Raw genomic sequence first — 121,896 nt, 5'->3', positions numbered from 1 at the left:
TTAATTTCACCTTTATTTAAACCAGGTAGGCTATTTGAGAAAAAGTTCTCATTTGCAACTGCGACCAGGCCAAGATAAAGCATAGCAATTCGACACATACAACAACACAGAGTTACACATGGAATAAACAAAACAGAGTCAATAATACAGTAGAAAAAAAGTCTATATACAGTTAGTGCAAATGAGGTAAGATAAGGGAGTTATGGTGGCAAAGTAATTAAACACTGGAATGGTAGATGTGCAGAAGATGAATGTGCAAGTAGAGATACTGGGGTGCAAAGGAGCAAGATAAATAAATAAATAAATACAGTATGGGGATGAGGTAGATGGGCTGTTGTCAGATGCAGTGAGCTGCTCAAAGCTAGTGAGGGAGATATGAGTCTCCAGCTTCAGTGATTTTTGCAGTTCGTTCCAGTCATTGGCAGCAGAGAACTGGAAGGAAAGGCGACTAAAGGAGGAATTGGTTTTGGGGGTGACCAGTGAGATAAGCATGCTACAAGTGGGTGCTGACGCTATGGTGACCAGTGAACTGAGATAAGGTGGGGCTTTACCTAGCAGAGACTTGTAGATAACCTATAGCCAGTGGGTTTGCCTACGAGTATGAAGCGAGGGCCAACCAACGAGAGCGTACAGGTCGCAGTGGTGGGTAGTGTATGGGGCTTTGGTGACAAAACAGATGGCACTGTATCAGATTTGATGAGTAGAGTGTTGGAGGCTATTTTATAGATGACATCGCCGAAGTCGAGGATCAGTTAGAAGGTCCGTTTTTCGAGGGTATGTTTGGCAGCATGAGTGAAGGATGCTTTGTTGCGATATAGGAAGCCGATTCAATTTTGGATTGGAGATGCTTAATGTGAGTCTGGAAAGAGTTTACAGTCTAACCAGACACCTAGGTATTTGTAGTTGTCCACGTATTCTAAGTCAGAGCCGTCTAGAGTAGCGATGCTGGACGGGCGGGCAGTGATCGATTGAATAGCATGCATTTAGTTTTACTTGCATTTAAGAGCAGTTGGAGGCCACGGAAGGAGAGTTGTATGGCATTGAAGCTCGTCTGGAGGTTAGTTAACACAGTGTCCAAAGAGGGGCCAGAAGTATACAGAATGGTGACGTCTGCGTAGAAGTGGATTAGAGAATCACATCATTGATGTATACAGAGAAGAGTCGGCCCGAGAATTGAACCCTGTGGCACCCCCATAGAGACTGCCAGAGGTCTGGACAACAGGCCCTCCGATTTGACACACTGGACTCTATCAGAGAAGTAGTTGGTAAACCAGGCGAGGCAATCATTTGAGAAACCAAGGCTGTCGAGTCTGCCAATAAGAATGTGGTGATTGACAGAGTCGAAAGCCTTGGCCAGGTCGACGAACACGGCTGCACAGTAATGGCAGTTATGATGTCGTTTAGGACCTTGAGCGTGGCTGAGGTGCACCCATGACCAGCTCTGAAACCAAATTGCAAAGCGGAGAAGGTACGGTGGGATTCGAAATGGTCGGTAATCTGTTTGTTAACTTGGCTTTCGAAGACCTTAGAAAGACAGGGTAGGATAGATATAGGTCTGTAGCAGTTTGGGTTTAGAGTGTCACCGTGGCAGCTTTCCAATCTTTGGGAATCTCAGATGATAAGAGGTTGAACAGGCTAGTAATAGGGGTTGCAACAATTTCAGCCATCATTTTAGAAAGAGAGGGTCCAGATTTTCTAGCCCGGCTGATTTGTAGGGGTCCAGATCTTGCAGCTCTTTCAGAACATCAGCTATCTGGATTTGGGTGAATGAGAAATGGTGGGGGATTTGGCGGGTTGCTGTGGAGGGTGCCTGGCAGTTGACCAGGGTAGGGGTAGCCAGGTGGAAAGCATTCTCAAATATAGTGGATATATCGGTGGTAACAGTGTTTCCTAGCCTCAGGACAGCTGGGAGGAGATGCTCTTTAGTGTCCCAGAACTTTTTCGAGTTTGTACTACAGGATGCAAATTTCTGTTTGAAAAAGCTAGCCTTAGCATATTTGTTCCTAACTTCCCTGAAAAGTTGCATATCATGGGGGCTATTCGATGCTAATGCAGAATGACACAGGATGTTTTTGTGCTGGTCAAGGGCAGACAGGTCTGGAATGAACCAAGGACTATAGCTATTCCTGGTTCTAAATTTTTTGAATGGGGCATGCTTATTTAAGATGGTGAGGAAGGCACTTTTAAAGAATAACCAGGCATCCTCTACTGTCATTCCAGGATACCCCGGCCAGGTCGATTAGATAGGCCTGCTCGCAGAAGTGTTTTAGGGAGCGTTTGACAGTGATGAGGGGTGGTCGTTTGGTCGCAGACCCATTACGGATGCAGGCAATGAGGCAGTGATCGCTGAGATCTTGATTGAAAACAGCAGAGATGTATTTGGAGGGCGAGTTAGTTAGGATGATATCTATCAGGGTGCCCGTGTTTGCGGATGTACCTGGTAGGTTCATTGATAATTTGTGTGAGATTGAGGACATCAAGATTAGATTGAAGGATGGCTGGGGTGTTAAGCATGTCCCAGTTTAGGTCACCTAGCAGCATGAGCTCTGAAGATTGATTTGGGGCAATCAGTTCACATATGGTGTCCAGAGCACAGCTGGGGGCAGAGGGTGGTCTATATAGCAAGCGGCAACGGTGAGAGACTTGTTTTTAAAGAGGTGGATTTTTAAAAGTAGAAGTTCAAATTGTTTGGGTACAGACCTGGATAGTAAGACAGATCTTTGCAGTAGATTGCAACTCCGCCCCCTTTGAAAGTTCTATCTTGGCGGAAAATGTTATACACTGTTCAAAAAAATAAAGGGAACACTAAAATAACACATCCTAGATATGAATGAATGAAATAATCTTATTAAATACATTTTTCTTTACATAGTTGAATGTGCTGACAACAAAATCACACAAAAAGAATCAATGGAAATCCAATTTATCAACCCATGGAGGTCTGGATTTGGAGTCACACTCAAAATTAAAGTGGGAAACCACACTACAGGCTGATCCAACTTTGATGTAATGTCCTTAAAACAAGTCAAAATGAGGCTCGGTAGTGTGTGTGGCCTCCACGTGCCTGTATGACCTCCCTACAACGCCTGGGCATGCTCCTGATGAGGTGGCGGATGGTCTCCTGAGGGATCTCCTCCCAGACCTGGACTAAAGCATCCGCCAACTCCTGGACAGTCTGTGGTGCAACGTGGTGTTGGTGGATGGAGCGAGACATGATGTCCCAGATGTGCTCAATTGGATTCAGGACTGGGGAACGGACGGGCCAGTCCATAGCATCAATGCCTTCCTCTTGCAGGAACTGCTGACACACTCTGCCAAACCGGTCATGCTGGAGGATGTTGCAGGCAGCAGAACGTTCTCCACGGCGTCTCCAGACTCTGTCACATGTGCACCTGCTTTCATCTGAAGAGCACAGGGTGCCAGTGGCAAATTTGCCAATCTTGGTGTTCTCTGGCAAATGTCAAACGTCCTGCACGGTGTTGTTCTGTAAGCACAACCCCCACCTGTGGACGTCGGGCCCTCATACCACCCTCATGGAGTCTGTTTCTGACCATTTGAGCAGACACATGCACATTTGTGGCCTGCTGAAGGTCATTTTGCAGGGATCTGGCAGTGCTCCTCCTGCTCCTCCTTGCACAAAGGCGGAGGTAGCGGTCCTGCTGCTGGGTTGTTGCCCTCCTACGGCCTCCTCCACGTCTCCTGATGTACTGGCCTGTCTCCTGGTAGCGCCTCCATGCTCTGGACACTACGCTGACAGACACAGCAAACCTTCTTGCCACAGCTCGCATTGATGTGCCATCCTGGATGAGCTGCACTACCTGAGCCACTTGTGTGGGTTGTAGACTCTGTCTCATGCTACCACTAGAGTGAAAGCACCGCCAGCATTCAAAAGTGACCAAAACATCAGCCAGGAAGCATAGGAACTGAGAAGTGGTCTGTGGACACCACCTGCAGAACCACTCCTTTATTGGGGGTGTCTTGCTAATTGCCTATATTTTCCAATTCCATTTGCACAACAGCATGTGAAATGTATTGTCAATCAGTGTTGCTTCCTAAGTGGACAGTTAGATTTCACAGAAGTGTGATTGACATAGAGTTACATTGTGTTGTTTAACCTGTTAGGGCTAGGGGGCAGCATTGACACGGCTGGATAAAAAACATACCCGATTTAATCTGGTTACCACTCCTACTCAGTAACTAGAATATGCATATACTTATTACATATGGATAGAAAACACCCTAAATTTTCTAAAACTGTTTGAATGGTGTCTGTGTATAACAGAACTCAAATGGCAGGTCAAAACCTGAGAGATTCCTTTACAGGAAGTGGCCTGTCTGACCATTTCTGGAACTTCTTTGCCATCTCTATCATTTACTAAGGATCTCTGCTCTAACGTGACACTTCCCACGTCGTCCATAGGCTCTCAGAGCCCGGGAAAAAAGAGAATGTCGTCATTCCAGCCCCAGGCTGAAACACATTATCGCCTTTCTCAAGTGGCCCATCAAGAGACACTAGCTTATGCGCGTGACCCCGACCGCCCTCGCCTTTGGGATTTTTTCCTCTGTTTGCCGAAAAGGAGATTCCCTGTCGGAATTTTATCGCTTTTCTACGAGAAAAATGACGTAAAAATTGATTTTAAACAGCGGTTGACATGCTTCGACGTACGGCAATGGAATACTTTGAATTTTATTGTCAGGAATTGCGCCAAGCGCGCGACACTTCTTTACTATTTCGGATAGTGTCTGGAACGCACGAACAAAACGCCGCTATTCGGATATAACGATGGATTATTTTGGACCAAACCAACATTTGTTATTGAAGTAGACGTCCTGGGTGTGCATTCTGACGAAGACAACAAAAGGTAATGACATTTTTATAATAGTAAATATGATTATGGTGAGTGCTAAACTTGCCGGGTGTCTAAATAGCGAGCCCGTGATGCCTGGGCTATGTACTTAGAATATTGCAAAATGTGCTTTCACCAAAAAGCTATTTTAAAATCGGACATATCGAGTGCATAGAGGAGGTCTGTATCTATAATTCTTAAAATAATTGTTATGCTTTTTGTGAACGTTTATCGTGAGTAATTTAGTAAAATGTTAGCGAATTCCCCGTAAGTTTGCGAGGGGTATGCTAGTTCTGAACGTCACATGCTAATGTAAAAAGCTGGTTTTTGATATAAATATGAACTTGATTGAACAAAACATGCATGTATTGTATAACATAATGTCCTAGGGTTGTCATCTGATGAAGATCATCAAAGGTGAGTGCTGCATTTAGCTGTCTTCTGGGTTTTGGTGACATTATATGCTGGCTTGAAAAATGGGTGTCTGATTATTTCTGGCTTGGTACTCTGCTGACATAATCTAATGTTTTGCTTTCGTTGTAAAGCTTTTTGAAATCGGACAGTGTGGTTAGATTAACGAGAGTCTTATCTTTAAATGGCTGTAAAATAGTCATATGTTTGAGAAATTGAAGTAATATGATTTTGAAGATTTTGAAAATCGCGCCACAGGATGGCAGTGGCTGTTACGTAGGTGGGACGAATTCGTCCCGCCGGTCCCATAGAGGTTAAGTGTTCCCTTTATTTTTTTGAGCAGTGTATTTAGGGATGGAGATTTCAGGCTTTTTGGTGGTTTTCCTAAGCCAGGATTCAGACACGGCTAGGACATCCGCGTTGGCAGAGTGTGCTAAAGCAGTGAATAAAACAAACTTAGGGAGTAGGCTTCTAATGTTAACATGCATGAAACCAAGGCTTTTACAGTTACAGAAGTCAACAAATGAGAACACCTGGGGAGTGGAGCTAGGCACTGCAGGCAGGACCTGGATTAACCTCCACATCACCAGAGGAACAGAGGATAAGGGTACGGCTAAAGGCTATACGAACTGGCCGTCTAGCACGTTCGGAACAGAGAGTAAAAGGAGCAGGTTTCTAGGAACAATAGCATAGATTCAAGGCATAGTGTACAGACAAAGGTAAGGTAGGATGTGAGTGCATTGGAGGTAAACCTAGGCATTGAGTAATGATGAGAGAGATATAGTCTCTAGAGACTTTTAAACCAGATGATGTCATTGCATATGTAGGAGGTGGAACAACATGGTTGGTTAAGGCATATTGAGCATGACTAGGGGGCTCTACAGTGAAATAAGACAGTTATCACTAACCAGGACAGTAATGGACGAGGCATATTGATATTAGAGAGAGGCATGCATAGCCAAGTGAACATATGTGTCCAGTGAGTGGTTGGGCTGGCTGGGGACACGGCGATTCAGACAGTCAGCAGGCCGGTGCTAACAAGCTAGCAGTTAGTTGACCAGGGCTAGCAAGTTAGCAGAAGGGCCTTTGGGGGATGTCACGATGGAGGTAAGTCTGTTTTTGCCTCTTCGTGCGGTGACATCTATAGACCAGTCGTGGATTAGTAGGGTTCCAAGTAGCTACTGGTCTTCAGCAGACATTGCGCCTGAGGGGCCTGTTGAATCCTCAGGCAGATTATGCCGGTATTCCAGTCGTAGTGGATCGGCGGGGTTCCGTGCCCCGTACCGGCAGTAGAAGAGGTCCGGATATTGTAGCTTCAGCGGTAGCCCAGGAGCCCAAGCCGGGCTAGCTTCAGGCTAATTGGTGCTTGCTCCGGGATGGAAACGCTAGCCAGGAGTAGTCACCCGGGATTGCGGTTAGCTAGTTGCGAAGATCCAGATGAAAATATTGAGTTTGCGGTAGGAATCCGGGGATATCGAGAGAAAAAAAAGAGGTCCGTTATGCTCTGGTTTGAGTCACGTTGTACGAACTGGCGAGAGCTTTCCGAGCTAAAGTTTAGCTGATGACCGCTAGCAGGTAGGTAGATAAATTGGCTGGCTAGCTTCAGTTGAGGGATTCCAGATCCGAAGTAAATAGAAATACTTTAGGAAAAAACTGATCCACGCCACATTGGGTGAGGCGGGTTGCAGGAGTGTATTTAGAAGTTGAGGTTTAAGAAAATATTTAAAAAAGATATATACAAGGCACACAAAAAGACAAAGACGTCTGACTGCTACGCCATCTTGGAATGAATCTGGTCTTCCTGCTGTCAGAGTGCTTTTGAAAATGTGAAACTGCTTCTTAGCTCTGACCCTGTGTTGGCAGACCCATGATTGGAACTGCCTTCAGCCTATATGTGGATGCCAGTAACTTAGGTGTAGTGTTGCTTCAAGCAGATGGGGGTGTTGAACATCCTGTTAGCTGTTAAACTTTTGGGAGAAATAACTATCAGTTTAATTATTCAGTGGGGGAGAAGGAGGCCCTTGCTTTAATCTGGGCGTTGCAGCATATGTGTGGTCCCTATTGTGGTTTACACTGACCACAACCCACATACTTTCCTGCACACCATGCTTTGCCCAAATCACCAGATTATGCGCTGGTGTTTGTTCCTGCAGGCGTTCCATTTGGATGTACGACATGTAAAAAGTGTGGATAATGTGGTGGCTGATGTGCTTTCCCGTGCACCGATTTAGTCGATCTTCGGACGCCTTCGTTGTTTGTTTTCATTTTTGGTTGGTGGTCTGTACAGGGTTTATTTTGTCCTTCCTGTTGTTAGGGTTTGCCCAACTATTTGTTTGCATAACCTATATAATATACCAAAAAAGCTATGCTATAATATTAAGTTTATACTCTATATGATAAGAGCATACTGCTGTGTGAGAGGAAGGGGCTCATGGGATGGTGAGTCATATGGAAAGAATGCAGATGCTGTAAATCAGGGATGTGGAAGAGCTTGTTAAAAGATAACGGCGAAATGTATATGCGGAGGGGTGTCGGGGTTTTAGAGAACTGTGCATAGCGAAGTCACAAGATAAATCGACTGCCAAAGATAATAACTACGCCCGGCAACAGGAGGCGTCTCGAGGTTGGGACCAACCTGCACGCCAACGGTAGGATAAGTAAGTTTAAACCACGCTCATTCTCCCTCTGACAGGCCTGCAGTGATCGGGAACTATCTCTGTCAGAGTATTTAATGAGAAGCAAAGGATGTGTAACTCAGTTCTCTGTCTGCCCTGCATGGTGACACAGCGACCCCGTATATACGAACATCATATTTACCATAAATGTGTTTGCATTAATTAAAGTACAAAGAAATCAGAAGTTACTATGTGCTGACTATTTTGTTCTGATACCAGATTCGAATTGACGCGACCTAACACTGTTGCTCTGGCTTCTACTCTCCTGTCACTTGGTCTCCATTTCTTTCTCTTAAATTGCTTCCAGGTACCGTGGGAATCCGATGGGCCTCTTACCTTTATAGTATTTTGTGTATGAACCTTTATTAGTTATGGTTTTTGACAAGGTGTATTGGTGTGGTTGTGGGTTTTGTTTTCAGGGCTTTGTTAGTTCCTGATTTTCATAGGATGGGGTGTTACACCCCCTCGGTTTCCTTGCCTCCTTCTCTGTGTTTGTGTTTATATTTGCAGATTGGGGACAGGTGGAGCTGATTGGGTCGTTATTAAGGTGACAAGTTGCACCTGGGTTTGGGATCAACTAGGTGATAAAAGGTCCTGATGCCCAGTCCTGCCTCTCTCTCTCTCTCTCTCTCTCTCCACAAGCACCATTTTGTTTTGATCTGGTTGATTGTTTTTGATTAGGTGCACCTTTAACACTTACACACATTTTACCTTCATCCATGCATTTCCATTACATCCCTCACATGCCTACATTCACAAGTTAGTTTTCTTGTTCAAATCTAGGCTAAGCACTATGCCTCACAACATCCCTTATTGTACAAGTAATATCCCTCCCAGGAACACTGTACGTCTGACTCAGATATGATACTCCCCATCGCTTTATTAACACGGTTAGCGAAAACCCTTGCCAAAATCTTATCAGTATTCCATAAACTTAAAGGCTTAAAATTTTCCAGCTTCTCCCTGCTCAATTTGTTTTATAATATTTAACGATCTTGTGGACAATGATTCTGGAACTACCTGTGCCCGTTCCATGTACACGTCCAACAATACAGGTGCTAAATTATCCACAAATTGATGATAACTCACTTTTCAGCCCATCTGACCCCAGACTTTTTTTTTCTCCCTATTACTGGCCAAGACAGCCTCCCGTATCTCAATCACCGTCATATCGTTGTCATACATTTTTCGTTCAGCATCAGATAATTTAGCATCAATAAAACCTAAAACCTCCACACTACAGCCTTGATCGCCACCCCCCCCATTGCCCCCATACATGCACTCTTTTCAAAGTTATGTACAGCAACCTGAGCTTCCATAAAGCCTGCCACATCATAACCCTCCACCGTGTCGACTTTTTCCAGCTCAATGTCAAGTCGTTTATTCAAAGCTATACGCTCCCTCTTTAAAAGAAAATTTCTCTGTCTTGAATAGTCAACACTCAACCCTCTAATCTTCTCGTTTAGACCCTCCCACCACAATCCAATATAAACACGTTTAAAACAATCGTCAATCATATTAATATATATTTCTTTTTTTAGTAGCTCAGCTTTCAAACACCGTACACCACCCCCTCTAGTAGGCACACTATGACCCAGCAGGAACCCAAGAGAGGGGTGATCACTTAAATGTAAATCATACCAAATCTTGTGAACATATTGCACCACATTTACAGCCGCTAAACAATAATCAATGTGGCTTTGCCTGAGACCGTTTTAAAACAACCTGCCTCCTTGAGAAAGCTCTCACCTGGATGTATACCCCGACATGCATCACTCAATGATCCTTCATTACCCCCAGCAAGACTAGCCTAGACGGATCAGAGCACAACAATGTACTCCTTGACGTGTCCAGTTTAGTCAAACGAATGTTAAAATCCCACAACCAATATACAGTTACACACACAATGTTGCTCAAGTGACTGAAAAATCACGGCTCGGTCAATCTCATTATTAGGTGCATAAACATTCAAAAGCCTACCCTTACCCGTGTGCACTTCCCTAATATTCTGCACACTATCCCGCTTAATTAAAATAGCAACCCGACACGTCCTCTCCCTACCATTTATTAAAATAAAGCAAATCCATCCACCGCTTTCTTACTCCATCCATCATAATGTCAGTCCAGTATCTCTTGAAGACATAAAATACCAGCCTGAAGTAGGCTTACTGTCTGGTCTAACTTTTCCATATGTCGTAGTCTCATTAATATTGACAGATAACGCTCACCATGAGTTGGAGTATGATGTTTATTGTACCCATCATACGGACTGCATCTGAAGCTGCTGTTTTGGCAGATGAGTACAGTTGAAGTCGGAAGTTTACATACACCTTAGGCAAATACATGTAAACCCAGTTTTTCACAATTTCTGACATTTAATCCTAGTAAAAATGTCTTTGGTCAGTTAGGATCACCACTTTATTTTAAGAATGTGAAATGTCAGAAAAAATTGTACAGATTCATTTCAGCTTTTATTTCTTTCATCACATTCCCAGTGGGTCAGAAGTTTACATACACTAAATTAGTGTTTGGTAGCATTGCCTTTAAATTGTTGAGGACAAACATTCCGCTAGCGGAACCCCGTTCCGCCTGCGGAACCCCTAGCCAACAGCCAATGGCATGAAATACAAAACCAACTAAAATACCACAATTCAATTTTCTCAAACAATCAACTATTTTACATCATTTTAAAGATAAGACTCTCGTTAATCTAACCACATTGTCCGATTTCAAAAAGGCTTTAAAGCGAAAGCAAAACATTAGATTATGTTAGGAGAGTACATAGGCACAAATAATCACACAGCCATTTTCCAAGCAAGCATATATGTCACATAAACCCAAACCACAGCTAAATGCAGCACTAACCTTTGATCTTCATCAGATGACACTCCTAGGACATTATGTTATAGAATACATGCATGTTTTGTTCAATCAAGTTCATATTTGTATCAAAAAACTGCTTTTTACATTAGCATGTGATGTTCAGAACTAGCATACCTACCGAAAACTTCCGGTGAATTTACTAAATTACTCACAATAAACATTGACAAAATACCTAACAATTATTTTAATAATTATAGATACAGAACTCCTTTATATAATCGCTATGTCCGATTTTAAAATAGCTTTTTGGCGAAAGCACATTTTGAGTACATAGCTCGGCAATCACAGGCTAGCTAATTTGACATCCACCAAGTTTGGGGCTCACAACTCAGAATTACTATTAGGAAAATTGGATTACCTTTGCTGTTCTTTGTCAGAATGGACTCCTTCTACTTCAACAACAAATGTTGTTTTGGTTCCATAGTTATATCCAAATACCGCCGTTTTGTTCGTGCGTTCAGGTCACTAGCCGAAGGGTAACGCGCGAGCGCATTTCGTGACAAAAAAAATTCAAAATATTCCATTACCATACATAGAAGCATGTCAAACGCTGTTTAAAATCCATTTTTAGGCTATTTTTCTCGTGAAATAGCGATAATATTCCAACCGGGCAACGTTGTATTCATTCAAAGGCTGAAAGAAAAAAAATGGAGAAGTCTCGTGAACGCGCATCTCAGTCTCACTGTCCCCAGGCTGACCACTTACAAACAGAGCTGTTGTACTTTGCCCAGAGACAGCAGACACCCCATTACACTTTCTGGTGGCTTTAGAGAGCCAATGGAAGCCTTAGAAAGTGTCACGTTACAGCACAGATGCTGTAATGTCGATAGAGATGCAACAGAAGGACAACAAATTGTCAGACAGGGCACTTCCTGTATGGAATCTTCTCAGGTTTTGGCCTGCCATATGAGTTCTGTTGTACTCACAGACACCATTCAAACAGTTTTAGAAACTTTAGAGTGTTTTCTATCCAAATGTACTAATTATATGCATATTCTAGTTTCTGGGCAGGAGTAGTAACCAGATTAAATCGGGTACGTTTTTTTATCCGGCCGTGAAAATACTGCCCCCTATCCCAAAGAAGTTAACTTGGGTAGCCTTCCACAATAAGTTGGGTAAATTTTGGCCCATTCCCCCTGACCGATCTGGTGTAAATGAATCAGGTTTGTTGGCCGCTTTCTCAGTTCTGCCCACAAATTTTCTAATGGATTATAAAACAATAAAATCAGGCCTCTCCTTCAACAGATCAGTCAGAGGTGCAACAACCATGGAGAAGTTGAAGCAAAACCGCCAATAATACCCAACCATACCTAGGAAGCGTTGCAGCTCCTCCTTGGTGGTGGGCGGTGGAAACAGATCGATAGCGGCCACTTTAGCCCGCACCGGGAGGACACGACCCTGCCCGACCACTCTGCCGAGGTAGGTCACTGTTGCCTGGGCAAACTCACATTTGGCTGAGACAGGCCTCAGTCAAACTTTCAAAGTGACACTATAAAACAACCACATCATCTAGGTAAACAGCACAGCCTTCAAGGCCAGATATCACCCTATTCATAAGACGCTGAAAAATAGCAGGAGCGTTGCGCAGGCCTAAACTCCTGACCGTATAGGAGAAAAGACCTGAAGGAATAATAAAAGCAGATATTTCACGAGCTCTTGATGACAAAGGCACCTACCAGTAACCCTTCAGCAAATGAAACTTGCCGAAAAACTAGGCAGCCAACCTGGTAAACACAATCTTCCATCCGTGGGAGTGGATAACAGTCTGGTTGTGTCACACTAACCTTCCGGTAGTCAGTACAAAATCTCAGAGAACCATCTGGCTTGCTCACCAAGAGACACGGGGAGGCCCAACTGGAGAATGATGGTACACCGATATCATTAACCAGAATGTACTTAACTTCAAACTTGGCGTCCCGCTAGCGGGACAACTTCCGCTGAAACTGAAGGGCTCACAATTCAAATAAATAATCTTAAATTATGGATATTAAACATTTAGGTGCATACAAGTGTCTTATATTGGTTGAAAGCTTAAATTCTTGTTAATCTAACTGCACTGTCAGCTTTACAGTGAAAGCATGCCATGCGATTGTTTGAGGACGGCGCCCCACATCAAACAGCGATTAAATATTCACTTTTTGAAAATCTTCCTCTGATTTGTCATCCAAAGGGTCCCAGCTATAACATGTACTGTCCTTCTGTTAGATAAAATCCTTCTTCATATCACAAAAAGTCGATTTAGTTGGCGCCATCGATTTGAGTAATCCACTCGTTCAACATGCAGAGAAAGGAATTCGAAAATCTGCGGCTAAACACGTTTCAATTTAGTCCTCAGGTACCCTAAACTATAATATTTCATACGGAAAGAAGTATGTTCGTGTCCTCTTCAAAGCACGTGTAAACAAGGATTTCCAAACTGGTGTAGTTGTACTAAAACTCATATTTGTTATTCAAGTTACAAGCCTGAAGCCTTGACACCTAGCGGAAGCCATACAGGAGCTGGAATTGGATATGCCCCTATGCTTTCCATTGTAAGAGCATGGGCTCTCAAAAAAAATAATATTCAGGTTGGTTTTCCTTTGGATTTTCTCATACCATATCAATGTGTCAGCAAAGCAAAACTGATTTGATCACTGATTTTCAGTCAACTCTGCTTGACAATGAGACGGGTGACCCAAGGGACTCTGAATTCAACCTACCCTGCAAAATACCACCATCAGGGCCCGGCACCCCCTGTTCATCACACTGCATGTGAAGGTGAAGTGACTGACCTCAGATCAACGGATTCCACCAAAAGAACAGGACTAACCAAGTCAGTTTTAGCACATAGTTCTGCTTTAGTCAATTCAGAAGACAAACGAGCATAATGAGGCTATTACAAATTGACATAGCAGAGCTGATTTGCCTTTCTGCACTCAGGGGTAGCAATCAGATCGGACAATTGGCTGCTGAATTTGGCCTGAAAAGGAGAACCAACAATGGGCAGCAGAGCCAGAACCTGGTCCCCTGGACTAAATTGTCGCGGCTCAGCAACCTTCTCATCCTCACCTGAGAGGAAGCTAGTTTTTCTTTAGCCATTTCACAAGCTACATATGACAACACATTTGGGGGAGCCTCAACCACCTTCCAATCCTTCTTTAATACAGCAAGAGGGCCATGCACAGTATGACCAAAAACAAGGTCATTAGGACTAGAACAAGTGCTCTCGTGATACTTCTTTAACAGCGAGTAGCAACCAGCGTAACCCCTCTTCCCAGTCACGTTTTAATTCAGTGCAGTACACACGTAACAGTGACTTCAAAGTCTGATAAACACTCAAGGGCCCATTGACTCTGCACATAAGCACTGGCCTGATTATGTTTTAAACACAATTGTCACAAGACTTGTAAAAATATGTGCGAAGTGAAGTTGGAACCCTGATGGCTCTGAATCAACTGAGGTATTCCAAAAATGTAGATGAACGGTGACAAAGCCTTCACAACCGATTTAGTGGTAATGTTGCGAAGTGGATAGGCTGCAGGATCTCTTAGCCTGACACCACAGTTAACATGTAGGTGCTACCAGCTTTAGAACGGGGTAGGGGTCCAACACAATCAATAAGCAAATGCTAAAATGGCTAGCCTGTAACAGTAATAGGTTGTAGCGGGATGGGCCTTAACATCTGATTAGGCTTCCCAGTCAGCTGACAAACATGGCATGTTTTGATGTAAGCGGAAATGTCTTTAAACGAGGCCAATAAAAATGACGTACAATTGGATCATAGGTTTTACTAACCCCTAAGTGATCAGAAACGTCATGAGATGTTTTCAAAACTAGATCAAAGCTTAGAAGGAACCGCGATCTGAACAATAGCATCACCCACAACTTTTGCTGTGAGGCGTCCATTTCCTCATCAACAACTGATCTTGAACGTTGTAACCCTGGGCAATACTCCTTACCTCAACCGGAAGTACTTGATCAAATAAACCTTAACCTCTATGGGACCGGCGGGACGAATTCGTCCCACCTACGTAACAGCCACTGCCATCCTGTGGCGCGATTTTCAAAATCTTCAAAATCATATTACTTCAATTTCTCAAACATATGACTATTTTACAGCCATTTAAAGATAAGACTCTCGTTAATCTAACCACACTGTCCGATTTCAAAAAGGCTTTACAACGTAAGCAAAACATTAGATTATGTCAGCAGAGTACCAAGCCAGAAATAATCAGACACCCATTTTTCAAGCCAGCATATAATGTCACCAAAACCCAGAAGACAGCTAAATGCAGCACTCACCTTTGATGATCTTCATCAGATGACAACCCTAGGACATTATGTTATACAATACATGCATGTTTTGTTCAATCAAGTTCATATTTATATCAAAAACCAGCTTTTTACATTAGCATGTGACGTTCAGAACTAGCATACCCCCCGCAAACTTACGGGGAATTCGCTAACATTTTACTAAATTACTCACGATAAACGTTCACAAAAAGCATAACAATTATTTTAAGAATTATAGATACAGACCTCCTCTATGCACTCGATATGTCCGATTTTAAAATAGCTTTTTGGTGAAAGCACTTATTCTAAGTACATAGCCCAGGCATCACGGGCTCGCTATTTAGACACCCGGCAAGTTTAGCACTCACCATAATCATATTTACTATTATAAAAATGTCATTACCTTTTGTTGTCTTCGTCAGAATGCACACCCAGGACGTCTACTTCAATAACAAATGTTGGTTTGGTCCAAAATAATCCATCGTTATATCCGAATAGCGGCGTTTTGTTCGTGCGTTCCAGACACTATCCGAAATAGTAAAGAAGTGTCGCGCGCTTGGCGCAATTCCTGACAATAAAATTCAAAGTATTCCATTGCCGTACGTCGAAGCATGTCAACCGCTGTTTAAAATCAATTTTTACGTCATTTTTCTCGTAGAAAAGCGATAAAATTCCGACAGGGAATCTCCTTTTCGGCAAACAGAGGAAAAAATCCCAAAGGCGGGGGCGGTCGGGGTCACGCGCATAAGCTAGTGTCTCTTGATGGGCCACTTGAGAAAGGCGATAATGTGTTTCAGCCTGGGGCTGGAATGACGACATTCTCTTTTTTCCCGGGCTCTGAGAGCCTATGGACGACGTGGGAAGTGTCACGTTAGAGCAGAGATCCTTAGTAAATGATAGAGATGGCAAAGAAGTTCCAGAAATGGTCAGACAGGCCACTTCCTGTAAAGGAATCTCTCAGGTTTTGACCTGCCATTTGAGTTCTGTTATACTCACAGACACCATTCAAACAGTTTTAGAAAATTTAGGGTGTTTTCTATCCATATGTAATAAGTATATGCATATTCTAGTTACTGAGTAGGAGTGGTAACCAGATTAAATCGGGTATGTTTTTTATCCAGCCGTGTCAATGCTGCCCCCTAGCCCTAACAGGTTAAGGTAGGATCAGCGGACTGCTCCATCACAAGATCACTACAGGACATGGATAATCCATTAAATTATTAACCTTTGCCTAACTGTTCGGTTACGTGTTGTATAAATTCCGTTTTGACCGTAGTGTCAGCACCGCATGCAGAGAATACCTCCAGGATTCGCTGTACGTTTTCATCGATAATCCCTACATGGGATGGGGTATGAGATACCACCAGAGGAGGTACATCACTACAGGCAAAGTTGTTACGAAAATCACATTAATGGGCAAAAAGGGACACACCCAAAGGGAAACTTCACCTTGCACTAGGTCAGATATAAGTTTGACTTTGTGCAAGGGTACAGACAATGTATTCAAACCTATCCCTTGAATCAGGACACTGGTTCCTGTCTACAAAGAAAAAGGAAGAACAGACTCCAAAACAAACGATTCAGAGGCACCAGTGTCTCACAGAATCTTTACTGGCACATCACTTCCCAATAGTGAAACATAACCCTCTGTGACAAATGGCGAATAATTAGTACTAAAAATGTTTGGACAATTCTTGAGCTTGCACAACAGGATTAACATGAGGAACAGGCACAGCTAACGCAACAGGTTTTACGTTTGTGCTGGCCAATCTGCTGAGCTTTTACCAAGAACAGGACATTCATTCTCCCAGTGGCCTTTACCTTGACAATAATTACAGATTTTACTTACATCATTCTGTCCACATGAACCATGTTCGGATCTAGATGGAAATGCGTCATTACCAGAACCAAAGGAGTTTGCTCACCGAAATCCACTTGAACTGTCCTCTGCCCCCAATCTCGCATACGGGACCCTCCAAAACTGCCTTTGTGGGTCAGTACGTACAGTTGAAGTCAGAAGTTTACATACACATAGGTTGGAGTCATTAAAACTCATTTTTCAACCACTCCACAAATGTCTTGTTAACACAGTGTCCAAAGAGGGGCCAGAAGTATACAGAATGGTGACGTCTGCGTAGAACTGGATTAGAGAATCACCAGCAGCAAGAACGACATCATTGATGTATACAGAGAAGAGTCGGCCCGAGAATTGAACCCTGTGGCAGTGCTCCTCCTGCTCCTCCTTGCACAAAGGCGGAGGTAGCGGTCCTGCTGCTGGGTTGTTGCCCTCCTACGGCCTCCTCCACGTCTCCTGATGTACTGGCCTGTCTCCTGGTAGCGCCTCCATGCTCTGGACACTACGCTGACAGACACAGCAAACCTTCTTGCCACAGCTCGCATTGATGTGCCATCCTGGATGAGCTGCACTACCTGAGCCACTTGTGTGGGTTGTAGACTCCGTCTCATGCTACCACTCTAGTGAAAGCACCGCCAGCATTCAAAAGTGACCAAAACATCAGCCAGGAAGCATAGGAACTGAGAAGTGGTCTGTGGTCACCACCTGCAGAACCACTCCTTTATTGGGGGTGTCTTGCTAATTGCCTATAATTTCCAATTCCATTTGCACAACAGCATGTGAAATTTATTGTCAATCAGTGTTGCTTCCTAAGTGGACAGTTTGATTTCACAGAAGTGTGATTGACATGGAGTTACATTGTGTTGTTTAAGTGTTCCCTTTATTTTTTTGAGCAGTGTATTTAGGGATGGAGATTTCAGGGTTTTTGGTGGTTTTCCTAAGCCAGGATTCAGACACGGCTAGGACATCCGCGTTGGCAGAGTGTGCTAAAGCAGTGAATAAAACAAACTTAGGGAGTAGGCTTCTAATGTTAACATGCATGAAACCAAGGCTTTTACGGTTACAGAAGTCAACAAATGAGAGCACCTGGTGAGCGGAGCTAGGCACTGCAGGACCTGGATTAACCTCCACATCACCAGAGGAACAGAGGAGAAGTAGGATAAGGGTACGGCTAAAGGCTATACGAACTGGCCGTCTAGCACGTTCGGAACAGAGAGTAAAAGGAGCAGGTTTCTAGGAACAATAGCATAGATTCAAGGCATAGTGTACAGACAAAGGTAAGGTAGGATGTGAGTGCATTGGAGGTAAACCTAGGCATTGAGTAATGATGAGAGAGATATAGTCTCTAGTGACTTTTAAACCAGATGATGTCATTGCATTTGTAGGAGGTGGAACAACATGGTAGGTTAAGGCATATTGAGCAGGACTAGGGGGCTCTACAGTGAAATAAGACAGTTATCACTAACCAGGACAGTAATGGACGAGGCATATTGATATTAGAGAGAGGCATGCATAGCCAAGTGAACATATGTGTCCAGTGAGTGGTTGGGCTGGCTGGGGACACGGCGATTCAGACAGTCAGCAGGCCGGTGCTAACAAGCTAGCAGTTAGTTGACCAGGGCTAGCAAGTTAGCAGAAGGGCCTTTGGGGGATGTCACGATGGAGGTAAGTCTGTTTTTGCCTCTTCGTGCGGTGACATCTATAGACCAGTCGTGGATTAGTAGGGTTCCAAGTAGCTACTGGTCTTCAGCAGACATTGCGCCTGAGGGGCCTGTTGAATCCTCAGGCAGATTATGCCGGTATTCCAGTCGTAGTGGATCGGCGGGGTTCCGTGCCCCGTACCGGCAGTAGAAGAGGTCCGGATATTGTAGCTTCAGCGGTAGCCCAGGAGCCCAAGCGGGCTAGCTTCAGGCTAATTGGTGCTTGCTCCGGGATGGAAACGCTAGCCAGGAGTCGTCACCCGGGATTGCGGTTAGCTAGTTGCGAAGATCCAGATGAAAATATTGAGTTTGCGGTAGGAATCCAGGGATATCGAGAGAAAAAAAATAGGTCCGTTATGCTCTGGTTTGAGTTACGTTGTACGAACTGGCGAGAGCTTTCCGAGCGAAAGTTTAGCTGATGACCGCTAGCAGGTAGGTAGATAAATTAGCTGGCTAGCTTCAGTTGAGGGATTCCAGATCCGAAGTAAATGGATAAAACTGATCCACGCCACATTGGGTGAGGCGGGATGCAGGAGAGTATTTAGAAGTTGAGGTTTAAGAAAATATTTAAAAAAGATATATACAAGGCACACAAAAAGACAAAGACGTCTGACTGCTACGCCATCTTGGAATGAATCTGGTCTTCCTGCTGTCAGAGTGCTTTTGAAAATGTGAAACTGCTTCTTAGCTCTGACCCTGTGTTGGCAGACCCATGATTGGAACTGCCTTCAGCCTATATGTGGATGCCAGTAACTTAGGTATAGTGTTGCTTCAAGCAGATGGGGGTGTTGAACATCCTGTTAGCTGTTAAACTTTTGGGAGAAATAACTATCAGTTTAATTATTCAGTGGGGGAGAAGGAGGCCCTTGCTTTAATCTGGGCGTTGCAGCATATGTGTGGTCCCTATTGTGGTTTACACTGACCACAACCCACTTACTTTCCTGCACACCATGCTTTGCCCAAATCACAGGATTATGCGCTGGTGTTTGTTCCTGCAGGCGTTCCATTTGGATGTACGACATGTAAAAAAGTGTGGATAATGTGGTGGCTGATGTGCTTTCCCGTGCACCGATTTAGTCGATCTTCGGACGCCTTCGTTGTTTGTTTTCATTTTTGGTTGGTGGTCTGTACAGGGTTTATTTTGTCATTCCTGTTGTTAGGATTTGACCAACTATTTGTTTGCATAACCTATATAATATAACAAAAAAGCTATGCTATAATATTAAGTTTATACTCTATATGATAAGAGCATACTGCTGTGTGAGAGGAATGGGCTCATGGGATGGTGAGTCATATGGAAAGAATGCAGATGCTGTAAATCAGGGATGTGGAAGAGCTTGTTAAAAGATAACGGCAGGATATGGGTGAAATGTATATGCAGAGGGGTGTCGGGGTTTTAGAGAACTGTGCATTGTGCAGTCACAAGATAAATCGACTGCCAAAGATAACTACGCCCGGCAACAGGAGGCGTCTCGAGGTTGGGACCAACCTGCACGCCAACGGTAGGATGAGTAAGTTTAAACCACGCTCATTCTCCCTCTGACAGGCCAGCAGTGATCGGGAACTATCTCTGTCAGAGTATTTAATGAGAAGCAAAGGATGTGTAACTCAGTTCTCTGTCTGCCCTGCGTGGTGACACAGCGACCCCGTATATACGAACATCATATTTACCATAAATGTGTTTGCATTAATTAAAGTACAAAGAAATCAGAAGTTACTATGTGCTGACTATTTTGTTCTGATACCAGATTCGAATTGACGCGACCGAACACTGTTGCTCTGGCTTCTACTCTCCTGTCACTTGGTCTCCATTTCTTTCTCTTAAATTGCTTCCAGGTACCGTGGGCATCCGATGGGCCTCTTACCTTTTATAGTATTTTGTGTCTGAACCTTTACTAGTTATGGTTTTTGACAAGGTGTATTGGTGTGGTTGTGGGTTTTGTTTTCAGGGCTTTGTTAGTTCCTGATTTTCATAGGATGGGGTGTTACACCCCCTCGGTTTCCCTGCCTCCTTCTCTGTGTTTATATTTGCAGATTGGGGACAGGTGGAGCTGATTGGGTCGTTATTAACCTGTTGGGGCTAGGGGGCAGTATTTTCACGGCTGGATAAAAAAACGTACCCGATTTAATCTGTCTACTAATCCTACCCAGTAACTAGAATATGCATATACTTATTATATATGGATAGAAAACACCCTAAAGTTTCTAAAACTGTTTGAATGGTGTCTGAGTATAACAGAACTCATTTGGCAGGTAAAACCCTGAGACATTTTCTGACAGGAAGTGGATACCTGATGTGTTGAATTACCTTTAAGCCTATGCCATTGAAACGCACAGGGGCTGATTAATGTTTTGGCACTTCCTATTGCTTCCACTAGATGTCACCAGCCTTTACAAAGTGTTTTGAATCTTCTACTAGGAGATCTGACCGAACAAGAGCCTTGGAACGGTGATGGCCGATTAGACTCTTGCTCGCGAGGTCATGTTGGGTACCCTCGTTCCAATACATTTTAAAAGAAAATGCATTCGTCCACCTTGAATATTATTCATGTTCTGGTTAAAAAAGGCACTAATGATTTATGCTATACAACGTTTGACATGTTTGAACGAACGTAAATATTTTTTTCCCCTCGTTCATGAAGTGAAGTCCGGCGGGCTTAGATCATGTGCTAACAACACGGAGCTTTTTGGACAAAACTACATTCGTTATGGACCTGGGATTCCTGGAAGTGACATCTGATGAAGAGAATCAAAGGTAATGGATTATTTACATAGTATTTTCGATTTTAGATCTCTCCAACATGGCCGTTTGTCTGTATCGCAAAGCGTATTTTTCCGGGCGCAGTGCTCAGATTATTGAAAAGTGTGATTTCCCAGTAAGGTTATTTTTAAATCTGGCAAGTCGATTGCGTTCAAGAGATGTAAATCTATAATTCTTTAAATGACAATATAATATTTTACCAATGTTTTCTAATTTTAATTATTTAATTTCTGGTGCTGACTTGACTGCCGGTTATTGAAGGGAAACGATATCCTGAACATCAACGCCATAGTAAAACGCTGTTTTTGGATATAAATATGAACTTGATAGAACTAAAAATGCATGCATTGTCTAACATAATGTCCTAGGAGTGTCATCTGATGGAGATTGTCAAAGGTTAGTGCATCATTTTAGCTGGTTTTATGGTGTTGGTGACGCCTGTCTTTGAATTGACAAAACATTACACACAGCTATTGTCAATGTACTCTCCTAACATAATCTAACTTTATGCTTTCGCCGTAAAACCTTTTTGAAATCGGACAACGTGGTTAGATTAAGGAGATGTTTATCTTTCAAAGGGTGTAAGATATTTGAATTTTTACATTTATTTGGTTTCAAATTTGCTGCTCTTGAAATGCACCACGGGTGGCACGCTAGCGCCCCAAGAAGTTAAAATAGCAACCCCACACGTCCTCTCCCTACCATTATTAAAATAAAGCAAATCCATCCACCGCTTGACCAGTCTCCTTTCCTTCGCTTCTTTCCTCACTCTTTGGACTTCAATCTGTCGACACGTCACGTACAGAGTCCTTCCTCTAAGAGGATTCACCCTTCACCTCCTGCACCTTCAGACGGATCCTTGGCCAACACTCCTCCTCCACCCTCAGGCTCCTTTCCATCTTCGATGACGGCGTCCAAGAACTCTCCGTTCATGCTAGACCCAATTCCATCTGCCACAGTAGATTCATCACCCTCTTCTCCTTCACCATCCTGGCCTCCTTTTTCTCCCTCCCGTCCTCTCCTCTGTCACACTCTCTTCTACCACCTCCTCCTGTTGTTCAATGTCAACACCGTCTGTCGGCCCAGTACACATGCAGCGGATGCCGCACTCACCACAGCCATTGCAAGGTCTTTCCGCTTTCGCGACGCACTCTCACATAATGCCCTTGTATTCTGCATCGCCGGCATAAAAAATCATGGCAGTTCCGGACTACGTGGCCAGGCTGAATACAAACTCGGCACACTTTAACAAAGTCCCTCAAACCCCTTACATTTAAACTAAAAAACTTAACAGAATGTATCATTTATAAAACAAAAATCCTTACTTCAGCACAAATAAACCCATAACAACAAAAAAACACAGGAGGCTCACCTGATGCTCCCCTGCTCCGTCTCATCCGGTGGGAACGTCCTCTCCTCTCCCAACGTCCCCCCGTCCTCCTCCATCTCTCCAACCCAGGATGCAGGCATGGTGTTAGGCCTTTGAGTGCCCTGCATCCTGGGTTCCCCACCAACACCCTCCGTTCCTCTCTCCCTGTCGGCTACTGGACTGAGGTCGAGAGCAGGGGACCCCAACTCCCCAAGCAGGAGTTGAGATCCCCCCTCAGACACCCAGCCCAGCGCCATGCCCTGGGAGTCTCCCTCCACCAGCTGCTGAGGGGCCGAGGAGAACAGCGAGGACAAGGGCGTTCTTCCCTCCCCCATCACTCGCTTGCCCCCCTCCTCCCCCCCACAGCCTGCCGAGCCGCTCCTCCTCTTCCCTTTCTTCTTCGGTGTTGGAGGCAGCGGGGAGACACCCCCCTCCCTCCCCGCTAGCTCCTCCACCATTACCCTCATCTCTTCCACGAGGGAGCTCGACATACTGCCCCCCCACTCCCTCACACCCTCTCCCCCCTCCTCCCTCCCCCCAATCCCTACCCCTGGCTCACCCCCCACCCCCTCTCCCTCCACTGTTGCTCTCGCCTGCTCATTGCTTCCTTCTTACTCTTTTCCTTCCTGTCCTTCTGTTTCTTCTGCTCCCGTGCCTTCTCTTCCTCCCTCGCCTCCTGCTGCCACCTCCTTCTCCTCCTCCTTCCGTGTGGCCGTCTTCTCTGGGCCTGTGCTTGGGTCTTTGTCACCTCCCCTGTCTCTTCTTCCTCCATCCCCCGCTCCTGCTCCCCCTCCTGCCGCAGACGCGTATGACCGCTGACGAGCCGGGCACTCCCGCCACAGGTGCGCTGTTGAGCCACACCCGTGGCAAGCCTTCGGCTCGTCACAATCCTTAGCCTCGTGCTCCCCAGATCCGCAAAATCTGCACTTTCTAGTGCTGCACGAGGCCAGGATGTGTCCATAGGCCATACAGCGCCTGCAGAACGGGGGCTGACGTGCATAAGACAATGTCCCCTTGTCAGCCCCCAGGGAGAACATAGCTGGGGGATGAAGGTACCCACCCAGTCCTTTAGGATCCTCCCTGAGGAGGGCCTGAAAACCTCTCCTCCCGTTCCAAAACCCAAGAGAATCCTTGAGGTGCCTTGCCGACGATACATTGTCCATGTACCGCCCCAAGAAGGCCCTCACCTCCTCATCCTTCACGTATGGGTTATAAATGTTGACAGTTACAACCCGGAAATTGTTTCTTGCCAAACTCTTCACCTCATAATGGCACATCGGCCTCGTATCTCCCACCGCTCTCACCTTTTTAAGGATCTCATCGTGCTTACTTTCCGTGAAAAAAGCTCCTTCCAACGAGTTGCCTTGGAGGCAAAACACGTCCCGTACCGTCAGCTTTAGTATTCCCATCAGGATTGTCCTTCCAAATGGATCAACATCCTTCTCTTTCCATGCAAACCTGATGGTATTCGCCAGTCCGATCCCTGGGACCGACCTATTTGCAGAATTTTGCGTCATCTCCGCAAGGAGAATGACACTCTCGACTCCGCTCCTCTCTTGCTGTCTTCCAGAAAAAAGAAAAAATTATAACAAAAAACACAAAATGGCAGAATTGTGATATTTTTACAAAAATATTCAAAAATACTTTCTATCGCCCTCCTACCTTCGACCTTTTGACTCAGCAGGCTTTGGGGCACCTCGGTACCAAGCTTGATCTGAGCCAAAAGGCCGAGAAGCGATAACCCACAAATTGACCCCTGCACCCGCCGGGCCCCCGGGGGCCTCGGCAGACCTCATCGGTTTGGCAAAAGTTGGCTCCTCCTCACCCAACGCTTCCCTGGTGACAGGCGGGTGTGTTTTTTTTTAAAAGTCGCTAATGCGTCGTTAGGTCACTAGCTCTTTAATCCTAGTGCGACTATTTGTTCAATGCCCGGCAAATACACCAGTCATCGTCGGGCTTGAACTCAATTGCCCGAGCGACTACTTTGAGTGGAAAAAATACGCCGGTCGGTCAGCCGGCTTCAAGTCAAACGCCTGAGCAAAAAGTCTCGGCGTCATCTCTGTCAATTTCTCTTGAAACAAGATACCGGGCTCTGCCAGAAGCAAAGCCCTTCCAAAAATACATTGAACTCGTAAGTGTTCCTCTCCACGGAAGTCTTTAGTAAAAGGCGAAAGGCTTGTGCGTAATGAAGAGAAACCAGAGTCGTATGGAAGTCAGAGGTCGGGGCCCGAGACACACACGGTGCACTCTAGGCCGGGTCCCCGCGGGTGGTCCCCGAACCCACTCTTCCAAGTTTTCGAGGGCTGTGGGTAAAAAGTCACAGACAGACAGACAGACAATCCTGGTGAAGTGATTGTATTTTTGGGGGGGGCTCAAAAAAACACACACACACACACACACACACACACACACACAATCCTGGTGAAGTGATTGTATTTTTGGGGGGGGCTCAAAAACACACACACACACAATCCTGGCCAATGTTTTTTTTAAAAGTAAAATGGCGGGAAAACGGGGGACCCCCATGAAGGGGGCTTCGCACTTGTTTCAGTTTGGATGATTCTTCTTTTTTCATTCCTTCTCTTCTTCTGCTAGCTGTTTTACATAGCTTGGTGTATTTCTTTTTCCTTGACAATGGGAGAAAAGTGTTGCACCGTGCGTGGAGCGGACGGAGCAAGCCCCATTTCCGACTCCCTGTTCGAAAAATCCATTTAATATGTAGTCCCCCGATGGGGGACGTATCAGATATTAAACTGATAAGAACAGATTTTTTATTTTTTTTATTTTTTATTTATTTAACCAAACCATTCATTGTAAACACTTTACATTTCCCAAAATACTGGACATTTCAAAACCGGGACATGGAAAAAAAACACATAATCAAGCAAACAGTACATACACTTTGGCCAACCACTGCAACAAGGCCTCTTACTCATAAAGGTACTTCCAGCGTTCCTTAGAGGCATGGAAGCCATATTTGTCCACATCGAAATCAAACCTTTTCCTCAGGTCAGCTCTAACCCTACTTACCACTCCACCCACTCCCCAGTCCACATTGGATTTAACCAAAACCGCCCTTGAATCCCACAGAGCTACCTTCCCCAAGGAAATCAAGAGCCAGATTAAAAAGGATCCCCTCCCGCTCCTGATCCCCAAACCCCTCCTCAACATAATTGCATCAAAGGATAGAATCCCCAGCATCTGGAAGAAGGAGCCCAAATCCCCCCAAACCCTCCTGGCAAAGGAGCACTCCCAAAAAGTGTGACGGAGCGTCTCCTCGCCTTCACACCCTTCCCTTGGGCATATCTTGACCTTTGACAGGCCGTGCCTGTAAAGGACCTCCCTAACTGGCAGACGCCCATGTATACACAACCAATTTAGATCCTTCAACCTGTTAGAGAGACCCTTTTGCTGAATTGCCTGCCATACCACCGGCCCTACCCCATAGACACCGACAGGACCCCGCTTAGCCACCAAGGTCCTGTATAAAGCCCTGTGGTCCATGCAGAGCAGACCCTCCTGGCACTCAGTGTGCCTTCTGCTCCACTTCACCGCATGTTCAAAATGAGCCGGGAGGGATTCCGCCTTAGGTCGAGAGTTGTCCCAGGCTATCAACCTCCGCAGAGGGAAAGATAGCCAAAACAAAGCAAAAGCCTTGTAACCATGGTTACAAGGGTTAACCAGACTTTTACATATTGAAGAAAAGAAAATAGTGTCTAACTTCAGAGGGATGTCAGGAACTCCCCTTCCTCCCTCCTCCACTGATTGCACCATCCAGTCCCTTTTTATATACTCATAGCCCCCCCAAACAAAAGAAAAAATGGTTCGCACTAAATCCTTCCTGTAACGAGGAGGTAAAGGAAAAACATAGGCCAAATAAACCAAGGACGGAAGAATGTCTGCTTTAATGACTAGAACCCGTCCACTCATAGAGAGCCGACGAGCTTTCCAGAGGCCCACCTTGGTGCGCACTTTCGCGATCCTCTGCCCCCAGTTAATTCCCTCACTACCTGTCACTTCAAAATCCACTCCCAGGACCCTCATAGGCCCCGAGCAGAGCGGGAGGCCACTGAGGCCTTCCTCTCTCCCTGCCCATGGTCCAAAAAACTTGACTGAGGATTTCCCCAGGTTGACCCTAGCCCCGGATGCCAGTCCGAACTCCCCCAGGACCTCCACCGCCCTGGCGACACTCCCCTCGGATGTCAGAAACAAAGTCATGTCGTCCGCATACTGGGAGATCTTGACCTCTGAAGAGCCCCCACCAGGGGGCCGGAGGCCCCTAATACGTGCATCTGCCCGAATGGCTGCTGCCAGCGGCTCCATGTACAACACAAAGAGCAGTGGAGACAACGGGCAGCCTTGACGTACCCCAGTCTGCTGAGGAACCACCTCTCCTGCATGCCCATTTACCAAAACCCTACTTCCCACTGCAGTGTATAGAATCTCCACCCACCTCATAAACCCAGCCCCAAAACCCATCCTTTCCAACACTGAAAAGAGGAACCCATGGTGCACCTTATCAAAAGCTTTTTCCATGTCTAAGCCCACCAACATGAGGTGCACCCCTCTGTCCTGGGCCCAAGCAATACAGTCCCTCACCAGACTCAGGTTCCATTGTATGGACCTCCCCTCCACCCCACAGGTCTGGTCCTCATGTATGACATGGGGCAGAGCCTTCCTTAGGCGGCCCGCAAGGACACGGGCTACCACCTTATAGTCTGCACACAGTAGCGTAATGGGCCTGTAATTCCCCAGGTTATCCCTTTCCCCTTTCTTGTAAAGCAGCGTCAAAATCCCCTCCCTCATTGAAGACCCCAGGAGCCCTGAATCATATACCGCCTTATCTACCAACAGAAAATCTCTGCCCAAAATCTCCCAAAAGGTAACATAAAACTCCCGGGGAAGCCCATCGCAACCTGGCACTTTGTTGGTTGGTAAACCCCGCAAAGCAGCCTCAACCTCGAAAGGGCGATCGAGATCAGAGGCTTCCTCCGGGGGAACCTTTTCCCTCAAAAACCCCAGAAAGACGTGTTCTTTCGACCCATCTATGTCCTTTTCCCTAAAGGACTCTTGGTAGAAAGATGACGCTGCTTCCACCATCCCCTTTGGGTCCGATACCATTCCCCCCTTTTCTGTTCGCAGCTGAGCAATAACTGCTTTGGCATGGGCAGCTTTTACCTGTTTGAAAAAATATGAACTGCTAGCCTCACCAAACTCGAACTTATCTCGTTGACACCTAAAGAGAAAGTCCCTGGCCTTACCCTGAAAATACAGGCCCAACTTACTTTTTAAAACCTCCATCCTCTCCACATCCCTCCCCTCACCCTTATTCTCGGCTGACACCAAAGCAGTCAGCTCCCCCTGAAGCCGCCGAAAAACCTCCCTGTCTGCTCGGGCCTTAGCGACACAGTGCGAAATAGCCAGGGTGCGCACATTGCGCTTTACGCACTCCCCCCATAGCTCATAATGGGATCTAAAAGCCTCCCTAAAGGAAAGATCCGCCAAAATTTGGGAATTTAATTTCCAAAACCCTCTTCCAAATATTGGCACGTCTACCGAGAACACTACCTGGACTTGGCAATGGTCAGAAAACCAGACCGGAGAAACAGTGACTTGCGATATTGGCACAGATACAGGTAAAAAAATGAAATCTATACGACTACGGGAACCCCTTGAATTTGCCCATGTCATACCCTCCCCCTTGGGGTCGCAGACTCTGAAGGAGTCCCTAAAAGAAAAATCTTTAACCACAGAAACCAAATAGGGAAGGCTAAAGTCCCCCGTACCTTCGAAAGAGACATTGAAATCCCCGCCCAAAACCACAGTTCGGTTAGTAACACAAATATCTGGCAGAGCCAAAAAAAGATCTTTCCTACCTCGAGGCTCTGCAGGTGCATAAATGTTAATAAAACGAAACTTCGCCCCCCTCCAATCTGCATCAACCACTAAAACCCTCCCCTGTATAACAGAAAAGGAACCCACCACACAAAAGTCCCTATCCCCAAACAAAATCCCCACCCCAGAGGAGTGCACCCCCCCATCCCCCATCTGGACTCTCCCTTCGCCCACTCCTTTGAAAAAACAGGAACATCCCCCATATCCCTTAAATGAACTTCTTGTAGAAAACAAACCTGGAAGGAGACACAGGAAAGGTACTGAAACACCCCTCCTCTCTTCCCCATATCCCTTAATCCCCTTACATTCACTGTTATTACTGTGAAAAGTGCCATAAGAAATAAACAAGGAAATAAGCAAGATCACCCAGCGTCTCCATACAGTCTGTCAGATAGGAGCCTCCCCCATCCCGCTGTCACTCACCCCTTCCAGGTACCGGTCACTGTTCGGCGTGCCTGGTGCCACGAAAGAGCGTTCAGGGCTGGAAAAGTTCACACAGGCTGATACCTGTCCGCAGACCAACGACTCTTCCCCAGGACTGGAAGTGTGGTCTCCCCCTGACAGTACCTGTGCACAGTCCATTGAGGCCTCCTCAGGATTGGTGTCCATCTCCGTGGTGCCTGTCCCAGGAAGCGCAGGAACCAAGCAGATCCCCTGGACCTGCTCCCTAGACCTCCCCACCGAGGCTTCAGAGGCTGCTAATGCAGGAACCTTCAAGATAACAGAATCCTGTGTCTCGGCCCCCACATCTGACCCTTCATCCCCGGTATCAGGATTCAGCACTGTGAACCGGTTGGAGATGGCCACCAAAGGCCTCCTGTGTTCTTCCATCGCTACCCGACCAGCGACCCTCCTCCTCTTCTTTCTTTTCCCCTTGTACACCTTCCCGGACTCTCCATTGTCTGAAGATGCCGATCCAGTCGACCCGCCCCCCGAAGATGACCTCATCTTCCGCGAGAGGGTTCGGGTAGCCGAGTCGTCTGACATCTCACTCAGTATACTATCCTCCCAGGCTCCCGTCAGCAGTTCCATCTCCTCCACAGTCCCCTTCGGACTGCCCTCCTTTACTTTACTTTCCCCTGGGGCTTTCGCCACCTCCTCTGCTGCCGCTCGGATTTCCTCAAAGACCTCCTCTATTGGCCGGAGGGGAGAGCCCGCAGCACCTTCCTCGGGGCCATCACCGGCTGCCTCCGCATAGGTCCGTTGCCTATTTGGACAGTCTTTAAACAAGTGGCCCTGCTTCCCACAGCCATTGCATACTCGAGCCTCCCTGCAGTTGGCTGCCCCGTGACCTGGTTTCCCGCAGTTTCTGCACTTCAGCAGATTGCACCCCGTGGCCAAATGACCGAAGCTACGGCAGTGCCTGCAAAAACTTGGTTGGCCTGAATAAAAAAGGTACCCCCGGTCCACTCCAATGGAGAAATAGGCTGGTGGGTGCACCAACTTATCTGCTCCTTCCGGATCTCTGTTCAGTGCGACACGGAATTGCCTCCTCCCTGACCAGATCCCATACCCGTCCCTTAGGTACCGCACCCCGGGACTCACTTTCCCAAACCGGCCTAGGAACGCCACGATGCTGTCATCCCCCACATAGGGATTGTAGATATGCACGGCAATCACCTTTAGATCCAACCGGCACAAGGGGACAACCTGAAAGTTTGAGAATGGCTCACTGGCTTCCTTCTCTTTGCAGGTGTCCATACACCGCCTGTACAAGGCCTCGCCATTTAGAGACAGGTCGTAGCCCTCCGCCGCCATGTTCCGCTGCAAGCAGAAAACTTGCCCTGGGTCCACCTTTAACCCTTCAATGATCACCGTCCTGATGAACCATTCTCTATTGCCAATTTGCTTGCCCTTGTTCTTCCAAACGAACTGCAACGTATTGCGCAGTCCAGCCCCTCTGGCTGACTGTGGATCCTGCCCTCCGGCCATCGGCTTTGGACTAAGAGTGTTATGGCACCTCGGTACACAACCTGATCTTAGCCAAAAGGCCGAGAAGCGATAACCCACAAATTGACCCCTGCACCCGCCGGGCCCCCGGGGGCCTCGGCAGACCTCATCGGTTTGGCAAAAGTTGGCTCCTCCTCACCCAACGCTTCCCTGGTGACAGGCGGGTGTGTTTTTTTTTAAAAGTCGCTAATGCGTCGTTAGGTCACTAGCTCTTTAATCCTAGTGCGACTATTTGTTCAATGCCCGGCAAATACACCAGTCATCGTCGGGCTTGAACTCAATTGCCCGAGCGACTACTTTGAGTGGAAAAAATACGCAGGTCGGTCAGCCGGCTTCAAGTCAAACGCCTGAGCAAAAAGTCTCGGCATCATCTCTGTCAATTTCTCTTGAAACAAGATACCGGGCTCTGCCAGAAGCAAAGCCCTTCCAAAAATACGTTGAACTCGTAAGTGTTCCTCTCCACGGAAGTCTTTAGTAAAAGGCGAAAGGCTTGTGCGTAATGAAGAGAAACCAGAGTCGTATGGAAGTCAGAGGTCGGGGCCCGAGACACACACGGTGCACTCTAGGCCGGGTCCCCGCGGGTGGTCCCCGAACCCACTCTTCCAAGTTTTCGAGGGCTGTGGGTAAAAAGTCACAGACAGACAGACAGACAGACAGACAGATAGACAATCCTGGTGAAGTGATTGTATTTTGGGGGGGGGCTCAAAAACACACACACACACACACAATCCTGGTGAAGTGATTGTATTTTTTGGGGGGGGGCTCAAAAACACACACACACACACACACACACACACACACACACACACACACACACAATCCTGGTGAAGTGATTGTATTTTTTGGGGGGGGCTCAAAAACACACACACACACACACACACACACACACACGCTCCTGGCCAATGTTTTTTTTATTTTTTTTTACGTAAAATGGCGGGAAAACGGGGGACCCCCATGAAGGGGGCTTCGCACTTGTTTCAGTTTGGATGATTCTTCTTTTTTCATTCCTTCTCTTCTTCTGCTAGCTGTTTTACATAGCTTGGTGTATTTCTTTTTCCTTGACAATGGGAGAAAAGTGTTGCACCGTTCCCGGAGGTACTGCAATACCGGGTCGATGCGTGGAGCGGACGGAGCAAGCCCCATTTCCGACTCCCTGTTCGAAAAATCCATTTAATATGTAGTCCCCCGATGGGGGACGTATCAGATATTAAACTGATAAGAACAGATTTTTTTTATTAGAAAAAATAATTTATTACGTTCAATACCATTCATTCTTTACAAAATCATATATTCCTTCAAACTCAAATAATGGTATTTTAATTTATAAAACAAACCAAAAAACCCCAAAACAAAACTCAGGGGAGCATCATCCCTCCCCGTCATCCTAAACACTAACTTTCCCTATCTTCCCGTCCCTAATCTAAAATAACCCCAGCCCTAATCCCCCCTTCCATCTCTCCCGGGCAGCGTGCTGCCCCCACTTCCTCTCCTCCCTCTTCATCCTCCCTCTCAAATCTGCTTCCACCCTCCTCACTATTCCTTCCACCCCCCAATCTTTCCCTGTCTTAACCATGTTCTGCCTGGCTTCCCACAGCCCCCGCTTAAAGAGGCTCATGAGAAGCCAGAGCAGAAACCTATCCCTATCCGTCCCCCTCGCTCTCCCTACACCTCTCTCTAGCCTAGCCCAAGTCAAAACAAAATCCCCTCTAACCCTTCCTAACAACACCCGTGCCTTTGCCCATACTACTCCGGCAATGGCACAGTCCCAAAAGACATGGCGCACAGTCTCCTCCCTGCCACAAGAAAGCCTTGGGCAGGTGGGGGATCGCGCCAAGCTATGCCGGTACATGGTGGAGCGTACCGGCAAACACCTGTGGAGGCTCAACCAATTCAGGTCCTTGAGCCTGTTGTCTAGACCCCGCGCCTGCACTCCCTCCCAGACCACCGCCGGGATGCCCACTACAGGTGCCGGACTTACTGCCCGTCTGACCTCCTCGTACAGGTGCCTGTGATCTAAACCTACTCGGGCGACTTCAACCTCGGGGTGCGCACGCAGCCACTTGGCCGCATGGCCAAAGTGCCACGGCAGCTGTTCCGCCCGAGGACCCGTGTTAGACCACACCATTACGCTTCTCGCCTGATACGAGAAGAACACCCGCAGGAGGTAACCGGACGGGTGCAGTACCAGCTGAGCAAGCTCCGTTAACAGAAAAGAAACAAAAATTGCGTCCAGTTTGAGGGGGAGATGTGGTACCCCCCTACCTCCCTCCCCGATGGGACAGATCATGCGTGCCCTGGCGACCCACTCGTACCTGCCACCCCACATGAACTGAAACACTAGCCTCACTAGAGGCCTCCTCAGACAAGCCGGCAATGGGTAGATGTACGCTAAATACAAAAGAGATGGCAGTACATCCACCTTGAGAACCAGGACCTTGCCTAAAAAGGACAAAGACCTAGCCCTCCACATCGCTAGCTTCCTCTGTACCACTGCGATGCCCATGTTCCAGTTCAGCGTCGCTGAGCCGGAGGTCTCAAAGTGGACCCCGAGAACCCTCAGGGCCCCGTTACAGAGAGATAACCCTCCGGGCACATCCGTCCTACCACTCCATCTTCCGAAAAACTTAACGGAAGACTTCGCGTGGTTAAGAACCGCCCCCGACGCTCGGGTGAAGTCCCCAATGATGGCAAGGGACCTTGTCAGGCACGAGTCCTTGCAAAGCAGCAAGGAGGTGTCGTCGGCGTACTGTGTCAACTTTACACGGAGACCGCCACTTCCAGGAATCAGCAAGCCTTCCACCCCTGTGTCTGCCCTAATGGCAGCCCCCAGAGGCTCCATGTACAGAACGAAAAGGAGTGCCGAGAGCGGGCATCCCTGCCTGACCCCAGACGAGAGGTCAAAAACATCACCTAAGTGACTGTTTACGCTGACCCGGCACCCCGCTCCGACATATAAAGTACGGATCCATCCTATAAACTTTTCCCCAAATCCTAATCTACCTAACACCCTGAATAGAAATGATCTATTCACGTGATCAAAGGCTTTCGCCTGATCAAGCGCTGCTACCATTAAAGGCAGCCCTCTGTCTTCTACCCAAGCGATGGAGTCCCTGATCAACTGTAGGTTCCACCTAATAGAGCGGCCCTCTACCCCGCACGTCTGATCCTCATGGACGACGTAGGGAAGGGCTGTGCGTAACCGGTCCGCTAAGACCTTTGCTAACAGCTTATAGTCTACGCACAGCATGGTCAACGGCCGCCAGTTGCCAAGGTCTGTTACTTCCCCCTTCTTGTAAAGAAGTGACAGCACACCAACAGCCATTGATCCCCCCGGGACCCCCGTCTCAAGGATGGCCTTCAAGACTTCAAGGACCACTGGTCCAAGTATCCCCCAAAACTTGAGGTAAAACTCGGCCGGCAGCCCATCCATCCCAGGCACCTTCCCTTTTCCCATCCTCCTGAGAGCACTCTCAACCTCTTCGAGGGAGATCTGAGCCTCCATCACATTTCTAATGTCCTCCGGCAATCGCCGGGACAAGTGTTCTAAAAACACATTTCCCTGCTCTACATCTATTACCCTCTCTTTAAATAAACCTCGGAAATGATCAGTTGTTACCCTGACCATTTCCTCCGGTTTTCTAACTATGCTACCATCTTCTTTCCTCACCCCATGCATTATCTTCCTACTCTGTCTGGCCCTAACCGACTTAAAGAACATAGAGGAACAAGTCTCATTATGTTCTAAAAAGCCATTATGCGCACGCTCCAGGAAAGCTCGAGCCTTCCGCTCCTGCAGCTCCCTGAGCTGCGCCTTCAGGGCTGTGGATCTCTCCCAGTCAATCGACCCGCCGAGGTTGCCTGCCTCGTTCTCGAGTTCAATCAACCTTTGGATACGATCCGCCTCCCTCCTTTCCTCCCTTTTTTTCCTCTTACAATATCCTATTATAAAGGCCCTAATCCTTACCTTAACTAAATCCCACCACTCTAACACCCCCTCGCACATGGACCGGAGGCCTTCAAGCCCCCGAAAGAAACCAAAAAAGGTGTCGACGAAAGCTTGCTCCTCCAGCACATCCCGATCTAATTTCCAGTACCCCCTACCGAAGAGGCAGACTGGCGACCCCACCTGCAGGAGCACCCCGTCGTGATCTGAGAAGAACACAGGCAACAGCCGCCCAGACAACTGACCCAAAGACCTAGATAGGAAAATGTAGTCGAGCCTCCGCGCAACCCCCCGGGAGTTGCGCCATGTGGGACCAGCCATTGTCGGAGTAGAGTGCAGGCCTCCATCAACCAGACCATGGCAAGCCATTAGCCCGGTGATGGCGCCTGCACTACTATCACCCACTAACCCTAAATCTATATTGAAATCCCCTCCTATCACCAAGTGCCTATTTGTGACACACAGGGGCGCCAGACAGTCCACCATCTCCCTCCTGTCTGCCGCCACCTGTGGCCCATACACCCCAATTAACCTATATCTACCCTCCCTATATGTTACATCTACCCCCAACACCCTCCCCTGCATTATACAAAAAGTGCTTTCTATTTTAACCTCCCTATTCCCACACAAAATCCCTACTCCTGTTGAGTGCACCCCTCCTATACCCCAATATGATTCTCCCTTATCCCACTCCCTCCTAAATCTATTTACGTCCCCTCCATCCCTCAGGTGAACCTCCTGTAAAAAACAGAAATCAAACCCCACACCCTCTAAATAACTAAAAACCGCCCTCCTTTTAACAAAATCCCTTAAACCCCTTACATTTAAACTAAGAAAAGTAACAGAAATATTCATTATAAAATAAAACAAAGAAACCCTCACCCCCAAAACACAAAATTAAAAGAGGAGGCTCACCCGATGCTCCCCTGCTCCATCTCATCCAGCGGGGACGTCCTCTCCTCTCCTGGCGTCGCCCCCTCTTCCTCCATCTCCCCAATCCAGGATGCGGGAATGGTATTGGGCACCCGAGTGCCCTGCACCCCGGATTGGACACCCAACTCCTCCATTTCCCCCTCCCCACTGCTTACTGGGCAGAAAAAAAGGGGCCCTGTATCACTGAAAGGGGGCTGCGACTCCCCAGGCGGCCTCTCCTGAGCCCCACCTGTGTGATCCAGTTCCCCCCGCAGATCAGAGTCCGGGGGAGCCAATGAGGGTGCTGAAGCATCTCCGGCCTTACTCCCCTTTTCCCCCATTGCTCTCTTGGCCTCCCCCTCCTCCCCCCCACCGCTCTCCTTCTTGCCTTCCCTGTAGCTCCCCCTCCTCTTCGCTTTCCTCTTCGGTGTGGGCGGCACAGGGGAGACATCGCCCCCCCTCCCCGCCAGCTTCTCCACCATTCCCCTCATCTCCTCCACCAGGGCACTCGACATGTCACTGTCCCCCCACTCCTTCCCACCTTCCCCCCTCTCCAAATCCCCCTCTGGGCCTTCCTTCTTGTCCTTCTCCACCTCCTCTCCCACTGCTGTCGCCGTCTCCTTCCTCGCCGCTCCCTTGACTCCGTCCTCTTCCTTCCCCTTCTCTCCATCTTCTCCGACCTTCTCTCTCCTCTGCCCCTCTCCTCTCGGGACCGCCGTCTCCTTCCTTGGTGTCTCTCCACTCGGGCCCGCTCCGGTGTCCTGATCTTCTTTTCCTCCTCTTCCCCCATCCCCTGCTCTCCCTCCAGCTGCAGACGCGTATGACCTGTGACGAGCCGGGCAGTCCCGCCACAGGTGCGCAGACGAGCCACACCCGTGGCACGCCTTGGGCTCGTCACAGTCCCTGGCCTCGTGCTCACCCGATCCACAGAATCTGCACTTCCTAGTGCTGCACGAGGCCACGGTATGACCGTAGGCCATACAACGCCTGCAGAAAGGAGGCTGACGGGCGTAAAATAACGTCCCCCTGTCAGCCCCCAGGGAGAACATTGCAGGAGGATGGAGGTAGCCACCCAAACCCTTAGGGTCCTCCCTGAGCAAAGCCTGGAATCCCCTCCTCCCATTCCAGAAGCCCAGGGAGTCCCTGAGGAGCCTTGCTGATGATACATTGTCCATATACCTCCCGAGGAAAGACCTCACCTCCTCGTCTTTCACATGTGGGTTGTATATGTTTACTGTCACCACCCTAAAGTTGTTCCTCGCCAGGCTTGTGACTTCATAGTGGCACATAGGTCGGTCTCCTCCCACTTCTTTCGCCATCTTCATGACCTCGTCATGTCTCCCCTCTGTGTAGAAGGTTACATCAAAAGCACCCTCCACCGGGTTCCCCTGTAGACAAAAAACGTCCTTCACTGACAGTTTCAGCACTCCCATAAGGACAGTCCTCCCGAAGGTTTCTCTTCCCGATGGCTCCAGCTCCTTATCCCTCCACGCAAAACGAACTGTATTTGCTAGTCCCATCCCTGGGACCGACCTTCTTGATGGATTGAGCGCCATCTCCTCCTGGATAATTGTGCGCTAAAAAAAATACTTTTCAAACAAAAAACCGTATCGCCCTCCTACCTCCGACCTTTTGACTCAGCGAGCTCTGGGGCACCTCGGTACCAAGCTTGATCTGAGCCAAAAGGCCGAGAAGCGATAACCCACAAATTGACCCCTGCACCCGCCGGGCCCCCGGGGGCCTCGGCAGACCTCATCGGTTTGGCAAAAGTTGGCTCCTCCTCACCCAACGCTTCCCTGGTGACAGGCGGGTGTGTTTTTTTTTAAAAGTCGCTAATGCGTCGTTAGGTCACTAGCTCTTTAATCCTAGTGCGACTATTTGTTCAATGCCCGGCAAATACACCAGTCATCGTCGGGCTTGAACTCAATTGCCTGAGCGACTACTTTGAGTGGAAAAAATACTCCGGTCGGTCAGCCGGCTTCAAGTCAAACGCCTGAGCAAAAAGTCTCGGCGTCATCTCTGTCAATTTCTCTTGAAACAAGATACCGGGCTCTGCCAGAAGCAAAGCCCTTCCAAAAATACGTTGAACTCGTAAGTGTTCCTCTCCACGGAAGTCTTTAGTAAAAGGCGAAAGGCTTGTGCGTAATGAAGAGAAACCAGAGTCGTATGGAAGTCAGAGGTCGGGGCCCGAGACACACACGGTGCACTCTAGGCCGGGTCCCCGCGGGAGGTCCCCGAACCCACTCTTCCAAGTTTTCTAGGGCTGTGGGTAAAAAGTGACAGACAGACAATCCTGGTGAAGTGATTGTATTTTTGGGGGGGGCTCAAAAACACACACACACACACACACACACACAATCCTGGTGAAGTGATTGTATTTTTTGGGGGGGCTCAAAAACACACACACACACAATCCTGGCCAATGTTATTTTTTTTAAAGTAAAATGGCGGGAAAACGGGGGACCCCCATGAAGGGGGCTTCGCACTTGTTTCAGTTTGGATGATTCTTCTTTTTTCATTCCTTCTCTTCTTCTGCTAGCTGTTTTACATAGCTTGGTGTATTTCTTTTTCCTTGACAATGGGAGAAAAGTGTTGCACCGTTCCCGGAGGTACTGCAATACCGGGTCGATGCGTGGAGCGGACGGAGCAAGCCCCATTTCCGACTCCCTGTTCGAAAAATCCATTTAATATGTAGTCCCCCGATGGGGGACGTATCAGATATTAAACTGATAAGAACAGATTTTTTTCTTTTGGAAAAGTTTTATTGTCACAGTTCCTTTAAAAACAGCTCATATTTATATTTTTACATCATTTATGCACAAACAAACAGCATGGAGGCATAAAACACAGCATTTGAGTTACATTTGAATTTGTTAAAAAGTACATGTTGTTTGCACCAATAAAAACAACCATTAATGAAAGTACTTTTCGTTGTATAAAACATCAAATCTGTAAAGGCCATTTAAAATGTGTACAAATGATTTAAAAAGGAAAAACATTTTTAAGACAAAAAATGTGTTTAAAAAGTCACTTGTTAAAAAGCTGTTTTCGGTCCTTTGTACAGGGGCGGGGTGAGTCCTTATCAAACTTGCCTCCTCCTGCTCTTCCGAATCAGTCATCGTCCCGCCCAGAGGAGATCCCTCCCCTAGGTGCGTCGCCCTAGGCGCCGCAGCGCTGTCAGGCCATGGCCGCAGGGACCTTGGGTGTTGTGGGGGACCCTTCGCCTGGGGTCGAGGCCCCCTTCCTTCTGTACCACCCCAGGGCCTCTGTGGCTACCATGGCCACTGCCTGGGGGGTGGTGCCAACCTGTTTCGCTACCAGCAGGTTGCGGTGAGGACCACAGTGCTGCCTTCAGACACGTGAGGGTGGACCAGAGCTTGGTGAAGGCCTTTGATGGAATGGGCCTTCGGCCCACCCCATCCAGCACGAGCTGGGGCGTTAGGTCCTCCCCTGCTGGCAGACACGAGGAGATCAGGGGGCCTACTTCCTTCCACAGGTCCCTGGCGGCTCTGCACTCCCAGAGCAAGTGCCTCACCGACTCTTCTTGGCCACAGCCTGGTCGGGGGCACGCGGATGTCCTCGCCATGCCCCGGGAGTGCATAATGGCCCTGACCGGGAGGATCTTGTGGGCGACCATCCAGGACAGGTCCCGGTGCTGATTCAGGAGAGCAGGATGGGCCACATTACGCCAAACCGTTGTGGGCTCGCCTATAGCAAGCCCGCGCACTGGTTCCCGATCCTGCACAAGAGAGAGACGAGAGCCGTGTTTAGTTAAAACTGTGACTGCTTCTTTTTCCAATTTAAAATTTCTTAACTTCTGGAGCTGGGCGTAGTGTGTGGGGAGCAGGAAAGAGACTGGGGCTCGCAGGTCGACTGGGATCAGCCTCAGAGTCCTGAGGTAAGATCCCAGCCAGAACCGTGCGAGGGCCTGAGTCTTATTGGTGGCCGGGGAGGTGGCAAGAGTAAGGTGTAACGCTGTGTAGCGGCTGCCCAGGAACAAGTAGAGGTCAGGCAAGCCTTTCCCCCCCTTGGACCTGGGCCTCTTGACCACCTCCCTCCTCAGCCCCTCCCACTTGCTCCCCCACAAGAAGTAAAACAGCATCCGCTCCAGGGCTAAAATAGTTCTCCTAGGGGGGATAAAAACAGAACTGATTAATAAAAGCACAGGTAAAATCACTGCTTTAATGATTAAAACCTTGCCCTCAAAAGTCAGCTGTCGTAGTCCCCAAAATCCGTCTTCCTGTCCCCAGGATCCCACTCCAATTACCTCTCCCTCCTCCCTCCTGGTCAAACTTTACCCCAAGTACCCTTATGTCCGTCGTTTTCACAGTCAGTGGTAGTCTGGTCAAGTCTGGGTCTGCCCACGGTCCGAAAAATTGGGCCTCTGTCTTGTCTCTGTTCAGTCTCGCCCCAGACGCTCGTCCGTACCAGTCAGTCCTGTCCAGGGTCCTGTCGACGGATAAAAGGTCGGTGCATAAAATGTTGCCGTCGTCCATGTAAAATACGCACTTGGCGGTCATCCCCCCACTCCCCGGATCCGTTGGTCCCTTCTCAAGACCTGTGCCAGTGGTTCGATACAGGCCACAAACAGAAGGGGAGATAACGGACAGCCCTGACGGACGCCGCAGTGTACTCCCACTGCTTTTGACAGATGCCCATTTACAAGGATTTTGCTGGTGATGTCCCCGTACAGCAGTCCCACCCAAGCTAAGAACCTGTCCGGGAAACCCATTTTTTGCAGTACCTTGAAGAGGTACTGGTGCGAGACCCGATCAAAGGCTTTTTCAAAATCTAAATTTAGGACTACAAGCCGCATATTTCTGTCCGGGAATGGCACAGGTTTGATCCGGGTGGATCACCTCCCCTAAAACAGAAGACATTCTGAGTGTTAAAACCTTGGTAAAAAGTTTACAATCAAAATTTAAAAGGGTTATCGGTCTCCAGGTCCGTCCTGTCGTTTTTCTTATATAAAAGAGTCACGATCCCCACTCTAAAACTGTCAGGTAGTCTGTCAAGGTGTTCAAAGTCAGTAAAAACAGTCAAAAGTTTGTCGGCTAAAACATCCCAAAAGGTCAGGCCGTCCTCCCCCGGTGACTTACCCCTCTTAAAATGCTTCAGTCCTTGGTCAATTTCTGTCAGGTCGTCTGTGTTGGGTAAGGTCTTGTCAATGTATGTTAAAACGTCCCCCATTGTTTCCTCGCATACATCTTTTACCCCAAACAGTTCCCCATAAAAATCCTCGACTACTTTTCCCATTCCTTCTGTGTCTGTTTTTAAAAACCCATCATTATCCTACCCTAACTAACTATTTTCTTAAAAAAGTACCTTGTGCACTTCTCCCCCTCTTCTAGTTCCCTTTCCTTGCTTCTTAAAATAACCCCTTTGCTTTTTTGTTCTGCTAAAAGTGCCATTTCCTTTTTAACTTGTTTAATTTCGTGGTTAAAATCAAAGCCCTGTTGGCCTAGATTAAAATACCTTTCCAGTCGCTTTTGCAGTCCCACCATGCATCTATCTTTTTCTTTACTTTTCTTCTTTCCTATCTCTCTAAAGAAAGTCCTCGTCCTACCCTTCACCATTTCCCACCATTGTGCTCGTGTGTCAAAGAAGTCCTGTAGCGTCTGCCACTGGCTGAACTGCTCCCTGTACTGGCTAACTACTCTATCATCTTCTAAAAGGGAACAGTTCAATTTCCAGGGCCCTCTTCCCACAGTCACACCCGAAGTTAGTGAAAGGGTGCACGTCAGCATTACGTGATCTGAGAAAAAGGCAGGGGTTATTCTAGCATCAGTTGGGGGGCAGTCCCGGGTAAACAGATAGTCAATGCGAGAGGCTCTGGTGCCGTCACCACTGGTCCAGGTGAAGCCCTCCTCTCTTGGATGCAGGGTTTTAAAACAGTCAGTCAGTTTAAAATCCCTGCACAGCCCTTGCAATAAAACACTTGACCTATCTACCTTAAAATCCTCTCCCGCCCCTCTCCTGTCTGCTCTATTTAAAACACAATTAAAATCCCCACCCACCACTAGAGGATCCCTCCCTAGCATGTGGGACTGCAAATCTTCTAAAAGTGCGCACCGGTCATGTTTGTCGTTAAAATCTCTCCCCATAAAAGTACAATTGGCTAAAAGAGCACCACCACCGTGCTCCCCCTCACCACCACCTGTGGGGTCTTGATTAAAATGGCAACACCGTCGTTTTTATTAAAATTTGAGCCACTCCAAATGGAGGGCCCATGCTGCCACTTGTCCTCCCATTTCCTATAAAAAGGGTAGACCACACTCCTGTAATAAAAACACATCTGAATTAAACCTTTCTAAAAAGGATAAAACCGACTGTGCTCTTCTTTCTGTTTTTATGCTTCTCACATTTATAGTGGTGATGTTAAAAGCCATAAAAGGGGTGAGTAAAAACAGTGCTTAAAAGAAAAGGCATTTAAACAGTTAAAAGGGGGTTACTTTTCTAGTGCTTCCCCTCTCTCCCGCCAGGGTAACGGGGGATGGCAGGGAGAGGAGGTTAAAACAGGACTTAAAAAGGAGATTGTGTTGGGGGGGAAGGTTCTGGGTTCTTCCTCCCCCTGGAAGCTCTCCCATTCCACCTTGCCCTTTTTCTCGTCACCTTGTTCAGGGTCGGAGAGCTCCTCAGCATTTCTTTTTCGTGGGGGGAGGTGTTCCTCCAGAATCTCCACCCCCTCTCCCATATCTCTTTCCGACACAGTCTCCATACTGTCTGACCCACTTGGGGAGTTCTCACTCAAGATCTCTCCGGGACCGTCTTTCTCGTCCCTTTCTCCTTCAGGGGTCACATTAATCTGGGGCAGGGGGATTGGGGGGGGTTTGTCCTCTCCTCCCACTTTTTCCACCACGCACCTTCCGCGCCATCGACTACCACCGGCTCCACCACCACCTCCTCGGCAACTGCCGTTCCCTCCCCTTGGCGCTCCGAAGCCCGGTCCGCGGCCGCCGTCTCCCTCCTTTCGGCCCAGGAGAAGGGGCAGCCGCGGATGAGGTGGGACCGCTCGCCACAGAGGTTGCACGACCTTCCATTCTTGCCCACCTCCCAGCACTTCATACAGACAACCTTTTTACAGGCCTCTGCAAGGTGGTCATGTTCACCACACTTACAGCACAGCTTGGGCTGGTCCTGGTAGTGAACATGGCCTCTATTCTCTCCGAGGACTATGGTGGATGGGATGGCTTTCAACCCACCATAGCCCCCAGGGTCCTCCCTCTGCTGGACAGTAACCCTCCAGGCCCCTGTCCAGATCCCATCGGGATCCTTCACCTGGACCAAGGGCCCCTTCACATTGCAGTACCTGCCCAGCCATACTGCAACGTCTTCCAGCTGTACGGTTTCATTGTACATACGGACAATAACGGTTTTAATGCTATTGTCCGTCAGCTTGGTCACATCAAACATTGCTGTGAGGGACCCCTGGGTGTTCAGGGAGTTGCCCCCAGAACTCCCGCAGGAAGCTGGCGTTAGCAAAGCTGCAGTTTACCTGCGCGGGATGGAAACCGAGCTCTTTCTGGAGGAATTTTCTGGAGAAATCCAATCGGGATAACTCCATTATTTTTCCTCCCTTCTCCTTTAAGCGGAGGCGCACTGCATGGTGCCTCCTCATGCCAACCTGTGCTGCTGACATGATGGAGGCCCAATCCCTTTACAGCCCAACACCAGTGAAAAAGGGGGGGAGGGGAAGGGGAAAGGAAGGAAGGGGGGGTGGGGGAAGGGAAAGGGTGTTGGGAGTGGGGGTTGGGAAAAAGGGAAGGGGTGAAAGACAACCGAGGAAGCTGGCAGGGCCTACCAGCACCACGGAACACACAACAAACTAGCACAGCACCCAACTAATCTTATTAACCATGGGAAGGAACACTAGGAGGGGAATTTTTTGTTTTCCACAAAGGGGGGGGGACCCAAAAATAAACCACACAAACAAACTAAAGGCTAGAATGCTAGCAGGCCAGGCTAAGCCTACCAGCTGGCAGGCCCACCAGCCAAGAGGCCTCAAAACAAAAACAAACAAGGCACACAAACTAGGGGGTAAGACTAACAAAACAAATTAATTAAGGTAAAAGGGAAGTGAAGGGATGACAACAACAAAAAGACAAACTGACTAACAACACCTACCAAGCATGAGGAACAAAAAGGCTAGCATGCCTCACCAGCAGGCCAGGCCAGGCTAGCCAGCTAGCAGGCCCATCAGCCAAGAGGCCTCACAACAAAAACAAACAACCAAAAGGGCGACGAACTAGGGGGTAAGACTAATGAAACAAAATAATTTAAGGTAAAAGGGGAACAAGGACACACTGACTAACAAACACCTGCCCAAACTTGAGGGACAAGAAGGCTAGCAGGCCAGGCTAAGCTAACCAGCTAGCAGGCTAGCCAGCAAAAGGTCCCTCAGTTGGCAACACAAACAACAAGAAACTGAACAAAAGGCAATTTGGGAGATAAACTAAGGGTGCAAGGTGGATGGGAACAAAGAAAAGACAGTCAAACAATGCCTGCCACGCCTAAGGGGCCAGGAGGCTAGCAGGCCAGGCTAAGCTAAAGCTAGCAGACAACACACAACTGAAGACAATGGGAGGAGCTAAGGAGGGGACCATAGGATACACGGGGGAGGAGAGATGCAAAACAGGACAAGCAGGGGGAAAAACACAAAATAAATTAAATAACTAAAGAAAAAGGACCAGAGGGCCTTTAACTCACCCTACAGGTGCTGGTGCACCTGTAGTCCAAGACCACCACCTAACCCAGGACAAAGAATAAACAAGGGTGAGACAAAAAAACAACAAATGATGATTTAACAAAAATAAATAGCACTATTTTCCCGGGCGCCCTCCGGCCTGCGATCGCTTCTCTGATCAAGTGCAGCACTGACAAGGTAACTACACTTGATCGGAGCCAAAAGGCCGAAAAGCGATAACCCACAAATTGACCCCTGCACCCGCCGGGCCCCCGGGGGCCTCAGCAGACCTCATCGGTTTGGCAAAAGTTGGCTCCTCCCCACCCAACGCTTCCCTGGTGACAGGCGGGTGTGTTTTTTTTAAGTCGCTAATGCGTCGTTAAGTCACTAGCTCTTTAATCCTAGTGCGACTATTAGTTCAATGCCCGGCAAATACACCAGTCATCGTCGGGCTTGAACTCAATCCTGGTGAAGTGATTGTATTTTTGGGGGGGGGGTCAAAAACACACACAATCCTGGCCAATGTTTTTTTTTTAAGTAAAATGGGGTCCCCTGTTTTCCCGCCATTTTATTGTAAAAAAAATTGGCCAGGATTGTGTGTCTCTCTGTGTGTGTGTTTTTGACCCCCCTCCAAACAGGAGGAAGGGGCGTTTTGACAACAGGTGGAGAGGGGGTGGTAAAGGGGGGGGGAGGCTAAACAGGAGCTGGTGGGGGGGGATAGGTTTTCTCCCTTACCGCGGTCTCCCCCGAGAAGGAAGATAAGGGTGGAAAAGCTGGAGGTGGGGGAGGGAGAAGGTTCAGGGCCCTGGGTGGCCCCCTCTTCACCTTCTATTATACCCTTGTCTGAGATAGACCTTCCAGGGATGGCCCAGGGTTGGGCAATGGAGGGGGGACCAAGTTTCCTGTTTGGGGGTGCGGAGTCCTAGGTCAAGAGCCCAGAGAGAAGCAGGGTGGTGGATTTTGGAGTAAAGCACATGATGCGGGGTGCGCAGGTGTCGGTCCTGCATCTAAGGGTGAGGGTATGGTGGTTGAAGGGGGGGAGAAGAAGTCCTCGTCAGTAGGGTGAGATTTTTTTCTTTGGGGTGGTTATGGGTAGGGAAGATGGTCCTATGATTATTGTTTATAGTTTTGGTTATTAGTTTTGAAATATTAATTTGGATTTTTGTTATATAATTGATTTGGTTTGGAACATTTAAGGTATTTGTATGGAAATTGATGGTAATAAATATATTTTAGTAATAAAAAAAAAAAATCTGTTCTTATCAGTTTAATATCTGATACGTCCCCCATCGGGGGACTACATATTAAATGGATTTTTCGAACAGGGAGTCGGAAATGGTGCTTGCTCCGTCCGCTCCACGCATCGCCCCGGTATTGCAGTACCTCCGGGAACGGTGCAACACTTTTCTCCCATTGTCAAGGAAAAAGAAATACACCAAGCTATGTAAAACAGCTAGCAGAAGAAGAGAAGGAATGAAAAAAGAAGAATCATCCAAACTGAAACAAGTGCGAAGCCCCCTTCATGGGGGTCCCCCGTTTTCCTGCCATTTTACTTTAAAAAAACATTGGCCAGGATTGTGTGTGTGTTTTTGAGCCCCCCCAAAAATACAATCACTTCACCAGGATTGTGTGTGTGTGTGTGTGTTTTTGAGCCCCCCCAAAAAATACAATCACTTCACCAGGATTGTGTGTGTGTGTGTTTTTTTGAGCCCCCCCAAAAATACAATCACTTCACCAGGATTGTCTGTCTGTGACTTTTTACCCACAGCCCTCAAACTTGGAAGAGTGGGTTCGGGGACCACCCGCGGGGACCCGGCCTAGAGTGCACCGTGTGTGTCTCGGGCCCCGACCTCTGACTTCCATACGACTCTGGTTTCTCTTCATTACGCACAAGCCTTTCGCCTTTTACTAAAGACTTCCGTGGAGAGGAACACTTACGAGTTCAACGTATTTTTGGAAGGGCTTTGCTTCTGGCAGAGCCCGGTATCTTGTTTCAAGAGAAATTGACAGAGATGACGCTGAGACTTTTTGCTCAGCCGTTTGACTTGAAGCCGGCTGACCGACCGGCGTATTTTTTCCACTCAAATTAGTCGCTCGGGCAATTGAGTTCAAGCCCGACGATGACTGGTGTATTTGCCGGGCATTGAACAAATAGTCGCACTAGGATTAAAGAGCTAGTGACCTAACGACGCATTAGCGACTTAAAAAAAACACACCCGCCTGTCACCAGGGAAGCGTTGGGTGGGGAGGAGCCAACTTTTGCCAAACCGATGAGGTCTGCCGAGGCCCCCGGGGGCCCGGCGGGTGCAGGGGTCAATTTGTGGGTTATCGCTTCTCGGCCTTTTGGCTCAGATCAAGCATGGTACCGAGGTGCCCCAAAGCCCGCTGAGCCAAAAGGTCAAAGGAAGGCAGGAGGGAGGAGAATTTTTTTCCCACCAGGAATCGGTTTTCGTTTTCCGATTTTCTTTTTTGGCTTCTGTGTGAAGAGAGCTTTTTTCAAGATGGCCCAGCAAAAGCAGACCAGGTCGGTGCCGGGGATTGGTATGGCGAATACCTTGAGATTTGCCTGGAAGGACAAGGACTTGGAGCCGTGGGGGAGAGAAACCTTTGGAAGGACCATACTGATGGGATGCCTCAAGATTGAGGTGAAAGATGTTCTCTGCCTCCAAGGGAATCCGATGGAGAGGGCGTACGACGTGACGTTCCACAAGGAAGAAAAACATGATGGAATTATTAAGAAGGTAAAGGAAGCGGAAGGAACAAGACCCCTGTGCCATTACGAGGTGACCAGCCTGGCAAGGAACAATTTCAGGGTGGTCACCGTCACCATGTATAACCCGCATGTAAAAGATGAGGAGGTGAGGGCCTTTCTGGGGAGATATGTGGACAACGTCTCCTCAGTAGGGCACCTCAGGGACTCCCTGGGATTCTGGAACGGGAGGAGAGGGTTCCAGGTCCTTCTCAGGGAGGACCCGAAGGGTTTGGGTGGCTACCTCCATCCTCCGGCGATGTTCTCCCTGGGGGCTGACAGGGGGACATTGTTTTATGCCCGTCAGCCTCCGTTCTGCAGGCGTTGTATGGCCTACGGTCATATCCTGGCCTCGTGCAACACCAGAAAATGCAGGTTCTGTGGGTCGGGAGAGCACGAGGCCAAGGATTGTGACGAGCCGAAGGCTTGCCACGGGTGTGGCTCGTCAGCACACCTGTGGCGTGAGTGCCCGGCTCGTCAGAGGTCATACGCGTCTGCAGCTGGAGGGAGAACGGAGGATGGGGGGAGAAAAGAAAGTAAGGGCCCGGATGACGGTGATGGCACAGGGGAAAAGACTGGACGGGAAGAGGACGGGAGGAAGGAGGCTGCGAGAGGAGAGAGGCAAGGACAAAAGAAGGCTGGAACAAAAGGAGAGGAGGGGAAGGAGGTGAAGGAGAAGAGGAGAAGGAGACTGGGACAGTAGAGAGAGTGGAGGGGGAGGAGGGAACGGCGACGGAAATGGAGGAGATGGGACCAGAAGAAGGAGCTGAGAAGAGAGGAGGAGTGGGGGGACAGTATGTCGAGCGCCCTCATTGAAGAGATGAGGGGGATGGTGGAGGAGCTGGCGGGGAGGGGGAGTGGTGTCTCCCCGATACCTCCAACACAAAAAAAGAAAGGAAAGAGGAGGAGCGGGTCGACAGGCTGTGAGAGGGAGGAGAGGGGCAAGCGAGTGATGGGGGAGGGAAGAACGCCCTTGTCCTCGCTGTTTTCCTCGGCCCCTCAACATCTAGTGGAGGGAGACTCCCAGGGCGTGGCGCTGGGCTGGGTGTCTGAGGGGGGATCTCAACTCCTGCTTGGGGAGTTGGGGTCCCCTGCTCTCGACCTCAGTCCAGCAGCCGGAGAGAGGAACGGAGGGGGTTGGTGGGGAACCCAGGATGCAGGGCACTCCAAGGCCTAACACCATGCCTGCATCCTGGGTTGGAGAGATGGAGGAGGACGGGGGGACGTCAGGAGAGGAGAAGACGTCCCCGCCGGAGGAGGAGAAGCAGGGGAGCATCGGGTGAGTCTCCTGTTTTTTGTTGGTTTTAAGTCTGTTGAAATAAGGGTTTTTTTGTTTTTAAATTAAAATTTCTGTTAAATTTTTTTGTTTAAATGTAAGGGTTTTTTTGGGATTTTGTTAAGAGGAGGGTGGTGTTTAGTTATTTGGAAGGGGTGGGTTTTGATGTTTGTTTTTTACAGGAGGTTCACCTGAGGGATGGAGGGGATGTCATCAGGTTTAGGAGGGAGTGGGATAAGGGGGAGTCAGTTTGGGGTATAGGTGGGGTGCATTCTACAGGGGTGGGGATTTTGTTTGGGAATAGGGAGGTGAAGGTGGAGGGCACGTTTGTTGTGATGCAAGGGAGGGTTATGGGGGTGGATGTCACTTTTAGGGATAGTAGGTATAGGTTAGTGGTGGTGTATGGGCCGCAGTTGGAGGGGGATGGTGGACTGTCTGACGCCCCTGTGTGTTACAAATAGGCACTTAGTGATAGGGGGGGATTTTAATATAGATTTAGGGTTAGCGGGGGATAGTAGTGCAGGCGCCATCACCGGGCTAATGGCTTGCCACGGTCTGGTTGATGGAGGCCTGCACTCTACTCCGACAATGGCTGGTCCCACATGGCGCAACTCCCGGGGGGTTGCGCGGAGGCTCGACTACATTTTCCTATCTAGGTCTTTGGGTCAGTTGTCTGGGCGGCTGTTGCCTGTATTCTTCTCAGATCACGACGGGGTGCTCCTGCAGGTGGGGTCGCCAGTCTGCCTCTTCGGTAGGGGGTACTGGAAATTAGATCGGGATGTGCTGGAGGAGCAAGCTTTCGTTGACACCTTTTTTGGTTTCTTTCGGGGGCTTGAAGGCCTCCGGTCCATGTGCGAGGGGGTGTTAGAGTGGTGGGATTTAGTTAAGGTAAGGATTAGGGCTTTTATAATAGGATATTGTAAGAGGAAAAAAAGGGAGGAAAGGAGGGAGGTGGATCGTATCCAAAGGTTGCTCGAACTCGAGTACGAGGCAGGCAACCTCGGCGGGTCGATTGACTGGGAGAGATCCACTGACCTGAAGGCGCAGCTCAGGGAGCTGCAGGAGCGGAAGGCTCGAGCTTTCCTGGAGCGTGCGCATAATGGCTTTCTAGAACATAATGAGACTTGTTCCGCTATGTTCTTTAAGTCGGTTAGGGGCAGACAGAGTAGGAAGATAATGCATGGGGTGAGGAAAGAAGATGGTAGCATAGTTAGAAAACCGGAGGAAATGGTCAGGGTGACAACTGATCATTTCCGAGGTTTATTTAAAGAGAGGGTAATAGATGTAGAGCAGGGAAATGTGTTTTTAGAACACTTGTCCCGGCGATTGCCGGAGGACATTAGAGATGCGATGGAGGCTCAGATCTCCCTCGAGTAGGTTGAGAGTGCTCTCAGGAGGATGGGAAAAGGGAAGGTGCCTGGGATGGATGGGTTGCCGGCCGAGTTTTATCTCAAGTTTTGGGGTATACTTGGACCAGTGGTTCTTGAAGGCCATCCTTGAGACGGGGGTCCCGGGGGGATCAATGGCTGTCGGTGTGCTGTCACTTCTTTATAAGAAGGGGGAAGCAGCTGACCTGGGCAACTGGAGGCCGTTGACCATGCTGTGTGTAGACTATAAGCTCTTAGCAAAGGTCTTAGCAGACCGGTTGCGCACAGCCCTTCCCTACGTCGTCCACGAGGATCAGACGTGTGGGGTAGAGGGACGCTCTATTAGGTGGAACCTTCAGTTGATCAGGGACTCCATCGCTTGGGTAGAAGATAGAGGGCTGCCTTTAATGGTAGCAGCGCTTGATCAGGCGAAAGCCTTTGATCGCGTGAATAGATCCTTTCTATTCAGGGTGTTAGGCAGATTAGGATTTGGGGAGAAGTTTATAGGATGGATCCGTACTTTATATGTCGGAGCGGGGTGCCGGGTTAGCGTTAACAGTCACTTAGGTGACGTTTTTGACCTCTCGTCTGGGGTCAGGCAGGGATGCCCGCTCTCGGCTCTCCTCTTCGTTCTGTACATGGAGCCTCTGGGGGCTGCCATTAGGGCAGACACAGGGGTGGAGGGCTTGCTGATCCCTGGAAGTGGCGGTCTCCGTGTCAAGTTGACACAGTACGCCGACGACACCTCCTTGCTGCTTTGCAAGGACTCGTGCTTGACAAGGTCCCTTGCCATTATTGGGGATTTCACCCGAGCGTCGGGGGCGGTTCTGAACCACGCGAAGTCTTCCGTTAAATTTTTCGGAAGATGGAGTGGTAGGACGGATGTGCCCGGAGGGTTATCTCTCTGTAACGGGGCCCTGAGGGTTCTCGGGGTCCACTTTGAGACCTCCGGCTCAGCGACGCTGAACTGGAACATGGGCATCGCAGTGGTACAGAGGAAGCTAGCAATGTGGAGGGCTAGGTCTTTGTCCTTTTTGGGCAAGGTCCTGGTTCTCAAGGTGGATGTACTGCCATCTCTTTTGTATTTGGCGTACATCTACCCATTGCCGGCTTGTCTGAGGAGGCCTCTAGTGAGGCTAGTGTTTCAGTTCATGTGGGGTGGCAGGTACGAGTGGGTCGCCAGGGCACGCATGATCTGTCCCATCGGGGAGGGAGGTAGGGGGGTACCACATCTCCCCCTCAAGCTGGACGCAATTTTTGTTTCTTTTCTGTTAACGGAGCTTGCTCAGCCGGTACTACACCCGTCCGGTTACCTCCTGCGGGTGTTCTTCTCGTATCAGGCGAGAAGCGTAATGGTGTGGTCTAACACGGGTCCTCGGGCGGAACAGCTGCCGTGGCACTTTGGCCATGCGGCCAAGTGGCTGCGTGCGCACCCCGAGGTTGAAGTTGCCCGAGTAGGTTTAGATCACAGGCACCTGTACGAGGAGGTCAGACGGGCAGTAAGTCCGGCACCTGTAGTGGGCATCCCGGCGGTGGTCTGGGAAGGAGTGCAGGCGCGGGGTCTAGACAACAAGCTCAAGGACCTGAATTGGTTGAGCCTCCACAAGTGTTTGCCGGTACGCTCCACCATGTACCGGCATAGCTTGGCGCGATCCCCCACCTGTCCAAGACTTTCTTGTGGCAGGGAGGAGACTGTGCGCCATGTCTTTTGGGACTGTGCCATTGCCGGAGTAGTATGGGCAAAGGCACGGGTGTTGTTAGGAAGGGTTAGAGGGGATTTTGTTTTGACTTGGGCTAGGCTAGAGAGAGGTGTAGGGAGAGCGAGGGGGACGGATAGGGATAGGTTTCTGCTCTGGCTTCTCATGAGCCTCTTTAAGCGGGGGCTGTGGGAAGCCAGGCAGAACATGGTTAAGACAGGGAAAGATTGGGGGGTGGAAGGAATAGTGAGGAGGGTGGAAGGAGATTTGAGAGGGAGGATGAAGAGGGAGGAGAGGAAGTGGGGGCAGCATGCTGCCCGGGAGAGATGGAAGGGGGGATTAGGGCTGGGGTTATTTTAGATTAGGGACAGGAAGATAGGGAAAGTTAGTGTTTAGGATGACGGGGAGGGATGATGCTCCCCTGAGTTTTTGTTTTGGGTTTTCGTTTGGTTTTTGAATTAAAAATGCCATTATTATTTGTGTTTGGATGGAATGTATGAGTTTGTATTGTTTTGTATTGTATGAATGGCATTGAATGTAATAAATTATTTTTTCTAAAAAAAAAATCTGTTCTTATCAGTTTAATATCTGATACGTCCCCCATCGGGGGACTACATATTAAATGGATTTTTCGAACAGGGAGTCGGAAATGGGGCTTGCTCCGTCCGCTCCACGCATCGACCCGGTATTGCAGTACCTCCGGGAACGGTGCAACACTTTTCTCCCATTGTCAAGGAAAAAGAAATACACCAAGCTATGTAAAACAGCTAGCAGAAGAAGAGAAGGAATGAAAAAAGAAGAATCATCCAAACTGAAACAAGTGCGAAGCCCCCTTCATGGGGGTCCCCCGTTTTCCCGCCATTTTACTTAAAAAAAAAATTTAAAAAAAATTGAAAAAAAAACATTGGCCAGGAGTGTGTGTGTGTGTGTGTGTGTGTGTGTGTGTTTTTGAGCCCCCCCCCAAAAAATACAATCACTTCACCAGGATTGTGTGTGTGTGTGTGTGTGTGTTTTTGAGCCCCCCCCAAAAATACAATCACTTCACCAGGATTGTCTGTCTGTCTGTCTGTGACTTTTTACCCACAGCCCTCGAAAACTTGGAAGAGTGGGTTCGGGGACCACCCGCGGGGACCCGGCCTAGAGTGCACCGTGTGTGTCTCGGGCCCCGACCTCTGACTTCCATACGACTCTGGTTTCTCTTCATTACGCACAAGCCTTTCGCCTTTTACTAAAGACTTCCGTGGAGAGGAACACTTACGAGTTCAACGTATTTTTGGAAGGGCTTTGCTTCTGGCAGAGCTCGGTATCTTGTTTCAAGAGAAATTGACAGAGATGACGCCGAGACTTTTTGCTCAGGCGTTTGACTTGAAGCCGGCTGACCGACCGGCGTATTTTTTCCACTCAAAGTAGTCGCTCGGGCAATTGAGTTCAAGCCCGACGATGACTGGTGTATTTGCCGGGCATTGAACAAATAGTCGCACTAGGATTAAAGAGCTAGTGACCTAACGACGCATTAGCGACTTTTAAAAAAAAACACACCCGCCTGTCACCAGGGAAGCGTTGGGTGAGGAGGAGCCAACTTTTGCCAAACCGATGAGGTCTGCCGAGGCCCCCGGGGGCCCGGCGGGTGCAGGGGTCAATTTGTGGGTTATCGCTTCTCGGCCTTCCGGCTAAGATCAAGCTTGGTACTGCGGTGCCCCAAAGCTCGCTTAGCTGGAAGCCGAAGGCCGGAGGGCGGTACAAAGTTTTGTTATTTTGGTTATTGGAAAATCTCGGCCGTTTTTGTTTTTTGGGCTTGTTTTATTATAATTTTTTTCTTTCTCTCCCTTTTCTGGAAGAGAGAGAGTGGAGAGGAGTTGAGTGCGTCATCTTCATTGCGGAGATGGCGCAAAATTCAACCAGTAGGCCGGTCCCAGGCGTCGGGCTGGCGAATACCCTTAGATTCTCATGGAAAGAGAAAGAGATGGAGCCTTTTGGACGTGAGACATTCGGAAGGACCATCTTGATTGGAGTGCTGAAGCTGACAGTCAAGGATGTCTTTTGCCTACAAGGCAATTCTTTGGAGGGAGTTTTTGACGTCGCTTTCTACACGGAGAGTAAACATGACGAGATCCTTAAGAAGGTGAAAGCAGTGGGAGATACAAGGCCGATGGGCCATTACGAGGTCAAGAGTTTGGCGAAAAACAATTTTCGAATTGTAACGGTGAACATGTACAACCCCTATGTTAAGGATGAGGAGGTGAGGGCCTTTCTGGGGAGATTTATGGATAATGTCTCCTCAGTAAGGCACCTCAAGGATTCGTTGGGGTTTTGGAACGGAAGGAGGGGTTTTCAGGCCCTCCTCAGAGAAGACCCTAAGGGGATGGGTGGGTACCTTCATCCCCCAGCTATGTTCTCCCTGGGGGCTGACAGGGGGACATTGTATTATGCACGTCAGCCCCCGTTTTGCAGACGTTGTATGGCCTATGGGCACATCCTGGCCTCGTGCAGCACTAGAAAGTGCAGATTTTGTGGATCGGGGGCGCACGAGGCCAAGGATTGTGACGAGCCGAAGGCTTGCCACGGGTGTGGCTCTACAGCACACCTGTGGCGTGATTGCCCGGCTCGTCAGCGGTCATACGCGTCTGCAGCTGGAGGGAGAACAGGAGCGGGGGATGGGGGAAGAAGAGGAAGGGGAGAAGAAAAAGAGGAAAAGGCCGGGAACACAGCCCCAGAGGGGATGGACAAACGGAAGGAGGAGGAGAAAGAGGTGACCGCAGGCGGCGAGGGGGACAGAGAAAGAAAGGAAGAGGAAGGACCGGAAGGAGAAGAGGTAGAAGGAAGCAAAGGAATGGAGGAACAAGAGAGAGCAACAGTGGAGGAGGTGCCGGTGGCAGGGACTGTGGAGGGGGAGGAGGGGGGAGAGGGGGTAAGAGAGTGGGGGGACAGTATGGCGAGCTCCCTCGTAGAAGAGATGAGGGTAATGGTGGAGGAGCTAGCGGGGAGGGAGGGTGGTGTCTCCCCGCTGCCTCCGACACTGAAGAAGAAAGGGAAGAGGAGGAGCGGCTGGACAGGCTGTGGGGGGGAGGAGGGGGGCAAGCGAGTGATGGGGGAGGGAAGAACGCCCTTGTCCTCCCTGTTTTCCTCAGCCCCTCAGCATCTGGTGGAGGAAGACTCCCAGGGCGTTGCGCTGGGCTGGGTGTCTGAGGGGGGATCTCAACTCCTGCTTGGGGAGTTGGGGTCCCCTGCTCTCGACCTCAGTTCAGCAGCCTACAGGGAGAGAGGAACGGAGGGTGTTTGTGGGGAACCCAGGATGCAGGGCACTCCAAGGCCTAACACCATGCCTGCATCCTGGGTTGGAGAGATGAAGGAGGACGGGGGGACGTCAGGAGAGAAGACGTCCCCGCCGGATGAGCTGAAGCAGGGGAGCATCGGGTGAGTCTCCTGTTTTTTGTTATTTTGGGTTAAATTGGTTGAATTGAGGGGTTGTTTTATTTATAATTACACATTCTGTAAATTTTTTTAGTTTAAATGTAAGGGGTTGGAGGGACTTTGTTAAGAGGAGGGCGGTTTTTTGTTTTTTGGAAGGGGTGGGTTTTGATGTTTGTTTTTTACAGGAGGTTCACCTGAGGGATGGAGGGGATGTCATCAGGTTTAGTAGGGAGTGGGATAAGGGGGAGTCAGTTTGGGGTATAGGTGGGGTCCATTCAACGGGGGTGGGGATTTTGTTTGGGAATAGGGAGGTGAAGGTAGAGGACAGTTTTGTTGTTATGCAGGGGAGGGTTTTGGGGGTAGATATCACGTTAAGGGATTATAAATATAGATTAGTGGTGGTGTATGGGCCACAGGTGGCGGCAGACAGGAGGGAGATGGTGGACTGTCTGGCGCCCCTGTGTGTCACAAATAGGCACTTGGTGATAGGTGGGGATTTTAACATAGATTTAGGGTTAGCGGGGGATAGTAGTGCAGGCGCCATCAACGGGCTTATGGCTTGCCATGGTCTGGTTGATGGAGGCCTGCACACTACTCCGACAATGGCTGGTCCCACATGGCGCAACTCTCGGGGGGTTGCGCGGAGGCTCGATTATATTTTTCTATCTAGGTCTTTGGGTCAGTTGTCTGGGCGGCTGTTGCCTGTGTTCTTCTCAGATCACGACGGGGTGCTCCTGCAGGTGGGGCCGCCAGTCTGCCTCTTCGGTAGGGGGTACTGGAAATTAGATCGGGATGTGCTGGAGGAGCAAGCTTTCGTTGACGCCTTTTTTGGTTTCTTTCGGGGGCTTGAAGGCCTCCGGTCCATGTGCGAGGGGGTGTTAGAGTGGTGGGATTTAGTTAAGGTAAGGATTAGGGCTTTTATAATAGGATATTGTAGGAGGACAAAAAGGGAGGAAAGGAGGGAGGTGGATCGTATCCAAAGGTTGATTGAACTCGAGTACGAGGCAGGCAACCTCGGCGGGTCAATTGACTGGGAGAGATACACAGCCCTGAAGGCGCAGCTCAGGGAGCTGCAGGAGCGGAATGTTCGAGTTTTCCTGGAGCGTGCGCATAATGGCTTTCTAGAACATAATGAGACTTGTTCCGCTATGTTCTTTAAGTCGGTTAGGGCCAGACAGAGTAGGAAGATAATGCATGGGGTGAGGGAAGAAGATGGTAGTATAGTGAGAAAACCGGAGGAAATGGTCAGGGTGACAACTGATCATTTCCGAGGTTTATTTAAGGAAAAGGAAATAGATGTAGAGCAGGGAAATGTGTTTTTAGAACACTTGTCCCGGCGATTGCCGGAGGACATTAGAGATGTGATGGAGGCTCAGATCTCCCTCGAAGAGGTTGAGAGTGCTCTCAGGAGGATGGGAAAAGGGAAGGTGCCTGGGATGGATGGGCTGCAGGCCGAGTTTTACCTCAAGTTTTGGGGGATACTTGGACCAGTGGTCCTTGAAGTCTTGAAGGCCATCCTTGAGACGGGGGTCCCGGGGGGATCAATGGCTGTTGGTGTGCTGTCACTTCTTTACAAGAAGGGGGAAGTAACAGACCTTGGCAACTGGCGGCCGTTGACCATGCTGTGCGTAGACTATAAGCTGATAGCAAAGGTCTTAGCGGACCGGTTACGCACAGCCCTTCCCTACGTCGTCCATGAGGATCAGACGTGCGGGGTAGAGGGCCGCTCTATTAGGTGGAACCTACAGTTGATCAGGGACTCCATCGCTTGGGTAGAAGACAGAGGGCTGCCTTTAATGGTAGCAGCGCTTGATCAGGCGAAAGCCTTTGATCGCGTGAATAGATCATTTCTATTCAGGGTGTTAGGTAGATTAGGATTGGGGGAAAAGTTTATAGGATGGATCCGTACTTTATATGTCGGAGCGGGGTGCCGGGTCAGCGTAAACAGTCACTTAGGTGATGTTTTTGACCTCTCGTCTGGGGTCAGGCAGGGATGCCCGCTCTCGGCTCTCCTCTTCGTTCTGTACATGGAGCCTCTGGGGGCTGCCATTAGGGCAGACACAGGGGTGGAGGGCTTGCTGATCCCTGGAAGTGGCGGTCTCCGTGTCAAGTTGACACAGTACGCCGACGACACATCCTTGCTGCTTTGCAAGGACTCGTGCCTGACAAGGTCCCTTGCCATTATTGGGGACTTCACCCGAGCGTCGGGGGCGGTTCTTAACCACGCGAAGTCTTCCGTTAAGTTTTTCGGAAGATGGAGTGGTAGGACGGATGTGCCCGGAGGGTTATCTCTCTGTAACGGGGCCCTGAGGATACTCGGGGTCCATTTTGAGACCTCCGGCTCAGCGACGCTGAACTGGAACATGGGCATCGCAGTGGTACAGAAGAAGCTAGCGATGTGGAGGGCTAGGTCGTTGTCCTTTTTAGGCAAGGTCCTGGTTCTCAAGGTGGATGTATTGCCATCTCTATTGTATTTGGCGTACATCTACCCATTGCCGGCTAGTCTGAGGAGGCCTCTAGTGAGGCTGGTGTTTCAGTTCATGTGGGGTGGCAGGTACGAGTGGGTCGCCAGGGCACGCATGCTCTGTCCCATCGGGGAGGGAGGTAGGGGGGTACCACATCTCCCCCTCAAGCTGGATGCAATTTTTGTTTCTTTTTTGTTGACGGAGCTTGCTCAGCCAGTACTATACCCGTCCGGTTACCTCCTGCGGGTGTTCTTCTCGTATCAGGCGAGAAGCGTAATGGTGTGGTCTAACACGGGTCCTCGGGCGGAACAGCTGCCGTGGCACTTTGGCCATGCGGCCAAGTGGCTGCGTGCACACCCCGAGGTTGAAGTTGCCCGAGTAGGTTTAGACCACAGGCACCTGTACGAGGAGGTCAGACGGGCAGTAAGTCCAGCACCTGTAGTGGGCATCCCGGCGGTGGTCTGGGAAGGAGTGCAGGCGCGGGGTCTGGACAACAGGCTCAAGGACCTGAATTGGTTGAGCCTCCACAAGTGTTTGCCGGTGCGCTCCACCATGTACCGGCATAGCTTGGCGCGATCCCCCACCTGCCCAAGACCTTCTTGTGGCAGGGAGGAGACTGTGCGCCATGTCTTTTGGGACTGTGCCATTGCCGGAGTAGTATGGGCAAAGGCACGGGTGTTGTTAGGAAGGGTTAGAGGTGATTTTGTATTAACTTGGGCTAGGCTAGAGAGAGGTGTAGGGAGAGCGAGGGGGACGGATAGGGATAGGTTTCTGCTCTGGCTTCTCATGAGCCTCTTTAAGAGGGGGCTGTGGGAAGCCAGGCAGAACATGGTCAAGACAGGGAGAGATTGGGGGGTGGAAGGGATAGTGAGGAGGGTGGAAGGAGATTTGAGAGGGAGGATGAAGAGGGAGGAGAGGAAGTGGGGGCAGCACGCTGCTCGGGAGAGATGGAAGGGGGGATTAGGGCTGGGGTTATTTTAGAATAGGGATGGGGAGAGTTAGTATGTAGGATGACGGGGAGGGATGATGCTCCCCTGAGTTATTGTTTTGTGGTTTTTGTTTTCTTTATAAATTAAAATACCATTATTAATTGATTTTGAATGAATTATGAGTTTGTAAAGAATGAATGGTATTGAGAGTAATAAATTATTTTTTCTAAAAAAAAAAATCTGTTCTTATCAGTTTAACCTGTTGGGTCTAGGGGGCAGCATTTGCACGTCTGGATAAAAAAAATGTACCCGATTTAATCTGGTTACTAATCCTACCCAGTAACTAGAATATGCATATACTTATTATATATGGATAGAAAACACTCTAAAGTTTCCAAAACTGTTTGAATGGTGTCTGTGAGTATAACAGAACTCATTTGGCAGGCAAAACCCTGAGACATTTTCTGACAGGAAGTGGATACCTGATGTGTTGTATTGATTTTAAACCTATCCCATTGAAAAACACAGGGGTTTAGGAATATTTTGGCACTTCCTATTGCTTCCACTAGATGTCACCAGCCTTTACAAAGTGTTTTGAGTCTTCTGGAGGGAGATCTGACCGAACAAGAGCCATGGAACGGTGATGTCCCATTAGACACCTGGCGCGCTACTTCATGTTGGGTACCCTCGTTCCAATACGTTATAAAAGGCTATGCATTCGTCCACCTTGAATATTATTCATGTTCTGGTTAAAAAAGGCCCTAATGATTTATGCTATACAACGTTTGACATGTTTGAACGAACGGAAATATATTTTTTCCCCTCGTTCATGACGAGAAGTCCGGCTGGCTTACATCATGTGCTAACGAGACGGAGATTTTTGGACATAAATGATGAGCTTTTTTGAACAAAACTACATTCGTTATGGACCTGTGATACCTGGAAGTGACATCTGATGAAGAGAATCAAAGGTAATGGATTATTTACATAGTATTTTCGATTTTAGATCTCCCCAACATGACGTCTAGTCTGTATCGCAACGCGTATTTTTCTGGGCACAGTGCTCAGATTATTGCAAAGTGTGATTTCCCAGTAAGGTTATTTTTAAATCTGGCAAGTTGATTGCGTTCAAAAGATGTAAATCTATAATTCTTTAAATGACAATATAATATTTTACCAATGTTTTCTAATTTTAATTATTTAATTTGTGACGCTGACTTGACTGCCGGTTATTGGAGGGAAACGATTTCCTCAACATCAATGCCATAGTAAAACGCTGTTTTTGTATATAAATATGAACTTGATAGAACTAAAAATGCATGCATTGTCTAACATAATGTCCTAGGAGTGTCATCTGATGGAGATTGTAAAAGGTTAGTGTATCATTTTAGCTGGTTTTATGGTTTTGGTGACCCTGTCTTTGACTTGACAAAACATTACACACAACTCTTGTAAATGTACTGTCCTAACATACTCTAAATTTATGCTTTCGCCGTAAAACCTTTTTGAAATCGTAAAACGTGGTTAGATTAAGGAGATGTTTATCTTTCAAATGGTGTAACATAGTTGTATTTTTGAAAAATTTGAATTTTGACATTTATTTGGATTCAAATTTGCCGCTCTTGAAATGCACCTGCTGTTGATGGAGTGCACCACAGGTGGCACGCTAGCGTCCCACCTAGCCCCAAGAGGTTAATATCTGATACGTCCCCCATCGGGGGACTACATATTAAATGGATTTTTCGAACAGGGAGTCGGAAATGGGGCTTGCTCCGTCCGCTCCACGCATCGACCCGGTATTGCAGTACCTCCGGGAACGGTGCAACACTTTTCTCCCATTGTCAAGGAAAAAGAAATACACCAAGCTATGTAAAACAGCTAGCAGAAGAAGAGAAGGAATGAAAAAAGAATCATCCAAACTGAAACAAGTGCGAAGCCCCCTTCATGGGGGTCCCCCGTTTTCCCGCCATTTTACAAAAAAAAAAAAAAACATTGGCCAGGATTGTGTGTGTGTGTGTGTGTGTGTTTTTGAGACCCCCCCCAAAAATACAATCACTTCACCAGGATTGTGTGTGTGTGTGTGTGTGTGTGTGTGTGTGTGTGTGTGTGTGTGTGTTTTTGAGCCCCCCCCAAAAAATACAATCACTTCACCAGGATTGTGTGTGTGTGTGTGTGTGTGTTTTTGAGCCCCCCCCAAAAATACAATCACTTCACCAGGATTGTCTGTCTGTCTGTCTGTGACTTTTTACCCACAGCCCTCGAAAACTTGGAAGAGTGGGTTCGGGGACCACCCGCGGGGACCCGGCCTAGAGTGCACCGTGTGTGTCTCGGGCCCCGACCTCTGACTTCCATACGACTCTGGTTTCTCTTCATTACGCACAAGCCTTTCGCCTTTTACTAAAGACTTCCGTGGAGAGGAACACTTACGAGTTCAACGTATTTTTGGAAGGGCTTTGCTTCTGGCAGAGCCCGGTATCTTGTTTCAAGAGAAATTGACAGAGATGACGCCGAGACTTTTTGCTCAGGCGTTTGACTTGAAGCCGGCTGACCGACCGGCGTATTTTTTCCACTCAAAGTAGTCGCTCGGGCAATTGAGTTCAAGCCCGACGATGACTGGTGTATTTGCCGGGCATTGAACAAATAGTCGCAATAGGATTAAAGAGCTAGTGACCTAACGACGCATTAGCGACTTTTAAAAAAAAACACACCCGCCTGTCACCAGGGAAGCGTTGGGTGAGGAGGAGCCAACTTTTGCCAAACCGATGAGGTCTGCCGAGGCCCCCGGGGGCCCGGCGGGTGCAGGGGTCAATTTGTGGGTTATCGCTTCTCGGCCCAGATCAAGCTTGGTACCGAGGTGCCCCAAAGCCCGCTGAGCCAGAAGGTCGAAGGAAGGCAGGAATTTTTTTTCATTATTTTTTGGAGGGAATCGGATTTTCCGATTTTCCATTTTTTTGGCTTCTTGTGCAAGAGAGCTGTTTTTGGAAAAAGATGAAGCAGGAAAAATCAAGCAGAGCACTACCAGGGATTGGTTTGGCCAACACGGTGAGGTTTTCATGGACGGAAAAGGAGATGGAGCCGTGGGGAAGAGAGACGTTTGGGAGAAATATCCTGATTGGGTGCCTAAAACTACAGGTCAAAGATGTTTTCTGCCTTCAAGGAAACCCGATGGAGAAAGCATTTGATGTGATGTTTCATGTGGAGGAGAAGCATGATGACATTATGAAGAAGGTGAGGGAAGGGAAAGGAGCAAGACCCCTGTGCCATTACCAGGTGACCAGCCTGGCGAGGAACAATTTCAGGGTGGTCACCGTCACCATGTACAATCCGCATGTAAAGGATGAGGAGGTGAGGGCCTTTCTGGGGAGATATGTTGACAATGTCTCCTCAGCTAGGCACCTCAGGGACTCCCTGGGATTCTGGAACGGGAGGAGAGGGTTCCAGGTACTTCTCAGGGAGGACCCGAAGGGTTTGGGTGGCTACCTCCATCCCCCGGCGATGTTCTCCCTGGGGGCTGACAGGGGGACATTGTTTTATGCCCGTCAGCCCCCGTTCTGCAGGCGTTGTATGGCCTACGGTCATATCCTGGCCTCGTGCAACACCAGAAAATGCAAGTTCTGTGGGTCGGGAGAGCACGAGGCCAGGGATTGTGACGAGCCCAAGGCTTGCCACGGGTGTGGCTCGTCAGCACACCTGTGGCGTGAGTGCCCGGCTCGTCAGAGGTCGTACGCGTCTGCAGCTGGAGGGGGAACGGGGGATGGGGGGAGAAAGGTAAGTAAGGGCCCGGATGAAGGTAATTGCACAGGGGGAAAGACTGCACGGAAGGAGAAGGACGGGAGGAAGGAGGCTGGAACGGAAGGAGAGGAGGGGAAGGAGGCGGAAGGAACAGAGAAGAAGGAGACTGGGACAGTGGCGAGAGAGGAGGTGGATGAGGGAACGGTGGCGGGAATGGAAGGAGAAGCAGAGACGGGACCAGAAGAAGGAGCGGAGAAGGAAGGAGTGGGGGGACAGCTTGTCGAGCGCCCTCGTTGAAGAGATGCGGGGAATGGTGGAGGAGATGGCGGGAAAGAGGGGTGGTGTCTCCCCGCTACCTCAAACACCAAAGAAGAAAGGGAAGAGGAGGGTGTGCTCGACAGGCTGTGATAGGGAGGGGGGTGTGGAGGGGGTGGCCAAGCGTGTGATGGGGGAAAGAAGAACGCCCTTGTCCTCGTTGTTTTCATCAGCCCCTCAACAGCTGGTGGAGGGTGACTGGCCTGCCTGGCCTGCCGGCGGGGCCTGCTAGCTTTCTAGCCTTAGTTTGGTTGTGTGGTTCATTTTTGTCTCTCCCTTTTGTGCCTCCCCCCTTGTGGAAAATATAAAACAAAAAATTCCCCTCCTATGGGAAGGGCTTCGATGTCAGTTTTGCCAACGCCAGCTTCCTGCGGGAGTTCTGGGGGAAACTCCAGAACTCCCTGAACATCCAGGGGTCCCTCACAGCCATGTTTGAGGTGACCAAGCTGACGGATAATAGCATTAAAACCGTTATTATCCGTATGTATAATGAAACCGTACAGCCGGAGGACGTTGCAGTATGGCTGGGCAGGTACTGCAACGTGAAGGGGCCCTTGGTCCAGGATCCCGATGGGATCTGGACAGGGGCCTGGAGGGTTACTGTCCAGCAGAGGGAGGACCCTGGGGGCTATGGTGGGTTGAAAGCCATCCCATCCACCATAGTCCTCGGAGAGAATAGAGGCCATGTTCACTACCAGGACCAGCCCAAGCTGTGCCGTAAGTGTGGTGAACATGGCCACCTGGCAGAGGCCTGTAAAAAGGTCGTCTGCATGAAGTGCCGGGAGGTGGGCCACCGCTACGAGGAGTGCACGAACGGAAGGTCGTGCAACCTCTGTGGCGAGCGGTCCCACCTCATCCGCGGCTGCCCCTTCTCCTGGGCCAATAAGGTCAGGGCCGAAAGGAGGGAGAGGGAGACGGCGGCCGCGGACCGGGCTTCTGAGCGCCAAGGGGAGGGAACGGCAGTTGCCGAGGAGGTGGTGGTGGAGCCGGTGGTGGTTGAGGAAGTAGTGGTGGAGCCGGTGGTAGTGGAGGGCGCGGAAGGTGCAGTGGTGGAAAAAGTGGGAGGAGAGGACAACCCCAATCCCCCTGCCCCAGATTAATGTGACCCCTGAAGGAGAAAGGGCCGAGAAAGACGGTCCCGGAGAGATCTTGAGCGAGAACTCCCCAAGTGGGTCAGACAGTATGGAGACTGTGTCGGAGAGAGATATGGGAGAGGGGGTGGAGATTCTGGAGGAACACCTCCCCCCACGAAAAAGAAATGCGGAGGAGCTCTCCGACCCCGAACAAGGCGACGAGAAAAAGGGCAAGGTGGAATGGGAGAGCTCCCTGGGGGAGGAAGAACCCAGAACCTTCCCCCCCAACTCCCCCAACACAATCTCCTTTTTAAGTCCTGTTTTAACCTCCTCTCCCTGCCATCCCCCGTTACCCCGGCGGGAGAGAGAGGAGGCACTAGAAAAGTAACCCCCTTTTAACTGTTTAAATGCCTTTTATTTTAAGCACTGTTTTTACTCACCCCTTCTATGGCTTTTAACATCACCACTATAAATGTGAGAAGCATAAAAACAGAAAGAAGAGCTCAGTCGGTTTTATCCTTTTTAGAAAGGTTTAACTCAGATGTGTTTTTATTACAGGAGTGTGGTCTACCCTTTTTATCCTCTTATAGGAAATGGGAGGACAAGTGGCAGCATGGGCCCTCCATTTGGAGTGGCTCAAATTTTAATAAAAACGATGGTGTTGCCATTTTAATCAAGACCCCACAGGTGGTGGTGAGGGGGAGCACGGTGGTGGTAGGTGGGCGTGCTCTTTTAGCCAATTGTACTTTTATGGGGAGAGATTTTAACATGCTAAATGTGTATGGTTTTAACGACAAACATGACCGGTGCACACTTTTAGAAGATTTGCAGTCCCACATGCTAGGGAGGGATCCTCTAGTGGTGGGTGGGGATTTTAACCTGTTAGGGCTAGGGGGCAGCATTTGCACGTCTGGATAAAAAAAATGTACCCGATTTAATCTGGTTACTAATCCTACCCAGTAACTAGAATTTGCATATACTTATTATATATGGATAGAAAACACTCTAAAGTTTCTAAAACTGTTTGAATGGTGTCTGTGAGTATAACAGAACTCATTTGGCAGGCAAAACCCTGAGACATTTTCTGACAGGAAGTGGATACCTGATGTGTTGTATTGACTTTAAACCTATCCCATTGAAAAACACTGGGGCTGAGGAATATTTTGGCACTTCCTATTGCTTCCACTAGATGTCACCAGCCTTTACAAAGTGTTTTGAGTCTTCTGGAGGGAGATCTGACCGAACAAGAGCCATGGAACGATGATGTCCCATTAGACACCTGGCGCGCGAGTTCATGTTGGGTACCCTCGTTCCAATACGTTATAAAAGAGTATGCATTCGTCCACCTTGAATATTATTCATGTTCTGGTTAAAAAAGGCCCTAATGATTTATGCTATACAACGTTTGACATGTTTGAACGAACGTAAATATATTTTTTCCCCTCGTTCATGACGAGAAGTCCGGCTGGCTTAGATCATGTGCTAACAAGACGGAGATTTTTGGACATAAATGATGAGCTTTTTTGAACAAAACTACATTCGTTATGGACCTGTGATACCTGGAAGTGACATCTGATGAAGAGAATCAAAGGTAATGGATTATTTACATAGTATTTTCGATTTTAGATCTCCCCAACATGACGTCTAGTCTGTATCGCAACGCGTATTTTTCTGGGCGCAGTGCTCAGATTATTGCAAAGTGTGATTTCCCAGTAAGGTTATTTTTAAATCTGGCAAGTTGATTGAGTTCAAGAGATGTAAATCTATAATTCTTTAAATGACAATATAATATTTTACCAATGTTTTCTAATTTTAATTATTTAATTTGTGACGCTGACTTGACTGCCGGTTATTGGAGGGAAACGATTTCCTCAACATCAATGCCATAGTAAAACGCTGTTTTTGGATATAAATATGAACTTGATAGAACTAAAAATGCATGCATTGTCTAACATAATGTCCTAGGAGTGTCATCTGATGGAGATTGTAAAAGGTTAGTGCATCATTTTAGCTGGTTTTATGATTTTGGTGACCATGTCTTTGACTTGACAAAACATTACACACAACTCTTGTAAATGTACTGTCCTAACATACTCTAAATGTATGCTTTCGCCGTAAAACGTGGTTAGATTAAGGAGATGTTTATCTTTCAAATGGTGTAAAATAGTTGTATTTTTGAAAAATTTGAATTTTGACATTTATTTGGATTCAAATTTGCCGCTCTTGAAATGCACCTGCTGTTGATGGAGTGCACCACGGGTGGCACGCTAGCGTCCCACCTAGCCCCAAGAGGTAACACCCCAGCCATCCTTCAATCTAATCTTGATGCCCTCAATCTCACACAAATTATCAATGAACCTACCAGGTACATCCGCAAACACGGGCACCCTGATAGATATCATCCTAACTAACTCGCCCTCCAAATACATCTCTGCTGTTTTCAATCAAGATCTCAGCGATCACTGCCTCATTGCCTGCATCCGTAATGGGTCTGCGACCAAACGACCACCCCTCATCACTGTCAAACGCTCCCTAAAACACTTCTGCGAGCAGGCCTATCTAATCGACCTGGCCGGGGTATCCTGGAATGACAGTAGAGGATGCCTGGTTATTCTTTAAAAGTGCCTTCCTCACCATCTTAAATAAGCATGCCCCATTCAAAAAATGTAGAACCAGGAATAGCTATAGTCCTTGGTTCATTCCAGACCTGTCTGCCCTTGACCAGCACAAAAACATCCTGTGTCATTCTGCATTAGCATCGAATAGCCCCCATGATATGCAACTTTTCAGGGAAGTTAGGAACAAATATGCTAAGGCTAGCTTTTTCAAACAGAAATTTGCATCCTGTAGTACAAACTCGAAAAAGTTCTGGGACACTAAAGAGCATCTCCTCCCAGCTGTCCTGAGGCTAGGAAACACTTACCACCGATATATCCACTATATTTGATAATGCTTTCCACCTGGCTACCCCTACCCTGGTCAACTGCCAGGCACCCTCCACAGCAACCCGCCAAAGCCCCCACCATTTCTCATTCACCCAAATCCAGATAGCTGATGTTCTGAAAGAGCTGCAAGATCTGGACCCCTACAAATCAGCCGGGCTAGAAAATCTGGACCCTCTCTTTCTAAAATGATGGCTGAAATTGTTGCAACCCCTATTACTAGCCTGTTCAACCTCTTATCATCTGAGATTCCCAAAGATTGGAAAGCTGCCACGGTGACACTCTAAACCCAAACTGCTACAGACCTATATCTATCCTACCCTGTCTTTCTAAGGTCTTCGAAAGCCAAGTTAACAAACAGATTACCGACCATTTCGAATCCCACCGTACCTTCTCCGCTATGCAATTTGGTTTCAGAGCTGGTCATGGGTGCACCTCAGCCACGCTCAAGGTCCTAAACGACATCATAACTGCCATTACTGTGCAGCCGTGTTCGTCGACCTGGCCAAGGCTTTCGACTCTGTCAATCACCACATTCTTATTGGCAGACTCGACAGCCTTGGTTTCTCAAATGATTGCCTCGCCTGGTTTACCAACTACTTCTCTGATAGAGTTCAGTGTGTCAAATCGGAGGGCCTGTTGTCCAGACCTCTGGCAGTCTCTATGGGGGTGCCACAGGGTTCAATTCTCGGGCCGACTCTTCTCTGTATACATCAATGATGTGATTCTCTAATCCACTTCTACGCAGACGTCACCATTCTGTATACTTCTGGCCCCTCTTTGGACACTGTGTTAACTAACCTCCAGACGAGCTTCAATGCCATACAACTCTCCTTCCGTGGCCTCCAACTGCTCTTAAATGCAAGTAAAACTAAATGCATGCTATTCAATCGATCACTGCCCGCCCGTCCAGCATCGCTACTCTAGACGGCTCTGACTTAGAATACGTGGACAACTACAAATACCTAGGTGTCTGGTTAGACTGTAAACTCTTTCCAGACTCACATTAAGCATCTCCAATCCAAAATTGAATCGGCTTCCTATATCGCAACAAAGCATCCTTCACTCATGCTGCCAAACATACCCTCGAAAAACGGACCTTCTAACTGGTCCTCGACTTCGGTGATGTCATCTATAAAATAGCCTCCAACACTCTACTCATCAAATCTGATGCAGTCTATCACAGTGCCATCTGTTTTGTCACCAAAGCCCCATACACTACCCACCACTGCGACCTGTACGCTCTCGTTGGTTGGCCCTCTCTTCATACTCGTCGCCAAACCCACTGGCTATAGGTTATCTACAAGTCTCTGCTAGGTAAAGCCCCACCTTATCTCAGTTCACTGGTCACCATAGCGTCAGCACCCACTTGTAGCATGCTTATCTCACTGGTCACCCCCAAAACCAATTCCTCCTTTAGTCGCCTTTCCTTCCAGTTCTCTGCTGCCAATGACTGGAACGAACTGCAAAAATCACTGAAGCTGGAGACTCATATCTCCCTCACTAGCTTTGAGCAGCTCACTGCATCTGACAACAGCCCATCTACCTCATCCCCATACTGTATTTATCTTGCTCCTTTGCACCCCAGTATCTCTACTTGCACATTCATCTTCTGCACATCTACCATTCCAGTGTTTAATTACTTTGCCACCATAACTCCCTTATCTTACCTCATTTGCACTCACTGTATATAGACTTTTTTTCTACTGTATTATTGACTCTGTTTTGTTTATTCCATGTGTAACTCTGTAGTATGTGTCGAATTGCTATGCTTTATCTTGGCCTGGTTGCAGTTGCAAATGAGAACTTTTTCTCAAATAGCCTACCTGGTTTAAATAAAGGTGAAATTAAAATGAATGATGCTGCCACCGCGTGCTTCATGGTTGGGATGGTGTTCCTCGGCTTGCTAGCCTCCCCCTTTTTTCTCCAAACATAACGATGGTCATTATGGCCAAATAGTTCTATTGTTGTTTCATCAGACCAGTGGACAATTCTCCAAAATGTACGAGCAGTGTCTTCTTCCTTGCTGAGTGGCCTTTCAGGTTATGTCGAAATAGGACTCGTTTTACTGTGGATATAGATGATTTTGTACCTGTTTCCTACAGCAACTTCACAAGGTCATTTGCTGTTGTTCTGGGATTGATTTGCACTTTTCGCACCAAAGTACGTTCATCTCGGCTGCGTGGTCCCATGGTGTTTATACAGATGAACGTGGTACCTTCAGGCATTTGGAAATTGCTCCCAAGGATGAACCAGACTTGTGGAGGTCTACAGTTTTGTTTCTGAGTTCTTGGCTGATTTATTTTGATTTTCCCATGATGTCAAGCAAAGAGGCACTGAGATTGAAGGTAGGCCTTAAAATACATCCACAGGTACACCACCAATTTACTCAAACGATGTCAATTAGCTTATCAGAATCTTCTAAAGCCATGACATAATTTTCTGGAATTTTCCAAGCCGCTTAAAGCTACAGTCAACGTAGTGTATGTAAACTTCTGACCCACTGGAATTGTGATACAGTGAATTATAAGTGAAATAATCTGGCTGTAAACAATTGTTGGAAATATTGTGTCATGCACAAAGTAGATGTCCTAAACCGACTTGCCAAAACGATTGTTTGTTAACAAGACATTTGTGGAGTGGTTGAAAAATGAGTTTTAATGACTCCAACCTATGTGTATGTAAACTTCTGACTTCAACTGTACGTACTGACCCACAAAGGCAGTTTTGGAGGGTCCCGTATGCGAGATTGGGGGCAGAGGACAGTTCAAGTGGATTTCGGTGAGCAAACTCCTTTGGTTCTGGTAATGACGCATTTCCATCTAGATCCGAACATGGTTCATGTGGACAGAATGATGTAAGTAAAATCTGTAATTATTGTCAAGGTAAAGGCCACTGGAAGAATGAATGTCCTGTTCTTGGTAAAAGCTCAGCAGATTGGCCAGCACAAACGTAAAACCTGTTGCGTTAGCTGGGCCTGTTCCTCATGTTAATCCTTTTGTGCAAGCTCAAGAATTGTCCAAACATTTTTAGTACTAATTATTCGCCATTTGTCACAGAGGGTTATGTTTCACTATTGGGAAGTGATGTGCCAGTAAAGATTCTGTGAGACACTGGTGCCTCTGAATCGTTTGTTTTGGAGTCTGTTCTTCCTTTTTCTTTGTAGACAGGAACCAGTGTCCTGATTCAAGGGATAGGTTTGAATACATTGTCTGTACCCTTGCACAAAGTCAAACTTATATCTGACCTAGTGCAAGGTGAAGTTTCCCTTGGGGTGTGTCCCTTTTTGCCCATTAATGGGATTTTGGTAACAACTTTGCCTGTAGTGATGTACCTCCTCTGGTGGTATCTCATACCCCATCCCATGTAGGGATTATCGATGAAAACGTACAGCGAATCCTGGAGGTATTCTCTGCATGCGGTGCTGACACTACGGTCAAAACGGAATTTACACAACACGTAACCGAACAGTTAGGCAAAGGTTAATAATTTAATGGATTATCCATGTCCTGTAGTGATCTTGTGATGGAGCAGTCCGCTGATCCTACCTTAAGGTTTATTTGATCAAGTACTTCCGGTTGAGGTAAGGAGTATTGCCCAGGGTTACAACGTTCAAGATCAGTTGTTGATGAGGAAATGGACGCCTCACAGCAAAAGTTGTGGGTGATGCTATTGTTCAGATCGCGGTTCCTTCTAAGCTTTGATCTAGTTTTGAAAACATCTCATGACGTTTCTGATCACTTAGGGGTTAGTAAAACCTATGATCCAATTGTACGTCATTTTTATTGGCCTCGTTTAAAGACATTTCCGCTTACATCAAAACATGCCATGTTTGTCAGCTGACTGGGAAGCCTAATCAGATGTTAAGGCCCATCCCGCTACAACCTATTACTGTTACAGGCTAGCCATTTTAGCATTTGCTTATTGATTGTGTTGGACCCCTACCCCGTTCTAAAGCTGGTAGCACCTACATGTTAACTGTGGTGTCAGGCTAAGAGATCCTGCAGCCTATCCACTTCGCAACATTACCACTAAATCGGTTGTGAAGGCTTTGTCACCGTTCATCTACATTTTTGGAATACCTCAGTTGATTCAGAGCCATCAGGGTTCCAACTTCACTTCGCACATATTTTTACAAGTCTTGTGACAATTGTGTTTAAAACATAATCAGGCCAGTGCTTATGTGCAGAGTCAATGGGCCCTTGAGTGTTTATCAGACTTTGAAGTCACTGTTACGTGTGTACTGCACTGAATTAAAACGTGACTGGGAAGAGGGGTTACGCTGGTTGCTACTCGCTGTTAAAGAAGTATCACGAGAGCACTTGTTCCAGTCCTAATGACCTTGTTTTTGGTCATACTGTGCATGGCCCTCTTGCTGTATTAAAGAAGGATTGGAAGGTGGTTGAGGCTCCCCCAAATGTGTTGTCATATGTAGCTTGTGAAATGGCTAAAGAAAAACTAGCTTCCTCTCAGGTGAGGATGAGAAGGTTGCTGAGCCGCGACAATTTAGTCCAGGGGACCAGGTTCTGGCTCTGCTGCCCATTGTTGGTTCTCCTTTTCAGGCCAAATTCAGCAGCCAATTGTCCGATCTGATTGCTACCCCTGAGTGCAGAAAGGCAAATCAGCTCTGCTATGTCAATTTGTAATAGCCTCATTATGCTCGTTTGTCTTCTGAATTGACTAAAGCAGAACTATGTGCTAAAACTGACTTGGTTAGTCCTGTTCTTTTGGTGGAATCCGTTGATCTGAGGTCAGTCACTTCACCTTCACATGCAGTGTGATGAACAGGGGGTGCCATTTTGCAGGGTAGGTTGAATTCAGAGTCCCTTGGGTCTCATTGTCAAGCAGAGTTGACTGAAAATCAGTGATCAAATCAGTTTTGCTTTGCTGACACATTGATATGGTATGAGAAAATCCAAAGGAAAACCAACCTGAATATTATTTTTTTTGAGAGCCCATGCTCTTACAATGGAAAGCATAGGGGCATATCCAATTCCAGCTCCTGTATGGCTTCCGCTAGGTGTCAAGGCTTCAGGCTTGTAACTTGAATAACAAATATGAGTTTTAGTACAACTACACCAGTTTGGAAATCCTTGTTTACACGTGCTTTGAAGAGGACACGAACATACTTCTTTCCGTATGAAATATTATAGTTTAGGGTACCTGAGGACTAAATTGAAACGTGTTTAGCCGCAGATTTTCGAATTCCTTTCTCTGCATGTTGAACGAGTGGATTACTCAAATCGATGGCGCCAACTAAATCGACTTTTTGTGATATGAAGAAGGATTTTATCTAACAGAAGGACAGTACATGTTATAGCTGGGACCCTTTGGATGACAAATCAGAGGAAGATTTTCAAAAAGTGAATATTTAATCGCTGTTTGATGTGGGGCGCCGTCCTCAAACAATCGCATGGCATGCTTTCACTGTAAAGCTGACAGTGCAGTTAGATTAACAAGAATTTAAGCTTTCAACCAATATAAGACACTTGTATGCACCTAAATGTTTAATATCCATAATTTAAGATTATTTATTTGAATTGTGAGCCCTTCAGTTTCAGCGGAAGTTGTCCCGCTAGCGGGACGCCAAGTTTGAAGTTAAGTACATTCTGGTTAATGATATCGGTGTACCATCATTCTCCAGTTGGGCCTCCCCGTGTCTCTTGGTGAGCAAGCCAGATGGTTCTCTGAGATTTTGTACTGACTACCGGAAGGTTAGTGTGACACAACCAGACTGTTATCCACTCCCACGGATGGAAGATTGTGTTTACCAGGTTGGCTGCCTATGTTTGTCAGCTGACTGGGAAGCCTAATCAGATGTTAAGGCCCATCCCGCTACAACCTATTACTGTTACAGGCTAGCCATTTTAGCATTTGCTTATTGATTGTGTTGGACCCCTACCCCGTTCTAAAGCTGGTAGCACCTACATGTTAACTGTGGTGTCAGGCTAAGAGATCCTGCAGCCTATCCACTTCGCAACATTACCACTAAATCGGTTGTGAAGGCTTTGTCACCGTTCATCTACATTTTTGGAATACCTCAGTTGATTCAGAGCCATCAGGGTTCCAACTTCACTTCGCACATATTTTTACAAGTCTTGTGACAATTGTGTTTAAAACATAATCAGGCCAGTGCTTATGTGCAGAGTCAATGGGCCCTTGAGTGTTTATCAGACTTTGAAGTCACTGTTACGTGTGTACTGCACTGAATTAAAACGTGACTGGGAAGAGGGGTTACGCTGGTTGCTACTCGCTGTTAAAGAAGTACCACGAGAGCACTAGTTCCAGTCCTAATGACCTTGTTTTTGGTCATACTGTGCATGGCCCTCTTGCTGTATTAAAGAAGGATTGGAAGGTGGTTGAGGCTCCCCCAAATGTGTTGTCATATGTAGCTTGTGAAATGGCTAAAGAAAAACTAGCTTCCTCTCAGGTGAGGATGAGAAGGTTGCTGAGCCGCGACAATTTAGTCCAGGGGACCAGGTTCTGGCTCTGCTGCCCATTGTTGGTTCTCCTTTTCAGGCCAAATTCAGCAGCCAATTGTCCGATCTGATTGCTACCCCTGAGTGCAGAAAGGCAAATCAGCTCTGCTATGTCAATTTGTAATAGCCTCATTATGCTCGTTTGTCTTCTGAATTGACTAAAGCAGAACTATGTGCTAAAACTGACTTGGTTAGTCCTGTTCTTTTGGTGGAATCCGTTGATCTGAGGTCAGTCACTTCACCTTCACATGCAGTGTGATGAACAGGGGGTGCCATTTTGCAGGGTAGGTTGAATTCAGAGTCCCTTGGGTCTCATTGTCAAGCAGAGTTGACTGAAAATCAGTGATCAAATCAGTTTTGCTTTGCTGACACATTGATATGGTATGAGAAAATCCAAAGGAAAACCAACCTGAATATTATTTTTTTTGAGAGCCCATGCTCTTACAATGGAAAGCATAGGGGCATATCCAATTCCAGCTCCTGTATGGCTTCCGCTAGGTGTCAAGGCTTCAGGCTTGTAACTTGAATAACAAATATGAGTTTTAGTACAACTACACCAGTTTGGAAATCCTTGTTTACACGTGCTTTGAAGAGGACACGAACATACTTCTTTCCGTATGAAATATTATAGTTTAGGGTACCTGAGGACTAAATTGAAACGTGTTTAGCCGCAGATTTTCGAATTCCTTTCTCTGCATGTTGAACGAGTGGATTACTCAAATCGATGGCGCCAACTAAATCGACTTTTTGTGATATGAAGAAGGATTTTATCTAACAGAAGGACAGTACATGTTATAGCTGGGACCCTTTGGATGACAAATCAGAGGAAGATTTTCAAAAAGTGAATATTTAATCGCTGTTTGATGTGGGGCGCCGTCCTCAAACAATCGCATGGCATGCTTTCACTGTAAAGCTGACAGTGCAGTTAGATTAACAAGAATTTAAGCTTTCAACCAATATAAGACACTTGTATGCACCTAAATGTTTAATATCCATAATTTAAGATTATTTATTTGAATTGTGAGCCCTTCAGTTTCAGCGGAAGTTGTCCCGCTAGCGGGACGCCAAGTTTGAAGTTAAGTACATTCTGGTTAATGATATCGGTGTACCATCATTCTCCAGTTGGGCCTCCCCGTGTCTCTTGGTGAGCAAGCCAGATGGTTCTCTGAGATTTTGTACTGACTACCGGAAGGTTAGTGTGACACAACCAGACTGTTATCCACTCCCACGGATGGAAGATTGTGTTTACCAGGTTGGCTGCCTAGTTTTTCGGCAAGTTTCATTTGCTGAAGGGTTACTGGTAGGTGCCTTTGTCATCAAGAGCTCGTGAAATATCTGCTTTTATTATTCCTTCAGGTCTTTTCTCCTATACGGTCAGGAGTTTAGGCCTGCGCAACGCTCCTGCTATTTTTCAGCGTCTTATGAATAGGGTGATATCTGGCCTTGAAGGCTGTGCTGTTTACCTAGATGATGTGGTTGTTTTATAGTGTCACTTTGAAAGTTTGACTGAGGCCTGTCTCAGCCAAATGTGAGTTTGCCCAGGCAACAGTGACCTACCTCGGCAGAGTGGTCGGGCAGGGTCGTGTCCTCCCGGTGCGGGCTAAAGTGGCCGCTATCGATCTGTTTCCACCGCCCACCACCAAGGAGGAGCTGCAACGCTTCCTAGGTATGGTTGGGTATTATTGGCGGTTTTGCTTCAACTTCTCCATGGTTGTTGCACCTCTGACTGATCTGTTGAAGGAGAGGCCTGATTTTATTGTTTTATAATCCATTAGAAAATTTGTGGGCAGAACTGAGAAAGCGGCCAACAAACCTGATTCATTTACACCAGATCGGTCAGGGGGAATGGGCCAAAATTTACCCAACTTATTGTGGAAGGCTACCCAAGTTAACTTCTTTGGGATAGGGGGCAGTATTTTCACGGCCGGATAAAAAAACGTACCCGATTTAATCTGGTTACTACTCCTGCCCAGAAACTAGAATATGCATATAATTAGTACATTTGGATAGAAAACACTCTAAAGTTTCTAAAACTGTTTGAATGGTGTCTGTGAGTACAACAGAACTCATATGGCAGGCCAAAACCTGAGAAGATTCCATACAGGAAGTGCCCTGTCTGACAATTTGTTGTCCTTCTGTTGCATCTCTATCGACATTACAGCATCTGTGCTGTAACGTGACACTTTCTAAGGCTTCCATTGGCTCTCTAAAGCCACCAGAAAGTGTAATGGGGTGTCTGCTGTCTCTGGGCAAAGTACAACAGCTCTGTTTGTAAGTGGTCAGCCTGGGGACAGTGAGACTGAGATGCGCGTTCACGAGACTTCTCCATTTTTTTTTCTTTCAGCCTTTGAATGAATACAACGTTGCCCGGTTGGAATATTATCGCTATTTCACGAGAAAAATAGCCTAAAAATGGATTTTAAACAGCGTTTGACATGCTTCTATGTATGGTAATGGCATATTTTGAATTTTTTTTGTCACGAAATGCGCTCGCGCGTTACCCTTCGGCTAGTGACCTGAACGCACGAACAAAACGGCGGTATTTGGATATAACTATGGAACCAAAACAACATTTGTTGTTGAAGTAGAAGGAGTCCATTCTGACAAAGAACAGCAAAGGTAATCCAATTTTCCTAATAGTAATTCTGAGTTGTGAGCCCCAAACTTGGTGGATGTCAAATTAGCTAGCCTGTGATTGCCGAGCTATGTACTCAAAATGTGCTTTCGCCAAAAAGCTATTTTAAAATCGGACATAGCGATTATATAAAGGAGTTCTGTATCTATAATTATTAAAATAATTGTTAGGTATTTTGTCAATGTTTATTGTGAGTAATTTAGTAAATTCACCGGAAGTTTTCGGTAGGTATGCTAGTTCTGAACATCACATGCTAATGTAAAAAGCAGTTTTTTGATACAAATATGAACTTGATTGAACAAAACATGCATGTATTCTATAACATAATGTCCTAGGAGTGTCATCTGATGAAGATCAAAGGTTATTGCTGCATTTAGCTGTGGTTTGGGTTTATGTGACATATATGCTTGCTTGGAAAATGGCTGTGTGATTATTTGTGCCTATGTACTCTCCTAACATAATCTAATGTTTTGCTTTCGCTGTAAAGCCTTTTTGAAATCGGACAATGTGGTTAGATTAACGAGAGTCTTATCTTTAAAATGATGTAAAATAGTTGATTGTTTGAGAAAATTGAATTGTGGTATTTTAGTTGGTTTTGTATTTCATGCCATTGGCTGTTGGCTAGGGGTTCCGCAGGCGGAACGGGGTTCCGCTAGCGGAATGTTTGTCCTCAACAATTTAAAGGCAATGCTACCAAACACTAATTTAGTGTATGTAAACTTCTGACCCACTGGGAATGTGATGAAAGAAATAAAAGCTGAAATGAATCTGTACTATTTTTTCTGACATTTCACATTCTTAAAATAAAGTGGTGATCCTAACTGACCAAAGACATTTTTACTAGGATTAAATGTCAGAAATTGTGAAAAACTGGGTTTACATGTATTTGCCTAAGGTGTATGTAAACTTCCGACTTCAACTGTACTCATCTGCCAAAACAGCAGCTTCAGATGCAGTCCGTATGATGGGTACAATAAACATCATACTCCAACTCATGGTGAGCGTTATCTGTCAATATTAATGAGACTACGACATATGGAAAAGTTAGACCAGACAGTAAGCCTACTTCAGGCTGGTATTTTATGTCTTCAAGAGATACTGGACTGACAGTATGATGGATGGAGTAAGAAAGCGGTGGATGGATTTGCTTTATTTTAATAAATGGTAGGGAGAGGACGTGTCGGGTTGCTATTTTAATTAAGCGGGATAGTGTGCAGAATATTAGGGAAGTGCACACGGGTAAGGGTAGGCTTTTGAATGTTTATGCACCTAATAATGAGATTGACCGAGCCGTGATTTTTCAGTCACTTGAGCAACATTGTGTGTGTAACTGTATATTGGTTGTGGGATTTTAACATTCGTTTGACTAAACTGGACACGTCAAGGAGTACATTGTTGTGCTCTGATCCGTCTAGGCTAGTCTTGCTGGGGGTAATGAAGGATCATTGAGTGATGCATGTCGGGGTATACATCCAGGTGAGAGCTTTCTCAAGGAGGCAGGTTGTTTTAAAACGGTCTCAGGCAAAGCCGCATTGATTATTGTTTAGCGGCTGTAAATGTGGTGCAATATGTTCACAAGAATTGGTATGATTTACATTTTTTAAGTGATCACCCCTCTCTTGGGTTCCTGCTGGGTCATAGTGTGCCTACTAGAGGGGGTGGTGTACGGTGTTTGAATGCTGAGCTACTAAAAAAAGAAATATATATTAATATGATTGACGATTGTTTTAAACGTGTTTATATTGGATTGTGGTGGGAGGGTCTAAACGAGAAGATTAGAGGGTTGAGTGTTGACTATTCAAGACAGAGAAATTTTATTTTAAAGAGGGAGCGTATAGCTTTGAATAAACGACTTGACATTGAGCTGGAAAAAGTCGACACGGTGGAGGGTTATGATGTGGCAGGCTTTATGGAAGCTCAGGCTGCTGTACATAACTTTGAAAAGAGTGCATGTATGGGGGCAATGGGGGGGTGGCGATCAAGGCTGTAGTGTGGAGGTTTTAGGTTTTATTGATGCTAAATGATCTGATGCTGAACGAAAAATGTATGACAACGATATGACGGTGATTGAGATACGGGAGGCTGTCTTGGCCAGTAATAGGGAGAAAAAAAAAGTCTGGGGTCAGATGGGCTGAAAAGTGAGTTATCATCAATTTGTGGATAATTTAGCACCTGTATTGTTGGACGTGTACATGGAACGGGCACAGGTAGTTCCAGAATCATTGTCCACAAGATCGTTAAATATTATAAAACAAATTGAGCAGGGAGAAGCTGGAAAATTTTAAGCCTTTAAGTTTATGGAATACTGATAAGATTTTGCGCTAACCGTGTTAATAAAGCGATGGGGAGTATCATATCTGAGTCAGACGTACAGTGTTCCTGGGAGGGATATTACTTGTACAATAAGGGATGTTGTGAGGCATAGTGCTTAGCCTAGATTTGAACAAGAAAACTAACTTGTGAATGTAGGCATGTGAGGGATGTAATGGAAATGCATGGATGAAGGTAAAATGTGTGTAAGTGTTAAAGGTGCACCTAATCAAAAACAATCAACCAGATCACAAAACAAAATGGTGCTTGTGGAGAGAGAGAGAGGCAGGACTGGGCATCAGGACCTTTTATCACCTAGTTGATCCCAAACCCAGGTGCAACTTGTCACCTTAATAACGACCCAATCAGCTCCACCTGTCCCCAATCTGCAAATATAAACAAACACAGAGAAGGAGGCAAGGAAACCGAGGGGGTGTAACACCCCATCCTATGAAAATCAGGAACTAACAAAGCCCTGAAAACAAAACCCACAACCACACCAATACACCTTGTCAAAAACCAAGCTTTTAACAAGCTCTTCCACATCCCTGATTTACAGCATCTGCATTCTTTCCATATGACTCACCATCCCATGAGCCCCTTCCTCTCACACAGCAGTATGCTCTTATCATATAGAGTATAAACTTAATATTATAGCATAGCTTTTTTGGTATATTATATAGGTTATGCAAACAAATAGTTGGGCAAACCCTAACAACAGGAAGGACAAAATAAACCCTGTACAGACCACCAACCAAAAATGAAAACAAACAACGAAGGCGTCCGAAGATCGACTAAATCGGTGCACGGGAAAGCACATCAGCCACCACATTATCCACACTTTTTACATGTCGTACATCCAAATGGAACGCCTGCAGGAACAAACACCAGCGCATAATCCTGTGATTTGGGCAAAGCATGGTGTGCAGGAAAGTAAGTGGGTTGTGGTCAGTGTAAACCACAATAGGGACCACACATATGCTGCAACGCCCAGATTAAAGCAAGGGCCTCCTTCTCCCCCACTGAATAATTAAACTAATAGTTATTTCTCCCAAAAGTTTAACAGCTAACAGGATGTTCAACACCCCCATCTGCTTGAAGCAACACTACACCTAAGTTACTGGCATCCACATATAGGCTGAAGGCAGTTTCAATCATGGGTCTGCCAACACAGGGTCAGAGCTAAGAAGCAGTTTCACATTTTCAAAAGCACTCTGACAGCAGGAAGACCAGATTCATTCCAAGATGGCATAGCAGTCAGACGTCTTTGTCTTTTTGTGTGCCTTGTATATATCTTTTTTAAATATTTTCTTAAACCTCAACTTCTAAATACACTCCTGCAACCCGCCTCACCCAATGTGGCGTGGATCAGTTTTTTCCTAAAGTATTTCTATTTACTTCGGATCTGGAATCCCTCAACTGAAGCTAGCCAGCCAATTTATCTACCTACCTGCTAGCGGTCATCAGCTAAACTTTAGCTTGGAAAGCTCTCGCCAGTTCGTACAACGTGACTCAAAGCAGAGCATAACGGACCTCTTTTTTTTCTCTCGATATCCCCGGATTCCTACCGCAAACTCAATATTTTCATCTGGATCTTCGCAACTAGCTAACCGCAATCCCGGGTGACTACTCCTGGCTAGCGTTTCCATCCCGGAGCAAGCACCAATTAGCCTGAAGCTAGCCCGGCTTGGGCTCCTGGGCTACCGCTGAAGCTACAATATCCGGACCTCTTCTACTGCCGGTACGGGGCACGGAACCCCGCCGACCCACTACGACTGGAATACCGGCATAATCTGCCTGAGGATTCAACAGGCCCCTCAGGCGCAATGTCTGCTGAAGACCAGTAGCTACTTGGAACCCTACTAATCCACGACTGGTCTATAGATGTCACCGCACGAAGAGGCAAAAACAGACTTACCTCCATCGTGACATCCCCCAAAGGCCCTTCTGCTAACTTGCTAGCCCCGGTCAACTAACTGCTAGCTTGTTAGCACCGGCCTGCTGACTGTCTGAATCGCCGTGTCCCCAGCCAGCCCAACCACTCACTGGACACATATGTTCACTTGGCTATGCATGCCTCTCTCTAATATCAATATGCCTCGTCCATTACTGTCCTGCTTAGTGATAACTGTCTTATTTCACTGTAGAGCCCCCTAGTCCTGCTCAATATGCCTTAACCAACCATGTTGTTCCACCTCCTACATATGCAATGACATCATCTGGTTTAAAAGTCTCTAGAGACTATATCTCTCTCATCATTACTCAATGCCTAGGTTTACCTCCAATGCACTCACATCCTACCTTACCTTTGTCTGTACACTATGCCTTGAATCTATGCTATTGTTCCTAGAAACCTGCTCCTTTTAGTCTCTGTTCCGAACGTGCTAGACGGCCAGTTCGTATAGCCTTTAGCCGTACCCTTATCCTACTTCTCCTCTGTTCCTTTGGTGATGTGGAGGTTAATCCAGGTCCTGCAGTGCCTAGCTCCACTCCCCAGGTGCTCTCATTTGTTGACTTCTGTAACTGTAAAAGCCTCGGTTTCATGCATGTTAACATTAGAAGCCTACTCCCTAAGTTTGTTTTATTCACTGCATAAGCACACTCTGCCAACGCGGATGTCCTAGCCGTGTCTGAATCCTGGCTTAGGAAAACCACCAAAAACCCTGAAATCTCCATCCCTAAATACACTGCTCAAAAAAATTAAGGGAACACTTAAACAACACAATGTAACTCCATGTCAATCACACTTCTGTGAAATCTAACTGTCCACTTAGGAAGCAACACTGATTGACAATAAATTTCTTTGCTGTTGTGCAAATGCAATTGGAAATTATAGGCAATTAGCAAGACACCCCCAATAAAGGAGTGGTTCTGCAGGTGGTGACCACAGACCACTTCTCAGTTCCTATGCTTCCTGGCTGATGTTTTGGTCACTTTTGAATGCTGGCGGTGCTTTCACTCTAGTGGTAGCATGAGACAGAGTCTACAACCCACACAAGTGGCTCAGGTAGTGCAGCTCATCCAGGATGGCACATCAATGCGAGCTGTGGCAAGAAGGTTTGCTGTGTCTGTCAGCGTAGTGTCCAGAGCATGGAGGCGCTACCAGGAGACAGGCCAGTACATCAGGAGACGTGGAGGAGGCCGTAGGAGGGCAACAACCCAGCAGCAGGACCGCTACCTCCGCCTTTGTGCAAGGAGGAGCAGGAGGACCACTGCCAGATCCCTGCAAAATGACCTTCAGGAGGCCACAAATGTGCATGTGTCTGCTCAAACGGTCAGAAACAGACTCCATGAGGGTGGTATGAGGGCCCGACGTCCACAGGTGGGGGTTGTGCTTACAGAACAACACCGTGCAGGACGTTTGACATTTGCCAGAGAACACCAAGATTGGCAAATTTGCCACTGGCACCCTGTGCTCTTCAGATGAAAGCAGGTGCACATGTGACAGAGTCTGGAGACGCCGTGGAGAACGTTCTGCTGCCTGCAACATCCTCCAGCATGACCGGTTTGGCGGAGTGTGTCAGCAGTTCCTGCAAGAGGAAGGCATTGATGCTATGGACTGGCCCGTCCGTTCCCCAGTCCTGAATCCAATTGAGCACATCTGGGACATCATGTCTCGCTCCATCCACCAACACCACGTTGCACCACAGACTGTCCAGGAGTTGGCGGATGCTTTAGTCCAGGTCTGGGAGGAGATCCCTCAGGAGACCATCCGCCACCTCATCAGGAGCATGCCCAGGCGTTGTAGGGAGGTCATACAGGCACGTGGAGGCCACACACACTACCGAGCCTCATTTTGACTTGTTTTAAGGACATTACATCAAAGTTGGATCAGCCTGTAGTGTGGTTTCCCACTTTAATTTTGAGTGTGACTCCAAATCCAGACCTCCATGGGTTGATAAATTGGATTTCCATTGATTCTTTTTGTGTGATTTTGTTGTCAGCACATTCAACTATGTAAAGAAAAATGTATTTAATAAGATTATTTCATTCATTCATATCTAGGATGTGTTATTTTAGTGTTCCCTTTATTTTTTTGAACAGTGTATAACATTTTCCGCCAAGATAGAACTTTCAAAGGGGGCGGAGTTGCTATCTACTGCAAAGATCTGTCTTACTATCCAGGTCTGTACCCAAACAATTTGAACTTCTACTTTTAAAAATCCACCTCTTTAAAAACAAGTCTCTCACCGTTGCCGCTTGCTATATAGACCACCCTCTGCCCCCAGCTGTGCTCTGGACACCATATGTGAACTGATTGCCCCAAATCAATCTTCAGAGCTCATGCTGCTAGGTGACCTAAACTGGGACATGCTTAAGCATCTCCAATCCAAAATTGAATCGGCTTCCTATATCGCAACAAAGCATCCTTCACTCATGCTGCCAAACATACCCTCGAAAAACGGACCTTCTAACTGGTCCTCGACTTCGGCGATGTCATCTATAAAATAGCCTCCAACACTCTACTCATCAAATCTGATGCAGTCTATCACAGTGCCATCTGTTTTGTCACCAAAGCCCCATACACTACCCACCACTGCGACCTGTACGCTCTCGTTGGTTGGCCCTCGCTTCATACTCGTCGCCAAACCCACTGGCTATAGGTTATCTACAAGTCTCTGCTAGGTAAAGCCCCACCTTATCTCAGTTCACTGGTCACCATAGCGTCAGCACCCACTTGTAGCATGCTTATCTCACTGGTCACCCCCAAAACCAATTCCTCCTTTAGTCGCCTTTCCTTCCAGTTCTCTGCTGCCAATGACTGGAACGAACTGCAAAAATCACTGAAGCTGGAGACTCATATCTCCCTCACTAGCTTTGAGCAGCTCACTGCATCTGACAACAGCCCATCTACCTCATCCCCATACTGTATTTATCTTGCTCCTTTGCACCCCAGTATCTCTACTTGCACATTCATCTTCTGCACATCTACCATTCCAGTGTTTAATTACTTTGCCACCATAACTCCCTTATCTTACCTCATTTGCACTCACTGTATATAGACTTTTTTTCTACTGTATTATTGACTCTGTTTTGTTTATTCCATGTGTAACTCTGTTGTTGTAGTATGTGTTGAATTGCTATGCTTTATCTTGGCCTGGTTGCAGTTGCAATTGAGAACTTTTTCTCAAATAGCCTACCTGGTTTAAATAAAGGTGAAATTAAAATGAATGATGCTGCCACCGCGTGCTTCATGGTTGGGATGGTGTTCTTCGGCTTGCTAGCCTCCCCCTTTTTTCTCCAAACATAACGATGGTCATTATGGCCAAATAGTTCTATTGTTGTTTCATCAGACCAGAGGACAATTCTCCAAAATGTACGATCTTTGTCCCCATGTGCAGTTGCAAACCGTAGTCTAGCTTTTTTATGGCAGTTTTGGAGCAGTGTCTTCTTCCTTGCTGAGTGGCCTTTCAGGTTATGTCGAAATAGGACTCGTTTTACTGTGGATATAGATGATTTTGTACCTGTTTCCTACAGCAACTTCACAAGGTCATTTGCTGTTGTTCTGGGATTGATTTGCACTTTTCGCACCAAAGTACGTTCATCTCGGCTGCGTGGTCCCATGGTGTTTATACAGATGAACGTGGTACCTTCAGGCATTTGGAAATTGCTCCCAAGGATGAACCAGACTTGTGGAGGTCTACAGTTTTGTTTCTGAGTTCTTGGCTGATTTATTTTGATTTTCCCATGATGTCAAGCAAAGAGGCACTGAGATTGAAGGTAGGCCTTAAAATACATCCACAGGTACACCACCAATTTACTCAAACGATGTCAATTAGCTTATCAGAATCTTCTAAAGCCATGACATAATTTTCTGGAATTTTCCAAGCCGCTTAAAGCTACAGTCAACGTAGTGTATGTAAACTTCTGACCCACTGGAATTGTGATACAGTGAATTATAAGTGAAATAATCTGGCTGTAAACAATTGTTGGAAATATTGTGTCATGCACAAAGTAGATGTCCTAAACCGACTTGCCAAAACGATTGTTTGTTAACAAGACATTTGTGGAGTGGTTGAAAGACGAGTTTTAATGACTCTAACCTATGTGTATGTAAACTTCTGACTTCAACTGTACGTACTGACCCACAAAGGCAGTTTTGGAGGGTCCCGTATGCGAGATTGGGGGCAGAGGACAGTTCAAGTGGATTTCGGTGAGCAAACTCCTTTGGTTCTGGTAATGACGCATTTCCATCTAGATCCGAACATGGTTCATGTGGACAGAATGATGTAAGTAAAATCTGTAATTATTGTCAAGGTAAAGGCCACTGGGAGAATGAATGTCCTGTTCTTGGTAAAAGCTCAGCAGATTGGCCAGCACAAACGTAAAACCTGTTGCGTTAGCTGGGCCTGTTCCTCATGTTAATCCTGTTGTGCAAGCTCAAGAATTGTCCAAACATTTTTAGTACTAATTATTCAACATTTGTCACAGAGGGTTATGTTTCACTATTGGGAAGTGATGTGCCAGTAAAGATTCTGTGAGACACTGGTGCCTCTGAATTGTTTGTTTTGGAGTCTGTTCTTCCTTTTTCTTTGTAGACAGGAACCAGTGTCCTGATTCAAGGGATAGGTTTGAATACATTGTCTGTACCCTTGCACAAAGTCAAACTTATATCTGACCTAGTGCAAGGTGAAGTTTCCCTTGGGGTGTGTCCCTTTTTGCCCATTAATGGGATTTTGGTAACAACTTTGCCTGTAGTGATGTACCTCCTCTGGTGGTATCTCATACCCCATCCCATGTAGGGATTATCGATGAAAACGTACAGCGAATCCTGGAGGTATTCTCTGCATGCGGTGCTGACACTACGGTCAAAACGGAATTTACACAACACGTAACCGAACAGTTAGGCAAAGGTTAATAATTTAATGGATTATCCATGTCCTGTAGTGATCTTGTGATGGAGCAGTCCGCTGATCCTACCTTAAGGTTTATTTGATCAAGTACTTCCGGTTGAGGTAAGGAGTATTGCCCAGGGTTACAACGTTCAAGATCAGTTGTTGATGAGGAAATGGACGCCTCACAGCAAAAGTTGTGGGTGATGCTATTGTTCAGATCGCGGTTCCTTCTAAGCTTTGATCTAGTTTTGAAAACATCTCATGACGTTTCTGATCACTTAGGGGTTAGTAAAACCTATGATCCAATTGTACGTCATTTTTATTGGCCTCGTTTAAAGACATTTCCGCTTACATCAAAACATGCCATGTTTGTCAGCTGACTGGGAAGCCTAATCAGATGTTAAGGCCCGTCCCGCTACAACCTATTACTGTTACAGGCTAGCCATTTTAGCATTTGCTTATTGATTGTGTTGGACCCCTACCCCGTTCTAAAGCTGGTAGCACCTACATGTTAACTGTGGTGTCAGGCTACGAGATCCTGCAGCCTATCCACTTCGCAACATTACCACTAAATCGGTTGTGAAGGCTTTGTCACCGTTCATCTACATTTTTGGAATACCTCAGTTGATTCAGAGCCATCAGGGTTCCAACTTCACTTCGCACATATTTTTACAAGTCTTGTGACAATTGTGTTTAAAACATAATCAGGCCAGTGCTTATGTGCAGAGTCAATGGGCCCTTGAGTGTTTATCAGACTTTGAAGTCACTGTTACGTGTGTACTGCACTGAATTAAAACGTGACTGGGAAGAGGGGTTACGCTGGTTGCTACTCGCTGTTAAAGAAGTACCACGAGAGCACTAGTTCCAGTCCTAATGACCTTGTTTTTGGTCATACTGTGCATGGCCCTCTTGCTGTATTAAAGAAGGATTGGAAGGTGGTTGAGGCTCCCCCAAATGTGTTGTCATATGTAGCTTGTGAAATGGCTAAAGAAAAACTAGCTTCCTCTCAGGTGAGGATGAGAAGGTTGCTGAGCCGCGACAATTTAGTCCAGGGGACCAGGTTCTGGCTCTGCTGCCCATTGTTGGTTCTCCTTTTCAGGCCAAATTCAGCAGCCAATTGTCCGATCTGATTGCTACCCCTGAGTGCAGAAAGGCAAATCAGCTCTGCTATGTCAATTTGTAATAGCCTCATTATGCTCGTTTGTCTTCTGAATTGACTAAAGCAGAACTATGTGCTAAAACTGACTTGGTTAGTCCTGTTCTTTTGGTGGAATCCGTTGATCTGAGGTCAGTCACTTCACCTTCACATGCAGTGTGATGAACAGGGGGTGCCATTTTGCAGGGTAGGTTGAATTCAGAGTCCCTTGGGTCTCATTGTCAAGCAGAGTTGACTGAAAATCAGTGATCAAATCAGTTTTGCTTTGCTGACACATTGATATGGTATGAGAAAATCCAAAGGAAAACCAACCTGAATATTATTTTTTTTGAGAGCCCATGCTCTTACAATGGAAAGCATAGGGGCATATCCAATTCCAGCTCCTGTATGGCTTCCGCTAGGTGTCAAGGCTTCAGGCTTGTAACTTGAATAACAAATATGAGTTTTAGTACAACTACACCAGTTTGGAAATCCTTGTTTACACGTGCTTTGAAGAGGACACGAACATACTTCTTTCCGTATGAAATATTATAGTTTAGGGTACCTGAGGACTAAATTGAAACGTGTTTAGCCGCAGATTTTCGAATTCCTTTCTCTGCATGTTGAACGAGTGGATTACTCAAATCGATGGCGCCAACTAAATCGACTTTTTGTGATATGAAGAAGGATTTTATCTAACAGAAGGACAGTACATGTTATAGCTGGGACCCTTTGGATGACAAATCAGAGGAAGATTTTCAAAAAGTGAATATTTAATCGCTGTTTGATGTGGGGCGCCGTCCTCAAACAATCGCATGGCATGCTTTCACTGTAAAGCTGACAGTGCAGTTAGATTAACAAGAATTTAAGCTTTCAACCAATATAAGACACTTGTATGCACCTAAATGTTTAATATCCATAATTTAAGATTATTTATTTGAATTGTGAGCCCTTCAGTTTCAGCGGAAGTTGTCCCGCTAGCGGGACGCCAAGTTTGAAGTTAAGTACATTCTGGTTAATGATATCGGTGTACCATCATTCTCCAGTTGGGCCTCCCCGTGTCTCTTGGTGAGCAAGCCAGATGGTTCTCTGAGATTTTGTACTGACTACCGGAAGGTTAGTGTGACACAACCAGACTGTTATCCACTCCCACGGATGGAAGATTGTGTTTACCAGGTTGGCTGCCTAGTTTTTCGGCAAGTTTCATTTGCTGAAGGGTTACTGGTAGGTGCCTTTGTCATCAAGAGCTCGTGAAATATCTGCTTTTATTATTCCTTCAGGTCTTTTCTCCTATACGGTCAGGAGTTTAGGCCTGCGCAACGCTCCTGCTATTTTTCAGCGTCTTATGAATAGGGTGATATCTGGCCTTGAAGGCTGTGCTGTTTACCTAGATGATGTGGTTGTTTTATAGTGTCACTTTGAAAGTTTGACTGAGGCCTGTCTCAGCCAAATGTGAGTTTGCCCAGGCAACAGTGACCTACCTCGGCAGAGTGGTCGGGCAGGGTCGTGTCCTCCCGGTGCGGGCTAAAGTGGCCGCTATCGATCTGTTTCCACCGCCCACCACCAAGGAGGAGCTGCAACGCTTCCTAGGTATGGTTGGGTATTATTGGCGGTTTTGCTTCAACTTCTCCATGGTTGTTGCACCTCTGACTGATCTGTTGAAGGAGAGGCCTGATTTTATTGTTTTATAATCCATTAGAAAATTTGTGGGCAGAACTGAGAAAGCGGCCAACAAACCTGATTCATTTACACCAGATCGGTCAGGGGGAATGGGCCAAAATTTACCCAACTTATTGTGGAAGGCTACCCAAGTTAACTTCTTTGGGATAGGGGGCAGTATTTTCACGGCCGGATAAAAAAACGTACCCGATTTAATCTGGTTACTACTCCTGCCCAGAAACTAGAATATGCATATAATTAGTACATTTGGATAGAAAACACTCTAAAGTTTCTAAAACTGTTTGAATGGTGTCTGTGAGTACAACAGAACTCATATGGCAGGCCAAAACCTGAGAAGATTCCATACAGGAAGTGCCCTGTCTGACAATTTGTTGTCCTTCTGTTGCATCTCTATCGACATTACAGCATCTGTGCTGTAACGTGACACTTTCTAAGGCTTCCATTGGCTCTCTAAAGCCACCAGAAAGTGTAATGGGGTGTCTGCTGTCTCTGGGCAAAGTACAACAGCTCTGTTTGTAAGTGGTCAGCCTGGGGACAGTGAGACTGAGATGCGCGTTCACGAGACTTCTCCATTTTTTTTTCTTTCAGCCTTTGAATGAATACAACGTTGCCCGGTTGGAATATTATCGCTATTTCACGAGAAAAATAGCCTAAAAATGGATTTTAAACAGCGTTTGACATGCTTCTATGTATGGTAATGGAATATTTTGAAATTTTTTTGTCACGAAATGCGCTCGCGCGTTACCCTTCGGCTAGTGACCTGAACGCACGAACAAAACGGCGGTATTTGGATATAACTATGGAACCAAAACAACATTTGTTGTTGAAGTAGAAGGAGTCCTGGGAGTGCATTCTGACAAAGAACAGCAAAGGTAATCCAATTTTCCTAATAGTAATTCTGAGTTGTGAGCCCCAAACTTGGTGGATGTCAAATTAGCTAGCCTGTGATTGCCGAGCTATGTACTCAAAATGTGCTTTCGCCAAAAAGCTATTTTAAAATCGGACATAGCGATTATATAAAGGAGTTCTGTATCTATAATTATTAAAAGAATTGTTAGGTATTTTGTCAATGTTTATTGTGAGTAATTTAGTAAATTCACCGGAAGTTTTCGGTAGGTATGCTAGTTCTGAACATCACATGCTAATGTAAAAAGCAGTTTTTTGATACAAATATGAACTTGATTGAACAAAACATGCATGTATTCTATAACATAATGTCCTAGGAGTGTCATCTGATGAAGATCAAAGGTTAGTGCTGCATTTAGCTGTGGTTTGGGTTTATGTGACATATATGCTTGCTTGGAAAATGGCTGTGTGATTATTTGTGCCTATGTACTCTCCTAACATAATCTAATGTTTTGCTTTCGCTGTAAAGCCTTTTTGAAATCGGACAATGTGGTTAGATTAACGAGAGTCTTATCTTTAAAATGATGTAAAATAGTTGATTGTTTGAGAAAATTGAATTGTGGTATTTTAGTTGGTTTTGTATTTCATGCCATTGGCTGTTGGCTAGGGGTTCCGCAGGCGGAACGGGGTTCCGCTAGCGGAATGTTTGTCCTCAACAATTTAAAGGCAATGCTACCAAACACTAATTTAGTGTATGTAAACTTCTGACCCACTGGGAATGTGATGAAAGAAATAAAAGCTGAAATGAATCTGTACTATTTTTTCTGACATTTCACATTCTTAAAATAAAGTGGTGATCCTAACTGACCAAAGACATTTTTACTAGGATTAAATGTCAGAAATTGTGAAAAACTGGGTTTACATGTATTTGCCTAAGGTGTATGTAAACTTCCGACTTCAACTGTACTCATCTGCCAAAACAGCAGCTTCAGATGCAGTCCGTATGATGGGTACAATAAACATCATACTCCAACTCATGGTGAGCGTTATCTGTCAATATTAATGAGACTACGACATATGGAAAAGTTAGACCAGACAGTAAGCCTACTTCAGGCTGGTATTTTATGTCTTCAAGAGATACTGGACTGACAGTATGATGGATGGAGTAAGAAAGCGGTGGATGGATTTGCTTTATTTTAATAAATGGTAGGGAGAGGACGTGTCGGGTTGCTATTTTAATTAAGCGGGATAGTGTGCAGAATATTAGGGAAGTGCACACGGGTAAGGGTAGGCTTTTGAATGTTTATGCACCTAATAATGAGATTGACCGAGCCGTGATTTTTCAGTCACTTGAGCAACATTGTGTGTGTAACTGTATATTGGTTGTGGGATTTTAACATTCGTTTGACTAAACTGGACACGTCAAGGAGTACATTGTTGTGCTCTGATCCGTCTAGGCTAGTCTTGCTGGGGGTAATGAAGGATCATTGAGTGATGCATGTCGGGGTATACATCCAGGTGAGAGCTTTCTCAAGGAGGCAGGTTGTTTTAAAACGGTCTCAGGCAAAGCCGCATTGATTATTGTTTAGCGGCTGTAAATGTGGTGCAATATGTTCACAAGAATTGGTATGATTTACATTTTTTAAGTGATCACCCCTCTCTTGGGTTCCTGCTGGGTCATAGTGTGCCTACTAGAGGGGGTGGTGTACGGTGTTTGAATGCTGAGCTACTAAAAAAAGAAATATATATTAATATGATTGACGATTGTTTTAAACGTGTTTATATTGGATTGTGGTGGGAGGGTCTAAACGAGAAGATTAGAGGGTTGAGTGTTGACTATTCAAGACAGAGAAATTTTATTTTAAAGAGGGAGCGTATAGCTTTGAATAAACGACTTGACATTGAGCTGGAAAAAGTCGACACGGTGGAGGGTTATGATGTGGCAGGCTTTATGGAAGCTCAGGCTGCTGTACATAACTTTGAAAAGAGTGCATGTATGGGGGCAATGGGGGGGTGGCGATCAAGGCTGTAGTGTGGAGGTTTTAGGTTTTATTGATGCTAAATTATCTGATGCTGAACGAAAAATGTATGACAACGATATGACGGTGATTGAGATACGGGAGGCTGTCTTGGCCAGTAATAGGGAGAAAAAAAAAGTCTGGGGTCAGATGGGCTGAAAAGTGAGTTATCATCAATTTGTGGATAATTTAGCACCTGTATTGTTGGACGTGTACATGGAACGGGCACAGGTAGTTCCAGAATCATTGTCCACAAGATCGTTAAATATTATAAAACAAATTGAGCAGGGAGAAGCTGGAAAATTTTAAGCCTTTAACCTGTTGGGTCTAGGGGGCAGCATTTGCACGTCTGGATAAAAAAAATGTACCCGATTTAATCTGGTTACTAATCCTACCCAGTAACTAGAATATGCATATACTTATTATATATGGATAGAAAACACTCTAAAGTTTCCAAAACTGTTTGAATGGTGTCTGTGAGTATAACAGAACTCATTTGGCAGGCAAAACCCTGAGACATTTTCTGACAGGAAGTGGATACCTGATGTGTTGTATTGACTTTAAACCTATCCCATTGAAAAACACAGGGGTTTAGGAATATTTTGGCACTTCCTATTGCTTCCACTAGATGTCACCAGCCTTTACAAAGTGTTTTGAGTCTTCTGGAGGGAGATCTGACCGAACAAGAGCCATGGAACGGTGATGTCCCATTAGACACCTGGCGCGCTACTTCATGTTGGGTACCCTCGTTCCAATACGTTATAAAAGACTATGCATTCGTCCACCTTGAATATTATTCATGTTCTGGTTAAAAAAGGCCCTAATGATTTATGCTATACAACGTTTGACATGTTTGAACGAACGGAAATATATTTTTTCCCCTCGTTCATGACGAGAAGTCCGGCTGGCTTACATCATGTGCTAACGAGACGGAGATTTTTGGACATAAATGATGAGCTTTTTTGAACAAAACTACATTCGTTATGGACCTGTGATACCTGGAAGTGACATCTGATGAAGAGAATCAAAGGTAATGGATTATTTACATAGTATTTTCGATTTTAGATCTCCCCAACATGACGTCTAGTCTGTATCGCAACGCGTATTTTTCTGGGCACAGTGCTCAGATTATTGCAAAGTGTGATTTCCCAGTAAGGTTATTTTTAAATCTGGCAAGTTGATTGCGTTCAAAAGATGTAAATCTATAATTCTTTAAATGACAATATAATATTTTACCAATGTTTTCTAATTTTAATTATTTAATTTGTGACGCTGACTTGACTGCCGGTTATTGGAGGGAAACGATTTCCTCAACATCAATGCCATAGTAAAACGCTGTTTTTGGATATAAATATCAACTTGATAGAACTAAAAATGCATGCATTGTCTAACATAATGTCCTAGGAGTGTCATCTGATGGAGATTGTAAAAGGTTAGTGTATCATTTTAGCTGGTTTTATGGTTTTGGTGACCCTGTCTTTGACTTGACAAAACATTACACACAACTCTTGTAAATGTACTGTCCTAACATACTCTAAATTTATGCTTTCGCCGTAAAACGTGGTTAGATTAAGGAGATGTTTATCTTTCAAATGGTGTAACATAGTTGTATTTTTGAAAAATTTGAATTTTGACATTTATTTGGATTCAAATTTGCCGCTCTTGAAATGCACCTGCTGTTGATGGAGTGCACCACGGGTGGCACGCTAGCGTCCCACCTAGCCCCAAGAGGTTAAGTTTATGGAATACTGATAAGATTTTGCGCTAACCGTGTTAATAAAGCGATGGGGAGTATCATATCTGAGTCAGACGTACAGTGTTCCTGGGAGGGATATTACTTGTACAATAAGGGATGTTGTGAGGCATAGTGCTTAGCCTAGATTTGAACAAGAAAACTAACTTGTGAATGTAGGCATGTGAGGGATGTAATGGAAATGCATGGATGAAGGTAAAATGTGTGTAAGTGTTAAAGGTGCACCTAATCAAAAACAATCAACCAGATCAAAACAAAATGGTGCTTGTGGAGAGAGAGAGAGAGAGAGAGAGAGGCAGGACTGGGCATCAGGACCTTTTATCACCTAGTTGATCCCAAACCCAGGTGCAACTTGTCACCTTAATAACGACCCAATCAGCTCCACCTGTCCCCAATCTGCAAATATAAACACAAACACAGAGAAGGAGGCAAGGAAACCGAGGGGGTGTAACACCCCATCCTATGAAAATCAGGAACTAACAAAGCCCTGAAAACAAAACCCACAACCACACCAATACACCTTGTCAAAAACCATAACTAATAAAGGTTCATACACAAAATACTATAAAGGTAAGAGGCCCATCGGATTCCCACGGTACCTGGAAGCAATTTAAGAGAAAGAAATGGAGACCAAGTGACAGGAGAGTAGAAGCCAGAGCAACAGTGTTAGGTCGCGTCAATTCGAATCTGGTATCAGAACAAAATAGTCAGCACATAGTAACTTCTGATTTCTTTGTACTTTAATTAATGCAAACACATTTATGGTAAATATGATGTTCGTATATACGGGGTCGCTGTGTCACCACGCAGGGCAGACAGAACTGAGTTACACATCCTTTGCTTCTCATTAAATACTCTGACAGAGATAGTTCCCGATCACTGCTGGCCTGTCAGAGGGAGAATGAGCGTGGTTTAAACTTACTTATCCTACCGTTGGCGTGCAGGTTGGTCCCAACCTCGAGACGCCTCCTGTTGCCGGGCGTAGTTATTATCTTTGGCAGTCGATTTATCTTGTGACTTCGCTATGCACAGTTCTCTAAAACCCCGACACCCCTCCGCATATACATTTCGCCGTTATCTTTTAACAAGCTCTTCCACATCCCTGATTTACAGCATCTGCATTCTTTCCATATGACTCACCATCCCATGAGCCCCTTCCTCTCACACAGCAGTATGCTCTTATCATATAGAGTATAAACTTAATATTATAGCATAGCTTTTTTGGTATATTATATAGGTTATGCAAACAAATAGTTGGGCAAACCCTAACAACAGGAAGGACAAAATAAACCCTGTACAGACCACCAACCAAAAATGAAAACAAACAACGAAGGCGTCCGAAGATCGACTAAATCGGTGCACGGGAAAGCACATCAGCCACCACATTATCCACACTTTTTACATGTCGTACATCCAAATGGAACGCCTGCAGGAACAAACACCAGCGCATAATCTGGTGATTTGGGCAAAGCATGGTGTGCAGGAAAGTATGTGGGTTGTGGTCAGTGTAAACCACAATAGGGACCACACATATGCTGCAACGCCCAGATTAAAGCAAGGGCCTCCTTCTCCCCCACTGAATAATTAAACTGATAGTTATTTCTCCCAAAAGTTTAACAGCTAACAGGATGTTCAACACCCCCATCTGCTTGAAGCAACACTACACCTAAGTTACTGGCATCCACATATAGGCTGAAGGCAGTTCCAATCATGGGTCTGCCAACACAGGGTCAGAGCTAAGAAGCAGTTTCACATTTTCAAAAGCACTCTGACAGCAGGAAGACCAGATTCATTCCAAGATGGCGTAGCAGTCAGACGTCTGTCTTTTTGTGTGCCTTGTATATATCTTTTTTAAATATTTTCTTAAACCTCAACTTCTAAATACACTCCTGCAACCCGCCTCACCCAATGTGGCGTGGATCAGTTTTTTCCTAAAGTATTTCTATTTACTTCGGATCTGGAATCCCTCAACTGAAGCTAGCCAGCCAATTTATCTACCTACCTGCTAGCGGTCATCAGCTAAACTTTAGCTCGGAAAGCTCTCGCCAGTTCGTACAACGTGACTCAAACCAGAGCATAACGGACCTCTTTTTTTTCTCTCGATATCCCCGGATTCCTACCGCAAACTCAATATTTTAATCTGGATCTTCGCAACTAGCTAACCGCAATCCCGGGTGACTACTCCTGGCTAGCGTTTCCATCCCGGAGCAAGCACCAATTAGCCTGAAGCTAGCCCGGCTTGGGCTCCTGGGCTACCGCTGAAGCTACAATATCCGGACCTCTTCTACTGCCGGTACGGGGCACGGAACACCGCCGATCCACTACGACTGGAATACCGGCATAATCTGCCTGAGGATTCAACAGGCCCCTCAGGCGCAATGTCTGCTGAAGACCAGTAGCTACTTGGAACCCTACTAATCCACGACTGGTCTATAGATGTCACCGCACGAAGAGGCAAAAACAGACTTACCTCCATCGTGACATCCCCCAAAGGCCCTTCTGCTAACTTGCTAGCCCTGGTCAACTAACTGCTAGCTTGTTAGCACCGGCCTGCTGACTGTCTGAATCGCCGTGTCCCCAGCCAGCCCAACCACTCACTGGACACATATGTTCACTTGGCTATGCATGCCTCTCTCTAATATCAATATGCCTCGTCCATTACTGTCCTGGTTAGTGATAACTGTCTTATTTCACTGTAGAGCCCCCTAGTCATGCTCAATATGCCTTAACCAACCATGTTGTTCCACCTCCTACATATGCAATGACATCATCTGGTTTAAAAGTCTCTAGAGACTATATCTCTCTCATCATTACTCAATGCCTAGGTTTACCTCCAATGCACTCACATCCTACCTTACCTTTGTCTGTACACTATGCCTTGAATCTATGCTATTGTTCCTAGAAACCTGCTCCTTTTACTCTCTGTTCCGAACGTGCTAGACGGCCAGTTCGTATAGCCTTTAGCCGTACCCTTATCCTCTGTTCCTCTGGTGATGTGGAGGTTAATCCAGGTCCTGCCTGCAGTGCCTAGCTCCACTCCCCAGGTGCTCTCATTTGTTGACTTCTGTAACTGTAAAAGCCTTGGTTTCATGCATGTTAACATTAGAAGCCTACTCCTTAAGTTTGTTTTATTCACTGCTTTAGCACACTCTGCCAACGCGGATGTCCTAGCCGTGTCTGAATCCTGGCTTAGGAAAACCACCAAAAAGCCTGAAATCTCCATCCCTAAATACACTGCTCAAAAAAATAAAGGGAACACTTAAACAACACAATGTAACTCTATGTCAATCACACTTCTGTGAAATCTAACTGTCCACTTAGGAAGCAACACTGATTGACAATACATTTCACATGCTGTTGTGCAAATGGAATTGGAAAATATAGGCAATTAGCAAGACACCCCCAATAAAGGAGTGGTTCTGCAGGTGGTGTCCACAGACCACTTCTCAGTTCCTATGCTTCCTGGCTGATGTTTTGGTCACTTTTGAATGCTGGCGGTGCTTTCACTCTAGTGGTAGCATGAGACAGAGTCTACAACCCACACAAGTGGCTCAGGTAGTGCAGCTCATCCAGGATGGCACATCAATGCGAGCTGTGGCAAGAAGGTTTGCTGTGTCTGTCAGCGTAGTGTCCAGAGCATGGAGGCGCTACCAGGAGACAGGCCAGTACATCAGGAGACGTGGAGGAGGCCGTAGGAGGGCAACAACCCAGCAGCAGGACCGCTACCTCCGCCTTTGTGCAAGGAGGAGCAGGAGGAGCACTGCCAGATCCCTGCAAAATGACCTTCAGCAGGCCACAAATGTGCATGTGTCTGCTCAAATGGTCAGAAACAGACTCCATGAGGGTGGTATGAGGGCCCGACGTCCACAGGTGGGGGTTGTGCTTACAGAACAACACCGTGCAGGACGTTTGACATTTGCCAGAGAACACCAAGATTGGCAAATTTGCCACTGGCACCCTGTGCTCTTCAGATGAAAGCAGGTGCACATGTGACAGAGTCTGGAGACGCCGTGGAGAACGTTCTGCTGCCTGCAACATCCTCCAGCATGACCGGTTTGGCAGAGTGTGTCAGCAGTTCCTGCAAGAGGAAGGCATTGATGCTATGGACTGGCCCGTCCGTTCCCCAGTCCTGAATCCAATTGAGCACATCTGGGACATCATGTCTCGCTCCATCCACCAACACCACGTTGCACCACAGACTGTCCAGGAGTTGGCGGATGCTTTAGTCCAGGTCTGGGAGGAGATCCCTCAGGAGACCATCCGCCACCTCATCAGGAGCATGCCCAGGCGTTGTAGGGAGGTCATACAGGCACGTGGAGGCCACACACACTACCGAGCCTCATTTTGACTTGTTTTAAGGACATTACATCAAAGTTGGATCAGCCTGTAGTGTGGTTTCCCACTTTAATTTTGAGTGTGACTCCAAATCCAGACCTCCATGGGTTGATAAATTGGATTTCCATTGATTCTTTTTGTGTGATTTTGTTGTCAGCACATTCAACTATGTAAAGAAAAATGTATTTAATAAGATTATTTCATTCATTCATATCTAGGATGTGTTATTTTAGTGTTCCCTTTATTTTTTTGAACAGTGTATAACATTTTCCGCCAAGATAGAACTTTCAAAGGGGGCGGAGTTGCAATCTACTGCAAAGATCTGTCTTACTATCCAGGTCTGTACCCAAACAATTTGAACTTCTACTTTTAAAAATCCACCTCTTTAAAAACAAGTCTCTCACCGTTGCCGCTTGCTATATAGACCACCCTCTGCCCCCCAGCTGTGCTCTGGACACCATATGTGAACTGATTGCCCCAAATCAATCTTCAGAGCTCATGCTGCTAGGTGACCTAAACTGGGACATGCTTAACACCCCAGCCATCCTTCAATCTAATCTTGATGTCCTCAATCTCACACAAATTATCAATGAACCTACCAGGTACATCCGCAAACACGGGCACCCTGATAGATATCATCCTAACTAACTCGCCCTCCAAATACATCTCTGCTGTTTTCAATCAAGATCTCAGCGATCACTGCCTCATTGCCTGCATCCGTAATGGGTCTGCGACCAAACGACCACCCCTCATCACTGTCAAACGCTCCCTAAAACACTTCTGCGAGCAGGCCTATCTAATCGACCTGGCCGGGGTATCCTGGAATGACAGTAGAGGATGCCTGGTTATTCTTTAAAAGTGCCTTCCTCACCATCTTAAATAAGCATGCCCCATTCAAAAAATGTAGAACTAGGAATAGATATAGTCCTTGGTTCATTCCAGACCTGTCTGCCCTTGACCAGCACAAAAACATCCTGTGGAGTTCTGCATTAGCATCGAATAGCACCCGTGATATGCAACTTTTCAGTGAAGTTAGGAACAAATTCGCTAAGGCTAGCTTTTTCAAACAGAAATTTGCATTCTGTAGTACAAACTCAAAAAAGTTCTGGGACACTAAAGCCCATGGAGAATAAGAGCAGCTGCCCACTGCACTGAGACTAGGAAACACTGTTGTTACCACTGATAAATCCACTATAATTGAGAATTTCAAGAAGCATTTCTCTATTGCTGGCCATGCTTTCCACCTAGCTACCCCTACACCGGTCAACTGCCCGGCACCCTCCACAGCAACCCGCCAAAGCCCCCACCATTTCTCCTCCACCCAAATCCAGATAGCTGATGTTCTGAAAGAGCTGCAAGATCTGGACCCCTACAAATCAGCAGGGCTAGACAATCTGGACCCTCTCTTTCTAACATGATCAGCCGAAATTGTTGCAACCCCTATTACTTGCCTGTTCAACCTCTCTTTCGTATCATCTGAGATTCCCAAAGATTGGAAAGCTGCCGCGGTCATCCCCCTCTTCAAAGGGGGAGACACTCTAAACCCAAACTGCTACAGACCTATATCTATCCTACCCTGCCTTTCTTAGGTCTTCAAAAGCCAAGTTACTAAACAGATTACCGACCATTTCGAATCCCACCGTACCTTCTCCGCAATGCAATTTGGTTTCAGAGCTGGTCATGGGTGCACCTCAGCCACGCTCAAGGTCCTAAACGACATCATAACCGCCATCAATAAGAGACATTACTGTGCAGCCGTATTCTTCGACCTGGCCAAGGCTTTCGACTCTGTCAATCACCACATTCTTATTGGCAGACTCGACAGGCTTAATGATTGCCTCGCCTGGTTTACCAAGTACTTCTCTGATAGAGTTCAGTGTGTCAAATTGGAGGGCCTGTTATCCGGACCTCTGGCAGTCTCTATGGGGGTGCCACAGGGTTCAATTCTCGGGACGGCTCTCTTCTCTGTATACATCAATGACGTCGTTCTTGCTGCTGGTGATTCTCTAATCCACTTCTACGCAGACGACACCATTCTGTATACTTCTGGCCCCTCTTTGGACACTGTGTTAACTAACCTCCAGACGAGCTTCAATGGCATACAACTCTCCTTCCGTGGCCTCCAACTGCTCTTAAACGCAAGTAAAACTAAATGCATGCTATTCAATCGATCACTGCCCGCACCTGCCCGCCCGTCCAGCATCACTACTCTGGACGGCTCTGACTTAGAATACGTGGACAACTACAAATACCTAGGTGTCTGGTTAGACTGTAAACTCTCTTTCCAGACTCACATTAAGCATCTCCAATCCAAAATTGAATCGGCTTCCTATATTGCAACAAACCATCCTTCACTCATGCTGCCAAACATACCCTCGTAAAACTGACCATCCTACCGATCCTTGACTTCGGCGATGTCATCTATAAAATAGCCTCCAACACTCTACTCATAAAATTGGATGCAGTCTATCACAGTGCCATCTGTTTTGTCACCAAAGCCCCATACTCTACCTACCACTGCGACCTGTACGCTCTCGTTGGTTGGCCCTCGCTTCATACTCGTCACCAAACCAACTGGCTATAGGTTATTTACAAGTCTCTGCTAGGTTAAGCCCCACCTTATCTCAGTTCACTGGTCACCATAGCAGCACCCACTCGTAGCATGCACTCCAGCAGGTATATCTCACTGGTCACCCCCAAAGCCAATTCCTCCTTTAGTCGCCTTTCCTTTCCTTCCTGCTGCCAATGACTGGAACGAACTGCAAAAATCACTGAAGCTGGAGACTCATATCTCCCTCACTAGATTTAAGCACCAGCTGTCAGAGCAGCTCACAGATCACTGCATCTGACAACAGTCCATCTATCTACCTCATCCCCATACTGTATTTATTTATCTTGCTCCTTTGCACCCCAGTATCTCTACTTGCACATACATCGACCATTCCAGTGTTTATTTGCTATATTGTAATTACTTCGACACCATGGCCTATTTACTGCCTTAAGTCCCTTATCTTACCTCATTTGCACTCACTGTATATAGACTTTTTTTCTACTGTATTATTGACTGTATGTTTTGTTTATTCCATGTGTAACTCTGTTGTTGTATGTGTCGAATTGTTATGCTTTATCTTGGCCTGGTCGCAGTTGCAAATGAGAACTTGTTCTCAACTAACCTACCTGGTTAAATAAAGGTGAAATTAACATTTTAAAATTAAAAATGAATGATGCTGCCACCCCGTGCTTCACAGTTGGGATGGTGTTCTTCGGCTTGCAAGCGTCCCCCTTTTTCTCCAAAAATAACGATGGTCATTATGGCCAAACAGTTCTATTGTTGTTTCATCAGACCAGAGGACAATTCTCCAAAAGGCACGATCTTTGTCCCCATGTGCAGTTGCAAACCGTAGTCTAGCTTTTTTATGGCGGTTTTGGAGCAGTGTCTTCTTCCTTGCTGAGCGGCCTTTCAGGTTATGTCGATATAGGACTCGTTTTACTGTGGATATAGATGACTTTGTACCTGTTTCCTACAGGAACTTCACAAGGTCATTTGCTGTTGTTCTGGGATTAATTTGCACTTTTCGCACCAAAGTACGTTCATCTCGGCTGCGTGGTCCGATGGTGTTTATACAGATGAACGTGGTACCTTCAGGCATTTGGAAATTGCTCCCAAGGATGAACCAGACTTGTGGAGGTCTACAATTTTGTTTGAGATCTTGGCTGATTTCTTTTGATTTTCTGTAATTGTCCCAAGAAAAAATAGCTTCCTCTCCGGTGAAGATGAATAGGTTGTTTTACCGGCAAGCTGAGCGGCGACAATTTAGTCCAGTTAGTCCAGGGGACCAGGTTCTCCTTTTCAGGCCAAATTCAGCGGCCCATACACTGTTGTTCGCCAATTGTCCAATCTGAACGATCTGATTGCTACCCCTGAGCGCAGAAAGGCGAATCAGCTCTGCTATGTCAATTTGTTAAAGCCCTATTAAGCTCGTTTGTCTTCTGAATTGACTAAAGCAGAACTATGTGCTAAAACTGATGTGGTTAGTCCTGTTCTTTTGGTGGAATCCGTTGATCTGAGGTCAGCCACTTCACCTTCACATGCAGTGTGATGAACAGGGGGTGCCGTGCCCTGATGGTGGTATTTTGCAGGGTAGGTTGAATTCAGAGTCCCTTGCAAACTTGGAGAGTTTGTTGGGTCACCCGTCTCATTGTCAAGCAGAGTTAACTGATTTTCAGTCTTGTTTTGCTGACAGATAGATACAGTAGGAGAAAATCCAAAGAAAAACCAACCTGAATATTTTTTTTTTGAGAGCCCATGCTCTTACAATGGAAAGCATAGGGGCATATTTAATTCCAGCTCCCGTATGGCTTCCGCTAGGTGTGAAGTCTTTGTTCAAGGCTTCAGGCTTGTAACTTGAATAACGAGTAATAAATATGAGTTTTAGTACAACTACACTAGTTTGGAAATCCTTGTTTACACGTGCTTTGAAGAGGACGCGAACATACTTCTTTCCGTATGAAATATTATAGTTTAGTTACATTTTAGGGTACCTGAGGAATAAATTGAAACGTGTTGAGCCGCAGATTTTCGGATTCCTTTCTCTGCATGTTGAACGAGTGGATTACTCAAATCGATGGCGCCAACTAAATCAAATTGTTGGGATATGAAGAAGGATTTTATCTAACAAAACGACACTACATGTTATAGCTGGGACCCGTTGGATGACAAATCAGAGGAAGATTTTCAAAAAGTGAATATTTAATTGCTATTTGTGATTTATGAAACCTGTGACGGTGGAAAAATGTTGATGTGGGGCGCCGTCCTCAAACAATCGCATGGCATGCTTTCGCTGTAAAGCCTACTGTAAATAGGACAGTGCAGTTAGATTAACAAAAATGTAAGCTTTCAACCAATATAAGACACATGTATGTACCTAAATGTTTAATATCCATAATTGAAGATTATTTATTTGAATTGTGAGCCCTTCAGTTTCAGCGGAAATTGTCTAGCCTTAAGAAGTTTTAAGTACATGCTGGTTAATGATACCGGTGTACCATCATTCTCCAGTTGGGCCTCCCCGTGTCTCTTGGTGAGCAAGCCAGATGGTTCTCTTAGATTATCCATTATCCACTCCCACGGATGGAAGATTGTGTTTACTAGGTTGGCTGCCCGGTTTTTCAGCAAGTTTAATTTGCTGAAGGGTTACTGGCAGGTGCCTTTGTCATCAAGAGCTCATGAAATATCTGCTTTTAGCTTTTATTATTCCTTCAGGTCTTTTCTCCTATACGGTCAGGAGTTTAGGCCAACGCGACGCTCCTGCTACGTTTCGGCGTCTTATGATCTCTGGCCTTGAAGGCTGTGCTGTTTATCTAGATGATGTGGTTTTTATAGTGTCACTTGGGTGCGCTATCTGGTGCAGATACGGACTCTGAATGTTTGACTGAGGCCTGTCTCACTGTGAACTTAGCCAAATGTGAGTTTGCCCAGGCAATAGTGACCTACCTCGGTAGAGTAGTCGGGCAGGGTCGTGTTCTCGCAGGTGCGGGCTAAAGTGGCCGCTATCGATCTGTTTCCACCGCCCACCACCAAGGAGGAGCTGCAACGCTTTCTAGGTATAGTTGGGTATTATCGGGGTTTTGCTTCAACTTCTCCACGGTTGTAGCACCTCTGATTGATCTGTTGAAGGAGAGGCCTGATTTTATTGTTTTATAATCCATTAGAAAATTTGTGGGCAGAACTGAGAAAGCGGCCAACAAACCTGATTCATTTACACCAGATCGGTCAGGGGAATGGGCCAAAATTTACCCAACTTATTGTGGAAGGCTACCCAAGTTAACTTCTTTGGGATAGGGGCAGTATTTTCACGGCCGGATAAAAAAACGTACCCGATTTAATCTGGTTACTACTCCTGCCCAGAAACTAGAATATGCATATAATTAGTACATTTGGATAGAAAACACTCTAAAGTTTCTAAAACTGTTTGAATGGTGTCTGTGAGTACAACAGAACTCATATGGCAGGCCAAAACCTGAGAAGATTCCATACAGGAAGTGCCCTGTCTGACAATTTGTTGTCCTTCTGTTGCATCTCTATCGACATTACAGCATCTGTGCTGTAACGTGACACTTTCTAAGGCTTCCATTGGCTCTCTAAAGCCACCAGAAAGTGTAATGGGGTGTCTGCTGTCTCTGGGCAAAGTACAACAGCTCTGTTTGTAAGTGGTCAGCCTGGGGACAGTGAGACTGAGATGCGCGTTCACGAGACTTCTCCATTTTTTTTTCTTTCAGCCTTTGAATGAATACAACGTTGCCCGGTTGGAATATTATCGCTATTTCACGAGAAAAATAGCCTAAAAATGGATTTTAAACAGCGTTTGACATGCTTCTATGTATGGTAATGGCATATTTTGAATTTTTTTTGTCACGAAATGCGCTCGCGCGTTACCCTTCGGCTAGTGACCTGAACGCACGAACAAAACGGCGGTATTTGGATATAACTATGGAACCAAAACAACATTTGTTGTTGAAGTAGAAGGAGTCCATTCTGACAAAGAACAGCAAAGGTAATCCAATTTTCCTAATAGTAATTCTGAGTTGTGAGCCCCAAACTTGGTGGATGTCAAATTAGCTAGCCTGTGATTGCCGAGCTATGTACTCAAAATGTGCTTTCGCCAAAAAGCTATTTTAAAATCGGACATAGCGATTATATAAAGGAGTTCTGTATCTATAATTATTAAAATAATTGTTAGGTATTTTGTCAATGTTTATTGTGAGTAATTTAGTAAATTCACCGGAAGTTTTCGGTAGGTATGCTAGTTCTGAACATCACATGCTAATGTAAAAAGCAGTTTTTTGATACAAATATGAACTTGATTGAACAAAACATGCATGTATTCTATAACATAATGTCCTAGGAGTGTCATCTGATGAAGATCAAAGGTTATTGCTGCATTTAGCTGTGGTTTGGGTTTATGTGACATATATGCTTGCTTGGAAAATGGCTGTGTGATTATTTGTGCCTATGTACTCTCCTAACATAATCTAATGTTTTGCTTTCGCTGTAAAGCCTTTTTGAAATCGGACAATGTGGTTAGATTAACGAGAGTCTTATCTTTAAAATGATGTAAAATAGTTGATTGTTTGAGAAAATTGAATTGTGGTATTTTAGTTGGTTTTGTATTTCATGCCATTGGCTGTTGGCTAGGGGTTCCGCAGGCGGAACGGGGTTCCGCTAGCGGAATGTTTGTCCTCAACAATTTAAAGGCAATGCTACCAAACACTAATTTAGTGTATGTAAACTTCTGACCCACTGGGAATGTGATGAAAGAAATAAAAGCTGAAATGAATCTGTACTATTTTTTCTGACATTTCACATTCTTAAAATAAAGTGGTGATCCTAACTGACCAAAGACATTTTTACTAGGATTAAATGTCAGAAATTGTGAAAAACTGGGTTTACATGTATTTGCCTAAGGTGTATGTAAACTTCCGACTTCAACTGTACTCATCTGCCAAAACAGCAGCTTCAGATGCAGTCCGTATGATGGGTACAATAAACATCATACTCCAACTCATGGTGAGCGTTATCTGTCAATATTAATGAGACTACGACATATGGAAAAGTTAGACCAGACAGTAAGCCTACTTCAGGCTGGTATTTTATGTCTTCAAGAGATACTGGACTGACAGTATGATGGATGGAGTAAGAAAGCGGTGGATGGATTTGCTTTATTTTAATAAATGGTAGGGAGAGGACGTGTCGGGTTGCTATTTTAATTAAGCGGGATAGTGTGCAGAATATTAGGGAAGTGCACACGGGTAAGGGTAGGCTTTTGAATGTTTATGCACCTAATAATGAGATTGACCGAGCCGTGATTTTTCAGTCACTTGAGCAACATTGTGTGTGTAACTGTATATTGGTTGTGGGATTTTAACATTCGTTTGACTAAACTGGACACGTCAAGGAGTACATTGTTGTGCTCTGATCCGTCTAGGCTAGTCTTGCTGGGGGTAATGAAGGATCATTGAGTGATGCATGTCGGGGTATACATCCAGGTGAGAGCTTTCTCAAGGAGGCAGGTTGTTTTAAAACGGTCTCAGGCAAAGCCGCATTGATTATTGTTTAGCGGCTGTAAATGTGGTGCAATATGTTCACAAGAATTGGTATGATTTACATTTTTTAAGTGATCACCCCTCTCTTGGGTTCCTGCTGGGTCATAGTGTGCCTACTAGAGGGGGTGGTGTACGGTGTTTGAATGCTGAGCTACTAAAAAAAGAAATATATATTAATATGATTGACGATTGTTTTAAACGTGTTTATATTGGATTGTGGTGGGAGGGTCTAAACGAGAAGATTAGAGGGTTGAGTGTTGACTATTCAAGACAGAGAAATTTTATTTTAAAGAGGGAGCGTATAGCTTTGAATAAACGACTTGACATTGAGCTGGAAAAAGTCGACACGGTGGAGGGTTATGATGTGGCAGGCTTTATGGAAGCTCAGGCTGCTGTACATAACTTTGAAAAGAGTGCATGTATGGGGGCAATGGGGGTGGCGATCAAGGCTGTAGTGTGGAGGTTTTAGGTTTTATTGATGCTAAATGATCTGATGCTGAACGAAAAATGTATGACAACGATATGACGGTGATTGAGATACGGGAGGCTGTCTTGGCCAGTAATAGGGAGAAAAAAAAAGTCTGGGGTCAGATGGGCTGAAAAGTGAGTTATCATCAATTTGTGGATAATTTAGCACCTGTATTGTTGGACGTGTACATGGAACGGGCACAGGTAGTTCCAGAATCATTGTCCACAAGATCGTTAAATATTATAAAACAAATTGAGCAGGGAGAAGCTGGAAAATTTTAAGCCTTTAAGTTTATGGAATACTGATAAGATTTTGCGCTAACCGTGTTAATAAAGCGATGGGGAGTATCATATCTGAGTCAGACGTACAGTGTTCCTGGGAGGGATATTACTTGTACAATAAGGGATGTTGTGAGGCATAGTGCTTAGCCTAGATTTGAACAAGAAAACTAACTTGTGAATGTAGGCATGTGAGGGATGTAATGGAAATGCATGGATGAAGGTAAAATGTGTGTAAGTGTTAAAGGTGCACCTAATCAAAAACAATCAACCAGATCACAAAACAAAATGGTGCTTGTGGAGAGAGAGAGAGGCAGGACTGGGCATCAGGACCTTTTATCACCTAGTTGATCCCAAACCCAGGTGCAACTTGTCACCTTAATAACGACCCAATCAGCTCCACCTGTCCCCAATCTGCAAATATAAACAAACACAGAGAAGGAGGCAAGGAAACCGAGGGGGTGTAACACCCCATCCTATGAAAATCAGGAACTAACAAAGCCCTGAAAACAAAACCCACAACCACACCAATACACCTTGTCAAAAACCAAGCTTTTAACAAGCTCTTCCACATCCCTGATTTACAGCATCTGCATTCTTTCCATATGACTCACCATCCCATGAGCCCCTTCCTCTCACACAGCAGTATGCTCTTATCATATAGAGTATAAACTTAATATTATAGCATAGCTTTTTTGGTATATTATATAGGTTATGCAAACAAATAGTTGGGCAAACCCTAACAACAGGAAGGACAAAATAAACCCTGTACAGACCACCAACCAAAAATGAAAACAAACAACGAAGGCGTCCGAAGATCGACTAAATCGGTGCACGGGAAAGCACATCAGCCACCACATTATCCACACTTTTTACATGTCGTACATCCAAATGGAACGCCTGCAGGAACAAACACCAGCGCATAATCCTGTGATTTGGGCAAAGCATGGTGTGCAGGAAAGTAAGTGGGTTGTGGTCAGTGTAAACCACAATAGGGACCACACATATGCTGCAACGCCCAGATTAAAGCAAGGGCCTCCTTCTCCCCCACTGAATAATTAAACTAATAGTTATTTCTCCCAAAAGTTTAACAGCTAACAGGATGTTCAACACCCCCATCTGCTTGAAGCAACACTACACCTAAGTTACTGGCATCCACATATAGGCTGAAGGCAGTTTCAATCATGGGTCTGCCAACACAGGGTCAGAGCTAAGAAGCAGTTTCACATTTTCAAAAGCACTCTGACAGCAGGAAGACCAGATTCATTCCAAGATGGCATAGCAGTCAGACGTCTTTGTCTTTTTGTGTGCCTTGTATATATCTTTTTTAAATATTTTCTTAAACCTCAACTTCTAAATACACTCCTGCAACCCGCCTCACCCAATGTGGCGTGGATCAGTTTTTTCCTAAAGTATTTCTATTTACTTCGGATCTGGAATCCCTCAACTGAAGCTAGCCAGCCAATTTATCTACCTACCTGCTAGCGGTCATCAGCTAAACTTTAGCTTGGAAAGCTCTCGCCAGTTCGTACAACGTGACTCAAAGCAGAGCATAACGGACCTCTTTTTTTTCTCGATATCCCCGGATTCCTACCGCAAACTCAATATTTTCATCTGGATCTTCGCAACTAGCTAACCGCAATCCCGGGTGACTACTCCTGGCTAGCGTTTCCATCCCGGAGCAAGCACCAATTAGCCTGAAGCTAGCCCGGCTTGGGCTCCTGGGCTACCGCTGAAGCTACAATATCCGGACCTCTTCTACTGCCGGTACGGGGCACGGAACCCCGCCGACCCACTACGACTGGAATACCGGCATAATCTGCCTGAGGATTCAACAGGCCCCTCAGGCGCAATGTCTGCTGAAGACCAGTAGCTACTTGGAACCCTACTAATCCACGACTGGTCTATAGATGTCACCGCACGAAGAGGCAAAAACAGACTTACCTCCATCGTGACATCCCCCAAAGGCCCTTCTGCTAACTTGCTAGCCCCGGTCAACTAACTGCTAGCTTGTTAGCACCGGCCTGCTGACTGTCTGAATCGCCGTGTCCCCAGCCAGCCCAACCACTCACTGGACACATATGTTCACTTGGCTATGCATGCCTCTCTCTAATATCAATATGCCTCGTCCATTACTGTCCTGCTTAGTGATAACTGTCTTATTTCACTGTAGAGCCCCCTAGTCCTGCTCAATATGCCTTAACCAACCATGTTGTTCCACCTCCTACATATGCAATGACATCATCTGGTTTAAAGTCTCTAGAGACTATATCTCTCCATCATTACTCAATGCCTAGGTTTACCTCCAATGCACTCACATCCTACCTTACCTTTGTCTGTACACTATGCCTTGAATCTATGCTATTGTTCCTAGAAACCTGCTCCTTTTAGTCTCTGTTCCGAACGTGCTAGACGGCCAGTTCGTATAGCCTTTAGCCGTACCCTTATCCTACTTCTCCTCTGTTCCTTTGGTGATGTGGAGGTTAATCCAGGTCCTGCAGTGCCTAGCTCCACTCCCCAGGTGCTCTCATTTGTTGACTTCTGTAACTGTAAAAGCCTCGGTTTCATGCATGTTAACATTAGAAGCCTACTCCCTAAGTTTGTTTTATTCACTGCATAAGCACACTCTGCCAACGCGGATGTCCTAGCCGTGTCTGAATCCTGGCTTAGGAAAACCACCAAAAACCCTGAAATCTCCATCCCTAAATACACTGCTCAAAAAAATTAAGGGAACACTTAAACAACACAATGTAACTCCATGTCAATCACACTTCTGTGAAATCTAACTGTCCACTTAGGAAGCAACACTGATTGACAATAAATTTCTTTGCTGTTGTGCAAATGCAATTGGAAATTATAGGCAATTAGCAAGACACCCCCAATAAAGGAGTGGTTCTGCAGGTGGTGACCACAGACCACTTCTCAGTTCCTATGCTTCCTGGCTGATGTTTTGGTCACTTTTGAATGCTGGCGGTGCTTTCACTCTAGTGGTAGCATGAGACAGAGTCTACAACCCACACAAGTGGCTCAGGTAGTGCAGCTCATCCAGGATGGCACATCAATGCGAGCTGTGGCAAGAAGGTTTGCTGTGTCTGTCAGCGTAGTGTCCAGAGCATGGAGGCGCTACCAGGAGACAGGCCAGTACATCAGGAGACGTGGAGGAGGCCGTAGGAGGGCAACAACCCAGCAGCAGGACCGCTACCCTCCGCCTTTGTGCAAGGAGGAGCAGGAGGACCACTGCCAGATCCCTGCAAAATGACCTTCAGGAGGCCACAAATGTGCATGTGTCTGCTCAAACGGTCAGAAACAGACTCCATGAGGGTGGTATGAGGGCCCGACGTCCACAGGTGGGGGTTGTGCTTACAGAACAACACCGTGCAGGACGTTTGACATTTGCCAGAGAACACCAAGATTGGCAAATTTGCCACTGGCACCCTGTGCTCTTCAGATGAAAGCAGGTGCACATGTGACAGAGTCTGGAGACGCCGTGGAGAACGTTCTGCTGCCTGCAACATCCTCCAGCATGACCGGTTTGGCGGAGTGTGTCAGCAGTTCCTGCAAGAGGAAGGCATTGATGCTATGGACTGGCCCGTCCGTTCCCCAGTCCTGAATCCAATTGAGCACATCTGGGACATCATGTCTCGCTCCATCCACCAACACCACGTTGCACCACAGACTGTCCAGGAGTTGGCGGATGCTTTAGTCCAGGTCTGGGAGGAGATCCCTCAGGAGACCATCCGCCACCTCATCAGGAGCATGCCCAGGCGTTGTAGGGAGGTCATACAGGCACGTGGAGGCCACACACACTACCGAGCCTCATTTTGACTTGTTTTAAGGACATTACATCAAAGTTGGATCAGCCTGTAGTGTGGTTTCCCACTTTAATTTTGAGTGTGACTCCAAATCCAGACCTCCATGGGTTGATAAATTGGATTTCCATTGATTCTTTTTGTGTGATTTTGTTGTCAGCACATTCAACTATGTAAAGAAAAATGTATTTAATAAGATTATTTCATTCATTCATATCTAGGATGTGTTATTTTAGTGTTCCCTTTATTTTTTTGAACAGTGTATAACATTTTCCGCCAAGATAGAACTTTCAAAGGGGGCGGAGTTGCTATCTACTGCAAAGATCTGTCTTACTATCCAGGTCTGTACCCAAACAATTTGAACTTCTACTTTTAAAAATCCACCTCTTTAAAAACAAGTCTCTCACCGTTGCCGCTTGCTATATAGACCACCCTCTGCCCCCAGCTGTGCTCTGGACACCATATGTGAACTGATTGCCCCAAATCAATCTTCAGAGCTCATGCTGCTAGGTGACCTAAACTGGGACATGCTTAAGCATCTCCAATCCAAAATTGAATCGGCTTCCTATATCGCAACAAAGCATCCTTCACTCATGCTGCCAAACATACCCTCGAAAAACGGACCTTCTAACTGGTCCTCGACTTCGGCGATGTCATCTATAAAATAGCCTCCAACACTCTACTCATCAAATCTGATGCAGTCTATCACAGTGCCATCTGTTTTGTCACCAAAGCCCCATACACTACCCACCACTGCGACCTGTACGCTCTCGTTGGTTGGCCCTCGCTTCATACTCGTCGCCAAACCCACTGGCTATAGGTTATCTACAAGTCTCTGCTAGGTAAAGCCCCACCTTATCTCAGTTCACTGGTCACCATAGCGTCAGCACCCACTTGTAGCATGCTTATCTCACTGGTCACCCCCAAAACCAATTCCTCCTTTAGTCGCCTTTCCTTCCAGTTCTCTGCTGCCAATGACTGGAACGAACTGCAAAAATCACTGAAGCTGGAGACTCATATCTCCCTCACTAGCTTTGAGCAGCTCACTGCATCTGACAACAGCCCATCTACCTCATCCCCATACTGTATTTATCTTGCTCCTTTGCACCCCAGTATCTCTACTTGCACATTCATCTTCTGCACATCTACCATTCCAGTGTTTAATTACTTTGCCACCATAACTCCCTTATCTTACCTCATTTGCACTCACTGTATATAGACTTTTTTTCTACTGTATTATTGACTCTGTTTTGTTTATTCCATGTGTAACTCTGTTGTTGTAGTATGTGTTGAATTGCTATGCTTTATCTTGGCCTGGTTGCAGTTGCAATTGAGAACTTTTTCTCAAATAGCCTACCTGGTTTAAATAAAGGTGAAATTAAAATGAATGATGCTGCCACCGCGTGCTTCATGGTTGGGATGGTGTTCTTCGGCTTGCTAGCCTCCCCCTTTTTTCTCCAAACATAACGATGGTCATTATGGCCAAATAGTTCTATTGTTGTTTCATCAGACCAGAGGACAATTCTCCAAAATGTACGATCTTTGTCCCCATGTGCAGTTGCAAACCGTAGTCTAGCTTTTTTATGGCAGTTTTGGAGCAGTGTCTTCTTCCTTGCTGAGTGGCCTTTCAGGTTATGTCGAAATAGGACTCGTTTTACTGTGGATATAGATGATTTTGTACCTGTTTCCTACAGCAACTTCACAAGGTCATTTGCTGTTGTTCTGGGATTGATTTGCACTTTTCGCACCAAAGTACGTTCATCTCGGCTGCGTGGTCCCATGGTGTTTATACAGATGAACGTGGTACCTTCAGGCATTTGGAAATTGCTCCCAAGGATGAACCAGACTTGTGGAGGTCTACAGTTTTGTTTCTGAGTTCTTGGCTGATTTATTTTGATTTTCCCATGATGTCAAGCAAAGAGGCACTGAGATTGAAGGTAGGCCTTAAAATACATCCACAGGTACACCACCAATTTACTCAAACGATGTCAATTAGCTTATCAGAATCTTCTAAAGCCATGACATAATTTTCTGGAATTTTCCAAGCCGCTTAAAGCTACAGTCAACGTAGTGTATGTAAACTTCTGACCCACTGGAATTGTGATACAGTGAATTATAAGTGAAATAATCTGGCTGTAAACAATTGTTGGAAATATTGTGTCATGCACAAAGTAGATGTCCTAAACCGACTTGCCAAAACGATTGTTTGTTAACAAGACATTTGTGGAGTGGTTGAAAGACGAGTTTTAATGACTCTAACCTATGTGTATGTAAACTTCTGACTTCAACTGTACGTACTGACCCACAAAGGCAGTTTTGGAGGGTCCCGTATGCGAGATTGGGGGCAGAGGACAGTTCAAGTGGATTTCGGTGAGCAAACTCCTTTGGTTCTGGTAATGACGCATTTCCATCTAGATCCGAACATGGTTCATGTGGACAGAATGATGTAAGTAAAATCTGTAATTATTGTCAAGGTAAAGGCCACTGGGAGAATGAATGTCCTGTTCTTGGTAAAAGCTCAGCAGATTGGCCAGCACAAACGTAAAACCTGTTGCGTTAGCTGGGCCTGTTCCTCATGTTAATCCTGTTGTGCAAGCTCAAGAATTGTCCAAACATTTTTAGTACTAATTATTCAACATTTGTCACAGAGGGTTATGTTTCACTATTGGGAAGTGATGTGCCAGTAAAGATTCTGTGAGACACTGGTGCCTCTGAATTGTTTGTTTTGGAGTCTGTTCTTCCTTTTTCTTTGTAGACAGGAACCAGTGTCCTGATTCAAGGGATAGGTTTGAATACATTGTCTGTACCCTTGCACAAAGTCAAACTTATATCTGACCTAGTGCAAGGTGAAGTTTCCCTTGGGGTGTGTCCCTTTTTGCCCATTAATGGGATTTTGGTAACAACTTTGCCTGTAGTGATGTACCTCCTCTGGTGGTATCTCATACCCCATCCCATGTAGGGATTATCGATGAAAACGTACAGCGAATCCTGGAGGTATTCTCTGCATGCGGTGCTGACACTACGGTCAAAACGGAATTTACACAACACGTAACCGAACAGTTAGGCAAAGGTTAATAATTTAATGGATTATCCATGTCCTGTAGTGATCTTGTGATGGAGCAGTCCGCTGATCCTACCTTAAGGTTTATTTGATCAAGTACTTCCGGTTGAGGTAAGGAGTATTGCCCAGGGTTACAACGTTCAAGATCAGTTGTTGATGAGGAAATGGACGCCTCACAGCAAAAGTTGTGGGTGATGCTATTGTTCAGATCGCGGTTCCTTCTAAGCTTTGATCTAGTTTTGAAAACATCTCATGACGTTTCTGATCACTTAGGGGTTAGTAAAACCTATGATCCAATTGTACGTCATTTTTATTGGCCTCGTTTAAAGACATTTCCGCTTACATCAAAACATGCCATGTTTGTCAGCTGACTGGGAAGCCTAATCAGATGTTAAGGCCCGTCCCGCTACAACCTATTACTGTTACAGGCTAGCCATTTTAGCATTTGCTTATTGATTGTGTTGGACCCCTACCCCGTTCTAAAGCTGGTAGCACCTACATGTTAACTGTGGTGTCAGGCTACGAGATCCTGCAGCCTATCCACTTCGCAACATTACCACTAAATCGGTTGTGAAGGCTTTGTCACCGTTCATCTACATTTTTGGAATACCTCAGTTGATTCAGAGCCATCAGGGTTCCAACTTCACTTCGCACATATTTTTACAAGTCTTGTGACAATTGTGTTTAAAACATAATCAGGCCAGTGCTTATGTGCAGAGTCAATGGGCCCTTGAGTGTTTATCAGACTTTGAAGTCACTGTTACGTGTGTACTGCACTGAATTAAAACGTGACTGGGAAGAGGGGTTACGCTGGTTGCTACTCGCTGTTAAAGAAGTACCACGAGAGCACTAGTTCCAGTCCTAATGACCTTGTTTTTGGTCATACTGTGCATGGCCCTCTTGCTGTATTAAAGAAGGATTGGAAGGTGGTTGAGGCTCCCCCAAATGTGTTGTCATATGTAGCTTGTGAAATGGCTAAAGAAAAACTAGCTTCCTCTCAGGTGAGGATGAGAAGGTTGCTGAGCCGCGACAATTTAGTCCAGGGGACCAGGTTCTGGCTCTGCTGCCCATTGTTGGTTCTCCTTTTCAGGCCAAATTCAGCAGCCAATTGTCCGATCTGATTGCTACCCCTGAGTGCAGAAAGGCAAATCAGCTCTGCTATGTCAATTTGTAATAGCCTCATTATGCTCGTTTGTCTTCTGAATTGACTAAAGCAGAACTATGTGCTAAAACTGACTTGGTTAGTCCTGTTCTTTTGGTGGAATCCGTTGATCTGAGGTCAGTCACTTCACCTTCACATGCAGTGTGATGAACAGGGGGTGCCATTTTGCAGGGTAGGTTGAATTCAGAGTCCCTTGGGTCTCATTGTCAAGCAGAGTTGACTGAAAATCAGTGATCAAATCAGTTTTGCTTTGCTGACACATTGATATGGTATGAGAAAATCCAAAGGAAAACCAACCTGAATATTATTTTTTTTGAGAGCCCATGCTCTTACAATGGAAAGCATAGGGGCATATCCAATTCCAGCTCCTGTATGGCTTCCGCTAGGTGTCAAGGCTTCAGGCTTGTAACTTGAATAACAAATATGAGTTTTAGTACAACTACACCAGTTTGGAAATCCTTGTTTACACGTGCTTTGAAGAGGACACGAACATACTTCTTTCCGTATGAAATATTATAGTTTAGGGTACCTGAGGACTAAATTGAAACGTGTTTAGCCGCAGATTTTCGAATTCCTTTCTCTGCATGTTGAACGAGTGGATTACTCAAATCGATGGCGCCAACTAAATCGACTTTTTGTGATATGAAGAAGGATTTTATCTAACAGAAGGACAGTACATGTTATAGCTGGGACCCTTTGGATGACAAATCAGAGGAAGATTTTCAAAAAGTGAATATTTAATCGCTGTTTGATGTGGGGCGCCGTCCTCAAACAATCGCATGGCATGCTTTCACTGTAAAGCTGACAGTGCAGTTAGATTAACAAGAATTTAAGCTTTCAACCAATATAAGACACTTGTATGCACCTAAATGTTTAATATCCATAATTTAAGATTATTTATTTGAATTGTGAGCCCTTCAGTTTCAGCGGAAGTTGTCCCGCTAGCGGGACGCCAAGTTTGAAGTTAAGTACATTCTGGTTAATGATATCGGTGTACCATCATTCTCCAGTTGGGCCTCCCCGTGTCTCTTGGTGAGCAAGCCAGATGGTTCTCTGAGATTTTGTACTGACTACCGGAAGGTTAGTGTGACACAACCAGACTGTTATCCACTCCCACGGATGGAAGATTGTGTTTACCAGGTTGGCTGCCTAGTTTTTCGGCAAGTTTCATTTGCTGAAGGGTTACTGGTAGGTGCCTTTGTCATCAAGAGCTCGTGAAATATCTGCTTTTATTATTCCTTCAGGTCTTTTCTCCTATACGGTCAGGAGTTTAGGCCTGCGCAACGCTCCTGCTATTTTTCAGCGTCTTATGAATAGGGTGATATCTGGCCTTGAAGGCTGTGCTGTTTACCTAGATGATGTGGTTGTTTTATAGTGTCACTTTGAAAGTTTGACTGAGGCCTGTCTCAGCCAAATGTGAGTTTGCCCAGGCAACAGTGACCTACCTCGGCAGAGTGGTCGGGCAGGGTCGTGTCCTCCCGGTGCGGGCTAAAGTGGCCGCTATCGATCTGTTTCCACCGCCCACCACCAAGGAGGAGCTGCAACGCTTCCTAGGTATGGTTGGGTATTATTGGCGGTTTTGCTTCAACTTCTCCATGGTTGTTGCACCTCTGACTGATCTGTTGAAGGAGAGGCCTGATTTTATTGTTTTATAATCCATTAGAAAATTTGTGGGCAGAACTGAGAAAGCGGCCAACAAACCTGATTCATTTACACCAGATCGGTCAGGGGGAATGGGCCAAAATTTACCCAACTTATTGTGGAAGGCTACCCAAGTTAACTTCTTTGGGATAGGGGGCAGTATTTTCACGGCCGGATAAAAAAACGTACCCGATTTAATCTGGTTACTACTCCTGCCCAGAAACTAGAATATGCATATAATTAGTACATTTGGATAGAAAACACTCTAAAGTTTCTAAAACTGTTTGAATGGTGTCTGTGAGTACAACAGAACTCATATGGCAGGCCAAAACCTGAGAAGATTCCATACAGGAAGTGCCCTGTCTGACAATTTGTTGTCCTTCTGTTGCATCTCTATCGACATTACAGCATCTGTGCTGTAACGTGACACTTTCTAAGGCTTCCATTGGCTCTCTAAAGCCACCAGAAAGTGTAATGGGGTGTCTGCTGTCTCTGGGCAAAGTACAACAGCTCTGTTTGTAAGTGGTCAGCCTGGGGACAGTGAGACTGAGATGCGCGTTCACGAGACTTCTCCATTTTTTTTCTTTCAGCCTTTGAATGAATACAACGTTGCCCGGTTGGAATATTATCGCTATTTCACGAGAAAAATAGCCTAAAAATGGATTTTAAACAGCGTTTGACATGCTTCTATGTATGGTAATGGAATATTTTGAATTTTTTTTGTCACGAAATGCGCTCGCGCGTTACCCTTCGGCTAGTGACCTGAACGCACGAACAAAACGGCGGTATTTGGATATAACTATGGAACCAAAACAACATTTGTTGTTGAAGTAGAAGGAGTCCATTCTGACAAAGAACAGCAAAGGTAATCCAATTTTCCTAATAGTAATTCTGAGTTGTGAGCCCCAAACTTGGTGGATGTCAAATTAGCTAGCCTGTGATTGCCGAGCTATGTACTCAAAATGTGCTTTCGCCAAAAAGCTATTTTAAAATCGGACATAGCGATTATATAAAGGAGTTCTGTATCTATAATTATTAAAATAATTGTTAGGTATTTTGTCAATGTTTATTGTGAGTAATTTAGTAAATTCACCGGAAGTTTTCGGTAGGTATGCTAGTTCTGAACATCACATGCTAATGTAAAAAGCAGTTTTTTGATACAAATATGAACTTGATTGAACAAAACATGCATGTATTCTATAACATAATGTCCTAGGAGTGTCATCTGATGAAGATCAAAGGTTATTGCTGCATTTAGCTGTGGTTTGGGTTTATGTGACATATATGCTTGCTTGGAAAATGGCTGTGTGATTATTTGTGCCTATGTACTCTCCTAACATAATCTAATGTTTTGCTTTCGCTGTAAAGCCTTTTTGAAATCGGACAATGTGGTTAGATTAACGAGAGTCTTATCTTTAAAATGATGTAAAATAGTTGATTGTTTGAGAAAATTGAATTGTGGTATTTTAGTTGGTTTTGTATTTCATGCCATTGGCTGTTGGCTAGGGGTTCCGCAGGCGGAACGGGGTTCCGCTAGCGGAATGTTTGTCCTCAACAATTTAAAGGCAATGCTACCAAACACTAATTTAGTGTATGTAAACTTCTGACCCACTGGGAATGTGATGAAAGAAATAAAAGCTGAAATGAATCTGTACTATTTTTTCTGACATTTCACATTCTTAAAATAAAGTGGTGATCCTAACTGACCAAAGACATTTTTACTAGGATTAAATGTCAGAAATTGTGAAAAACTGGGTTTACATGTATTTGCCTAAGGTGTATGTAAACTTCCGACTTCAACTGTACTCATCTGCCAAAACAGCAGCTTCAGATGCAGTCCGTATGATGGGTACAATAAACATCATACTCCAACTCATGGTGAGCGTTATCTGTCAATATTAATGAGACTACGACATATGGAAAAGTTAGACCAGACAGTAAGCCTACTTCAGGCTGGTATTTTATGTCTTCAAGAGATACTGGACTGACAGTATGATGGATGGAGTAAGAAAGCGGTGGATGGATTTGCTTTATTTTAATAAATGGTAGGGAGAGGACGTGTCGGGTTGCTATTTTAATTAAGCGGGATAGTGTGCAGAATATTAGGGAAGTGCACACGGGTAAGGGTAGGCTTTTGAATGTTTATGCACCTAATAATGAGATTGACCGAGCCGTGATTTTTCAGTCACTTGAGCAACATTGTGTGTGTAACTGTATATTGGTTGTGGGATTTTAACATTCGTTTGACTAAACTGGACACGTCAAGGAGTACATTGTTGTGCTCTGATCCGTCTAGGCTAGTCTTGCTGGGGGTAATGAAGGATCATTGAGTGATGCATGTCGGGGTATACATCCAGGTGAGAGCTTTCTCAAGGAGGCAGGTTGTTTTAAAACGGTCTCAGGCAAAGCCGCATTGATTATTGTTTAGCGGCTGTAAATGTGGTGCAATATGTTCACAAGAATTGGTATGATTTACATTTTTTAAGTGATCACCCCTCTCTTGGGTTCCTGCTGGGTCATAGTGTGCCTACTAGAGGGGGTGGTGTACGGTGTTTGAATGCTGAGCTACTAAAAAAAGAAATATATATTAATATGATTGACGATTGTTTTAAACGTGTTTATATTGGATTGTGGTGGGAGGGTCTAAACGAGAAGATTAGAGGGTTGAGTGTTGACTATTCAAGACAGAGAAATTTTATTTTAAAGAGGGAGCGTATAGCTTTGAATAAACGACTTGACATTGAGCTGGAAAAAGTCGACACGGTGGAGGGTTATGATGTGGCAGGCTTTATGGAAGCTCAGGCTGCTGTACATAACTTTGAAAAGAGTGCATGTATGGGGGCAATGGGGGGGTGGCGATCAAGGCTGTAGTGTGGAGGTTTTAGGTTTTATTGATGCTAAATTATCTGATGCTGAACGAAAAATGTATGACAACGATATGACGGTGATTGAGATACGGGAGGCTGTCTTGGCCAGTAATAGGGAGAAAAAAAAAGTCTGGGGTCAGATGGGCTGAAAAGTGAGTTATCATCAATTTGTGGATAATTTAGCACCTGTATTGTTGGACGTGTACATGGAACGGGCACAGGTAGTTCCAGAATCATTGTCCACAAGATCGTTAAATATTATAAAACAAATTGAGCAGGGAGAAGCTGGAAAATTTTAAGCCTTTAAGTTTATGGAATACTGATAAGATTTTGGCAAGGGTTTTCGCTAACCGTGTTAATAAAGCGATGGGGAGTATCATATCTGAGTCAGACGTACAGTGTTCCTGGGAGGGATATTACTTGTACAATAAGGGATGTTGTGAGGCATAGTGCTTAGCCTAGATTTGAACAAGAAAACTAACTTGTGAATGTAGGCATGTGAGGGATGTAATGGAAATGCATGGATGAAGGTAAAATGTGTGTAAGTGTTAAAGGTGCACCTAATCAAAAACAATCAACCAGATCAAAACAAAATGGTGCTTGTGGAGAGAGAGAGAGAGAGAGAGAGAGAGGCAGGACTGGGCATCAGGACCTTTTATCACCTAGTTGATCCCAAACCCAGGTGCAACTTGTCACCTTAATAACGACCCAATCAGCTCCACCTGTCCCCAATCTGCAAATATAAACACAAACACAGAGAAGGAGGCAAGGAAACCGAGGGGGTGTAACACCCCATCCTATGAAAATCAGGAACTAACAAAGCCCTGAAAACAAAACCCACAACCACACCAATACACCTTGTCAAAAACCATAACTAATAAAGGTTCATACACAAAATACTATAAAGGTAAGAGGCCCATCGGATTCCCACGGTACCTGGAAGCAATTTAAGAGAAAGAAATGGAGACCAAGTGACAGGAGAGTAGAAGCCAGAGCAACAGTGTTAGGTCGCGTCAATTCGAATCTGGTATCAGAACAAAATAGTCAGCACATAGTAACTTCTGATTTCTTTGTACTTTAATTAATGCAAACACATTTATGGTAAATATGATGTTCGTATATACGGGGTCACTGTGTCACCACGCAGGGCAGACAGAGAACTGAGTTACACATCCTTTGCTTCTCATTAAATACTCTGACAGAGATAGTTCCCGATCACTGCTGGCCTGTCAGAGGGAGAATGAGCGTGGTTTAAACTTACTTATCCTACCGTTGGCGTGCAGGTTGGTCCCAACCTCGAGACGCCTCCTGTTGCCGGGCGTAGTTATTATCTTTGGCAGTCGATTTATCTTGTGACTTCGCTATGCACAGTTCTCTAAAACCCCGACACCCCTCCGCATATACATTTCGCCGTTATCTTTTAACAAGCTCTTCCACATCCCTGATTTACAGCATCTGCATTCTTTCCATATGACTCACCATCCCATGAGCCCCTTCCTCTCACACAGCAGTATGCTCTTATCATATAGAGTATAAACTTAATATTATAGCATAGCTTTTTTGGTATATTATATAGGTTATGCAAACAAATAGTTGGGCAAACCCTAACAACAGGAAGGACAAAATAAACCCTGTACAGACCACCAACCAAAAATGAAAACAAACAACGAAGGCGTCCGAAGATCGACTAAATCGGTGCACGGGAAAGCACATCAGCCACCACATTATCCACACTTTTTACATGTCGTACATCCAAATGGAACGCCTGCAGGAACAAACACCAGAGCATAATCCTGTGATTTGGGCAAAGCATGGTGTGCAGGAAAGTAAGTGGGTTGTGGTAGGGGCAAGGGCAGACAGGTCTGGAATGAACCAAGGACTATAGCTATTCCTGGTTCTACATTTTTTGAATGGGGCATGCTTATTTAAGATGGTGAGGAAGGCACTTTTAAAGAATAACCAGGCATCCTCTACTGTCATTCCAGGATACCCCGGCCAGGTCGATTAGATAGGCCTGCTCGCAGAAGTGTTTTAGGGAGCGTTTGACAGTGATGAGGGGTGGTCGTAGACCCATTACGGATGCAGGCAATGAGGCAGTGATCGCTGAGATCTTGATTGAAAACAGCAGAGGTGTATTTGGAGGGCGAGTTAGTTAGGATGATATCTATCAGAGTGCCCGTGTTTGCGGATGTACCTGGTAGGTTCATTGATAATTTGTGTGAGATTGAGGGCATCAAGATTAGATTGAAGGATGGCTGGGGTGTTAAGCATGTCCCAGTTTAGGTCACCTAGCAGCATGAGCTCTGAAGATTGATTTGGGGCAATCAGTTCACATATGGTGTCCAGAGCACAGCTGGGGGCAGAGGGTGGTCTATATAGCAAGCGGCAATGGTGAGAGACTTGTTTTTAAAGAGGTGGATTTTTAAAAGTAGAAGTTCAAATTGTTTGGGTACAGACCTGGATAGTAAGACAGATCTTTGCAGTAGATTGCAACTCCGCCCCCTTTGAAAGTTCTATCTTGGCGGAAAATGTTATACACTGCTCAAAAAAATAAAGGGAACACTAAAATAACACATCCTAGATATGAATGAATGAAATAATCTTATTAAATACTTTTTTCTTTACATAGTTGAATGTGCTGACAACAAAATCACACAAAGAATCAATGGAAATCCAATTTATCAACCCATGGAGGTCTGGATTTGGAGTGGGAAACCACACTACAGGCTGATCCAACTTTGATGTAATGTCCTTAAAACAAGTCAAAATGAGGCTCGGTAGTGTGTATGGCCTCCACGTGCCTGTATGACCTCCCTACAACGCCTGGGCATGCTCCTGATGAGGTGGCGGATGGTCTCCTGAGGGATCTCCTCCCAGACCTGGACTAAAGCATCCGCCAACTCCTGGACAGTCTGTGGTGCAACGTGGTGTTGGTGGATGGAGCGAGACATGATGTCCCAGATGTGCTCAATTGGATTCAGGACTGGGGAACGGACGGGCCAGTCCATAGCATCAATGCCTTCCTCTTGCAGGAACTGCTGACACACTCCGCCAAACCGGTCATGCTGGAGGATGTTGCAGACAGCAGAACGTTCTCCACGGCGTCTCCAGACTCTGTCACATGTGCACCTGCTTTCATCTGAAGAGCACAGGGTGCCAGTGGCAAATTTGCCAATCTTGGTGTTCTCTGGCAAATGTCAAACGTCCTGCACGGTGTTGTTCTGTAAGCACAACCCCCACCTGTGGACGTCGGGCCCTCATACCACCCTCATGGAGTCTGTTTCTGACCGTTTGAGCAGACACATGCACATTTGTGGCCTGCTGAAGGTCATTTTGCAGGGATCTGGCAGTGCTCCTCCTGCTCCTCCTTGCACAAAGGCGGAGGTAGCGGTCCTGCTGCTGGGTTGTTGCCCTCCTACGGCCTCCTCCACGTCTCCTGATGTACTGGCCTGTCTCCTGGTAGCGCCTCCATGCTCTGGACACTACGCTGACAGACACAGCAAACCTTCTTGCCACAGCTCGCATTGATGTGCCATCCTGGATGAGCTGCACTACCTGAGCCACTTGTGTGGGTTGTAGACTCTGTCTCATGCTACCACTAGAGTGAAAGCACCGCCAGCATTCAAAAGTGACCAAAACATCAGCCAGGAAGCATAGGAACTGAGAAGTGGTCTGTGGACACCACCTGCAGAACCACTCCTTTATTGGGGGTGTCTTGCTAATTGCCTATATTTTCCAATTCCATTTGCACAACAGCATGTGAAATGTATTGTCAATCAGTGTTGCTTCCTAAGTGGACAGTTAGATTTCACAGAAGTGTGATTGACATGGAGTTACATTGTGTTGTTTAAGTGTTCCCTTTATTTTTTTGAGCAGTGTATTTAGGGATGGAGATTTCAGGCTTTTTGGTGGTTTTCCTAAGCCAGGATTCAGACACGGCTAGGACATCCGCGTTGGCAGAGTGTGCTAAAGCAGTGAATAAAACAAACTTAGGGAGTAGGCTTCTAATGTTAACATGCATGAAACCAAGGCTTTTACAGTTACAGAAGTCAACAAATGAGAGCACCTGGGGAGTGGAGCTAGGCACTGCAGGCAGGACCTGGATTAACCTCCACATCACCAGAGGAACAGAGGATAAGGGTACGGCTAAAGGCTATACGAACTGGCCGTCTAGCACGTTCGGAACAGAGAGTAAAAGGAGCAGGTTTCTAGGAACAATAGCATAGATTCAAGGCATAGTGTACAGACAAAGGTAAGGTAGGATGTGAGTGCATTGGAGGTAAACCTAGGCATTGAGTAATGATGAGAGAGATATAGTCTCTAGAGACTTTTAAACCAGATGATGTCATTGCATATGTAGGAGGTGG

The 121,896-nt window shown here is 46.1% G+C and overlaps 6 non-coding genes and 6 pseudogenes across 6 annotated transcripts; 6 read left to right on the top strand and 6 right to left on the bottom strand.

The window, feature by feature from the left end:
* Positions 1–24,861: 24,861 nt before the first annotated feature.
* LOC145864164 (U5 spliceosomal RNA) lies at positions 24,862–24,978 on the bottom strand. Its single transcript, XR_014382746.1, has one exon. It is a non-coding gene; the product is annotated as a U5 spliceosomal RNA (small nuclear RNA).
* A 438-nt stretch (positions 24,979–25,416) lies between these two features.
* On the bottom strand, positions 25,417–25,581 carry LOC145864161 (uncharacterized; annotated as a pseudogene).
* Positions 25,582–31,020: 5,439 nt separating this feature from the next.
* Positions 31,021–31,137, bottom strand: LOC145864177 (U5 spliceosomal RNA). The gene has a single exon (XR_014382759.1). It is a non-coding gene; the product is annotated as a U5 spliceosomal RNA (small nuclear RNA).
* Positions 31,138–31,691: 554 nt separating this feature from the next.
* Positions 31,692–31,871, bottom strand: LOC123724698 (uncharacterized; annotated as a pseudogene).
* A 5,650-nt stretch (positions 31,872–37,521) lies between these two features.
* On the bottom strand, positions 37,522–37,638 carry LOC123740584 (U5 spliceosomal RNA). Its single transcript, XR_006768462.1, has one exon. It is a non-coding gene; the product is annotated as a U5 spliceosomal RNA (small nuclear RNA).
* Positions 37,639–38,060: 422 nt separating this feature from the next.
* LOC123730580 (uncharacterized) lies at positions 38,061–38,236 on the bottom strand (annotated as a pseudogene).
* A 7,145-nt stretch (positions 38,237–45,381) lies between these two features.
* On the top strand, positions 45,382–45,561 carry LOC123730574 (uncharacterized; annotated as a pseudogene).
* Positions 45,562–46,020: 459 nt separating this feature from the next.
* LOC123730621 (U5 spliceosomal RNA) lies at positions 46,021–46,137 on the top strand. Its single transcript, XR_006762056.1, has one exon. It is a non-coding gene; the product is annotated as a U5 spliceosomal RNA (small nuclear RNA).
* A 5,652-nt stretch (positions 46,138–51,789) lies between these two features.
* On the top strand, positions 51,790–51,964 carry LOC123730692 (uncharacterized; annotated as a pseudogene).
* A 465-nt stretch (positions 51,965–52,429) lies between these two features.
* Positions 52,430–52,546, top strand: LOC123740581 (U5 spliceosomal RNA). The gene has a single exon (XR_006768459.2). It is a non-coding gene; the product is annotated as a U5 spliceosomal RNA (small nuclear RNA).
* Positions 52,547–59,716: 7,170 nt separating this feature from the next.
* Positions 59,717–59,880, top strand: LOC123740412 (uncharacterized; annotated as a pseudogene).
* Positions 59,881–60,403: 523 nt separating this feature from the next.
* On the top strand, positions 60,404–60,520 carry LOC123740580 (U5 spliceosomal RNA). The gene has a single exon (XR_006768458.1). It is a non-coding gene; the product is annotated as a U5 spliceosomal RNA (small nuclear RNA).
* Positions 60,521–121,896: the final 61,376 nt, after the last annotated feature.

This window comes from Salmo salar, chromosome 25 (assembly GCF_965601325.2).
Source record: "Salmo salar chromosome 25, fSalSal1, whole genome shotgun sequence".
NCBI lineage: Eukaryota > Metazoa > Chordata > Actinopteri > Salmoniformes > Salmonidae > Salmo > Salmo salar.
This window is presented reverse-complemented; position numbering and strand designations above follow the sequence as displayed.